Source organism: Muntiacus reevesi, chromosome 2, assembly GCF_963930625.1.
Source record: "Muntiacus reevesi chromosome 2, mMunRee1.1, whole genome shotgun sequence".
Classification (NCBI taxonomy): Eukaryota; Metazoa; Chordata; class Mammalia; order Artiodactyla; family Cervidae; genus Muntiacus; species Muntiacus reevesi.
The window spans coordinates 280,135,837-280,267,417 of NC_089250.1; the positions used below are offsets into that span (position 1 = coordinate 280,135,837).

The 131,581-nt window shown below is 43.7% G+C and overlaps 5 protein-coding genes, 2 non-coding genes and 2 pseudogenes across 11 annotated transcripts; 7 read left to right on the top strand and 2 right to left on the bottom strand.

The window, feature by feature from the left end:
- Positions 1-9,702: 9,702 nt before the first annotated feature.
- LOC136157722 (zinc finger protein 671-like) lies at positions 9,703-12,590 on the top strand (annotated as a pseudogene).
- A 14,550-nt stretch (positions 12,591-27,140) lies between these two features.
- On the top strand, positions 27,141-44,605 carry LOC136161838 (zinc finger protein 585A-like). 2 transcript variants are annotated; one of them, XM_065926954.1, is made up of 3 exons: positions 27,141-27,409; positions 31,185-31,311; positions 40,109-44,605. In XM_065926954.1, the coding sequence occupies exons 1-3, from the start codon at positions 27,377-27,379 to the stop codon at positions 43,204-43,206; spliced, it is 3,258 nt and encodes a 1,085-aa protein (XP_065783026.1). In that variant the 5' UTR covers positions 27,141-27,376; the 3' UTR covers positions 43,207-44,605. The 2 variants fall into 2 exon arrangements, with proteins under 2 accessions (XP_065783026.1, XP_065783027.1); XM_065926955.1 differs by having other exon boundaries at positions 31,204-31,311.
- LOC136162290 (small Cajal body-specific RNA 17) lies at positions 33,832-33,974 on the top strand. The gene has a single exon (XR_010662094.1). It is a non-coding gene; the product is annotated as a small Cajal body-specific RNA 17 (non-coding RNA).
- On the top strand, positions 34,050-34,132 carry LOC136162249 (small Cajal body-specific RNA 18). Its single transcript, XR_010662058.1, has one exon. It is a non-coding gene; the product is annotated as a small Cajal body-specific RNA 18 (non-coding RNA).
- Positions 44,606-55,933: 11,328 nt separating the features above from the next.
- LOC136161839 (zinc finger protein 418-like) lies at positions 55,934-83,355 on the top strand. Of its 4 annotated transcripts, XM_065926958.1 has the most exons (4): positions 55,934-56,808; positions 59,599-59,622; positions 60,197-60,323; positions 79,083-83,355. In XM_065926958.1, the coding sequence occupies exons 1-4, from the start codon at positions 56,770-56,772 to the stop codon at positions 80,891-80,893; spliced, it is 2,001 nt and encodes a 666-aa protein (XP_065783030.1). In that variant the 5' UTR covers positions 55,934-56,769; the 3' UTR covers positions 80,894-83,355. The 4 variants fall into 4 exon arrangements, with proteins under 4 accessions (XP_065783030.1, XP_065783028.1, XP_065783029.1 ...); XM_065926956.1 differs by lacking the exons at positions 59,599-59,622; positions 79,083-83,355 and adding an exon at positions 61,855-64,644; XM_065926957.1 differs by lacking the exons at positions 59,599-59,622; positions 79,083-83,355 and adding an exon at positions 61,855-64,644 and having other exon boundaries at positions 60,202-60,323.
- On the bottom strand, positions 64,713-65,354 carry LOC136161841 (large ribosomal subunit protein P1 pseudogene; annotated as a pseudogene).
- Positions 83,356-85,833: 2,478 nt separating the features above from the next.
- Positions 85,834-101,414, top strand: LOC136161844 (zinc finger protein 418-like). The gene is made up of 3 exons (XM_065926963.1): positions 85,834-86,265; positions 87,580-87,706; positions 96,574-101,414. The coding sequence occupies exons 1-3, from the start codon at positions 86,221-86,223 to the stop codon at positions 98,895-98,897; spliced, it is 2,496 nt and encodes an 831-aa protein (XP_065783035.1). The 5' UTR covers positions 85,834-86,220; the 3' UTR covers positions 98,898-101,414.
- Positions 101,415-106,175: 4,761 nt separating this feature from the next.
- LOC136158974 (small ribosomal subunit protein eS27-like) lies at positions 106,176-107,049 on the bottom strand. Its single transcript, XM_065920825.1, has one exon. It carries the CDS (start codon positions 106,998-107,000, stop codon positions 106,704-106,706), a length of 297 nt encoding a protein of 98 aa, XP_065776897.1. The 5' UTR covers positions 107,001-107,049; the 3' UTR covers positions 106,176-106,703.
- Positions 107,050-109,924: 2,875 nt separating this feature from the next.
- On the top strand, positions 109,925-121,948 carry LOC136161865 (zinc finger protein 154-like). Its single transcript, XM_065926995.1, is given in 7 exon segments — positions 109,925-110,149; positions 111,941-112,067; positions 113,623-115,019; positions 115,021-115,371; positions 118,469-118,658; positions 119,213-119,375; positions 119,807-121,948. Coding segments are annotated over 4 exon segments (1,668 nt in total). The 5' UTR covers positions 109,925-110,113; the 3' UTR covers positions 115,129-115,371; positions 118,469-118,658; positions 119,213-119,375; positions 119,807-121,948.
- Positions 121,949-131,581: the final 9,633 nt, after the last annotated feature.

Genomic DNA, 131,581 nt, shown 5'->3' on the forward strand with positions numbered 1-131,581 from the left:
TTAAACTAGACTTCAACAGTGTGTGAACCAAGAACTTCAAGATGTTCAAGTTGGATTTAGAAAAGGTATAGGAACCAGAGATCAAATTGCCATCATCCGTTGGATCATAGAAAAAGCAAGGGAATTCCAGAAAACATCTATTTCTGCTTCATTGACTATGCTAAAGCCTTTAACTGTGTGGATCACAACAAACTGGAAAATTCTTAAAGAGATGGGGAAAAAAAAAGAAAGATGGGAATACCAGGCCACTTTACCTGCCTCCTGAGAAATCTGTGTGCAGGTCAGGAAGCAACAGTTGGAACCAGACATGGAACAATGGAATGGTTCAAAATTGGGAAAAGAGTACGACAAGGCTGTATATTGTCATCCTGCTAATTTAACTTACATGCAGAAGGGAGGGGAAGTCTAGGCCAGATCCTTTACGAGGTTTCAAGGACAAGGCAAGGCAAGGGCAGAGCAAGCAGCTTGAGATTGGCTATTTCAGTAGGAAATGCCAACCCATTCTAGTATTCTTGCCGGGGAAATCTTATGGACAGAGGAGCCATGCAGGTACAGTCCATGGGGCACAAAGAATTGGATACCATTTAGTGACTAAACAAGAACAATAAAGTTGAATAACTGAGGTGAGAGACTTGGTGTACAGGAGTGATATCTAGTTGCCTGGAGCCTGGCCCTGGAATGATTGGGCAAGAGCATATTGAGGAATAGGGTATATAATATGGATTTTAAGAAAGAGTGTTCTTTGCTGGGTAGGCCAATCACTGTTGATACAGACAAAGGAGACATTGGTTATCAATAGCCTGAGACAAGCACAAAACACATAAGTGCTATTGAAACTGAGAGGAGTCATCAGTTAGACCTATTAAACTATGTGCTCTGTCGTGCGGTCGTTTCTGACTCTGTGACCCCATGGACTGCAGTCACCAGACTCTTCTGTCCATGGAATTTTCTAGGCAAGAATACTGGAATGGGTTGCCATTTCCTACTCTAGGCCATCTTCTTGACCCAGGGATTGAACCTGCCTCTCTTGCATCTGCTGCACTGGTAAGTGGATTCTTTACCACTAGCACCACCTGAGAAGCCCATTAAACTATCACTTGCTTAATAAATAAATGAACTGTAAAATGCCTTCATGTCATCCAAGCATCACAGCCTAAACAATTAAGATGTTTGACAGAGTTGTTTTTCAGGAAATTGGATGGCTACTCCATTTCTTCTAAGGGATTCTTGCCCACAGTAGTAGATATAAAGGTCAGCTGAGTTAAATTCACCCACTCCAGTCCATTTTAGTTCTCTGATTCCTAAAACATCAATATTCACTCTTGCCATCTCCTGTTTGACCACTTACAATTTGCATCGATTCATTGACCTAACATTCCCGGTTCCTATGCAATATTGCTCTTTACAGCATCGGACTTACTTCCATCACCAGTCACATCCACAAATGAGTGTTGTTTTTGATTTGGCTTCTCCCTTAGGAAAGACCTAAGGTTTTATGAGTTCTCTGCTGGAAACCTGGACAAAGGCCAAATATGTATTTCTTGTTATAAATCTCACTACTGCACTGTTGTAGTAAACAAATATGGATATGTTCATAGAGAATTCAGAAACCTTTCTATATTGTGGCTTCATTTTTACCTTAGTGAATGTGATTTTTCAAATGTTCAGCAGTGTAAAATCAAGATAAATGTGTATCTTCTGAATGTTATATTACTAATATCATCTATATGCTTATTCTTTGTTTGATTTATCTCTTTCTAAGATGTATGTGAATGAATAAGTTATACTTTTGTTCCCACAATTATTTTTCAGTTTTTTTTGCTTTAAATACTCTCAAATATTTAAATTATAGGGAAAAAATTTTTCAGACAATTAAATTTTGGGGGAACCTATAATAAATAATCCTTAATTATAACATAAATTTAAGTGAAAAGGAATGGAATGAAATAACACGTGAATACTAACCAAAAGAGTGTTGGAGAGGTTATTTTAATATAAGAAAAACTTAAGGAAAAATAATATGACCAAAGAAAACATGGCCATTTTATAATATTTAACAAGTAATTTAATCAAGAAGATTTAAAGATGCTAACTGGGGGATTCCTGGTACTCCAGTGGTTAGAATTATGTGCTTTTACTGCAAGGGTCACAGGTTTGATCTCTGGTCAAATTAAGATCCTGCAAGTCGAATGGCCATAAATAAATAAATGCTAAGTATATTTGTACCTAAGAATAGGCTTTCAAAATTCTTTACTCTCAATAATTAATAGAATAGGCAGGAAAATAATAAGCATACGGAAGACATGACCAGTATCATCAGCTATTTTTATTCAGTAAATATGTATAAGACATTACTTCAGTCTACAGCAGAATACACATTCTTTTCAGGTACACATAGTACATTCCTCCGAGATAAATCAAACTCTGGGGGCATAAAGTAAATTTCAGTAAGTTTTAAAATAAGAACTTTTATGTATCAAAGAGTAAAAGAAATTGTGTCTTAGTCGCTCAGTTGTGTCTGACTGTTTGCAACCCCATAGACTGTCCCAGCCCACTAGGCTCCTCTGTCCATGGGATTCTCCAGATAAGAATACTGGAGTGGGTTGCCACTTTCTTCTCCAGGGAATCTTCTAGACCCAGGGATCGGACCCAGGTCTCCTGCACTGAGATGGAGTCTTTACCACCTGAGCCACCAGGGAAGCAAAAGAAATAACGAAACCAATAGAAGATAAATTAGGAGCATAGTTTTTTTAAACGGGCAAGAACAATTCTTTTTAACTTTTTTTTGACTGTACCACACGGTATGTGAGACCTAGTTCCCTGACCAGAGATCAAACCCATGCCCCCTGTGTTGGAAGTGTGATGTCTTAACCACTGGACTGCTGGGGAAGTCCCAAGAACAATTTAAAGTATCACCAAAAAACAAAATATTTCGTGTGGAAAATTGATGAGTAATTTCTTTTAGAATTGCAGGCTTCTATTCCATAAAGCTCATGACAGTTAACATTTAAAGAGCAAAAGACTATATCTCCAGTTTCTAAAACTGCCAAAGGATGTGCACACAGGACATACAAGGAAACTGTATTAATTAGAACAAGAAATACAGCTCCAACCTAAATGACAAAAATAGGAGCAACCAGTGGAAGAAGGAGTCAAGGTGATTACCAGGCATATGATAAGATAAACCCATTGACATTTGAGAATTGCATACCAAATACAGCACTCTTTAGAGAACAGAGAATGTAAAGAGCATTCTAAAACATCTGAAATTTTGAGAACCAACCTCATGAAAATGGAACCTGGCAGACTACAGTCAAAGAATCGAATGCAACTGAGCATACACACACCTCATGAAAATAAATATAAATATCATTAAAACAATATTAGCAAATAAAATTCAGCAATGTGTAAAAAGAATTACATACCATAACCAGAGAGAATTTTTTTTTAGTGGTGTTGGACTTATTTAATATGAGAAAAACAAAGAATGTTATCCACCATATTAACAGGTTAAAGAAGAAAAATCACATATCATTTGATGCAGAAAACTCACTAGCATAGTTGAATGTAGCAAAGTGCTGTGTATAGTTCTTTTTCTCTTTTATATATATTTATAAATACACGTGTGCATATGGTAGACAGAGGGTTATAGATATAAATGAACTGTGTTTTATGTATTAGTAATACATAGAAAACAATTGAATAATTAAATTTTCTAAATCTATAGCATAAAAAATAAAATAGGAATAAATATAATTAAATATATGCAAATTATTTGATTATATTCATTCCTCATTTATTGAAAACTACAAAATTATTTTTTTCAGTATTACTGAAAACTTCGACGTTTAGCTGAAATCCAGAAAAACACTTCTGCTCAGAGAAATTAAAGATGACTTAAATAAACGGAGCAGTCTTTCTTATAGAATTTGATTTCACTTTTTCCCTCCTCTGAGAGTTTTGTGCTCACTTTGGACTCCAGTATCAAATGATGGTGTCCTCTTGAAGACTGAACCTGGTAAGCTTGAGTCATGGGAATTCAGGCTGAGCTTTCATTTACTAGCCAGATCCACCTAGGGCCAGTTTACCTGAGGATAGTAGGGCAGGGAGCCTGGTGGGGGTGAGGTTCTTGTTCCTGGAGGAAGTGAGCACCTGAAGGCCTCTGAATCAACTCAAGAGAATATGGATGGTCAGGAGTCATTTCCTGGTCTTCCAATGTGAAAGGTTTGAAGCACTGTTGGGAGAATGACTAGAGGATGGCATGTAATTCTCCGGGTAATAATCCCAACAATCACGTGCTATGAATACTGTTGTTTCCCGCTTTCAGAAATGAGGAAACAGAGGCTTAGAGAAGTGAGGTTTTCTGGCTAATGTACCATAATCAGTAATGGGGCTACAGGCCCTGAAGCCAGACACTGGACGCCATGTGGTAGATTGCATTGCCAATTTGAAGCCAAACACATGATTGGTTCTAGTGTAAGTTCAAAGGCTGTGAATTTGAAAGCAAGATATAAAAAATTTATGCTACCACCCTATGCTGTGGTTAAGATGCCACTTCTGATACAGGGAGCATGGGTTTGATCCCTGGCTGGAGAACGAGGATCCCACATACCTTATGCTGCAGTTAAAAAATTGCTCTTGCCTGTTTCAAAAAAATATACTCCTGAGGGAAAAATATTTCTTAAACTATAAATCTTGAATCATCTTGCCTAGAAGAACATACCCCTAATGAAACTGGCTACCTGAAATTGATGACATCTTTCTGTATGTGTGATTATTTTCTTCCTAAATGAATTTTAAATGGTACAGATTGTACACACTGCCATCCTATAAAATTTTAAATCATTCCTGTTAAGGCTCCTCATAGGTCCATGGTGTGTGTGTGTGAATTCTGATAGACATTGCCCAGAACACTGTACATAGGCAACCTTGCCTCACCTCCCACCACACAGGTGCCTGAGAGCCCAGGTTCCTGATGATGAGAACCATGTAGCCAGCACTAATCGTGCACCATGCCCTGGTTTAAGCCCTTAATAATGGAACCGTACCAAGATATGGGTGCTATTTTAGTGAATGCTCATTTATGTTTGAGGAATATTTAAGTCACTTCACAGAGGTCTACAAGAGAGGTTTTAACTTCAATTTGCATTCCACATCATGGAAGTGAAGCTGCTGGCTTTGGGTCCCAAATTGAGAGGCTGGTATTTGCAGGCTGTGAACCTCCAAAACAGCCAGCATCAGCCTATCTCACTCAGGATGTGGAGAGCCTGCTGGAGATTTTAGAGGAAGCAGGCCCCCCACCAGGGGAAAACTGCTGACCACAAGCAGATAGAACCAGACCTGTTGAAATTTCACCTTGAGGCCAACCAATCTGAGGACTGAGCACAAGTGGATCGCACACCCTGCCGCCCACTTCCTCACACAGCCTTTAAGTCCTTTGTCTCTTAACCGGCAAGCTGGATGGTCTCAGGACATTAGCCCACCATCTTCCCAGACTGCTGGTCTCCTAAATAAAGCAACTGTCCCTTTCCCACCAACATTTGTCTGCTTTTTTCCAGTGGCAAGCAGCTGAACTTGGGTTTGGTACCAGCCTCATCTGGTTACAGAGATTTTGAGGTGTGATATGCAGCCTGAGGCTTGGGAGCAACTGGCAGGCTAAGAAGACAGTAAGCCCTCAATAAATGATTCGTTTACTTCCACCTTCTGACCAGGGGTTTCCCCTTCGTGACTGGAGGCAAACTGAGGCCGAAAATACCCAGAATTCTCAATGCTACAACGTGTCATCTCTCTGCCAGTCATGGCCCAGAAGAGGGGCCTTTTCCTGTGAGCAGTTCACCTTGGACCAGAGCTTCCAGCGTCCCATCTCATCTCCAGGAGTGCAGAATGCTGGAGACAAGACTAGCACCCCCGTCCTGGGGCAAGACGTGCTCAGTCATGTCTGATTCTTTGCGACCTCTTGGACTGTAGCCCACCAGGCTCCTCTGTCCTTGGGGTTTTCCAGCAAGAATACTGGAATGAGTTGTCATTTCCTTCTCCACGGCGTCTCCCCAACCCAGGGATCAAACCCATGTCACCTGCATTGGCAAGTAGATTCTTTACCCCTGAGCCACCTGGGAAGCCCTCCCTGAGGAGACAAGTTCAATCGAAGCCATAGGTACACGGCGAGATTCCCACAGAACCCAGAGAGGGGAGGGATGGAAGGCATCCCAAGCATGGCCAGGTGCTCGGAGGTGAGGCTGAGCGGTGAGTGTTCAGTGAACCGTTAGTCTCCTTCCTTTCAGGGGGTAGGCAGCAGAGGGACAGCGTTCAGGCCTGAACTGGCTGGCTGAGAGTCTTGGCCTCTACTCTGAGGGTGACAGGAGCTCTGGGGAATTTGGAGCAAGTCTCAGCAGGCTGCCTCTGGCAGCAGAGAGGACACGCTGTGAAGGAGGCAGAGCCATGGTGGAGTCGGAGCAGGGCAGGTGTGGGAATAAAGCAAGCCTGCCGGGAGCCGGCACACGAGATCCTGCCCGTGACAAGGCCATGGGGGAGAGAGCCTGATGGGCAAGGCGGATCAGGTTTTCAGGGGTTTCGAAAAGGCCAGCTCACGAGATCCCGCCCATGACAAGGCCACGAGGGAGAGAGCCTGACAGGCAAGGCGGGTCAGGTTTTCAGGGGGTTCGAAAAGGCCAGCTCACAAGATCCCACCCATGACAAGGCCATGAGGGAGAGAAGCTGACGGGCAGGGCGGATCAGGTTTTCAGGGATTCGGAAAAGCTGCCCCCAGCGCTCACCTTAAAGATGATATCTGTCTTTCTGATGCCTGCCTCAATGGACTACTCCCCAATTTCTGTGACACAGGCAGAAGGCCTTCCCCAATCTCTTCCCAAATAAGAATCAGTTTATAACTTCAATCAATAAGTTTCCTGGATGGTGGTATTTTATGAGATTATCCAGGGTGAAAGGAGTGATTTAATTTAAACTCCTTTGCTGGTATTTTAGTTTGTTTGGCAAATGCGTTTATGCCCTTGGTACTAATATGCATGATTGCTTATAATACCCTAATCATAAAATAGCATAAAGAACCTGATTATATAGAAGCCCTAATAGACATAGAGCCTCTTTGAGGGATGAAGGAGTCCATTAGAAAACATAAGAAATATTACTCTAAAGTTGGTTATTGGGTTGACATTTGCTTGCTGTGTTTTGCTTTCTGTGTTTTTGCTTTTAATGTACTAAGGTTGTGCTGTGGAAACCATTGTTAATATAGTTATAGATCTAGAAAAATAAGAGCTTAGCTCTAGTGTGGTAACAATGAGATGGTTGTTCATTATCACCCAGGAGTGCTAGCCAGAGGCTGCCTCACTGAAGCCGCAGAGTCTGTGTGGGGTAAACTTCTTAGATAAACTCAACTGACAACTTCTGCAGAAGGATTAATTTTTGTGTTAACAAGGTTATACTTCTACTCTGTACTGTTGCCCTATGAGACTGCTACCTTTCAGTTAAGGTCACTATAGAAACGGAAAATAAGTTTACATTCACCTGACTTGCATAAAATGTTAATAGGCCCCCAGGCCAGAAGATAATGTACAAGACCCTCATAAACAAAGAAGTATGCAGAAAACACCCTGGTTTCATGAAGAACAAGCTGACGTAAAGTTAAACTATCTTCCCCTTAGAAATGTACTAACTTAGGGTATAAAAGCTACGGTAAAAAATAAAGCATTGCCAGACTCTGCTGCACCCCCCACTCTGGTCACTCTCTCTCTCTCTCTCTCTCTCTCTCTATCTCTTTCTCTCTCTCTCCCTCGCAGACTTGGCCCTACCAAGGCTGGTTTCACGTGTCTTCTCTCACCAACACCGTTCATCCTGAGGGTACCCCCTGGGTCCTGCCGAGGCTGGGCCCCGGCACAAGCCCACCCCCATGAGATAAATGAAGGCCACCTATTCAGAGCTGGGTAATAACAAGGGAGTTGGCCACCATCACTTTCCTGAAGCTGAGGTTCACAGGCAAGGGAGGGAGAGGGCTGATTGATCCCTAAGTTGGAAGTGGATATAAATCAGGTTCAGTTTCTGCAGAGGTTATAGACCAGAATTTTAGGTGTTTTTTGTTTGTTTGTTTTTTAACTTTTTTTGTATTGGGGTATAGACAGTTAGGGGTTTCTCTGGTGACTCAGACAGTAAAGAACCCACATGCTGATGCAGGAGACTCAGGTTTGATTCCTGGGTCGGGAAGATTCCCTGGAGGAGAGAATGGCAATCCACTCCAGTATTCTTGCCTGGAGAATCCCTCGGACAAAGGAGCCTGGCAGGCTATAGTCCATGGGGTCACAAAGAGTCAGACACAACTGAGTGACTAACACTTTCACTTTCACTTTTTCAATGTTAACAATGTTGTGATAGTTTCAGGTGGACAGCAAAGGGACCTAGCCATACATATACACGTTTACATCCCCCCCCAGCTCCCCTTCCATCCACGCTGCCTCGTAACATTGAGCAGAGTTCCCTGTGCCGTACCGTAGCTCCTTATCGGTTATCCATTTTAAATGAATCAGTATGTACGTGTCCACCCCAAACCCCCTAACTCTCCCTTGCCCCCTGGCAACCATAAGCTCATTGAGAATTTTAGTTTTATATGTGGTCACACCACGGGAAATTGAGGCAGAGACTATCGCAGGCATCTAATGAATGTTGGTGGGCTGCACTGGAGTGATTGCTGTGAAAGTGGCACAAGAGGTTGTAATTCTAGGCTGTGATTTTAACCTTATTCATTTATTTTTGGCTGCACTGAGTCTTCATTACTGTGGGGCTACTCTAGTTGTGATGCATGGACTTCTCACTGTGGTGGCTTCTCTTGTTGCAGAGACAGGGCTCTGGAGCACAGAGACTCAGCTGCTCCATGGCATTCAAGCTGTAATTTTACTAACGCTGGTTTTATTTTCCTAAGTGGATTATGAGAGACAGAAGTCGAGGAGAGAGGACCCAGAGTTTTCAGTCTAGCTGCTGAAAGGATGGAAATGCCAGCCAGTGAAATGGGGACGTCTGTTGTCAAGTTAGTATTCAGGTGTAGAAATATTGTGACCAGTGTGCGGACAACATGTGTGTGATGAACAGCACAAGGACCTCCGTTTCCTAATTCCTGGAACCTTTGCCCATTTTGGATTTACACCCTCCAGATGTAAGATGATAAATTTGTGTTGGTTTAAGCCACCAGCTCGTAGTGGCTTGTTCCAGCAGTGATAGGAAACTACTACAATGTACAGCTGAGAAATGGAAGAGGGCTGAGAGTAACTGAGGCGTGCATGAGGTTCTGGGTCCCTGGGATTTGGAGAAAGGAAAGGGACCAGCTTGCAGGGCCTTTAGACCAGGAATGGGGGCTTTGGCATTGGGGGCCTTTGGGGGTTTGTGACAAGATGGCAGCCTGGCTGCATTGCCAAGTGCTCTCTCCATGTTGTGTGCAGGGTGACCTGTGAGGAGTCAGTGTGACCTCTGTGATGTGGGACAGAGCCTGGTGGTAGGTAGCTCAAGATGCGAGGGAGACACAGCCTGAAGAGCAAAGTGCATGAGAGAAGGGAGTGTTAACTGATGGTCCCTGTCATTGGAGACGTAAGTGAAAAGAGCGAGCCCAGATTTAGGAAGTGTGCCCATTGCTATGGGTAGGCAGCGTGGGGATGCTCAGTGGACATACTTCTCATGGACCTTGTGTCCCCATCTTTGCAGGGCTGTGTCCTGTCTGAGGATGTGTTTGTGTGCTTCTCCCTGGAAGAATGGAGGCTCCTTGGTGAGGCCCAGAGATTCCTGTATGGAAATGTGATGCTGGAGACCTTGGCACTTTTAGCCTCCCTGGGTAAGGCCCTCACACCAACCCCATCTCCTTTTTCCTTTTCCCCAGGGTCCACCCTGCCCTTCCCACACTGATTTCTTGCTGTGTCTCCTGGAGGAGATGCCAGGGCTGAGCTCTGTAGCTGTGTCCTCACTTCTTACTGAGAAGCCCCAAAGCCACACAAGCTGAGGTTTAAGTGATCATAAGGCATGGTTGGCCCAGTGGAGCCCACTAATTATAGTTGCTTTCTGGGTTGGTGAATCTGTCCAGAATTATGACACCTATGTGCCCAAGGTTCTGGACTCTTGCTCTAGGTGACATTTTTTTGAAGCTCCATCCTACCAGAGTTTCAAGCACTCATATAGTCACTACTTAATGGAGACTCTTGGATGGTTCCTTCATGGTTCTTTTCATAATAAAAATAATTATTATTATTTTGGGCATGCAGTGCAGCATGTGGGATCTTAGTTCCCCAACCAGAGATCAAACCTGAGCCCCTGCATTGGAAGCTCAGTGTCTTAACCACTGGACCATCAGGGAAGTCCCAGTGATAATTATTATTTTTTTAATTGGTAGTCTGTCACAAGATGGGTTGCTCTGAGCCTGTACTCACCTGTCCTGGGTTTCCCTCAAGAATCATACCCACCAGATCACACTTCATCATGCAGCTGGAGCAGAGGGAAGAAACCTGGATACCTGCCCAGGTGGAGATGACTCCAGCCACAGAGAAAGAGCCTCGTATGGGACATGGTGAGTGGACAGAGAAGAGTGGGATGACAAGGTTGGGTTCAAATACAGAAATATCAACTGTTCCTGCCAGTGTTTGATTTCAAGTCCTATGTGCGTGTCTCCACATTAAAAAAAAAAATCCGCTTGCACTGCAGGAGACACAGGTTTAATCCCTGTGTTGGGATTGGGAACCCTGTGTTCCCTGGGTTGGGAAGATTGCCAAGAGAGGGGCATGGCAACCCAACTCCAGTACTCTTGCCTGGGAAGTTCCATGGACAGAGGAGCCTGGTGGGCTATAAGTCCATGGGGTCACAAAGAGTCGGACATGACTGAAGTGACTGAGCATGCACGTGGCCAGACAGTAAGTCTACCTATTCTCCCCCATATTCTGAGCACTGTGACTTACTTCCAGTCTGACTTCTGGACCCCAGCATCTGCCTGCACCCACTACTCCTTACCGCTCAGTCTGCATTTGTCTACAGCATGGCCCTGCACTGCATGTCTCATGAGAGGTGCACATGTGTTCCAGTCATCTTTGAACACCAGTTACTCACTTGTAACTGGAGTTTTCTGGACCTGGACATGCCTTTCTCCCTAGCATCACCTGCCCCAATGACGAACCTCCTCCTGGAAGCTGTTTGTTGAAACTCGTACTCATGTCCTTGCCGTCAGGAGGCCTCCCCCACTCTGGGACGTTCAGAGGCCCCACGCTGCACAGCAACCCCTCCCTCAACCTGCCCCACCTCACTCTCCTGTGAATAGTCCCATGGACTCACCCTGGGTGTGTCAGACGTATTTATGCTGGGGTTGTCCCCTCCTGGAAAGTCAACATGTGTCTCATTGGGCACTCCTCTGTTGCAGATTGTTGCCACGGAGTGGAGGCTGAGGCTGCTTCCTCTGAGCAGACTGTTTCTTTAGAAGGAATGTCGCCATTTAGGACCGCTGTGGCAGGTCTGAAGACCCAGCCATATGACATGTGTGGTCCAGTATCAAAAGACATATTTCACCCTACTGAATAACCAGGAGGGGAAAGCCAGGCAGAAGCCACACAAGTGTGAGGCCTATGGGAGACAGTTCTGGTTCAGTGCAGACCTCCTCCACCAGCACCAGAAACAGCACAGTGGAGAGAAGTTCTTCAGGAAGGATGAGAGCAGAGACTGAAAAGCTGCAGAATCTGTGTGATGGAGAATATCTATGCACATGGTGAAGGCAGAATGCACATGCCAGCTGCCTCTGACCTTCAGCACCAGGTCCCTCATGACAGAATGAAGCCCCCACTTGAGCACTGGTTGTGGGGGAGCCCTTAGTACTGGACAGAAGCTTAACGAATGCAGTGAATGTGGGGAAGAATTCACCTGGAAAGACACACTTGCTTGACATCAGAGAATCCACACTGGAGAGAGACCTCATGAGTGCACTAAATGTGGGAAATTCTTCAGCCAAAGCTGTGACCTTTTCAAACATCCAACCATACACACAGGTGAAACGCCTTACAAGTGCAACAAATGCAGGAAATTTTTCAGACAGGTCTCTGGGGAGTTCACACAGGAAAAAGGCTCTTTCAGTTCAGTAACTGTGGAAAATTCTTTAACAGCAAATCGAACCTCATTCAACACCAGGAGGTTCACACAGGAGCAAGGCCATACATGTGCAGTGAATGTGGGAAAGAGTTCAACTGCAAACACACACTGGTTCTGCACCAGAGAACTCACACTAGAGAAAAGCCCTATGAGTGCAGTGAATGTGGGAAAACCTTCAACCAAAGCTCCCACCTTAATTTACACTGGCGAGTTCACACAGTGACTACAAGTGCAGGAAATGTGGGAAAGTCTTCAGTTGCATCTCTAAACTCATTCAGCACCAGAAGGCCCATTCTGGAGAAAAGCCTTATGAGTGTAGCAGGTGTGGGAAGGCGTTTGCTCAAAGGCCAAACCTTACTCAGCACTGGAAGGTTCACATGGGAGCAAGGACTTATGTTTGCAGTAACTGCGGGAAAGAGTTCAACTGCAAATACATTCTTGTTCTCCACCAGAGGACTCATACTGGAGAAGAACCGTGAGAGTGCAGGGAACACGGAAGATCTCTTACACAATGCTCCCAGCTTACTGGGCACTTGAGAATTCCTGGCAGTGCCTGTGAGTGCAGCAGACATAGGAAAGTCTTTGTTATTCTCTAGTCACTAAGTTGTGTCTGACTCTTTGCAACCCCATGGAGTTTGCATGGACCATGGAGTTTCCCAGACAAGAATATTGGAGTGGGTTGCCATGTCCTCCTCCAGGGGATCTTCCAACGCAGGGACTGAACCCATATCTACTGCATTGGAAGGTGGATTCTTTACCACTGAGCCACCAGGGAAGCATGAAAGCCTTTTCCCAAAGACCAAAGTTGGACCATAATGATGCCTGAGTGCCAAAGAATTGATGCTTTCAAACTGTGGTGCTGGAGAAGACTCTTGAGTGTCCAGACTGCAAGGAGATCAAACCAGTCAATCTGAAAGGAAATCAACCCTGAATATTTATTGAAGACATGCTGAAGCTGAAACTCCAATACTTTGGCCACCTGATGTGAAGAGCCGACTCATTGGAAAAGATCCTGATTCTGGGAAAGATTAAGGCAAGAGGAAAAGAGGGTGGCAGAGGATGAGATGGTCGGATGGCATCACAAACTCAAGGGACATGAATCTGAGCAAACTCTAGGAGATCGTGAAGGACAGGGGAGCCTGGCATGTTGCAGTCCATGGGTTCTCAAAGACTGAGTGACTGAACAACAGCAAACCTTATTCGCACAGAAAGGCCACACTGGACAGTGGCTTTAGAGCCCAGGGAATATGCTGTCTCCTTGTTCACCCTGACAACTCCCCGGAGTAAAGATCTGAGCGTGGGCTTTGTAAGAGAGCCATCAGTCAGAAGTGACACCTCATACGTATGAACACTCACAACAGGAAGGCTCTCGACAAGCGCCCCACGTGTGAGTTGCTTTCAGGAGCTCTGGTACACATTCCACACGAAGTGCCTTTGCCGGCGGTCGAGGGCATCCTGCATATGGAGAAGTCCCACAATGTGCGTTGGTTACAGGCTCCGGCAGGCCGACCTCTGCTGTCTCCCCAGTCCCCGGGAGGAGCCAGGAGTAGCCTCAGGGGCCCACAGGGGGCCTTATTTCCCCCTTTTACTGGGTTCAGTATGGAAAGGATCAGCACGTGTGTTCTCCAGAAAGCCTGCAGAGATTTACCTTTGGGATGTCTTGGTCTCATTAGGAGTGTAAAATACAGTCTCCAAGGCCCCAGCCTTGGAACCATGAGCCTCACACCTGCTCACTTTAGTACAGTAATAAAGTCCCTTCTCTGAGCTACCTGTAATCTTGAGGATTCTGTTTACTGTGTGGAGTCTGTTAAGGACACAGTTGTGTTCTACCAGCGTGAAAGGGTAAACAGATTTCATGAGAACCCTCAGATTTCTGTGCTTCAGAGAGTCCAGTATGATGGCAAAGAATATCTGTCCACTTTTGGCCCAGTTTGCATTGCTATCAAGGTATTATAGGACTGACTTCTGGGTCTCACCAGATACATATGTCCTCAATGCTAGTTTTATTTGTAAGTATGAAGAGAACCAGATGGTCCCTTGTTCCTGTAGAATGTTCTCAAGCATTAGTAAGAAGCAGTTGGTCCCCGGTATCTGCCAAGGAGTCTGAGTTCAGAATTTGGGAGGCAAGTGTCACTAGCTGGGTGTCCTACAGGAACCATGTTGGTTCAGAAACACTGAGTACGCATAATAAGCAGTTGGAAAGATTACAGCACCCTAGAGGGGTGTACTTGCTAAAGGTACCTTCTCAGATATTCCCGTACTATAGCTATGCAGGATGAGAGGGTATAGAAATTGTCAGGACCTCCAGTGCTGTTTCTTCTATAGCCAAGTTCACTTGCATGGCAATCTATAAACATTCTGTGGATTTGCTTAAGCTTGATGAATCAGGTTTTTTTTTCTTACTTTTTAAAAATCACACCATGCAACATGTGTGATCTTAGTTCCCTCACCAGGGATTGAACCCACACCCTTGAAGTGGAAGTGCAGTGTCTTAACTGCTGGCCCTCCAGGGAAGTCCCTAGACTCGATGAATCAGGTCAAGTCTATTGCTGTGCAGAAAGGAAAATGGGGGCTGAGAGAATGCAAATCTAGGATTCCAGAGATATGCGTTTTGTGACTTACCCAGTGTTTTTGGTAACTCCTGTTGAGAGAGGTTTAATCGGCTGTCAGTTTGCTTCCCTGACTCCCAGGGTATGAGGATATGGTGGAATAGTCACACAGCTGCCAAACATAGGATTTAGTCTGTCCTTTCTGTTTTCTTAAGGTGGATAGTGTCATTTATTCACAAACTCGCACCTAATGTATTCACTTGTTCTGTAAGCAATCACTCAGGCATGTCCAACAGTTCCGACCTCATGGACTGTCGCCTACCAAGCTCCTCTGTCCATGGACTTGATGTCCAGGTTTGATGCCTCGCTGGGGAACTAAGGCCCCACACGCCACGCAGCGTGGCCTAAAATCCTGTGACAACACTAAAGTCAGTTTGATTACTGATGGTAATAGTTAGGCAGTCTGGCTTGACTGTTATCAGAAAGGCATAAAAATCCCTGCTGATATCTTCTGACTTGAGCCTTCCGAAAGTCAGGAGTCATCACCCAGATCTATGGCTTAATCTGGAAGCGCATCACACTGTGTGGCTAACAGTCTGTGAAACTGCCTGGAGGTCTCTGACCCCCCATGTATTTCTGCATTTTCTTTGTCTTTTTATATCACATGCTGTGCTTTTTTTTTTTTTTTTTTGATTCTTTGGCCATGCCAAAAGGCGTGCAGAATCTTAGTTCTCCCATCTGTTATTGAACCCACACACCTGCAATGGAAGCCCAGAGCCGTTTTAATTGCTGGATCGCCTGGGAGGTCCCTCAGACTGAACTTCTAAGAGACCTTTCAAGGCAAGGGAAGCCATACCAAGGGACTGATATCAGAGATCTATCTAAACAGTTGGATGAATTCCTCTGTTTCTTATTCAGATGCTAAGTTGCGTCCAGCTCGTTGTGACCCCACGGGCTGCAGCACGCCAGCCTCCCATGTCCTTCACTATCTCCCGAGGTCTGCTCAAGCTCATGTGTGTTGGTGATGCTGTCTTTACAGCATTGGACTCTACTTTCACCACCAGTCACATCCACAGCTGAGCATCCTCTCCCCTTTGGCCCAGCCACTTGATTCTTTTTTTTTTTTTTTTCTGGCGCTCTTAGGAATTACCCTCCAATCTTCCCCAGTAGCATATTGGACACTTTCCGACCTGGGGGGATTAATCTTCCTCCTCCAGTTGACCAGATTTTGTCATAACTCTTCACTATGACCCCTCTGTCTTGGGTGGCCTGCACTGCATGGCTCCTAGCTTCGTTGAGGTATGCAAGCCCTTCGCCACGAGGCTGTGACCCACGAAGGGGGAATTCCTCTCTTGTCAAGGTAACCAATATCATGTGATTCCTGAGCTTGCCAGGAGGTGGCGACACTTACCTGTGAATCCTGTAAGCAGCGTGCATAGTCGTGGGCTTTGTAGCTAAGTCGTGTCTCTGTGACCTTATGGACTGTAGCCCGCCAGGCTCCTCTGTCCATGGGATTTCCCAGGCAAGAATACTACAGTGGGCAGCCATTCCCATCTCCAGGGGATCTTCCTAACCCAGGGATCAAACTTGAGACTTCTGCACTGCAGGTGGATTCTTCAGCATCTGAACCACCAAGGAAGTACCATAATCCATGAGAATAAGATTCACTAAGAGTTTCCAAATTTTGGAGGGATCAGCTAGAGAGAGAAGATTAATCAAGTTGCTTTAAATCACTATTAGCTTAAAGGTAAATATTTCCTTTTATCTGGGAAACAAAGACTAAAAGCTAGTAATACTTCAGACGAACCCATAAAATTATATCTGTATTCTTCAGTTCACTGGATCCCATGTAACTAATCTTTGATCTTTTGTTAACAGTTTTATAAAGCCTTTAGGAGTCCCACTAGAATTTAATTTCTTACCAAGTTCAGTGGCATGATCTGAAAGTTATTGGAAATCTCGATACAGATGTGCACAGAATCAGTCTAAGGAGAAGACCATTGTTTACCAGCCAAAGAAAAAGGGCTCAGAAGGAACCGAAGCTGAAACAAGTTCAGATTTGTGGAAAAAGAAATTTCTTTTGTTGAAGCCACCCAGTCTGTGGCGCTTTGTTATAGCTGCTCTAGCAGGTAAATACAAGCAGTAGGATACATATCTGGGCTTCATGGTCTTAATTTGTGGTTTCAATACCAGAATATTTTGTGGGCTCAGAAGTCATCCTGGGACTTCCCTGGTGGCTCAGTGGTACAGAACCTGTCTGCCAGTGAAGGAAATGTGGGCTTGATTCTAGATCCAGGAAGATGCCACCCACCTCGGAGCAACTACACCCCACTCAGTGCCGCAGCTACCGAGTCTGGGCTCTAGAGCCCGTGCTCTACAAGAGAAGCCACTGTGGCAAGAAGCCCACGCACTGCAGCTACAGGGTAGCCCCTGCTGTCCACAACTAGAGAAATGCCCAAGCAGCAAGGAAGGCCTGGCAGAGCCAAAAGTGAGTAAATTACTTTAAAAATCACTCTGAAGAGGGAGCAGTTGCCACAACCTCCAATGCTTCAAAACACCATGAATGTTTTGCTTGTTCTGTTGACATCACATCGTGCTCAGGCAGGATCTGATCCCCCAGATCCTGCAAAGGAATCACCTGCCCTGAAATACAGGATTCACTGGTAACACTAAGGGGGGAGGGACCATAATTAGTAATCCAGAAGGCTGGATTAATAGAGAGTAGAGGAGGCCTCAGCCATCCAAATGGAGTGTACCTCTTCTAAAAGTGTGTCCACAGGGCTTCCCTGGTGGCTCAGTGGTGAAGAATCTGCCTGCCAGTGCAGAAGACATAGGCTTGATCCCTGATCTGGGAAGATCTCAAGTGCCTTGGAGCAACATGAACATGTACAACAACCACTGAGCCTGTGTTCTAGAGCCCAGGATCTGCAGCTACTGAGCCCACTGTAAGGCATAGTTCCGCGAGGCAGAAAAGGAAAGACGACCTCAACAGAAGCAGGTTACCTTTATTCAGGCAAGGAGGGGCGACAGTCGGCCAAACGACCAGGCTGAGCGCCGAAAGGGATCAGGGAGCCTTCATACTTATAGGGAGGTTTGTGGAAGCGATAAGGGAAACGTCAATCAAGTGGGATATTTTGAGTATTCTTTTGTTGAGATGACACTTGTAGTTGGGCAGGGGGTGATAAGGCTTCTGGGCGGGTGTAGGGGGTGGAAGGTTTCTGGACAGGGGGTGATAAGTCCCAGATAGATGCAACTGGCCTGGAGCATCAGGATGGAACTAAAGTTATGCTTTGTTTTCTCCGAAGTCAGATGATTCAGCAAGGGGCCTTTGAGACTGTTGTTTTCTTTTCTAGGCCCAAAAGACTCCTTCACCCACACCCTAGAGGCCTTGGTCCACAACGAGGGAAGCCATCGCAATGAGAAACCTGCACATGCACCCCACAACAGGGAGTAGACCACACAGTACCGAAGGCCCAGCACAGCTGAAAATAAATAACATTTTGAAAATAAATTTTAAAAAGATGAAAATGTGTCCACAGATGTTCTGGTGACTATGGCTATGCTAGATCATCGTGCACAGAAATTCTTCAAGCTTCAGATCCATGGAAAATGTGACAGAGGTCACTGTGAGATAAAATAATCTAAATTTTTTTGGATTCCCATAAGGCTATTGCTGTGCAGGCAGGAAAACAAGAATAAAGAAAAGGGAGATCTCAGAGTCCAGGTGTATGGATTCCGTGGCCTGTCCAGCCAGCATTCTTGTTGATACAAATGAAAACACCCTTCATTGCTCCCAGCAATGGACATGAAACTAACCTGTCTAGGAGGAGAGGTTATATAGAGTCAATATAGGGTTACCAAAGCTTATTTTCTGAAAAGAGCAGGAGATTTAGGTTTCTATTTTGAACTACTTTTAAAGGACTGTTAAAATATAATTGATAGAAATTAAAGTGTGCATGTTTAAAATTCACAGTTTTGAAAAAAAATTTACAGTTTGAGAAGTTTTACCATACATATGAACCTGTAAAACTATGATCATAATACCTGTCGCTTACGCATTTACCTCATGCACTTTTAAAAAAAGATTTATTTATTTTGTTTTTGGCTGTGCTGGACCTTTGTTGCCACGGGAGGGCCTTCTTCGGTTTCGGAGAGTGGGGGCTAGTCTCTAGTTGTGGTGCACAGACTTCTCATTGCAGAGGTGTTTCTTATTGTGGAGCCCAGAATCTAGGCATGTGGGCTTCAGTAATTGTGGCTCACGGCTCTAGAATGCTGGCTTATTAGTTGTGGTGCACAGGCTTAGTTGTGCTACGGCACGTGGTGTCTTCCCAGACCAGAGATCAAACCTGTGTACCCTGCATTGGGAGGCAGATTCTTGACCTTTGAACCACCAGGGAAACCCTATCTCATGCACTTTTATAATCTCTCTCCCTGCATTTTCTGACCTTCCCAGCAACCATCAACTTACTTTCTCTACAGCAGATTAGCTTGCATTTTCTAGACTTTTATTTGATTGGAATCATGAAGTGTTTACTCCTTTTTCCCCTAAATTCATCATGATGCTGTCTTGTTTTGAGAGTCATCAATAAGCCTTATACTAGTAATTCATTCTTTTCATTGCTGAGAACTGTTTCGTTATCTGGATATGTGGGCATGCTCAGTCGTGTCGGACTCTTTGCAACCCTATGGACTGCAGCCCATCAGACTCCTCTGTCCATGAGATTTCCTAGGCAAGAATACTTAAATGGGTTGCCATTTCTTTCTCCAGGGGATCTTCTGACCCTAGGGATCAAACCTGGCTCTCCTGCATTGGCAGGCAGATTCTTTACCACTGAGCCACCAGAGAAGATTACATGTTTACGTTCAGTCTGCATTATTAACCATCACCGTCTTACATCCAAGTATTCAGTAACATCATTCAGTTCAGTTCAGTCGCTCAATCCTGTCTGACTCTTTGCGACCCCATGAATCACAGCATGCCAGGCCTCCCTGTCCATCACCAACTCCCAGAGTTTACTCAAACTCATGTCCATTGAGTCGGTGATGCCATCCAGCCATCTCATCCTCTGTCATCCCCTTCTCCTCCTGCCCCCAATCCCTCCCAGCATTAGGGTCTTTTCCAGTGAGTCAGCTCTTCACATCAGGTGGCCAAAGTACTGGAGTTTCAGGTTCAGCATCAGTCCTTCCAATGAGTATTCAGGACTGATCTCCTTTGGGATGGACTGGTTGGATCTCCTTGCAGACCAAGGGACTCTCGAGAGTCTTCTCCAACACCACAGTTCAAAAGCATCAATTTTTCGGCGCTCATCTTTCTTCACAGTCCAACTCTCACACTCACATCAGTAATACCGTAAATCTAGCAAATTTCCAAGGTACAAATGCTCCCACCATAAAAGTGGGCTGTGTTCAAAGAAGGAGCTGAAAAATTCGGTTTGGGGTCCCCTGGATGTTTGGTAGAAAACCAAGCTCAGCATGTGCAGGAGGAGACTTTCAAAGGCTGGGCAGATATCAGCATCTGGGGCTGCGAGCTGTTTGCAGGTTCCGGAAGCCTCACCAGCTGGAAAGGAAATCCTGACCAGCCAGAGGCGAGAGCCCTCCCTGAACAGGTTGGAGGATCAGCAGAAACCCAGAGCGGCCTCACCTTAGCAGCCATCTGGTGCTGGAACACGTATGCAACCTCCCCAAAGGGACAGTGGGAGGAGGGTCGGGAGAGCCTGGAGGGCTGAAAGGTACCCACCACAGCCACAGTCCTTGCATTTCCCAGGTTCACTGTAAGGGCTTCTCACCCTCTGAACATCTTTCTCCAGCGTTCTTTTCATCTATCCCTTTCTGCAATTACTGACTGACGGTCTCTAACAGGTAGCCACCCTCCACTGGCCTCACCGCCATTTGGGACTGCTTCCCCAGACACCTTAGTTGCCGGGCGGGGTCCCTGTGGGCCTCCGGGTCCCTGGTGAGGCTTCTCAGGAGGGCTGGCGCCCAGACACCCGGCGGAAGGTCCTGCAGGAGTCTGGGGAGAAGGTCCCAGCGGAACCTGATGAGGGCTTTTCCTGCGAGGCCCTCCTGCTCCCGGCCCCTGGGCCACAGCTGACTGCAGATCGCATCTTGGAGGGACCAGCGGGAGGACCTGCAGGCGGGGTGCGGAGTCAGGCTGAGTCCTTTGCTGGGTGGGAGAACCCAGGCGATGCACAGAGTGCCTGGGCCCTGCCAGGGCGACTTATTAATAGGTAGGACCTTCCAGGCTGAGTTCTCCCTTCTTCCGGGTCGAATGTTCTACTGCGTAGCCCAAAGGCGATGCCCTGCCCAGAGTTCGGGCTCACTCTCTTCCGGGGAGGCCCTTGAGGGTCTCAGCCGGGTCCTCGCCATCTGCTGACTCCTCCGCCCTCCGCCCTCCGGCGCGCCGGGATCTCTGGACCAGCCCACGTCGCTCCCTTGGAGTTGGGTACCTTTCCAACCTCTTGGGCGCCTCTAGGCGGCAGTCTGCGCAAGTCAGGGCCAAGCGCTTCAGCAAGCGGGTGGTTAATGGAGAAAATTACAGTGCAGTCGGGGAAAGAATGACTTTCCTGTACTAAGAAAAATACTGTGCATAGGTACATGTTGAGCAGACAGACACACATACCATTAGTCCAGGGCAAAAGATGTTTTATTGGCAAATACTGTTTTCCTGTACCAAGTATAATGATTAGAGGTTTTTCACTTTCTATGATTATAAAGGAGTAATAATCCAAACTCGACATTCTGCACTTTAAATTTTTTCTTTTGATTATACAGCCGGTGATTCAGGATCCTAGGTTCCCAGCCAGTGATCAAACTCTTGTCTCCTGGGGAGTGAAAGCACAGAGTTTTAACCACTGCCAGGGAAATCCCTACACGTTAATTTTTTAAAAAAATTAATTGGAATATAATTACATCTCGTTGTGGTTTCTTCTTTATGCCTTTAGCTGTAGATCTTTTTCTGTAGGTTACAGTTTTTTTTATCCATAGTTGTTCAACAGTTACTTGTGATTTTGGTGTGTTCCTGAGAGGAGGTAAGTTCAAGGTCCTTCCATTCTGCTTTCTTGAAATTTAGCTTTTTAAATTAAGATAACAAATGTGCACTAATAAACTTTTGCAACCACAGTTCTAAAATTCTGCAGCTATAGAAGAGGTTTGGGCTTCCCTGATAGCTCAGTGGTTAAAAAATACACCTGCAATGAGAGAGACCCAGAAGACCCAGGTTTGATCCCTGGATGGAGAAGATCCCCTGGAAGAGGAAACGGCAACTCACTCCAGTATTCTTGCCTGAAAAATCCCATGGACAGAGGAACCTTCTGGCAGGTTGCAAAGAGTCTGACAAGACTGAGGGAGTAAGCACAGAGTAGATTAATACTACTGACAGGAAGCTCAGGCACCCTGGCCACAGGAAACACAGTGTGAGAATGGAATGTCTTATTGAAACAATTTACCACAGATTGGGACTTGAACCCACATGGCTGGGACTCGAACCCAGCCAACACCCATGGTACCTGGTTTCAGGACCTAATGGAGCTCAGGTTCTTGATGTCTCCTCCCAGAGAGAATTCAGTGAGAAACAAAGTGATAGGTAAGAAGTGGATTTATTCAGATTCAGAGAGAAGCACACCCCTCAGACAGAATACGGGCCATAGCAGAGTGCAGTGTAGCCTCAAAAATGCGATCTAGTTAGTTTTTATAAGCTGGATAATTTCATATGCTAATGAGCAGGAGGATTATTCCAACGATTTTTGGGACGGGAAGGAGATTTCTAGGCTATGGGCCACTGCCCGCTCCTTGGTCTTTTAACAGTGTCTTGGAACTGTCATGGCACCTCTGTATGTGCCATTTCACTTGCTGATCGAGGATCAAGGTCTAGTCTTGTCTGCCATCTTGGTCCCTTTTGATTCTAATCAGTTTATGTTGGATCACTTGGGCTATGTCATTCTTTCAAAGATTGTACCCTGCCCCTTTCCTTCCTGTTATGTTACTACTTGTGTTAATAAACGCAATTCTTCTTTGCAGATCTAATTGGTCTTATAAGGCGATCATGACTCATGTAGCAACTAAAAGGATACTCAGATGGGCTGCACAAAAAGGAACTTGAGAAGAAGGGTGGTGCAAGGATGATATTAGCAAAAGAAAAAGAGTACTTTAGAGACAGAGTATCTCGGGGGTGGAATGGGAGGAAGGGAATGGGGAAGGTTTTATCAGGGAGATAGTTCTTCTTCCTGTGGGGGATAGAGAGGGCATTAGTGACAGATTGCCTCCTGGCTGCCAACCAGAAAATTCTGGAGTCACTGGTTAAGATTCTTCAGAAGGCCAAAACTGCACTTAAGTCATGGTTTACTGCCATAAGGAGTAAATGACTCTACTTTGGGCCTGTTCTTTTTTAACATATGCATCTGTGTCACCTGAAGTCTTCTTAAAACACTGATACAAAAACAAAACAAAACAAAACACTGATACATGGACCTTGCTCCCAAGGTGTCGGAGTTTTGGACTGAGAATTAGCTTTTCTAATGGGTCCTTAGGTGATGCTGATGTACAGGGTCAGCGCAGAGAGAAAACTGTGAGAAGTTGTTCAAGGAAGTCTGCCTCCCTCCCAGCCCCGGACCTTGGGGCTATTGATCTGCAGACTCAGAGAGCAGCAGAGACATCCCCTCCTCCACCCCCAGTCTCTGCAGTGATCCAAGTGGACTCAAGGCTAAAATGACTGGAACTAAAAAAAAAAAAAAAAAAAAAGGACCAAAAAAAAAGAAAAAGGACCAGACCTCTACTGCCGAAGACAACTGTGTGAGCCCCAGACTCTGAAGGTATGTAGCCACCTGCTTCTTTTGCTTGGAAGTGTAATTAAACAAGAAAGCCATCAGGCAGAGTTGGTTCCAATGCTTTAACAGTCTTGTAAGCAAAACAAAACTTGAGCCAGAGTAAATTCTTGTAAATGCCTCCAAGGAGAGAAATAGAAACTTAAGAACAACCAATCACAAACACCCCCTTAGACTTTCCCAAATAAGTCTATTCCTTAAGCTACAACCAATGGGATTATTTCCTTACTTTGCTTACCTACCTGCTCTCAAAAATCCTTTCCATTATTTAGGTTTGGGGTTGTCCAGTTTGAATTGATGTTTGCTCAAATGATCTCTTTAAAATCTTAATGTAGGACACTTATCTTTTAACAGACAACAATGACAGAAAAACCCACAGGGCTTATCCTTGCTCTTATTAAGGAGGACTTACTGTTCCCTGTGCTATTACATCCCATCCCTTCTGTCCAGCAAAACCACCTCTGTTTCTATTGCACCTGCCATATTGTAACATACTATGTAATTTATATCTCTTATTTTATGTTTCTTGTTGTTTTCTTTTAAATATAATAGAAGCTGCACCAAAGCAGGGCTCTTTGTTTCTCCTGTGCCTGAATTTCTCCCATGCACCTAGAAAAAATTCCTGAAAATCAAGTGTCTGCTCAATGATCATTTGTTAGAGCAGTAAATAAACATGATGTGGTGACCCAAAAATGAAGGAGCAGGTAACCAAGGAGGGTTGGAGTGCAGGAATGGAAAAACCAGACCCTTATTGTCCTTCCCTCCCCCATGTTGTAACTATTAATGAAACAGTATAACCCATTTTCCCTCCTACCCCATAGGGAGAAGATATTTGCCTTATCCCCTACAACCACCGCCACCAACTCAGTATATGTGCCACATCTAACCAGCAAATGACTTGCAAGATCCCTATCCCACTCCTTGTACCCTGGGTATAAAATTGGACTAAGGACGTTCAACGTCAGTTGTCCCTTGACCTGGCCCACTATTCTGACAGCACCTCCCACTCTAATAAACTCTATTTTCCCTTCATCCTGTCTCATGTCTGGAAATTCTTTTCCACCCCATGCCCGGACCACAACACATGATACCTCAGTTTCCCTCTTATTTTCACCATTCCAAGTACTCTTAATGTCCTCTTTAACTGTCACTGCAAAGTAGTATGGCTCCATGTTTTCAGGGATGAAGAAGAATCACGTTTTGAAGACAAAATACACACAATGACCAAAGTTTAAGACAATCACATGCTTGGGTTGATTCTGTATTTCCTAACTTCATAGAGCCTCCTCCAAACCTTGAGGTCTTAAGTTTTTTCAGCCTTTATTGATGTGTCCTTACAACTATTTCTGCTACTATCTTTGTTGTTGTTTACTAAGTCATATCTGACTCTTTCATGACCCTGTGGACTGTCATCAGGATCCTCTGTTCATGGGATTTCCCAGGCAAGAATACTGGAGTGGATTGCCATTTCTTTCTGCAGAGTTATTTTCCTGAGCCCAGGATCAAACCCAAGTCTCCTGCAGTGGCAGGCGGGTTCTATACCACTAAGCCAATAGGGAAGCCCTGCTACTATCTTTAAAGAACTACATAAACATTATTAACTACTTTCTGAAGTGCACATTTTGCGGCAGTTTTTCTGAGATAATCTCAACTCCACAAACAAAACGTTACACCAAGGCTTGCAGAAATAATGATCACTGCCTAGACGGTGGGATCCAGGGGTTCAGAAATGCTTTTTTTCCAGGGTTCAGACACTCCCTTTTGCACATGCACTCCAACTGAAGATCAAAGCTTATATGTAGTGCCCAAAGCTTCAGTCAAGTTGCCTTTTGTTTGATTGCTCAGAGCAACTGCATGTATCTGGGGATATGAATTAATAGTATTACAATAGATAAAAGTGTTCCTCAATGAGTGAGGAAATTCCTAATTGTGAAGGCAAGAGAGAGGTTTTGTGTAGGACCAGAAGCAGACCTTGTTGCTTACTTCAGGGTGACCCACCATCTGTTCACAAGAAAACCACAGGCTGAATACGAAGTTACTTATGATAGGCCTTGACTTAATACCTAACCTAATCGACTCTTCAACTTTCTCTGGAAATGTAGTCTTAACGAATCAGTTAAGAATTTTCTGGTTGAAATGAAGACCTACTGTATAGCACATGGAACTCTACTCAATGTTATGTGTCAGCCTCGATGGTAGCAGTTTTGAGGGAAAATGGATACATGTATGTCTATGGCTGAGTCCCTTCACTGTTCACCTGAAACTACCACAACATTGTTGATCAGTTACACCCTAAAACAAAATAAAAAGCTTAAAGTTTGAAAATAAATAATTTTCTGGTTGTTATCAAAGAGGTAATATGTCACATGGGGCCCTCTCCATCTCCCTCAAAGGAAGATGAGGTAATCTGGTGCCTAGACCCCTTCCATTCTCCACAGGTAGGTTATCTAAGCCTGAAATCATCCTATCTATTGATGACTTCCTTTTCCTACTTTAAAGAACGTTTTCCTCTCTGTAGCCCTTCAGAACTCCTCCTTGCTCTCTAGAAGTGTTGATGCTTAATTAGTGAACCAATCAATAAAGACAATTAAACTTTTAAAATTTACCCAGTTGATTGTTTTTTTTCTTGCCAGTTGGGACCTGAAAGGAATCTTTTCTGTTGTTCCTAGCGATTCACACTGAAACTCACAAAAGTGACTCTAATGCTTCAGGCTACAAACATTTGAGAGCAATAACCAATTTTCTAGCAACCCATAGACTCATTTTTGCCTGAATGGCTCTATTGAATGTTGCTCCTCACACCTCAGTTGTGGATAGAAGTGGAAGACATAACATAAAAGTTGCAAGCTGTTCTATTCAGGGATCTTACTCAAAATTTTAATTCTAGTAACAATCTCTCACACAGCTCTGAGGAACTGCTCCATAGAGGCAAGGGAAAAGCTGGGGTATAGAGAAGGTGGTTTGTTGTTGTTTTTTTTTTTTCCTGGAAAAAACAGGCAGTGGACCATTAAAGGATCACTGATAATCACAAAGAACAAACTCAAGTTAATGATTTTAGTGCTTTTCTTCTGTGTATGAGAGGATGCAAGAATCTGGTCTTCTTAACATTAGTCCTTAGATATGCATCTTAACTATTAAGGGTCATTGTCCCAGGCACAGAATGCTTCCTGTCTGTCTGCATCCTGGTTTCCCCTCAGGGAACACCTTTGGGGAACAGCAGTGGTGGCTGTGGCTTTGTTTCTTTTAGAACTGGAATGGGAACAGGAATGGGGGCAGCGGCTGCCTTCCCACAGTAACAGAATTTGGAAAAGTCTAAAATAATAGACTTGTCCTCTGAGAGCAGGATGAGCTTGGGAGGAGTCTAAATTACTCTCTTAACGTCTTTAAGGAGTAAAGCTCCTCCCTCTGGGGGAGAAGAACCATTTCCCCGCATTCTTCCGGGTAGCTTACAGGAAATGCTCTGGAAATTAAGGATGGCAGAACACCCTTCCCCGGCGTCTCCAGAGGACCCAGACCCTCACTACCCGGAAGAGCCTAGGCAGAGCGACACCAGTGTTGAACCAATGAGGGATGAGGATGACGACTTTCCCCCAGTGAGCATGCGCCAGGGGAGGGATTTCCGGTCTCGCCTAGCGCGCAGTTTGCTTAGAGGATCCGTTGGAGCAGGGCACGCTCCCGGGAAACCGTTGTGCTCCGTCAGGCATGGTTGTCCTCACGGAATGGTGAGGGGAGACGGGACACCCGCCTAGCCAGCCTGGTTACCCCCCTTTCTTGGCGTCTCTCCTGTTGGCTCGCCGGTTGGGGGCGGGAGGGTCCGAGAGGAGGCTCTGTCCTCGCTGCACAGCGCCAGACCCGGTACGAGGACCGACACTCCCGTCCCTCTCCAGGCAGAGTCCGATGACTGCGGCGGCGCTGCGGGACCCACCTCAGGTAAACGCTAGTCCTCCCGGCCCTCACCGCCCTTGCCCCGTGATTGCGTGCTAAGTCGCTTCAGTCCTGTCCGACTCTTTGCGACCATATGGACCGTAGCCCTCCATGTCCTCTGTCCATGGGATTCTCCAAGCAGGAATACTGGAGTGGGTTGTCATGCCCTACTCCTGGGACCCGAACCAGGGATCGAGCCCGCGTCGCCTGTGTCTCTTGCATTGGCAGGCGGATTCTTTTTGGGGGCGGGTGGATCCCTGATACATAAATTGTGCATCAGTTCTAGGGAACAATTGGAGAAGGGACACTTGTTCTCCAGGAACTTAGTGGGGAGGAAGGAGGCAAGTGTGTACAGGCGTATGGCATTCAAATAGATAATTTCAGTATAATTTTGTTAATAATTATAGATAGAAAGATTGTTATGAAAGCACTGAAAAAGGACATTGTTTTAAAAGTTCAGAGTCAGGTTTTGAAAAATGAGAAGTATTTTGCCAAGTGAAGGAAGAAAGAAAATACATCCTGAGCAGAGGGACTAGAATATGTAAAAAACAATGGTGGGAATAACGGTCACAAAAATAACAGTAAACACACAGTGCTTACCAAGAACTGTTTTAAACCCTCAATATATGTTATTTAATCTTAATAGTAATCACGTGAAGTAGGTGGTAACTGTTTTATAGAGGAGGAAACTTTAGCACAGAGGTATTAAGCACATTGTACAGACTCATAGCTGGTGTACAGTACCCTAGAATTTTATCTCAAGCAGTCTGCCTCTTACTCCATGATGCTGTTCTAAAGAAGGAAAGCGAGAGGCTACATTTAATACATTTTTTTTCAGTTCCAAGCTTCAGACATAGAAAAGGCTTTCTGAATTATAACACATTTTTAAAATTTTATTTATTTATTTTAATTGGAGGCTAACAACTTTACAATATTATAGTGGTTTTTACCATACATTCACATGAATCAGCCATGGGTGTACATCCTGAAAACCCCCTCCCACCTCCCTCCCCATCCCCTTTCTCAGGTCATCCCCAGTACACCAGCCCTGAGCAGCAGCAGCATTCTTTACACTATCGCCACCTTGGGAAGCCCATGCTGCACCAGACGATTAAGTCTGGGACCCATGCTCACTTGCCCGCAGCTCGGGCCCCGGGATTCAGGATGGTGAGGCGGTCGTCAGGCCGTTTCTGACCGCATGGTGGAGAGTGGGAGAGCATGACAGACGGAGGGACCCCAAGATGCAGAGGCTTGTAGGTCAGACTAACCGGAACCGCGGAACAACTACTATGTTTTCTTTTAGAAGCCAGATGCGGCGGGGCCAGAGTCAGGCTTGCAGTGTTGCTGCCTAAGAAGTTGGCAATTTGTTACACAAGTAATGAGAAGTTTGAATCGCAGGTAGGAGGTAGTCTTTCCAGAATCAAAAGAAGCTCCCAACTGGTTGCAGAGAACAGACTATAGAAGTAAACAGTGGGAGGGGCAGCAAGAGGCATGGAATGATTAATTGTGACTGCCTAGTTGAGAATTCATGGACCAGAGGGACTGCCCTCAATGTCTCAGGAATTCTGGATCCATTTTTGGAGACGGGCCAAGCCAAATTGTGGGTCTGTTGGTGACAGAAAGGAAGTAGCGAGGGATGACCCTCAGGGTTTTGGCCTTAGTTGATGAAGGGATGGAAGGCCCATCAGCTGGATGGGGACCTTAGCGGCAGATTAATTTTCCTTGGAAATATTATGTTTGTTTTCGCTCTGTTAAGAGTCTGAGATGTTTCAGAGAAGACTGAGTGTAGGCAACGAGTGGACAGTTGACTAGGCAGGTCTGGAAAACTGGGAAGGTGTTCAGGAATGGAAACTTTCAAAAGTGATGACTGTTGTGTGGAGCAGCGTGGAGCTGTGGATCACATTTAGGAGGGGAATGCAGGTTATAGTAGGCATGATATTAGTAGGTCAGAAAGACGGGTGTGTCCTGAGGAGCGGTTCTTTTGCTCAGGGCCTGGATGTGTTTGTGGGCATTGCAAACCCAAGTGAGGTAGAGAAGTGGCAGTGGGAACTGTGTAAAAGAGGTCAGCCTGGCAGGTGGCGAAGGCTTGTGTGGGATGAGTGGAGGAAAAATGGCTGAGGAGACCAGGAGTAATTGAGACAAAAAGGCAGTGAGGCTGGGGCTGCTGCTTATTTAGTACTATATGGCTTCTTCAGGATTTTGTGATGAATTTTGACGGGATCTGGGATGTTTTAGTCTTGCTAGTGGATAAGGTCTGGGGCAGATGTCATTTGTGAGTCACTATGTCTGGCTTAAAACTCAGCATTCAGAAAACTAAGATCATGGCATCAAGTCCCATCACCTCATGCCAAATAGATGGGGAAAGAATGGAAACAGCGACAGACTTTATTTTCTTGGACTCCACAATCACTGCAGATGGTGACTGCAGCCATGAAATGAAAAAACGCTTGCTCCTTGGAAGAAAAGCTATGGCAAACATAGACAACATATTAAAAAGTAGAGACATTACTTTGCCAACAAAGGTCAGTCTAGTCAGGGCTATGGTTTTTCCAGTAGTCATGTATGAATGTGAGAGTTGGACTATAAAGAAAGCTGAGCAGTGAAGAACTGACGCTTTTGAACTGTGGTGTTGGAGAAGACTCTTGAGAGTCCCTTGGACTGCAAAGAAATCAAACCAGTCAATCCTGAAAAAAATCAGTCCTGACTATTCATTGGAAGTACTAATGCTGAAACTCCAGTACTTTGGCCACCTGATTCGAAGGACTGACTGGAAAAGACCCTGATGCTGGAAAAGATTGAAGGTGGGGGAAGGGGACGACAGAGGATGAGATGGTTGGATGGCATCACCAACTCAAAGGACATGAGTTTGAGTCCACTCTGGGAGTTGGTGATGGATAGGAAAGTCTGGCATGCTCTAGTCCATGAGGTCGCAAAGAGCTGGAAACGACTGAGCGACTGAACTGAAGTGATGTCTTGTGGGGAGATTTTTAGGGCTGGGTTTTTTACAAACCTTGAGTGGAGAGACGAGTGTTGTGGTGGAGGGCAAAGCTGGCAGTAAAGAAGTTGAAGAGAGTTGTGGGAATGTGAAATTCACGTATGGTTTTAGGGTGGCAAATATGGAAGGAAGGACTGGTGGCAGGTGGCGAGATTTTCTAAGCAGTATGTGTGGCTTAGTTTGGCATTAGAGTTATCAGGGGAATGAGGTTGTAGTGAATCTTCCTTTAATTTCTCAAGCATTTTCTGGATGCCAAGCGCCAGATGTACACATATGTTCAGGACGAATTCTATGGTGTGGTGCAGGGAGATGGCAGTGCTGTGGAAGTGCAACTGTGAGGTCTGAAATTGTGAGAGAAGTGCCACCTACAGAATGATGTGCACATAGAGAGAAAGTGTGAACTGATGCCCCCCTGCCCCCACCGCCAGGCCCTGGTGTTGAGGTTACAGGTAAAACATGAGTTTATCTTTGTCTGTGTCTGGTTTCCCACAATTTGAGAGTCTCCAGGGGAATTGCTTGGCTGGAAGGATGGGACATTGCACGCCAAGCCCAGAGTTTAGATGGCATCTGTGTGCACCACCACCCCCTCCACCCAGTGACTGCTGAGGGCTGAACACATTGGTTAATGGCTGTGAGGAGACAGCGGCATCTGTTGCACCAGGGCCTGGCATCTTCTCTCAGGTTGGGAGCTCTGGTGGAGAATGTCTGGAATGGATGTGTGCAGAGATGGATTGTAGGTTCTCAGAGGGATAATGTTCAAGCTTTCATTTGTCCCCTTCATGACAGGGTGGTGTGACCTTTCCAGATGTTGCTGTGTGCTTCTCCCAGAGGGAATGGAGGCTCCTTGATGAGACTCAGAGACGCCTGTATCTGGATGTGATGCTGGAGAACTACACACTTGTATCCTCACTGGGTAAGACTCAGCCTCCCCAGTGACCTGGGCTGGGCTCTGTATCCTGCCTCACCCTGCCTTTCTGAAGGAGGTGCTCTGTCCTCACGTGGTATAGGCACTGCTAGCTTCCCCAGTTTTCTGTATAGTTGTTGTGGTAGGTAGAAGGCTGGGGTGTGGGCACTGCCCTCTTTTCTCTCCAACCCCAATCCTTGCTGTACTGGACTCTCACGGGGCAAGTGATTTGGTTATACATATATATGTATACATCCATGTGTTTTCAGTTCTTTTCCATTAAATAGTTTACTATAAGTTATTGAATATGGTTCCCTGTGCTATACAGTAAATCATTGTTTATTGTATACATGGTAGTGTGCATCTGTTAATCCCATATTCCCAATTTATCCCTCCGTTACTTCTTCTTTGGCAACCATGAGTTTGTTTTATCTGAGTCTGTGTCTGTTTTGTAAATAAAGTTCATTTGTACTATTTTTTTTAGATTCCACATATAAGTGATAGCATATATATTTGTTTTTCTCTGACTTACTTCACTTAGTATGATAACCTCTAGGTTCATCCATGTTGCTGCAAATAGCATTATTTCATTCTTTTTATGACTAGTATATAATCCCCCACCCCCACCCCGCCCCCGCCCCGCCGCTCCCAGACACACCTCAAGGCTTTGGGATCATAGTTCCCTGACCAGGGATTGAACTTAGGCCCCAGCAGTAAAAGTGCCCAGTCCTAACCACTGGACCTCCAGGGAATTTGCTGTAATTGCTTTTTGACCATTTTATTATAATATGCTCCAGTGAAGTTTTTGATTGAACCTGTGAGCCTCATGTATCTGGATATCTACTCTTTTCTATCTAGTTAGAAAGTGTTCAATCATTGTTCCTTTAAATCTGCTTGCTACTCCTTTCTCTGTCTTCTCTTTCCAGGACTCTGAAACTGCAAATAATGCTTTGCTTTATGTTTCATAATCCATGTACGCTTTCTTCACTTCATTTTTCTTTTTTTTTTTTCCTCCTCATTGGATAATTGAAACACCTGTTTTCAAGTTCCTAGATTTTTACTTTTGCTTAATAAAATTTGGCTGTTGATACTGTCTTCATTGTGCTTTATTTCATTGTATTCTTCAGCAGCAGAATTTCTGTTTGAGTCCATTTGTTTGTTTGCTTTCTTTTTATTTTATTTTACTTTTTTTTCCTTTTTTAAACTTTTTTTATTTTTTATTTTTCAGTGGGTTTTGTCATACATTGATATGAATCAGCCATAGAGTTACACGTATTCCCCATCCCGGTCCCCCATTCCACCTCCCTCTCCACCCGATTCCTCTGGGTCTTCCCAGCCCACCAGGCCCGAGCACTTGACTCATGCATCCCACCTGGGCTGGTGGTCTGTTTCACCACAGATAATATACATGCTGTTCTTTCGAAACATCCCACCCTCACCTTCTCCCACAGAGTTCAAAAGTCAGTTCTGTACTTCTTGCTTTCTTTTTAAAAACACATTTTTATTTGGTTAGTTTTGGCTGTGTGGGTCTTTGTTGCAGTGAGTGGGGACTACTCTTCCTTGTGGTGTGTAGGTTTCTCATTGCAGTGGTTTCCTTTCTTGTGGAGCACAGACTCTAGGAGCGTGGGCTCAGTAGTTGTGGTGCAGGGGCTCGGTTGCTGCTTGCCATGTAGAATCTTCCTGGACCAGGGATCTTTGACAGGTGGACTCTTAAAGACTGGACCACCGGGGAAGCTCTTGTTTGTTTATTTTCAATGAGTGTCATCATTGTATTACTAAGGCAAACATAATGCCCAACAGATGAAGGTAATTTTACCAACTCAGAATTTTTGCAAGTACATGAAATTTCCATTTTTATTGTACGGTTTTCTCAGACTAGTCAAAGCATTTCTTACATGTATTCCAGTGTAGCTGCTTTGGAGTGATTTTCAATAGCCATAACATAAGAATGTACCAAGGACCTAGAATCTAAATGGAATTCCAACTGACTGATTTTTAGTTAAACAAGGTAAGAAATAGAGAGGCTCAACAGGGAGGAGATATATGTATACATATGGCTGATTCACTTTGTTGTACAGAAGAAATTAATACAACATTGTGAAACAATTATACTCCCCCAAAAAAGATTGTTAAAATCTTCAGGTTATTGATACTATCCTTTTTCAACAGTTATTTATACTCTTCTTCTAATACATGAGTTATATGTTTGAACATTCAAAACACAAAGATAGCACAAAAAGACAATAAAAGCTTAAACCCATAGTCATAATTTTTTGACAGAAACTTAAGTATCTTTCCTGCAAATTGACTTGGTCTCTGGTATTTCCATCTAGTTTTAACTTAGTTAAAAATAGATGCCTAAGAGATATACATTGCAAAGAAACAGAGGAAAACAATAGAATGGGAAAGACTAGAGATCTCTTCAAGAAAATTAGGGGCGGCTGGACTCGCTTGGGAGGTCCAGGCACGCGAAGCGGGTCAGGGAGGTTGGCAGGTGTGGGTGTAGCGAGTGGCATAGGGGACAGGGCGCCCCCGAATCCACGATGCAGCCCCCGGATGAGGCTGCAGTATTTTCCTTATATGATCAGGTCCCATGGCTGGTGGCGCCGCCGACCTGGAGTCTAAGAGGATTATGAAAATGTGTCAGGCGAAATGGGGCCAGGGACCCGGGGGCTGGGAGGTTAGGGGGAGGCAGTTAGGCTAAGGTTTGGGTGAGGTTAGGGTGGCCCCTGCCGCTCTGCGAGCCCTGGTCAATGATGACATGACCACTACGCAATCTGAGTTCTGGGAACTAGGTGATGGAGCGTGTTCTGAGATCACACTGAGACCAGAAATTAAAAAAAGAAAAGAAAAGAAAATTAGAGATACCAAGGGAACATTTCATCCAAAGATGGGCTCAATGAAGGACGAAAATGATATGGACCTAACAGAAGCAGAAGATATTAAGAAAAGGTGGCAGAATACATGGAAGAACTATACAAGAAAGATCTTCATGACCCAGATAACCATGATGGTGTGATCACTCACCTAGAGCCAGACATCTTGGAATGTGAAGTCAAATGGGCCTTAGGAAGCATAACTATGAACAAAGCTAATGGAGGTGATGGAATTCCAGTTGAACTATTTCAAATCCTAAAAGATGAGCTGTGAAAGTGCTACCTTCAATATGGCAGCAAATCTGGAAAACTCAGCAATGGCCACAGGACTGGAAAAGGTCAGTTTTCATCCCAATCCCAAAGAAAGGCTATGCCAAAGAATGTTCAAACTACTGCAAAATTGCACTCATCTCACATGCTAGCAAAATAATGCTAAAAATTTTCCAAGCAAGGCTTCAGGAGTACATGAACTTCCAGATGTTGAAGCTGGATTTAGAAAAGGCAGAGGAACCATAGATCAAATTGCCAACATCGGTTGGATCATAGAAAAAGCTACAGAATTCCAGAAAACATCTACTTTTGCTTCGTTGACTATGCCAAAGCCTTTAACTGTGTGGAGCACAACAAACTGGAAGATTCTTCTAGAGATGGGAACCCAGACAACCTTACCTGCCTCCTGATAAATCTGTATGCAGGTCAAGAAGCAACAGTTAAAACCAGACATGGAACAATGGACTGGTTCCAAATTGGAAAAGGAGCACATCAAGGCTGTATACTGTCACTCCGCTTATTTAACTTCTATGCAGAGTACATCATGCAAAATGCCGGGATGGATGAAACACAAGCTGGAATCAGGATTGCCAGGAGAAATATATCAATAACTTCAGATATTCAGATGATACCACTGTTATGGCAGAAAGCAAAGCGGAACTGAGGAGCCTCTTTATGAAAGTGAAAGAGGAGAGTGAAAAGACTGGCTTAAAAGTCCGCATTCAGAAAACAAAGATCATAGCATCAGGTCCATCACTTCATGGCAGACACATGGGAAAACAGTAGAAACAGTGACAGACTTTATTTTGGGGGGCTCCAAAATCACTGCAGATGGTGACTGAAGCCATGAAATTCAAAGATGCTTGCTCCTTGGAAGAAAAGCTATGACCAACCTAGACAGCATATTAAAAAGCAGAGACCTTACTTTGCCAACAAAGGTGCGTCTAGTCAAAACTATGGTTTTTCAAGAGTTGTGTAGATGTGAGAGTTGAACCATAAGGAAAGCTGAGCAGTGAAGAATGGATGTTTTTAAACTGTGGTGTTGGAGAAGACTCTTGAGAGTCCCTTGGACTGCAAGGGGATCAAACCAGTTAATCCTAAGGTAAATCAGTCCTGAATATTCATTGGAAGGACTGATACTGAAGCTGAAGCTCCAATATTTGGCCATCAGGTGCAAAGAACTGATTCACTGGAAAAGACCCTGATTCTGGAAAAGATTGAAGGCAGGAGGAGAAGGGGATGACGGAGGATGGGATAGTTGGATGGCATCACCGACACGATGGACATGAATTTGAACAAGCTCCGGGAGTTCATGATGGACAGGGAAGCCTGACATGCTGCAATTTGTGGGGTCACAGAGTCAAACACGACTGAGTGACTGAACTGAACTGAACTGAAGGCGTATACTTCATATATATATACTATCTTGGTTCTCCTAACTTTTGTTATTCAAGTTTTTAATACCCATAGAAGTCCAAAGGTACTTAAAAAAATAGCAGTAGGAATTGTCAATCTTGAGTATGTTTCTGGAATTTAACTTGTAACAAATATATTCTGTTATATAAAATGTTTTTACTTTATTTTGAAAGCATTAAATATGTAGGGATGTTAAAAAAAAAAAAAAAAGAAGTCCAAAGGTGTAAGAATACATAAACTGTTCTGGTAATAGGTAAGAGCAGACTATAAAAGTGTAAGTTGTTTGTGCTATTTCAGCCCAGTAGAAAGTTTTCTTCTGGAGACCAAGTAGAATAATTCTGCTAAAAGATCAGTGCAATAAAGACAGTCAATGTAGAAACAGCCTTTCCCACATATTAGTTGATGCTGTACTGGTATTAAGAGGATATAGTTGTTCTGTGTCTGCATGGAAGTGTTTGATTATAAATATATGTAATGATCTTGTTCCATTTCTTATTTTGATATGTCTTCTTAGCTCCCTGTTGTATCATATTGTTAGGTAGTTAGAAGAGGGAAAAGGAGTCCAAAATGGTGGTGGCTAAAAGACAAGGAAGGTACAAGCCCGTGAAAATAGAACAAAGGAAGGTCAAAGAAAGGTCCGAGGACCAGAGTGAAGACCTCAGGTAGAACAAACAGCACTTCTGGCTTAGCCCAATTTACATAGGGCAGGCCCAGGGGGAGGAAAAAACATAAAAGGAGGAGCCAAAGCCTCGCCCGCGTGCTCTCTCTCTCTCCCCCCCCTCCCTCCTCCGTGCTTACTCTCTCTCTTTTTCTCTCCTGCACACTGTCGTGCTCCTCCACTCTCTTCGCGTCTTTGGGTTGACATGCCCTCCACGCTTTGAGGATGGATCTTCCTGCTATCTTCTAAATAAAATAGAGCTGTAACACTGATTTGTCTAAGAGCTATAGCATGGTTTGTCCAAGACCCGAGAGCTGTGACGAGCCGAGGGCTTTAATGTCCATCGTTCCAAATCTTTGTTGTGATGAGACAGAACTGAGGAGCATACACAATATTAAGAATCCCATCAATGATGTGATAGGCATTTCCCACATATTCATTTATCAATTTATCTGTTGATTCTTCACATCTGAGTGCCTTTTTGGAGAGTGGGCATACCAGAACCTCTGGTATCACTGGTTGAAAGTGTGGGGTGATTCTTCAGTCCTATTCCTCTCAGCCAACCTTCATGAGTTCAGTGAGTGCTGGTATCGTTAGTCACTTAGTCATGTCCGACTCTTTACGACCCCATGAACTGTAGCCCACCAAGCTCCTCTGTCCGTGGAATTCTCCAAGCAAGAATACTGGAGTGGGTTGCCATTTCCTTCTCCATGGGATCTTCCCAACCCAGGGACTGAACCCAAGTCTCTCGCATTGGAGGCAGAATCTTTACTGGCCGAGCCACCAGGGAAGACCTGTAGACAACTGTGGAAGATGGTGTACCTGTCCCCTGCAGCTCTTGGGTGTGGCAGCCAGAGACTGTCCCTTAGGGCACCCTTGGCCAGTCTGTTTTGTTCTTTTTCATTTTTGTCTCTTTGTTAAACAACTTGTTTTGTTTATATATTTACCTTACTTTGTTGAATTGTCTGTGCTTTGTTGTTGCTTCACTGAACTGTGGTGAAACAATTATTTTGAACTCTTTGACCCTTTGTAGGTCTCCATTTCCTTGGGTGTGGTTTCTGATAAATTATGGTATTTCTGTATTGGTTTCATGTTTTCTTTGATTTTTTGTGTGTTTCCTGTAGCCTTGTATTTCTTTATGCTGATTTGATGGTGTAGTCATTTCTTCCAGGCTTCACATTACAGTTTTTGGCGTGGGAAGACCTCAGTCTGTGGTGGGTTCAAGTTTGGGCTGTGGCTATTCTGGCTCTGTGGAAAGCCCAGCTATGTTGTTCTCTGTGCCACTCCTTCACCTGAAGTCAGTGTCAGTAAAGATAATCAAGATTCCTCAATCAGCAAGGCTGAGGGTGTCCAAAGTGGTGGAGAAGACTGCTAGGGAACTCCTGATCTCTTTTTCTCCCAGAGGACTTTGTCACCAAGGGGATCCTTCTTGGTGCCCTGTCGACTGTTGCTCACCTGCTTGGTTGTAGTAACACTGGTGTCTGAGGTGTATGTATCTGTTGAGGATCCACAGACCTGGGGTGTTGTATACAGGCACTTTTGGAGTGACAGTGGTTATGGGGTCTGGGTCATTGGATAGCCTCAGCAACCTTGGCTTTGGTTTGAGATAATGTGGCTGTGCAGGGATCAGCCATGGAATCTGCCTGGCTGCACATGCAGACAGTGGCTGTGATTCTGTCAAACTGGCATGTCTATAGCAAAGTTGTTTCTAGTGCCTGAGACACAGGATTACATGGTGTAGTGGTGGAGTCAGGGTCTGGAATGCCAGCACAGGTTTGGGGGTTGTGGCAGCCCTGCTTCTGGATCAGCACAACAACTCCTACTGAGGGTGTTGACCAGTAGCTTCATACTCATCAGGGCATCCACTCTGACCATGAGTGTCAGATAACTCAGTGGCAAAAGTTCCAGTGTCCTCTGTAGAGCAGGCAGCTATGTCTTCTGCAGCAGAGGCCACTGGGACTGCAGTGGCCCCTGTCTTGTGGCTGAGAGAAATAGCCCAGTGGCAGCCCAGTCCTCATTTCCTAGTCATTTCCAGATGTCTTTTTTAAGACACTTTCCAGTGATCTTTTCTGTGTGCTTTTTAAATTATGTTCCACTCTGGTGGTGGTGGTGGTGGTGGTCAACACTTACGTTGTATACTACTCTTTACAACCTCCTGGACTGCAGCATTGCAGACTCCTCTGTCTTTCACTGTCCCCGGAGTTTGCTCAAATTCATGTCCATTGAGCCAGTGATGCTATCTAACCATCTTATCTTCTGCTGCCCCTTTCTCCTTTCGCCTTCAATTTTTCCCATCATCAGGGTCTTTTCCAGTGAGTTGGCTCTTCGCATCAGGTGGCCAAAGTATTAGAACTTCAGCTTTAGCGTCAGTCCTTCCAATGAGTATTCAGGGTTGATTTCATTTAGGATTGACTGGTTGGATCTTCTTGCAGTCCAAGGTATTCTCAAGAGTATTCTCCAACACAAATCAAAAGCATCAGTTCTTTGGCACTCAGCCTTCTTTATGGCTCAACTCTCACATCCATACATGAATATGAGAGTCAGTTCTTGACTGGACTCTTGTGTCTTCCAAGGCTGATTAATGTCCTTCATGGACAGCTATTTATTTTTCATTAGTGGTGAAGGGTGGTATCTCCTATTCTACTATTTTATTGATGTCACTCAACTTGTGCTTTTTCCTGGGTCTGCTGTAATGCTGAGTTGCTCTGAAACAGTACTGGCCTTTCTCTTTTTCTTTTTTTGCCTTCAGTGCTCCATGTACCCAGTAATTGCAGTTATGACTTTCTTAGGGAAAGGAATCCTTTGTGCATAATGGGATGGACATGACTCTAGCCATGGCACAGTGAGCTCAGTGGGCCTGGTCCTGCTGAATTATAACTGGGGAGACTGTGACATCAGGGCATTGTTAAAAATATACCAAAATATATATATATATATATATATACACCAGGAAACTGTCTTTGTTCGATGAAAACTTTGGTACTATTGCCAGTGATCACACCCCATTTCTACTTTTACTTCTCCACTGTTGACTTTTTGCCGACCTGTCATTTCTGTTACTTTGTCATTTCTGCTATGACTTCCAGCACAGGGATCATCTCCACCTCTCTGGACTCAACATCTTACCTATTTCTCTTACCTCACTTACTCTATTACTGTCTGAACTTTGCCCATCATGCATCATGCTGTGAGGTATGAATATATGCTTAAATTGACCTTGAAAAGCAAATAATTTGTGACTGTGTTTTCGTGACTGTGATCACACCCTTCGACTGAGCTTCACATCAGTAGTAGAAAAGGTCCTACAGGAAGCTGTGGACAGAGAAATAAGCACTAGACCTTGCTTCTCTTCCTTGTGTCAGTGACAACTCTATTTTTGCATCCTTTTCTTGTTGACATCTCCACCACTTTCAGATCCAGTAATGCACAGCAGCTGCTGCTTAAACTGATTTCCAACTCCCTAGTCTTAAAAAGTATCCCATTTCTTTGAAGGTCGTTCTTATATGAAATGGCTATACATTTATAGTGAACTGGCTCCCTCCCTAGGAAGTCAATGTGCACTTGACTAGTGTTTCTTTGCATTCAGGTTGCTGCTGTGGAGCAGAAGGTGAGGAGACACCCTGTGGAAAAACTGTTCCTGTAGGAGTCTCATGGACTGGATCTCCCACAGCAGCTCCATTTTCTCAGAAGACCCATCCCTGTGAGAAGTGTAGTACAGTCTTGAGATATGTTTTCCAGTTGGTGGAGCAGCAGGAAACACAATACAGCCCAAAACTGTTGAGGTGTGGGGCGTGTGCAAAAAAATTTTATATGCCTTTGAGAAGCTGTGTACATGAGGCTTTATCTTTTAAGAGCCCCAGATTCCATGTGTCAGGGAAGCCTCTTACTTCTGGGAAAATCCTGACCAGCATGGGACATCTGCAGGCCACTTATACTGTCGAGAAGCTGAATACAGCCACCCAGTGCAGATCAACTTCACCAAGTAGAAGTCATTATACCTCAGGAGATTGTGAGAAAGCCTTCAGCCCTGAACACACACTTGTTCAGGACTGGCGTGTCTACACTGAAAGACCATGTTTTGTGTGCAGGGAATGCGGGAAAACATTCAGGTACAAATCAACATTTATTATGCACCAGAGAGTTCATCCTGGGGAAGGTCTTCATTTGTTTATCAAAAGTGGCACATCTTTTAGACAAAACTCAACTGTCAGTCAGCATCAAAAAATTTATTCTCGTTCAGGATCGGAGAAGTGCAGCAAATGTTGGAAATCCTTAAGCCACAAATCAGTCCTCCTTTCTCCCCAGAGATTGGACAATGGAGAGAACAGTTCTGTGTGCAGTGAGTGTGCAGAGTCTTTTTACCACAGCTCTATGTTCATTGGATATAAGAGAATATTTCCTGGAGAACGTCCTTATAAGTGTAGTGACTGTGTGAAATCTTTTACATGTAGATCTGCCCTCATTTATCATCAGAGATCTCACAGAGGAGAAAGGCCTTATCAGTGCAGTGAATGTGGGAAATCCTTTACCACTAACTGCATCCTTCGATCTCATCAGAGATCTCACACTGGAGAAAAGCCTTATAAATGCTATGAATGTGAGAAATCTTTTACCTCTGCCAACGCTCTCCAATATCATCAGAGGTCTCACACTGGAGAAAGGCCTTATAAGTGCAGTGAATGTGGGAAATCTTTTACCTCTTCCAGTGTTCTACAATATCATCAGAGATCTCACACTGGAGAAAGGCCTTATAAATGCAGTGAATGTGGGAAATCTTTCATCTCCACTAGCACTCTCCAATATCATCAGAGATCTCACACTGGAGAAAGGCCTTATAAATGCAGTGAATGTGGGAAATCTTTCATCTCCACTAGCACTCTCCAATATCATCAGAGATCTCACACTGGAGAAAGGCCTTATAAATGCAGTGAATGTGGAAAATGCTTCACCTCTAATGTCAACCTCCGTAATCATCAGAGATCTCACACAGGAGAAAAGCCTTATAAATGCTATGAATGTGGGAAATGTTTTACCTCTACCAACGCTTTGCAATATCATTGGAGATCTCACACAGGAGAAAAGCCTTATAAATGCTATGAATGTGGGAAATCTTTTACTTCTACCAGCGCTCTCCAATATCATCAGCGATCTCACACTGGAGAAAGGCCTTACAAATGCAGTGAATGTGGGAAATCTTTTATGTCTAGATCCTCATTCATTTGTCATAATAGATCTCACACAGGAGAAAGACCTTATGAGTGCAGTGAATGTGAGAAATCTTTTACCTCTAGGCCTTCACTCAGATATCATCAGAGATCTCACCCAGGAGCAAGGCCTTATAAGTGCAATGAATGTGGGAAATCTTTTATTACTAGTTCCCATCTCCGTCGTCATCAGAGAATTCACACTGGAGAAAGGCCTTATGTGTGTGGTGAGTGTGGAAAATCTTTTGCCAGTAGCAGTAGTCTCCATTATCATGAAGGCACTCACGCTGAAAGGCCTAGTGAGTGCAGTGAATGTGGGAAATCTTGTATTACTCCTGCTGTTCTTCGTTACCATCAGAGAATTCATTCTAGTGAATGGCCATATAGGTGCAGTGAGTGTGGGAAATCTTTTACCTCTAAATTCAACTTTCGTTATCATCAGGGGATTCATTCTGGAGACAGGTCTTATGTAAGTTGCAGTGAATGCAAGAAATCATTTACTACTGTCAGTTCTCTCCGTAATCATCAGAGAGTTCATTCTGGAGAAAGACCTCATGAGTGCAGTGAATGTGAAAAATCTTTCATATCTAGGTCAGCCCTCAAGCGTCATCAGAAATCACATGCAGGGGAAAGGCCTTTTGAGTGTAGTGAATGTGGGAAATCCTTTATCTTTAGGAGTACCTTAATTAGACACCAGAGAGTTCACACAGGGAAAGGTGCTTATGTGTGTAGTGAGTGTGGGAAATCTTGTAATAGTAAGTGTAGGCTTATTGAACACCAGAGTATTCACAAAGGTGAAAGGCGTTATGAATGCAGGGAATGTGGAAAATCTTTTAAATTTAACTCCGCCTTGTACTATCATAAGAAAACTCACTCTGGAGAAAAGCCTTACAAATGCATTGAATGTGGAAAATCTTTTATTACTAATTACCTCCTCCGTGTTCATCAGAGAGCCCACACTGGAGAAAAGCCTTTTGAGTGCAGTGAATGTGGGAAATCTTATACTCTTAGTTACCTCCTTCGTTGTCATCTTAGAGTTCATACTGGAGAAAGGCCTTACAAATGCACCAAATGTGGGAAATCTTTTACCACTAATTACCAGCTCCATATACATCTGAGAAGTCACACTGGAGAAAAGCCTTATGAGTGCAGTGAATGTGGGAGATCCTTTAGCAGCAAATCTGGCCTCCGTTATCATCAGAGTGCTCACACTGGAGAAAGACCTTATGCGTGTGCTGATTGTGGGAAAGCCTTTGTCCAGAGAAATCATCTCATTATACACCAGAGAGCTCACACTGGAGAAAGGCCTTATAAGTGCACTGAATGTGGGAAATCTTTCACTCATGGCAACAGCCTCTATTATCATCAGAGAGTTCACCTTGGAGAAAGGCCTTTTAAATGCAGTGAATGTGGGAAATCTTTTATTAACACCACTAAACTGCACTGTCATAAGAAAGCTCACACTGGAGAAAGGCCTTAGGAATGCACTAAATATAGGAACTCTTACAAGCAAATCACTTTGAAAATTTGAGAGTTTACCCTAGAGGAAGGCATAAATGTACAGGAAATGTGCAATTTCCTTGTTGAGTATAGGGACACTGGAGGAAATTGAGGGGCCATTGGTCTGAATTGAATCTCATTTCAAGTGTTTCTGAACCTTTATTCCTTATTCAGATTAGAGATTATAGGTGTATTGAGGCACTATTGAAAGGTATGTATTCTCCAAGTCTAAAAAAACCATGTTTCCTGATGTCCACAAATCTTTGAGCTAATCTCATTATTTGTATGACCATTGGGTCCAGGGGAAACCACAATTGGTACAGAAACTCTGGTTTAATAGGGAATGGGGGAAATTGCAGGCAACTTGATGGAATGTACCTCTCCTAAAAGTGCATCCTGATGTTTATATGACATTGACTATGCAGGATCAGTTTATATGCTGATTCTAATGAATTTCACTTCAAGAACCTTACTACAGAGGCAAGAAGGGAAAAAGGAATGTGACTCTTGTGATCTAGACAGCATTCCTGCTGACTCAGGTAGAAATGTACTTCATTGTCTCCATCTTCGCTACCACTGACAGAAGACTGATCCCCAGAGGACATGAGGAGTGCTTTAGTGGGTTCAGCATACAGTTGCAGAACCTATTTTCCAAAAAGTGTAGGACATACATGTTTTTTCCATTTTGAGCCAATCTTTAAAGCTATATCAAAGTATAATTTACATTCACCAAACTGCAGCCATGAAGTCAGACCATTGTTTCTTGGCAGGAAACAAATGACAAATCTAGACAGTGTTCGGAAAAGCAGAGACATTACTCTGCCGACAAAGATGTGGATAGCCAAGACTATGGTGTCCCCAGTGGTCACTTCTGGTTGTGAGAGCTGGACCATAAAGAAGGTAGAATGCCAAAGAATTGATGATTTCAAAATGTGGTGCTAGAGAAGACTCCTGAAAGTCCTTTTCTCCTGAAAGTCCTTTTCACAGCAAGGAGATCAACCTTGAATATTTGCTGGAAGGACTGATGCTGAAGCAAGTCTTCACCTAGGTATGAACCTAGAGTCCTGATGATGCCCATATCTGTTAATGGCATGTTTACTTCTCCTTGCCCTTCCCACCTCTCCAATAACCATTGATGTACTTTCCCTTAGAATAGATAACATGTGCATTTTCTTGAATTTATCTGATTGGAGTCATAAACGGCTATTTTTGTTTTCCTTTGTTTCGTAGTTGTTTCAGATTCATCCATGATGTGTACAAGTATCTCATCTCTTTAGTTTTTGATGAGTAGCTTTCTTATATTTAGATAAGAAACTGTTTATCCATTCATCTTTTTCTGAGTATTCAGGTTACTTCTAGGTTTTCATTCTTGAAAATAAAGCTGCTATAAACATTTGTGTCACTTCTTTATGTGGATGTATGTTCCTTTTATTGATAACTCAGGGCAATGTCTGAGTCACTTTGGTAGATGAATTTTAACACCTGATGAAACTAAGAAACTCATTTAAAATGACTGTTCCCCTTTGCATTTCCATCTGCATTGTAGGAGTTCCATTTTCTCAACATCTGTAGCAGTCATTAATATTAGTCCTTTTAATAAGTGAGTAGTGCTGTCTCAGTGAGCTTTCAATTGGTTTTACTACATTTCCCTAGAGATTCATGATTTTGAGCATTTTTAATGTGCTGTTTACCAGCTGTATATCTTCTGTATAATTGCTGATCATATCATTTGCCTTTTTTAATATGTATCATCCCTGTTCCCATCACTTAAGTCTAGGCATTCAGTGAAACAATAAACCTAGCCCTGCTTTGTAGCTTTTGCCAATTTTTAAAATTCTTAGGTTGTGAAAGTGGGATGTACTCAGGGAAGGAACTGATAAATTCTGCTTGGGTCCTCTGGGTGTTTGGTGGAAAACTAAACTTAGCATCCAGTCTTTATGTTGTTCAGTCACTCAGTTGTGTTCAACTCAAACCCCATGAAGTGCAGCACGCTAGGCTTCCCTGTCTCACCATCTCCTGATATGGGCTTCTTATGCTCTGAACACTCTCTTCAAGGTTCTTGTCATCTTTCTCTGTTTGTAATTATTGATGATGGCATCAGGTATTTTCCCTCCATGAAGTTCACCATCACTTGGGGTGCTTTTTCAGACACTCCAATTGGTTGATGGGGCCACTGTGGGTCTCTCCATCCCTGGTGAGACCTCAGGAAAACTAGAGCCCAGGAGGTTCCCCAATGGAACCTGGTGTGGCCTTTTTGTCCAAGGCCTACATTCTCCAAGCCACTGGCCATGTTTGATTGGAGGTGGCATCTCAGGAGAGGGAAAGGGGTGAGCCAGGTGTGGTGCAGCACAGGAGGTGGCAGGAAGGTGATGGCAGGTTGGTAATGGGGACCCAGGAGAAACCTAGATGTGTTGGCATCCACCAAGAGAATTTAGGGAGGACCATTCAGGCTGAGTAACCAATCATCCCCAAGGTGATGCGCTGCCCAAAGTCACAGATCCCTCTTGCCCTTGGAGGTTCCTAGCAATGCAGGACAGCGAGGGCAGGATGCAGTCTTGTTGATCTGCTGGCAGGCCCCACCTTGTGCCCAGCATGGGTGGTGTAAACGCCAAAGATTTCCTCAATGAGGCAAAAAACCAAGGCTTAGCCTCTGAGGCAAGAATCAAGAGTTTCGGTCTTTGGAGCAAAGTGGAGCGTCAATATTGTGATTAGGTTGCCCAAGCTACATCATTAAGGGAGAAATTAATGTCAGACAAGAAAGCACAAATCAGGAACTTTAGTACTAAGCAGGATAAATGGCAGTGAAAAACTACATGTAGCCATCAGTTTGAAACTCCAGGAAATCAAGGATTAAAGATTAAAAACTACATGTAGACATCATTTTTAAATTAAAGGAAATCAAATGTTAAAAAGTCCTGAAATGATTTCTTGTGGTACAGTGGTTAACAATTCACCAATTTCAGATGGGTGAAATTGATCTTCTCAGTGCAGGTGGCATGGGGTGGATTCCCTGGTCCTGGAAGATCACATATGCCATGGGGCAACTAATGCTGTTCTCCAAAACAAGAGAAACTAATGAGAAGCTCTCACCACAACTAGAGAGCAGCCCCTGCTTGCTGCAATTTAGAGAAAGCAGGAAGCAACAAAGACCACCACCGCAGCCGCCACCTCAAAAAAAAAAATAAGTTCAGGGGGACTTCCTTGGTGGTCCAGTGTTTGGGAATCTGCCTGTCAATGCAAGGGACATGGGTTCAATCCCTGGTCTGGGAAGATTACACATGCCAGGGGCAGGTAAGTCCACGGGCCACATCTACTGAAGCCTGAATGCTTTAGAGTTTGTGCTCTGCAACACAAGAAGTCGCCATAATGAGAACCCTTCCCACAGCAACTAGAGGGTAGCCCCTGCTGGCTTCAACTAGAGAAAGCCTGTGTACAGTAATGAAGACCCACTGTAACCAATAATAAATAATCTTAAAAAATTGTGCAGGGAAAGCAAAGCCTTTTAAAGTCAATCAGCTATACTCCCATGTAAAATAAAGAGTTTTGAAAAATAAAGAGGAATAAAAACTGAGGGAATTTTTTTTTCTCAGTAAAACTACCATCTTGGTTTATATGGGGTGTTATAACAAAATGCCACAGCCTTGTTAGTTTATTTATTTATTTTTTTTATTGAACGTTTCTTTCCCATTAAGTTGGAGACTGTGGAGTACCAGATCAAGATACCAGCATGGATGAGTTTCTGATGGTAACCCACTTCCTGGAGCTTAGCTGGTGCTTTCTTGCTGTGTCCACATGTGATAGAAAGAGCTAGGGGTCTCTCTGGAGCTTCTTATAAAGGCACTAATTCCACTTCCGAGGACTCCATCACCCTATAGCTGAAGCATCTATTAAATACCCCTTTCCTAATACTAGCACCTTTGGGACTGATCTTTCAACACACAACTTTTGTAGGAACAACTCAAAACATTCAGACCATAGCACCTGCCTTGCAAGAACTGCGTAAATTTCATTAGAGATGAGCAAAACTATAGGTCAGAAAGTCCAATTAAAGAAGAGCACTGAAGAAGGAATAAAGGTAAAGTTATTTTTCTCGTTCTTAATTGATCTGATAGCAGTTTGTTTGAAATAGTAATACTGACAACACATCCTGTTATGTATGCTTATGTGTATGCATATTCTCTACATGTATGCTTCTATGTGAGTAGAATTGTTCAGTCGCTCAGTGTGTCCGACTCACTGGTTGGATCTCAATATGCCGGGCTTCCCTGTCCTTTACCATCTTCACCAGAGCTTGCTCAAACTTGTCCATTGAGTTGGTGACGCTATCCAATCATCTCATCCTCTGTCGTCCCCTTCTCCTGCTATCAATCTTTTCTAGCATCAGGGTCTTTTCTAATGAGTCAGCTTTTTGTATCAGGTGGCCAAAGTATTGGAGTTTCAGCTTCAGCACCAGTCCTTCCAGTGAATATTCAGGACTGATTTCCTTTCAGGTGGACTGGTTGGATCGCTGCCGTCCAAGGGACTCTCAAGAGTCTTCTCCAACACCACAGTTAAAAAGCATCAATTCTTTGGCACTCAGCTTTCTTTATACTCCAACTCTCACATCCATACATGATTACTGGAAAAACCATAGCTTAGACTAGATGGACCTTTGTTGGCAAAGTAATGTCTCTGCTTTTTAATATGCTGTCTAGATTTGTTATAGCTTTTCTTCTAAGGAGTAAGAATCATTTAATTTCACAGCTGCAGTCATCATCTGCAGTGATTTCTGGGACTTTTGTGGAGTCCCAGAAAATAAAATCTGTCACTGTTTCCATTGTTTCCCCATCTATTTGCCATGAAGTGATGGGACCTGATGTCATGATCTTTGTTTTTTGAATGTTGAGTTTTAAGCCAGCTTTTTCACTCTCCTCTTTCACCTATGTTAAAAAGCTCTTTAGTTCCTCTTTGCTTTCTGCCATAAGGGTAGTGTCATCCGCATAGCTGAGGTTATTGATATTTCTCCTGGTAATCTCTATTCCAGCTTGTGCTTCAATCCAGCCCAGCATTTTTCCATGATGTACTCTGCATGGAAATTAAATAAGCAGGGCGACAACATTCAGCCTTGATGTGCTCCTTTCCCAAGTTTGAACCAGTCTTTTCCATGTCTGGTTCTAACTATTGCTTCTTGACCTGCATACAGATTTCTCAGGAGGCCAGTGAGGTGGTCTAGTATTCCCATATCTTAAAGAATTTTCCACAATTTGTTGTGATCCATACTGCCAAAGGCTTTAGTGTAGTCAACGAAGCAGAAGTAGATGTTTTTCTGGAATTCCCTTGCTTTTTCTATGATCCAACAGATGTTGGCAATTTGATCTCTGGTTTCTCTGCCTTTTCTAAATCCAACTTGAGCATCTGGAAGTTCTTGGTTCACACAATGTTGAAGCCTAGCTTGGAGAATTTTGATCATTACTTTGCTAGCATGAGAAATGAATGCAGTTCTTCAGTAGAACATTCTTTGGCACTGTCTTTCTTTGGGATGGGGATGAAAACTGACCTTTTCCAGTCCTGTGGCCACTGCTGAGTTTTCCATATTTACTGGCATATTGAGTGCAGCACTTTCACAGCATCATGTTTAAGGACTTGAAATAGCTCAGCTGGAATTCCTTCATCTCCACTAGCTTTGTTCATAGTAATGCTTGCTAAGTCCCCCTTGACTTCACATTCCAAGATGTCTGGCTCTAGGTGAGTGATCACACCATTGTGGTTATCTGGGTCATTAAGATCTTTTTTGTATGGTTCTTCTGTGTATTCTTGCTACCTCTTCTTAATATCTTCTTCTGTTAGGTTCATACTGTTTCTGTCCATTATTGTGTCCATCTTTGCATGAAAATTTCCCCTAGTATCTCTAATTTTCTTGAAGAGCTCTCTATTCTTTCCCATTCTATTGTTTTCCTCTATTTCTTTGCATCATTCACTTAAGTTTCCTTTTCTCCTTGGTATTCTTTGGAATTCTGAATTCAGATGGGTATATCTTTCTTTTACTCCTTTGCCTTTCACATCTCTTCTCAGCTATTTTTAAGGCCTCCTCAGACAACCATTTTGCCTTTTTGCATTTCTTTTTCTTGGGTATGGTTTTGATCACTGCCTCCTGTACAATGTTACAAACCTCCATCTGTATTTCTTCAGGCACTCTATCAGATCTAATCCCTTCAATCTATTTGTCACTTCCACTGTATAATTGTAAATTATGTAGGATTATATATTATCCTATATAGCATAATTATATATAATTATAATATAATTATATAATGACATTTTATATAATTATATAATAATTATATATTATATATCATATTTTTATATATTATATAATATAATTTAATTTATATATTTATAATATAAATTAATATATAAATTAAATTATATATTTATATATTAATTATTAATTAACAATTAATTAATATATTGATTTAATATATAAATTAAATGTATAAATATAAATATTAATTTACCTATAACATATATAATATATAATATAGTTATAATAATATAATTCTATATTATCCTATATATAAGTTGTATAGGATTTGACTATAAGTAGAATAAATGACATTAATAATTCAAGGGACTAGAGGGAAGAACTGGGATTGTTGTATTATGAGGTACACTATCTGTGAAATGGAGAATATTATTTGAAAATGGACTTGGTTTAGTTGTCGATGTTTACTGCAAACTCTAATGTCCATGTGCTAAGATGCTTCAGTCGTGTCTGACTTTGCAACCCTGTGGACTCTAGCCCACCAGGCTCCTCTGTCCATGGGATTCCTCAGGCAAAAAGACTGGAATGTATTACTGTGCCCTCCTCCAGGGGATCTTCCTGACCCAGGGATCAAACCCATGTCTCTTATATCTCCTGAATTGGCAGGCAGGTTCTTTATCAGTAGTGCAAAGAAGTATAACCTGGTATGCTAACAAGATAGAATGGAATAATAAAATAATGAAAACCACAAAAGCAGGAAAAGAGTGGAAAACAAGAGTTGGACTAAAGGGACTCCCCTGGTAGCTCAGTGGTAAGGAATCTGCCTGCCAGTGCAGGAGGTCACTGGTCCAGGAGGATCCCACATGCCCCGGAGCAACTAAGCCCGGTGCCGCGACTGCTGAGCCTGTGCTGTAGAGCCCGGGAACCACAACTACTGAACCTATGCACTTCAGCTAGGTAAGCCTGTGCAGCCTACAGCGTGTGCTCCACAACAAGAGAAGCTGCTGCAGTGAGAAGCCCACACACTGCAACCAGAAAGTAGCCTCTGCTTGCCATTACTAGAGAAGAAGTTCATGCAGCAACAAAGACCCAGCACAAACAAACATAAATTTAATTTTTTTTACTTTAAACAAAGGAAAATGGCAATGAACACAAATTAGTAACAAATGTGCTACAGTCCATGGGGTCCTGAAGAATCAGACATGACTGAGTGACTGAGCGCAACACAGCATGGTAGATATTAACCCAACAATCCAGCTATCTCAGTAGTCACTGAACAGCAAAAGACTAAATGCAAGAGATTTCCAGGGTGGGTAGAAAACCAAGATCCTAAGTATTATCTACAAAAATGGTCTTAATCTTCTAAGTTTGTAATAATTTGCCACAGGGGCAATAGAATATGAATAATGGAATTCCCTGGCAATCCAGTAGTTAGGACTCCACCCTTCCACTGCTAGGGCCCCGGGTTCAGGGTTTGATCCCTGGGTCAGGAAGATCCCCTGGAGGAGGGCACAGTAATACATTCCAGTCTTTTTGCCTGAGGAATCCCATGGACAGAGGAGCCTGATGGGCTAGAGTCCACAGGGTTGCAAAGTCAGACACGACTGAAGCATCTTAGCACATGGACACTAGAGTTTGCAGTAAACATCAACAACTAAACCAAGTTCCCCCAATGGTGGGGGAACTAAAATCCTGCATGCCCATGGCTTGGCCAAACAAAGAAAAGAAAATGCATAATGGGATAGAAGTGAAAGAAATGAAATAACTGAAAAAGACAAATTAGCAAACCAAGACAGGACTTACTTCTGACTTTGTGACATTGGTGCGGTCATGTCACATGGTAAATATGTGGTAAATAAGCCTCTTTATTTACTATGGATTCATTGCTTAGCAGTGTCCATTAGATATCTGTCATCAGACAAAATAATAATGTTGTATTAATATTTCAATATACATCAACATTAATAATGTTATATTAATGCTTTCCGGGTGGCATTAGTGGTAAAGAACCCACCCGCCAATGCAGGAGACATAGGAGATGCGGGTTCAATCCCTAGGTCAGGAAGATCCCCTGGAGGAGGGCATGGCAACCTACTCCAGTATTCTTGCCTGGAGACTCCCATCAACAGAGAAGCCTTGCAGGCTAAAGTCTGTAGTGTCACAAAGAATTGGACACTACTGAAGTGGCTTAAGAGAATGTTTCATCATAAAATTATTCAGTTATGCCTGGGTTAGAACTGACTTTATGACTAGTGGTGGCAAAAGTTAGTTGGTGAACTACTTAGCTAATTGGAAATCATTCAAGTCTCTGATTTACTGAAATATACCCTTGACCCTATTGTAAAGATTCTGTAAATGGAGGAATAGGAAGGACACAGCCTCATTATAGCTTATTGTGAAGTGTCCAGTTGGTTAGTCAGGTCCAACTCTTTGGGGCCTCATGGACTGTAGCCCACCAGGCTCCACTGCCCATGGAATTTTTCAGGCAAGAATACTGGAGTGGGGTGCCATTTCCTCCTCCAGGGGGTCTTCTCTACCTAAGGATCCAACCCAAATCTCTTGCATTTCCTGCCTTGACAGGCAGTTTCTTTACCACCTGGAACTTAATCCCAATAGATATTTACAAAGTGTATAGAAGTTTAGAAACACACAGTTATACTCCCAGTATAGTATGAGGGTTTAGAATTAAGCTTTTAAATTCATCATTGGAATATAGGTAGATATGTAGATCAATGGAACAGAATATATAGCCCAGAAATGACTAGGTCCACATATGGTGAATCTGCTTACATTAAAGTCATCAAGAATAGACAATGAGGAAAGGATTGTCTTTTCTAAAAATTGTTTTGGGGAAAACTGGAGAGACACATACAAAAGAGTGGAACTGGATCCCTATCTTACACAATACACAAAAATCAACTCAGAATCGATGGAAAATTTGAACACATCACCTGGAATTATAAAGCTCCTCGAAGAAAACATAGAGTGAAAGCTCCTTGTCATTTGCCTTGGCATTGACTTTTTGGGGGGATTAACAACAAAAGCAACTGATAAAAGAAAAATATTAATAAGCAAGTGGGACTACATCAATCTAAAAAAGCATCTGCACAGCACAGGAAACCAAAACTATCAACAAAATGAAAAGGGAATGTACAGAATAGCAGGAAATATTTGCAAATCATACATCTGATAAGTAGTTAATAAGTAAAATATAAGAAGAACTAATGGTGGAACTATATAAACATATTTTCCAAAGAGAGCCTACAAATGGGCAACAAGTACATGGAAATGTGTTCAGTATTACTAAATACACAAAGAAAATTGTAATGAGATATCATCACACAAATTAGAAAGGCTAACATCAAACAGACAAAGGATAATAAGTTTTAGAGAGGATGTTGTGAAAAGTGAAATTTTTGTGCATCAATTCTGGGAATGTAAATTAGTGCAGCCACTATGGAAAAAAGTCGAGTTTTCACAAAAAATTAAAAAAAAAAATAGAACTAACCTAGTATCCAACAATTCCAGATACAGTGCTAGAGAAGACTCTTCAGAGTCCCTTGGACTGCAAGGAGATCAAACCAGTCAACCCTAAAGGAAATCAACCCTCAATATTATTGGATGGACTGATGCTAAGGCTGAAGTTCAAATACTTTGGCCACTGATGTGAAGAGCAGACTCAATGGGAAAGACCCTGATGCTGGGAAGGATTGAGGGCAGGAGGAGAAGGGGGTGACAGAGGATGGGGTGGTTGGATAGCATCACCAACTCAATGGAGATGAGTTTGAGCAAACTCCAGGAGACAGTGGAGGACTGGGAAGCCTGCAGTCCATGGGGTTGCAAAGAGTTGAACATGACTGAGTGACTGAACAACAACTTAGCCATAAGAATGAAGGAACTCCTGCTATTTGTGACAACATCAACGGATCTTTAATGTCTTGTGTTAAGTAAAAGAAGTGAAACAGAAAGACAAATACTCTGTGGTATCTCTTTTATGCAAAATCTTAAAAAGTCAAACTCATAGAAATAAAGAGTATAAGTGTTGTTACTGGTGTGAGGCAGGGTGGAAGAAATAGGGAGAGGTTGGTGAAAAGGAGCAAACTTCCAGGTATAAAATGACTAAGGCCTGAGGATGTAATGTAAAACCATGAGTAATGTTGCTAAAACCATATTGTATAATTGATACATGTAAAGAGAGTGTAACATAAATGTTCTCTCATATACACGATGACTGTATGAGGTGATGATGTATTAATTAACTAGATGAAGGAATGGTTTCACATGGTATACATATGTCAAATGAGGAAGATGTACACATTGATATCTTACAGTTTTATATTATAACTCAGTGAAAGTGAAGTGAAGTCGCTCAGTCGTGTCCGACTATTTGCGACCCCATGGACTGTAGCCTATCAGGCTTTGCCGTCCATGGGATTTTTCAGGCAAGAGTACTGGAGTTGGTTGCCATTTCCTTCTCCAGGGGATCTTCCTGACCCAGAGATCGAACCCAGGTCTCCTGCATTGTAGGTGGACACTTTACTCTCTGAGCCACCAGGGAAGCCCTATAACTCAGTAAATCTATTAACAAATAAAATAACAAAATAAAATAATAAGTCAACCTCCTAGGCATGTCTTTATTTAAGGCTTATTCTTAATTGAAGGATAATTGCTTTACAATATTGTGTTGGTTTCTGCCATACATCAACATGAATCAGTCATATACATATGTCTGATAGCTATACATATGTCATCTCCCTCTTAAACCTCCCTAAAACGCATGTTTTCTTGATCAAACTAATACCAGATCTCTTTGATACTTTCTGATACTTGATATCTGACAGATTTGTAGAAAGACCCTGATTCATAGGAAGGGAGTTACATGAATCATTTGCTGAAATGAGGAATCTAAGCTTATTCTAAATCTTACAGAGATTCATATTCCTCAACTAATTTTATGGTACTAGAATAGCAGTCTCATAAAACTTATTAAATTCAGCTGTGTTTCCAGAATGTAATACAAGTTGAAAGCATCTCAGTAACTCAAGAATGGTTTAGTATTAGAAATACATTAATAGCATTCAACATAATACTAACGAATTATAAAACATGTTCATATTAACAAGAGCAGAAAAATAGATCCATTCATGTTAGAAAACAACACAACTATGCAAATATATACATCATTAGTCAAAATGTACCAAAGAAAACACTACAATAAATTAGCATTCTAGTAATATAAGAAAGTTTGCTTTAAAATTATCAAGCAGACAAGGCTCTCATTATTGGTGCTATATCAAATATACTATACATTGTAACTGGTGCTTTAACACAGACATTAAAGAATTAAAATAATTGAAAGCCCACTTGGGCTTCCCTGGTGACTCAGCTGGTGAATCAAACAGTCTGCCTGCAATGCGGGAGACCTGGTCTCAGTCCTTGGGTTGGGAAGATTCCCTGGAGAAGGGAAAGGCAACCCACTCCAGTATTCTGATCTGGAGAATTCTATGGACTCTATAGTCCATGTGGTCGCAAAAAGTTCGACACGACTGAGTGACTTTCACTTTCTTTCACTTTCAAGCCCATCTGAAAATCTATGATTACATAAAAGAATTTCAAAAAGTAACATTAGTATCTGGTATATTTATGACACTTTCACAAGTTTGCTATATTTAAGATTAGTATCCAAAAAGAAATTACAATTCCACAAATGAGAATCATAAGGGCATAAATCCATATTGGATTTATGGAGTTATGGAGGTTGGCTACCTCCAGAAAATCTAGATGCCCCGTCATGGAGGACTCTTTTCAGCTTCCTCTCCCATCCCCCTCTATCTAACTTCCTCTGTAACCCCATTGGAATCTTGAAAGCTATACTGCCTACACTCACTCTATATCCTGAATATTTCCATCTTCTACTAGAACCCCCTTTCCTAAGACATGGCTACGCTTACTTGTGCAACCCATAGTGTACTATCCAGTTCCTGTGACAAGGCTTGGAAAATCGTATGGTTTAGATTTCTTTGAAACAGGTAAGTTTTACTTCAGTGTAACCAGTCTGACCCTACATAAAGTGGTTTATTTGGTCTGATAAGGACTCTGGAATAAAATTCCTCCAGTGATTCTGATTGAGGTAGACTGGCATGAGCATTTTCAATGATGCCCTTATGCCCAGTGACATAAATAGCATGCCATTTCCTTCTCCAGGGGATCTTCCCGACCCAGGAATCAAACCCAGATCTCCTGCATTGCGGGCAGGCACTTTACCCTCTAAGCCACCAGGGAAGTCAAGGGCATAAAGGAAACTTTTAAAAAATATTTGCCTTATAACCAGAAACATTTACAGATACTCAAGATAAAATGTATGTTGTCACCCTGTTTATTTAACTTATATGCAGAGTACATCATGAGAAACGCTGGGCTGGAAGAAGCACAAGCTGGAATCAAGATTGCTAGGAGAAATCCACCCTAGAGGAGATAAATCCTGGGTGTTCATTGGAAGGACTGATGTTGAAGCTGAAACTCCAATACTTTGGTCACCTGATGCGAAGAGTTGACTCATTGGAAAAGACCCTGATGCTGGGAGGGATTGAGGGCAGGAGAAGGCGACGACAGAGGATGAGATGGCTGGACGGCATCATCAACTCGATGGACACGAGTTTGAGTAAACTCCGGAGTTGGTGATGGATGGGGAGGCCTGGGGTGCTGCGATTCATGGGGTCGCAAAGAGTCGGACATGACTGAACTGAACTGAAGATAAAATTAACAAAATATTTCGTGAATTTGCACTGGCGCCCTTGGCGTTCTGGGAAAGACGTGTCTTCTTAATTCATGGCATGGATTCCTTGGCGGTCAGTTGCAGAACGCATCCCTACCAATGATGTTTAGCCCCGTTAAAGGCGGCGACTCACTGCTCTGGCATGGCTTGGGAGAGGTCATTCCCTGGCGCCTTATGAGGTGGACGAAGGCCTTTTCTCCTGGCAACTGGGAACTACAAGACCCAGAGTGCCCAGCGTCGAAGGCGACGCTGCTGAGGCAATGATGGCGCAGAAAAAAGCTATTTCCGCTGGGGAACAACCCTAAGGGGCGGGACTTCTGGCCTCCTCCTTAAGGCGGACATCTTAACTCCGCCGGTTCTGTTCTGTATGAGAGGGCTGTCAGGACCCGAGTGACGGGAACTGGAAGGTCCGAGAGGGGGTGCTGTCGTTGCTGCAAAGAGACGGGTCTGAACCTCGGCGACACCGCCTGGGGTCCGCCGCTCCCGGGTCTCCCCGCCTCTCCTAGCCCCGCCACCCCCAGAGTCCGATGGCGGCGGCCGCGGCGGCGCTGAGGGAGCAGCCTCAGGTAAATGCTCGTCCCCCGGGCCCTCACCGCCTTCATCCCATCATACCATGAAGCCCCGCGCGGCGGCTGCTCACGTGCGCGCAGCCCAGGCCCGGGGCTCCAGGATGGACAGGCGGTGCTGGGTGGGGCGCTGCGTCTGACAGACAGCGTGATGACGCAGGGGAGATGGGGACTGGCGGAGGGGCCGGTAGGTGCAGAGGCTTGGAGGTCGGACTGAGGCGGGAGGATTCCGGAAACCTAGCCTCAGCCTTCTGCTTACCGGAAAGAAGAATGTTAGCGCAGTCAGGCCCGGGGTAGTGCGTTATTGGGATGTAATCGCCAAGAGCTGTTTAAAGGAAAAACAGGGTGGAGAGGGTTGATGAGGACATTGAGGTCCTGGGAGGTTGAATCTTTGTTCAGGGCCCCACAGCTGGTAAGAGGCAGCACTGAGCTTTGAGCCCCAGAGGTTAATCCGCCAGCCTGAGGTAAGCTGGCTTCCATGGCCAGGCAGGAGTACAGACGGTGAACGGTGGAATCCCACATTGGACGCATTCCTTCCTCTTCACACAATTCTCACGGTTAAAGAAGTGCTTATGAACCTGAACAGGGAGGTAGGGAGTGTCCCGTTGCCTCACTCGTCCGCTCTCACTTCCATGTTTCCTGGAGTTGTTGTCGCCCCGAGATGTTTAATGGGCTTCCTTGGTGGCTCAGCGTAAAGAATCTACCTGCAATGTAGGAGATACAGGAGACGTGGGTTTGATCCCTGGGATGGGAAGATCCCCTGGAGGAGGGCATGGCAACCCACTCCAGTATCCTTGCCTGGAGAATCCCACGGACAGAGGATCCTGTTAGGCTTCAGTCCACGGGGTTTCAGAGAGTCAGGCACGACTAAAGAGACTTAGCACACACTCACACAGGAGATGCTTAATGTCCTTTATCTCCTCCTTGAGTCCGAGGTTCCTGAAAAACGCCGAGCCTACCGTCCTAAGTCCATGCTAGAGGTTATATAGAGAGGTGTTCCCATTTCTGGCAGTCATGGTAAACGTGTGTAAGGTCAACCTAACCCAAGATGTGCAAATGCCTAGAGTTAAAACTGACCTCAGGAATATTCAGGACCCACAGGTCTCCTCTCTTTTGGGTAGGAATAAATAGCAGGTGGGTTGGAGTCAGAAGAGGAACAACTGCCTGAGATGTCAATTTTTGTGTTCTAGAGGAAACTAGAAGTTTGGGTCGTGGGATGGAGGTGATGTGATTAAGGTTTCATTTGGCTTTAGAGTGGAAAACAAATTGTGGGCTTGAGAGAGGAAGAAGGACCATCATTGTGGAGGTTACTACCATAGTCCAGGTGAGGGTTAATGGAGCAGGGGCTTGCCTTGGGAAATGTGACTGTATTCTGGCTGCATGTTTTTATTTTTATTTTTTTGCCATCCCATGCAGCATGTGGGATCTTAGTTCCGCAGTCCGTGATCTTGCATGTTCCTCTTGTGCTGGAAGCACAGAGTGTTAATGACTGGATCACCAGGGAAGTCCCTGGCTGCATGTTTTTAGAGGAGGCAGCTAGATTTTGTAAAGTGGGTAGTGAGGGAATGAAACGCAGGTACCAGAGATGAGCCCTGGCTTTGCAGCTGTAGAGATGGAAGCTGCATCAGTGGAGATAGCAGGTTGGTAGTAGGTGTAATATTCATTGTTTATCTGGAGCTTTGTTTTAACCATGTTAAGAGTCAGATATTTTAGACACCAGTGAGTGGAGGCATCAAATGAACATCTGACATACAGGCTTGGAATTCTTGAGAGTGATTCAGGTTAGAGACGTCTAAAATGTAACTACAGGGTAGACCAAACTGAATGACCTGTGTCTCAACATTTGGAAGAGTCAAGCTTCAGGTTGTGCAAATCTTTTAGGGAGGAGGTATGGAAGAAGCTGGCAGAGGATTGGGTTTCTTGCTTGCTTCCATGTGTGATGGTGTCATTTACTTCATAAATGTAAGTAAATGGCCAGGAAGTTTTGCTGTATGAGACAGGATAGTCTGGCAGGCAGCCAAAGCTTCCAAGAGAAGAGTTAACATGAGGTGGATGTAGAAGCAAGGGATAATTCATCCATATGGCACTCAGGCCAGAACTGATACTTCTTTACCACTTTATCAGCTCACCAAGTTTTGTGATGCCTGGCGTGTTTCATTCAACCTAGTTATATGGCCACGAGCAATAAGGTCCCCTGTAAGAATCACTAGGCTTGGGGTAGGCAAGTAATGGGGCTGGAGTTTGAATGAGGGTAAGGGAACAGAGAAAGGTTGTCATTGCTGACTTACATCAAGGACCGCACAGAAGTACCATGGGAGTATGTGTATCTGAGATCCACACATGGTTTTGTTGTTTTAAATCTGAGACAAGGATCAGAGTCATGCAGTAAGGCCCTTATAGATGATTTCTGATGCTGCCTTTGGGAATTGTTGAGAGTTCTGTAGTCATATTGGGTTCTGTTTGATTTTGCCATTTGTATTGTGGATACTACCTGCCAAGTTGTAGTATAAGGCCTAAGTTCAATGTGATGTGCTTCTTTGACATTTGGTGAAACTTGGGTGCCTTCAAATGACCTGAGTGCAAGTTCCTCTCCTCACAGTGTTCCTGTGGATAACGTCTGTTAGCCTAACAACCATTTTTACAAAGGAAACCAGATACTTCTAGGTAGCACTAGCCCTCAGAGTTATTCAAATAAGGCAGTCACATCCTCTTTGGAGCATCCAAACTCCTTCATCCCACAAAGATTCCTTTACACAGATCCTGATTGTGCTGGTTTTTTTTTTTTTTTAGAACTACTCCCTGTGGGCCTTTGTGGTGAGTGGTGAGTTTATGTGATTAATAAGCTACTGTCAGTTGCATTTGTCCAATCTCAGGTGTCATGTGTTAGGTCACCATCATAGCCCTATGCTGGGGTTAGGAGAAAGTGACTTAAATACAGATAAGGTGTGGGAAGGGTAAGGAGATGTCTGTGGTGTGGGAGAGTGAGGTTTTGGTGGCCATGGTCATGTATGGTTATGGGATACAGAGACTGAGGATGTGCAACCCAAGGAGTGATGTGTGCTTGAAGAAGGAGCATGTCTGATGGTGCTAACATGTCCAGGGCCATGCCCATACCAGGGAAAATTGCTTGTCAGCAGGGGGTGGATCCCTCTATGCCAGGCCTATAGTTGAGATATATGTTCATCCACCTGCCTCTTGTTCCTGGTGGTTATACCTAGTGATCAGTGAGCCTGTGGGGAGACATCCACACCAAGGTGCCAGGGTGTGATTGCTTCTCTGAATTGGAAGGGCTGGGCGATAGATAGTCAAAGGGTAGATGTGTGGGGAAATGGACTGCAACTCTTCAGAGGTGTACTGTTTGTCGTTTCATCTGTCACCATCATGGCAGGTCAGTGTGAACTTTGAAGATGTAGCTGTGACCTTTTCCTGGGAGGAATGGGGTCTCCTTGATGAGTCTCAGAGATGCCTGTACCGTGATGTGATGCTGGAGAACTTGGCACTTATAACCTCCCTGGGTAAGAACCTTAAACCTTTTCCTCATGACCTGAGCTAGTCTCTGCACTTTCCTTTTTCCCAGAGACAAGCTTGTCCTTCTCATGTCAGGACCATGCTCACTGCTTTTTTTTTTTTTCCAGTACTCTAGGTTGGTGCTGTGGTTGGTTGGGCTGAGGTATTTGCACTGCCATCTGTTTTCCTTGAAGAGGTCCCACATCTGCTGCCCTGCAGCTTCCCCTGGAAGGATCCAGGGTCAGGAATCTTCCATTCAGCCTAATATATCCCACCATACTTGCTCACTTCTTACTGGGTGACATCCAGATGCAAGTTATCTGTGCTCCTCAGGTTCTACTTCTTTCTTCTCATAAACATTTCCTTGTAACTGCCTTTGCTGGGAATTAATTCTCTGGTGTAGACCATGCACATCTTGCAAGAACCTTTCCAAAGTTCTCTTAATAGTATTTAAATGTTTTCCTCTGGTTTATGATGTGATGGGTCAACTTCTCCTATGTGGTGTCGTTCCCCTTGTATTTGCATCATCCAGGTCCCATACACTTGTTCATTTTGGAAGTGGAGTGGGGAGCTCTTATTTGTCCACAAGCTGGATATGAATTTCAACTCAACCAAGTAGGCCCAAAGGGCTGCTGTACAGTATCACCCTGTGGGAGTGCATGATGCTAGTTCAAGTGATACCAGGAATTTGTTCTGTTTGACTTCAATTTTGATGGCTATTTCCAGGACCACACCTTATTTCTCCTTTTTTTTTTTTCTCCATTCTTAATAGTGCTGACTTAATTCTGCATTGTGGTTCCTCTACTTGTAGTCCAACCTGTGGCTAATCCTTATATCTCTGAATCTCTGTATCACCCATTTTCCTCCCTGCTTTATCTGTTCATTCTGTAACATTGGCCCATATATTTTCTATAATCAAACATATACCCATTCTTAAAATGTTCCTGACCAAAATCTACTTTTTTGCAGTTCTTTTTTCTTGGCCCTGGAAATGCTCATCTACATTGCAGTCATGTGTTACCAGCAGACACAGTCCTGCTGATGTTGTTTGTAACTAATTTATATATATATTTTTCCTTTTTTTTTTGTAATGGCTGCACTGGATCTTCATTGTGGCACATGGGCTTCTCTAGGTTGCAGCTAATGGGCTTGGTTGCCTGTGGCTTGTGGGATCTTAGTTGCCAAACTAGGGATCAAACCCATGTCCTCTGCATTGGAACACAGATTCTTTACCACTTGACCACCAGGGAAGTCTCTGTAACTGATTTTTTAACTGTCAACAATTAAGTAATTTTTCACCCTGCTTTTCCTCTCTATGGCACTTCACATGGTTATCTTTTTTCTCATGTGGTCTTCCCCCATCCTGTGGCCTTTATAGCCCAGTATTGCTCATGATATTGTCATCAAGAAGCCAACTCCCTGTTCTTGTAAATAATCACACAGACTTATTCATGAGTTTATCAGACACACACTGATGTGTGGGCTTCCCCCTGCCCCACTAAAGTCAACATGTGCTTCACCAACATTTCTTACTTTTAGGTTGTTGCCATGAAGTGGAGAACGAGAAGACTTCTTTTGAGCAAAATGTTTATTTTCAAAGAATGTCACAGATCAGGACTCCCAAGGCAGATCTATCCTCCAGAAAGGCCCACCCCTGTCAACTATGTGTCCAAATATTGATAGACTTTCTGTACTTGGATGAATGTCAAGGAATACATTCAAAGCAGAAATTACATAGGTCTGGGAAACAGTTGTATGTCAGCACAAACCTTCATCAGCATCAGAAGCAGTGCATCGGGGAGAAACTCTTCAGAAGAGATGTGGATAGAACTTCATTTGTGATGAACTGCAAACTCCATGTGTCAGGAAAGTCATTAGTTTTCAGGGTGGTTGAGAAGGACTTCTTGACCAGGTCTCAATTTCTCCAGCAATGGGCTACTAACACCTGGGAGAGGTCAAGCAGAACTGAGTGTGAGGCAGCCTTTCAGAGGGGAAAAACTTATCCTAACTGGGGAGAAGTTAGCAAGAAGTCACACCTCATTGTACACCAGAGAGTTCACACCAGGGAAAGGCCGTATAAATGCAGTGAATGTGGGAAGTCATTTAGCCGAAACTCTACGCTCCTTCAACATCAGAGAATCCACACTGGAGAAAGGCCTTATGAGTGCAGTGAATGTGGGAAAACTTTTAATCAACGTTCTGCTCTTCATCAGCATCAGAGACTTCACACTGGTTCAAGGCCTTATAAGTGCACTGATTGTGGGAAGTCCTTTGCCGATAATTCCATCTTCATTAAACACAGGAGAATTCACACTGGAGAAAGGCCTTATGAGTGCAGCAAATGTGGGAAAGCATTTTCCCAAAGTTCTTCACTCCTTCGACATCAGAGGGTTCACACTGGGGAAAGGCCTTATGAATGTGGAGAGTGTGGAAAATCATTTAGGCAAAAGCCCAACCTTATTCAACATTGGAGAATTCACACTAGAGAAAGACCCTTTAAATGTGAGAAATTATTTAGCAACAAGTCCCATCTCACTGAACACCAAAGAGTTCACACTAGAGAAAGGCCATATGAGTGTGGGGAATGTAAGAAATTCTTTAGCAAAAGGTCCCACCTTATTATACACCAGAGAGTTCACACCGGGGAAAGGCCGTATAAATGCAGTGAATGTGGGAAATCATTTAGCCAGAACTCTACGCTCCTTCAACATCAGAGAATCCACACTGGAGAAAGACCTTATGAGTGCAGTGAATGTGGGAAAACTTTTAATCAACGTTCTGCTCTTCATCAGCATCAGAGACTTCACACTGATTCAAGGCCTTATAAGTGCACTGATTGTGGGAAATCCTTTGATGATAATTCCACCTTCATTAAACACAGGAGAATTCACACTGGAGAAAGGCCTTATGAGTGCAGTGAATGTGGGAAAGCATTTTCCCAAAGTTCTTCACTCCTTCGACATTGGAGAGTTCATGCTGGAGAAAGGCCTTATGAATGTGGAGAGTGTGGAAAATCATTTAGGCAAAAGCCCAACCTTATTCAACATTGGAGAATTCACACTAGAGAAAAACCTTTTAAATGTGAGAAATTATTTAGCAACAAGTCCCATCTCACTGAACACCAAAGAGTTCACACTAGAGAAAGGCCATATGAGTGTGGGGAATGTAAGAAATTCTTTAGCAAGAGGTCCCACCTCATTATACACCAGAGAGTTCACACTGGGGAAAGGCCATATAAATGCAGTGAATGTAGGAAATCATTTAGCCAAAACTCTACGCTCCTTCAACATCAGAGAATCCACACTGGAGAAAGACCTTATGAGTGCAGTGAATGTGGGAAAACTTTTAATCAGTGTTCTGTTCTTCATCCGCATCAGCGACTTCACACTGGCTCAAGGCCTTATAAGTGCACTGTTTGTGGGAAATCCTTTGCTGATAATTCCACCTTCATTAAACACAGGAGAATTCACACTGGAGAAAGGTCTTATGAATGCAGCAAATGTGGGAAAGCATTTTCCCAAAGTTCTTCACTCCTTCGACATCACAGAGTTCATTGGAGAAAAATCTTACAAGTAAAGAAAATTTGAGAAGCTGGTTAGCCCAAGCTGTTTTTCAACATCAGAGAACTCACACTGGATCAAAGCCATGTGTGAGTGCCATGAATGTTGGAAGTACTTTGCAAAAAGCTTCAGATTCATTAAACACTTGAGTGTTCATACTGCAGAAAGGCATTATATTGTAGGAAATGTTTGAATTCCTTGACCTACAACTCTAGTCTCATAGAACACCATAATGTTCACACTGGATAATAGCCTTGTGGATGTGACTAATGTGGGAAAATTTTTTTTTTAATCTGAAACTCTAGCCTCATTACATACTGGAGAGTTCACAGACTTCCCTGTTATTTCGTTGAATACCACAAAGTTCAGAAACAAGAGTTGTACAGGGATGAATTATTGGTCAGTATAACACTGGCGAGATCCCTTATGAGGGTGTTGACCTCATACATGCAATAAACCACTTATATTCCAGGTTTATGGGAGCTTCAGTGCATTTCTTAACCTGCCCAGAACCCTTACCAGATTTATGTCATTGCCAGTTCCATAGCAAAAGTCATTTCACCACTGTTGTATGGCAGGTGTTCATGATGTACATTTTTTAACCACCCTGAGTCCAGGGAAGAACACTTTGATGTTGTCCCATTTATGGGAGCCTTTGTAATAACTCTGAGCACTCATTCCTTTCTAATTCTTTTGATGGGTTACATCTCTGAGTTGACCTATTTTTGTCCTAGGCTACTCTGCTGGTGACTTGCAAACTGGGCCTACTTTTCTCAGTGTCTATTGTGACTCCTGTGATGAGATTTTCCTCCCCTTCATGCCTCAAGCCCAGGAATAGCCTGCATCCCATTGTACTGGTTTGTGTGAAAAATGAAGACCTTACTCTTTTTTTTAACAGCTCAGCTTTTTATTGAATATGTTACTAAAGAGGTTTAGTCAAAAAGGCCAAAGCCCATGTCATCATCAGATTCTTCTTTCTTTGCTTTTACTTTCTTCTCTTCAGCTGGGGCAGCAGTGGTGGATGGGGCAAGACCTCCTGCTGGTGCAGGTCCACCAGCCCCCACATTGCAGATGAGGCTTCTGATGTTGACATTGGCCAAAGCCTTTGCAAACAAGCCTGGCCAGAAAGGCTCCACATTTACACAGGCTGCTTTAATGAGGGCATTGATTTTATCCTCCATGACCATGCAGAATGAGGGCAGAGTAGATGCAGGTGAGCTCTGAGGTGGAGGCCATGGTGAGGGCGAGTGCTAGGTGGGGGCTGCCAGGCACAGTGCTAGTCACCGGATGAAGTGAGGGCCTCATCCCCAAATGGCAGCTTCCTCAGAAGAACCGAGCACCTTAACAGCAGAGGAGGAAAAAGCAAGACCTTACTCTTTAAGTCCCTTCAATCTTGGGATTTTATTCACTGTGGTGACTTGAAAGCAACTGGGTTCTAGCAGCAATCAGGGTTGAAAAGCTTTTTTGTGGAATTGCAGACTCTGTGCCTCAGAGAGAACAGTACGCTGTGAGTGTACCTCTCTCTAGTTTTGTCCTAGGTGCCATTGCTGCCCAGGGCCTCCAGGAAAATCCCCTCCAGGGGCTTGTGGTTCTTTTTTGCAGCCTGGATGCATTGGTATTTTGTTGGTTCAGATGTCAGTCTTTAGATGGGCAGTTGTGATAGCTTTGCTGCTTCCTAAATCAAGGAAATTTTCTTGTTCACGGGGGTCATGGATTATGTCCAGTCAGTAAGAGAAGTCTGTTCCCTAGGTCCTGCAGTGAAGCCATGTATCCTCATGTCTAGAATCCCAGACAGTGGCAGCATAGATTATACAGTCATACAGGCAGGGGGAATCACCTGTTAAAGGAACACTGAATCTGTAGGCAGGGGAAAAGACTGCCACAAGTTTGTGGAAATGTGCCTGTACTGAAGGGGCCTCTGCAGTATCCCAGTTACTAGCTGTGAAGGATGAGCCAGTGCGGAAATTGTCATGGCCTCCAGAACTATGCATCTTGTGTAGGGAGGCTGTTGTGAGATGAAAAAATTATCAATGGTTTTGTAGTATCTATGTGATTTCACTTCAGATGTGTTGCTGTGCAGGAAAATGAGGATAGTGAGGATGTGCTGTCCCCACTGTAGCCCACCGTGCATTCCTATTGAATTTTGGGGGGATTTCCTAGCAATTCAGTAGTTAGGGCTTGGCACTTTCACTGTTGAGGGCTTGGGTTCAGTCTCTGGTACAAGCTGCAACCAAAAAAAATTATTAAAAAATTCTTTGGGGAAGTTTCTGTTTTTTTCCTAACAAAAAAGATGGTGAAACAGCAAAAACTTATGTTGGAATTTTATTCATTTTTCAGTGATGTGACCTCTCTGCTATAAAAATAATTGTTCTTTAATGTGGGAGTATTTCATAAACACTTTGTGTACTGTACACAATGCAGTAGCCACATACAGCATATACTTTTAAAGTTTAGTCATTAATATTCTTGCTCACTTAAAAAATTTTTTTATTATAGTATGTGCCAGTCTATGCTGTACAGCACAGTGACTCAGTTATATGCATATATACATTCTTTTTTTTTTTAAATATTCTTTTCCACTATGGTTTATCATAGAGTATTCAATATAGTTCCATGACCTTGTTTCTTGATTAGTTCTTAAATCTAGATACTCAACATTTTTAAGCCATGATTTGTAGCTCTGAATAAATAGGCTTTGAGTGTTCTCATTTGGTTGGCCGTCTTTATTTCCACAAGTCTAAGTAAGTGTAGTCAAAATTCTATGTTATGAATTGATTTGAAATAGTTTTTGACTATGTGATTATACAAGTATTCACTTTATACAGCATTTAGTTTGTTGTATTTCATCTTCCACTTTAGGTTATTGACATTTTAGCAACAAATGGATCTAAGATGATGCCTTAACTAACATCTTTCAAGGAGGCATTGTTAGTCAAAATTGCATTTGGAAGCCTCATCACACCATGCATGGAAAGTGGTCCATTGGTTAATCAGAATTTTCTTTTGCTTGTGAGTAAATAATACTGTAGGGTCCACTTAGGGGCACTTGGCTATAGATAATTTATGAATAAGTTAAAGCTTTCTCACTGGTGAAACCACCTGAATCCCACCCCCTTTGTGTTACTTGTATCCCACTTTTCCTTTCTTTTCCTCTTCTCTGATAAGCTGGTTGAAGTAGCTCAGTGTCCTTTGTGTGTGTGTGTGCTGAACCATGTGGCTAGCTAGATCTTAGTTCCTTGACCAGGGGTCAAACCTGTGCCCCCTGCAGTGGAAGCAAGTCTTAATCACTGGACCACCAGAGAGATGTCACTCAGTGTCCCCTGAATTTGCAATTTCCACATGGAGGAAACCCTCCATGTACATTCAGCATAGTTGTGTTCAGATCTCTGGCATTGTCAAAGACTTCCTAAATCCCAGGTTGGAAAAGTTTATTAGAACATTCATTTCTCTTCTGTGTGCACACAGTCCAGGCATCTTGTGACTGAGACAAGAAAAACAACATTGGTCGAAAAATCTTAGACCTTTCCTGAAAAGGGTTTAATATTAATAAATCTTGAGACTTTAAAGGTTAAAAATAATACAAACCCTCCTTTAAAAAAAGTTTTTAAAAAGGACACTAGAAAATGTAAGAAATTATACTAAGCTAGTAAAGGAAAGATAAATATTAGGCTTATAATGGTTTGGATGGAGTCAGCATGTTACATTGCTAAACATGATGTTGCTCAAAGTTGTTTTCTCAAAGAAAAGTTTAAAAGGTATAATTTTTAATAATGTTTTCCCCTTATAGGTTACCAGGAGGGAAGAAACAGGAGACTCTCAGAGCTTTAACATAATTTGAAGTGTCTTTAAGCATTTGATTTGTGTATATAGATATTTATAAATTATAGTTTTGAAAGTTTCTACAGTAGCCCTACCAGGATGACTTTTTGAACAAATAACACTTCATAATTTTAATTTTAAAACAGAAACTACATTTTCTACCATGGAAAAAATACTATCACATTATTGTAGTTTATAGAAGACTAAAATTCAGTATCTAAAGATTTGAAATTTATGAATATACTCCTCTGGGTTTATGGGTCAGCTAACTTGTTAATATTTCCACAAATAATTGTATCTGCTCAGTTCAGCGTCTTAATGAGAAGTGCCCTTCATTCTCTTTCCACCCTTTATCTCAGCTTCCTGAATGCTCACACCCCTTCACATACTTGTGCTTCATATGTACTTTTCTCTCTCTGGAATATTCTTCCCAACACTCTACACTTAGTAAATCACCAAAAAATATTATTGCAAACATTTAAAAAATAGCTTCAGAGAATTTTCCCAGAGACTTGAGGTAAAATTCACTGGAGCAGTGGTATGGCTGTTTCTCCTTGTCCTGAGCTATGTAAGGGGTGTAAGGACAATGCTTTCCTCCCAGAGGAAATAAATGAGCCATAGTTGATCAGACGTTTTACACCTAGTTTGTGCTTATGATGAGTGGATTCTGTCATTATTCCTGTTTTCTTGCCAGAAAAAAATCCCATTGACAGAGGAGCCTGGCTTAGTGACTAAACAGCAGCAACAATAGAACCTTACATCTGGAGCTTCCCTGGTGGCTTAGTGGTAAAGGATCCTAATGTGATGCAAGAGACTTGGGTTGAGAAGACCCCTTGGAGAAGGAAATGGCAACCCATTCCGCTATTCTTGCCTGGGAAACCCCAGGGACAGAGGAACCTGGTGGGCTACATTCCATGAAGTATCAAAAGAGTCGGACATGACTTTCTGACCTAACTTAGATCTTGAGGCACAAAGACATTACGCAGTAGTTGCGGACTGTGAGCTCAGTGGTTGTGCACAGGTTTAGTTTCACTGGAGGCACGTGGGGTCTCCCCAGACCAGGGCTCGAACCTGTGTCTCCTCTGAAGAGTTTATACATTAAAATACATGCTATCTGGGATTCAGTTCACTTCAGTCGCTCAGTCGTGTCCAACTCTTTGCAACCCCATGAACCGCAGCACGCCAGGCCTCCTCGTCCATCACCAACTCCTGGAGTTTACCCAGACTCATGTCCATTGAGTCAGTGATGCCGTCCAACCATCTCATCTTCTGTCATCCCCTTCTCCTCCCGCCTTCAGTCTTCCCCAGCATCAGGGTCTTTTCAAACGAGTCAGCTGTTCACATCAGGTGGCCAAAGTACTGGAGCTTCAGCATCAGTCCTTCCAATGAATATTCAAGACTGATCTTCTTTAGGATGGACTGCTTGCATCTCCTTGCTGTCCAGGGGACTCTCAAGAGTCTTTTCCAACACCACAGTTCAAAAGCATACATTCTTCAGTGCTCAGCTTTCTTTATAGTCCAACTCTCACACCCATACATGACTACTGCAAAAACCATAGCCTTGACTAGATGGACCTTTGTTGGCAAAGTAATGTCTCTACTTTTTAGTATGCTGTCTAGGTTGGTCATAACTTTTCTTCCAAAGAGTAAAGTGTCTTTTAATTTCATGGCTGTAGTCATCATCTGCAGTGATTTTGGAGCCCTCCAAAATAAAGTCTGCCTCTGTTTCCACTGTTTCGCCATCTACTTGCCATGAAGTGATGGAACCGATGCCATGATCTTAGTTTTCTGAATGTTGAGCTTTAAGCCAACTTTTTCCACTGTCCTCTTTCATCAAGAGGCTCTTTAGTTCTTCTTCACTTTCTGCCATCAGGGTGGTGTCATCTGCATATCTGATGTTATTGGTATTTCTCCCAGCAACTATAAAGGCAGGATTTCTGTTGTCTTGGGAATCCTTGTCAGAGACCTATCTTTGTATTCCTTCCTCAAGGTGGCGCAGCATCCTTTTCCTTATCTACACTTTTGTGTACTTGTCTATATCAAACAGATGTACAGTGCACTATTGTTTATTAGCTTCAGTTTCCAGTGTCTCCATTCTGTGTCTAAGTGACTCGGCTTAGGTCATTTGGGTTTTTTGTTTGGTTGGACGTGCTGTGAGATTTGTGGGACCTTAGTTCCCTCATCAGGGATTGAATCACGCCTCCTGCCGTGGAAGGGAGGAATATTAATCACTGGACCGCCTGGGAAGTTCGGGGATGCATTTGGATTGATGGATTTGAGAGCATCTGGAAAGGTACTCTTAGCCTCTAGGAACACGCTGAGCTTCGAAGAATTTGAAAAACTGTCTCCAAACACTTGGGTGATCAGTTACAGATAGTAATCCTCAAACATCTGAATGCATTCTCTTTAAGAAGCAACGCCCCACCTCAGTCTCTGGAGTTCGGTTGTTATTTTAGCAAACCTCACAGTGTAGCTTCGCCTTTTCTGCTGCACGTCAGGGATAACTCAGACGACCTTGACTGTGGATCTGCGGGAAATACATTACCCAGGCGGCTGTGCGATGGGCGGCTGCGACGATCAGCCAATTGAGACGAAGAGAAGCCGCACTTTCTTGTGAAGCAGTGATGTCTGGGCGGGACTTCCGGTGGCGACGCTGTGAGCGTTATTTTGAATGTGCTGGAGTTTTTTCGTAATTCAAGCGCTTCGGTTACTCGTGCTGGGAAGCGGGGATGAGCCTGAGAAGGTAGCAGCTGCAGAGAGGCGGGCGTGAGGCCCGGTGACGCCGCCCGGGGCGCGCCGCGCCAGGGCTGGGAGAGGCCCGGCCGGGCGGGTGCTGCAGCCGCCGGCGGTCCCTCCGCGCAGTCCGATGGCGGCGGCACTAAGGGGCCCGCCTCAGGTAAACGCCGGTGCCCGTGGGCCCTCACCGCCCTCGCCCCAGCGGACGCCAAAGCCCCGAGCGTGGGGGGCGTCGGGGGCGTCGCGGGCGCCTGTTCACGTGCCCGCAGCCCAGTCCCCGGGATCCAGCCGGTGCGGCCGACTTGGGTGGGGCTCTGTGTCTGCGAATGCGCGCGGGAGAGGGCGACGGGCGGCGGGACCTGCAGGCGCAGAGATTTGGGGGTGGTACTGGTCAGGGACTTAGGTGTAGCAATTCTCCACCCTCCTAGCAGTTCCTGCTAGGAGCAAGTTGCAGCTGGGCCAGTCAAGGTTGCGGTGTTGCTGCGAGGAAGGCTGGCCATTTATGGAAACTTCCCGGCAGCCCAGTGGTTCAGATTCCGCCTCTCATGGCCGAGGGCCCCGGTTCAATCCCTGGTTGGGGAACTGAGATCTCACAAGTCCCACCGTGCGGCCAGAAAAAAGAAAGGACCATTTATTTCATAGGTAATAGAGGGTTTCAATCCCAAGCGGGCAGTGATCGCATGCAGACCAAAATAGGCTCCCTCTGACCGCAGAGAAGAAAAAGTAGCAGAGGGAGGAAGGAGGCAGGAAGCACAGAGGTATTAATTGTAATCGCCCAGGTGTGTATTGATGGACCAGAGCGACACCTTGGATGTGTGAAAAGTGATTAAATTCTGGATCAATTTTTTGAGAAGGTGTTATCGAAATCGCAAGCCCTTGTGCCCCCCACACAGTCAGGCCCATCAATACTAAAACAGGGTTTGGAACAGAGGTTTATTACAGATTTGTACAAGGAGATGGGTGGCTCATGCCCTATGAGCCCCCAAATTACTGAAAGCTTTCAGCAAGGCCCTTTAAAAGCAAAAGGTGAGGTATGGGCGTAGTAAGTTGTTGTAGATTTCTCATGTCAGATCCTTTGTTCTTGGGATCAGCTCATGGTCAGGTAAGGATGTTCCTGTAAGTCTCTACCAGATGAATGTTATTCTTTGTCCTGACAAGAAAGGGCAAAGTCCCAAGGCACAACTTTCACCCCCCAGTGTCCCAGTCCTAGCTAAGAGGAGGCAGATTGCAGTTGGCAGCTCCTTCAAGGCCAGGTCCCCAGACTTGCCCAGCTGTCATTCCTGAGGGAGCCAGGCACCCAACCCAACTGGGCTTCAGTCTCAGTTCAGTTCAGTTGCTCAGTCGTGTCTGATTCTTTGCGACCCCATGGATTGCAGCACGCCGGGCTTCTCTGTTCATCACCAACTCCCAGAGCTTACTCAAATTCATGTCCATTGAGTCGGTGATGCCATCCAGGCATCTCCTCCTCTGTTTTCCCCTTTTCCTCCTGCCTTCAGTCTTTCCAGCATCAGGGTCTTTTCCAATGAGTCAGTCTTTCGCATCAGGTGGCCAAAGTATTGGAGTTTCAGCTTCAGTATCAGTCCTTCCAACGAATATTCAGGACTGATTTCCTTTAGGATTGACTGGTTTGATCTTCTTGCTATCTAAGGGACTCTCGAGTCTTCTCCCAACACCACAGTTCAAAAGCATCAATTCTTCAGCACTCAGCTTTCTTTATCATCCAACTCAGACTCCTCAGGCTGCCCAAAAGTGGGAAACCAGTTCTCACAGACTGCAAACCATGCAAACAGCCACTGCTGTTACATCGCAGAAACAGGGATGGGAGAGAGGCTCACTACTGCCTCAAGGCCTGGGCCATGGCTAGTAGAGGGCCTTATAAGGGCCCTGAAGCCCTGCAGGACATAATCCCCAGCCTGTTTCCTGGACTCTTCAGGTGACCCGCTGGCCTAAGCCTGGTTGCGCTGGAGGGTCTCCAGGAGAAGGCCTGAATCCGCCTCTTAGCTTATTCTCCACCTGATGATCACCACACCACTGACCCTTGACTGAATCACTTCCCTAATGGTCACTCATTGACAGTTGGTTGCTTGTGGGGAGGGTCCTCTGAGGCACTGACCAATGGCTGAGCAAGACTGTTGCCTAGTTACAGGGTGCGGAGTAATGAGGCACAGCCATGGCTGCCTGCTAAGGGCTGTTTTCATCCTGCTCTGTTACAAAGGGACATATAAAATTGTGGGTGTTGTTGGTGACAAGAGAAAAGCAATTGTAAGTGATGACCCTTGGGATTTTGGCCCTAGTAGACAAAAGGATGGAAGACCCATCAACTGGATGGGGACCTTAGCATCAGGTTAATTTTCCTTGGAAATATGAGTTTGTTTTGGCTCTCTGAAGAGTCTGAAATGCTTCAGAGAAGACTGAGTGTAGGCAACATGGGCATTTGACTAGGCAGGTCTGGAAAACTGGGGAACGTGCTCAGGAATGGAAACTTGCAGAAGTGACGACCATTGTGTGGACACGGGCGGAGCTGTGGATCACATGTAGGCGGGGAATGCAGGTGATGGTGGCCATGATTATTAGTGGGTCAGAGAGACGAGGGTGTGTGCTGAGGAGTAGTTCTTTTGCTCAGGGTTTGTGCGGCATTGCAAACCCAAGTGAAGTAGCGAAGTAGCAGTGGGACCCATGTAAGAGTGGTCAACTTGGCAGGCGGCCAAGGCTTCAATGGAGTCTGAGATATGACTGAGGAAACCCAGGAGTAATTGAGACAAGAAGGCAGTAAGGCTGGGGCTGCTTCTCCTTTAGTGCTATGTGACTTCTCCAGAATGTTGCAATGAACTTTGGCAGGATCTGGGATGTTCTAGTCTTGCTAGTGGATAAGGTCTGGGGCAGATGTCATTTGTGAGTCACTATGACTGGAGGGGAGATTTTTAGGGCTGGGTTTTTTTTACAAAGGTTGAGTGGAGAGAGGAGCGTTGTGGCTGTTGAAGGGGCAAAGCTGGCAGTAAAGAAGTTGAAGAGAGTTATGGGAATGTGAAAATCATGTGTGGTTTTAGGGTGGTGAATATTGAAGGAAGGACTGGCAGCGGGTGGCAAGATCTTCTAAGCAGCATGTTGCTTAGTCTGGTGTCAGATCCATCAGAGGACTGGGGTTGTAGTGAATCTTCTTTTAATTTCTAAAGCAATCTCTGGATGCCAAGCTCCAGGTGTGCATGTATGTTCAGGAAGAATTCTGTGGTGTGGTGCAGGGAGATGTCAGTGCTATGGAAGAGTCTGAAATTGTGAGAGAAGTGCCACCTACAGAATGATGTGCCCATTGAGAGGAAGTGTGAACTGATGGCCTCAGGTTCCTGATGTTGAGTATTTACAGGTGAAGCATGAGCTTATCTTTGGCTGTGTGTGGATTCCCACAATTTGGGAGACTCTAGGGGAATTGCTTGACTGGAGGGACAGGACATTGCACGCCAAGCCCAGAGTTTAGATGGCATCTGTGTGCACAAAATTCTGGAGAAGCCTTGTAGTACCGCTGCCCGGACCCCGCCCAGTTACTGCTGAGGGCTGAACACAGTGAGTAAAGCGGGTGGTGAAGAGAGAGAAGGCATCAGTGGCACCAGTGGAGGATGGGAATGGCATAGGTGTTTGGAGAGATGTGTTGTGGATTCTTAGAGAATGTTCAAGGTTTCATTTGTCCCCTTCACCACAGGGTAGTGTGACCTTTCCAGATGTTGCTGTGTACTTCTCCTGGGAGGAATGGAGGCTCCTTGATGAGGCTCAGAGATGCCTGTATCTGGATGTGATGCTGGAGAACTATGCACTTATATCCTCACTGGGTAAGACCTTCAGCCTCCCTACTGACCTGGGCTGGCCTCTGTATCCTGCCTCACGCCCCAGAAGGCGCTTTGTCCTCACATGTAGGCACTGCTTGCTTCCCCAGTGTTCTGGGTAGTTGTGGTAATTAGGGCTGGGGTGTTTGCGCTCCCCTTTGTTCTCCCCTACAGCCCTAATACCTGCTATACTGAACTGTCACAGGGAAGGATTTGTGGTTCATAGTCTTGCAATAAGGCCTTTGGGTGCAGCTTGCTCGCCCTTTCCCTTAATGGGTCAGTGTGTCCAGACCCATGCAGTTTCTGTGGCCCCTGCTTTAGCTGACAGTTCTGGTTCTGCTTGTTTATGGAACTGCAGCCATTGTCACGGGGACTACTGACCTGAGCACTGGCTGCTATTGATCTCTCTCCTATATAGTTCTTTTACGATGCTTAGACCTCTTATTTCCGTTTCATCCTGTCGTCCCAACTTTATTGAGGTATAACTGATAAAATTGTATGTACTTAATATACATAATGTGATGATTTGATATATATATGTGTTATGAAACAATTATCACCATGAAATTTATTAACACACCTATCACCAGACATAACTTTTTTTCTTTTGTGTGTGTGGGAATACTTAGGATTTGTTAGCAAATTTCCAGTATACAATACAATATTAATGACTATAGTCACTATTCTGCACTTTTGGTTCTTAGAACTTACTCATAACTGGAAGTGTTTTTGACCATCTCCCTGTTTTTCTAGCTCTCAATATTTGGCATTCTACTTTATGCCTCTCTAAGTTTGACTTTTTTAAAGATTCTGTATTTAATACACTATTTGTTCATCGCTCTGTGGCTTATTTCATTTAGCATAGTGTCCTCTAGGCTCCTGATTTTTAAAGTGGCAGTTTTTCCTTTTCTTGTCCAAATATTCCTGCACACATAATCGTGGGAAAGTTGGTGCATGTTTGTGTGTATACCGTATTTTCTTTATCACTTCATCCAGTAATGAACACTTTAGAATGTTTCTGTATCTTGGCTCTTTTGAATAATGCTGCAATGAATATGCACGTGAACCTGTTTCATGAAGATACTGGTTTTGTTCCTTGGGATATATACCCAGAAGTGGGTGTGTTTGATCATATGGTAGTTCTACTTTCAATATTTTGATGAATATTTGTGGTATTTTCCATTACTATGTTAATTTACATTCTTTGCAACCATGTGCAATGGTCCCCTTTTCTGTGTATCCTTGCTAGCATGTTATCCCTCATTTAAAAAAAAAAAAAAATTTTTGGCTGCACTGAGTTTTTGTTGCTGTGTGTGAGGTTTCTCTAGTTGAGGTCAGTGGGGGCTACTCTAGTTGTGATGCATGGGCTTCTTTTTTTTTTTTAATTTTATTTATTTATTTTAATTGGAGGCTAATTACTTTACAATATTGTAGTGGGTTTTGCCATACATTGATATGAAGCAGCTATGGGTATACATGTGTTCCCCATCCTGAACCCCTCTCCTTTCTCCCTCCCCATCCCATCCCTCTGGGTCATCCCAGTGCACCAGCCCTGAGCACCCTGTCTCATGTATCAAACCTGGACTGGTGATCTGTTTCATATGGTAATATACATGTTTCAGTGCTGTTCTCTCAAATCATCCCACTCTCGCCTTCTCCCACAGAGTCCAAGAGTCTCTTCTTTACATCTGTGTCTCTTTTGCTGTCTTGCATATAGGGTCATCGTTACCATCTCTCTAAATTCCATATATATATACATTAATATACTGTATTTGGTGTTTTTCATTCTGACTGACTTCACTCTGTATAATAGGCTCCAGTTTCATCCACCTCATTAGAACTGATTCAAAGATGCATGGGCTTCTTATTGCAGTGGCTTCTTCTGTTGTGGAGCACAGGCTCTAGGGCAAGTGGGCTTCACTAGTTGTGGCGCATGGGCTCAGTTGCCCTGCAGCATATGGACTCTTTCTGCACCAGGGATCAAACTTGTATCCCTTGCATTGGCAGTTGGATTCTGTACTACTGGACCACCCTGGGAGGTCGGGGGGGCCTTTTTTATTTTTTTAAAGATTCATTCATTTTTGGCTGTGCTGAGTCTTCATTGCTACATTTGGGCTTTCTCTAGTTGCAGCAAGCAAGTCACCTTAGTTGCTTGACCAGGGATTGAACCTGGGTCATTGCAGTGAAAGCACTTGAGTCCTAACCATCAGATCTCTAGGGAATTCCCCTAGCTTTTTTTTTTTTTTTTTTTTTGAGTTTTTTTGTTTATTTTATAATAATCCTTTGGCTATTTGCTAAGTTTTGTGGTTTTATATATAAATTGTCAGATTTTTTGTTCTATTTCTGTGAAAAATGTCCTTGGGATTTCTATTGAGATTGCATTCAATCTGTAGGTTGCTTTAGGCAGTATGGACATTTTAATAATGTTAATTCATCCAGTCAGTGAACATGTAGTATCTTTCCATTTGTATCTTTTTCAGTCTTTCAACAATGTCTTAGAGTTTTTCATGTATAGGTCTTCATCTTTCTTGGTTAAATATTCCTAGGTATTTTTTTGTTGTTGGAATTGTAAATGGGATTGTTTTAATTTTTTTGCTAGCTCACTATTCAGGTTTAGAAATTGAATTGTTTTTTGTATGTTGATTTTGTACCCTGCAACTTTGTTGGTTATTTCTAATAGATTATTGGTGGAGTCGTTCAAGTTTTCTATGTGTAAAACCATGATATCTGCAAATAGTGAAAGTTTTACTTCTGCCTTTCCATTTTGGATGCCTTTTTTCCCCCTTGCCTGACTGTTCTTTGCTAGGACTTTCGATGTTACATCAAATAAGGGTGGAGATAGTGGACATCCTTTTCTTGTTCCTGATTTTAGAGAGATAGGTTTTGACATTTCACCATTGAGCTTGATGTCAGCTGAAGGATTTGCCATCTATGACTTTTATTATGTTGAGGTATGTTCCTTCTTTACCGACTTAATTCAGAGTTTTTATCATAAATGGATGTTTAATCTTGTCAAAGGCATTTTCTGTATCTATTGAAATGATCATATGGTTTTAATCCTTCATTTTGTTTATGTGGTATATCACATTGATTGATTTGTAGATGTTGAACTATTCTTGCATCTCTGGACTAATCATGATGTATGATTCTTTTAATGTGGTGTTGTATTTGGTTTACTAGTATTTTGTTGAGAATTTTTGCATCTGTGTTTATCAGAGATGCTGTCCTATAATTTTCTCTGTGTTGTCTTCATTTTGCTTTGGTGTCTGGTGATGTTGCCATTGTAAAATGAGCTAGGAAGCATTCCTTTCTCCAATATTTTGGAAGAGTTTGAAAAGGGTAGGTATTTAATCTTTCTTGAATTTTTGGTAGAAGTCACCTGTGAAGCCAAGATTTTTATTTTCCTGTATATGCATACAGTAAGCAGTTATTGCTCTAAGTTTCCCTCTTTGAACTACTAAGGTATTTTTTAATTTCTTTTGAGATCCATTATTTTTCCATGATTCTGTTGTTTAATTTCCACATGTTTGTGAATTTTCCCAGTTTCCTCCTTGTTACTGATTTCTTGCTTCAATCCATTGTGGTCAGCAAAGATAGTTTATTTTATTTCAATCTCCTTAAATTTGTTAGACCTGGTTTTATAACCTATAACATATGATCTGCTCTGGGCAGTGTTCTGTATGCAGTTGAGGAGAATGTGTATTCTGCTGCAGTTGGACGTTATGTTTTGTATGTGTCCATTTGATCTAAAGTATATGTTTAAGTCCAAAGTTTTCTTACTGAATTTCTGTCTGGATGATCAACCTATAGTTGAAGGGAGAATATTGAAGTCTCTAGCTCTTTTTTTTTTTTCCCTAATTGTATTTATTTATTTGGCTGTGTCAGGTCTTAGTTGCAATACACAGGATCTTCTTTGTTTCATCATTTGGAATCTTTTGTTGAGGCACACGGACTCCCTAGTTGTGGCGCATGGGCTTCAGTATTTACAGCACGCAGGCCCTCTGTTGTGGTGAGCTGCTCTGGAACTCACGGGCTCAGAAGTTGTAGCATGCCAGCTCAGTTGCTCTGCAGCATGTGAGATCTTAATTACCTTACTAGGGATCGAACCCCTGTCCCCTGCATGGCAAGGTGAATTCTTAACCACCAGACCACTAGGAAAGTTCTATGGAATCCTTTGTTATTGGGTTGTTTCTGCTTTCAGATTGGTTAATATTTGATGCAGACATCTTCATGCTACAATGTTCAATGCATATACGCTAGCCATTGTTATAGTCCCTTGATTAACTTTTCTATCATTATATCATGAACTTCTTTGTCTTTTGTGGCAGTTTTTCACTTAATGTTTGTTTTGTCTGAAACTATACAGTACTTTTTTTTTCTTTTTTTTTTAGCTATACAGTACTTATGCTGACTTTCAGTTTTCCATTTGCATGGAGTATCTTTATGATGCCTTCATTTTGAGCTCTGTGTGTCCTTAGTAGTGATGTGAGTCTCTTTTTGACAATATAAGATTCGGTCTTATTCTTTTATTAATTTGATTGCTGTTTTTGTTTTAAGATTTTGATGTGGACCATTTTTAAAGTCTATTGAATTTGTTACAGTATTGTTTCTGGTTTGGTTTTTTGACAGAGGCATGTGGGATATTAGCTTCCCAGCCAGGGATTGAACCCACTCTCCCTGTATTAGAAGGTGAAGTTTTAACCACTGGATCTCCAGGGAAATTGTGGTCACTGTTTATTGTTTTCTCACTGTTTTGTTGATGCAGATGCAAATTTGTGATGAGCTGGACCCTTCCCTGTAGTCAGTATGTACTTGACCTGCATTTCTTTCTGTTCAGGTTGCTGCTGTGGAACAGAGAATGCAGAGGCACCTTCTGAACAGATCACTTCTCTAGGAGTGTCACAGGCTAGGACCACGAAGGCAGCTTTGTCTACCCAAAAGACGCACCCATGTGAGATCTGTGGTCCAGTCTTGAGAAATGTTTTCCACTTGGCTGAGCACCATGAAACACAACACGTCCAGAAACTATTGAGGTGTGGAGCATGTGTGAAACAATTTTATTTTAGTACAAACTTTCAGCAGCACCTGAAGCAGCACATGGGAGAGAAAACCCTCAGAAGCAGTGTGGACAAGGCCTTGTTTGTGAAGAGCTGCAGATTCCTTGTGTCACAGAAGCCATTTACCTGCAGGGATTTTGAAAAGGACTTCCTGACCATCATGGTTCATCTGCAGCAGCAGGCTGTGAAGAAGCCAAACACGGTCACCCAGCGCGAGTCAACCTTACATGGCAGGAAAAATCATCACACATGGGAAGAATGCAAGAAAGCCCTTAGTCCCCCACGTACACTTGTTCAGGACCAGGGTGTCCGCACTGGAAGACCTTGTTTTGTGTGCAGTGAATGTGGGAAAGCATTCAGGTACAAATCCTCATTTGTTGTGCACCAGAGAGTCCACGCTGGAGAATGGATCCATGTTTGTGGTGAATCTGGAAAATCCTTTAGGCAAAGCTCAACCCTGTGTCAACATCAAAGCATTCATACTGGGGCAATGCAGTACAAGTGCAGCAAATGTGGGAAATTCTTAAGCCACAAATCTGTCCTCATTTCTCCCCACACGTGGCACAGTGGAGAAAATAGTTACGTGTGTGGTGAATGTTCAAAATCTTTTACCTCTAGCTCAGCCCTCACTTACCATCAGAGATCTCACACAGGAGAAAGGCCTTATGAGTGCAGTGACTGTGAGAAGTCTTTTGTCTCTAGGCCTGCCCTCAGGTATCATCAGAGATCTCACACAGGAGAACGGCCTTATGCGTGCAGTCAATGTGGGAAAACTTTTACCACTAGCTCTAACCTCCATTATCATCAAAGAGTTCACACTGGAGAAAGGCCTTATGAATGTAGTGAATGTGGGAAATCTTTTAACAATAGGTGGGTTCTCATTCAACATCAGAGAGTTCACACAGGAGAAAGGCCTTATGAGTGTACTGAGTGTGGGAAATTGTTTAAATATGGATCCCAACTGAATCAACACCAGAAAGCTCACACTGGTGAAAAGCCTTTTAAGTGCACTGAATGTGGGAAGTCTTTTAACAATAGGTGGACACTCATTCAACACTGGAGAGTTCACACCGGAGAAAGGCCTTTTGAGTGCAGTGAATGTGGGAAGTCCTTTAATCGAAGAAATAACCTCATCTTACACCAGAGAATTCACACAGGAGAAAGGCCTTACGTGTGCAATGAATGTGGGAAGTCTTTTACCTTCAGCTCCAGCCTTCGTTATCATCAGAGAGCTCACACTGGAGAAAGACCTTATGAGTGCAGTGAATGTGGGAAGTCTTTTATTTCTAGGTCTGACCTCCATTATCATCAAAGAGTTCATTCTGGAGAAAGACCTTATGAGTGTAGTGAATGTGGGAAGTCCTTTATCCAAAGAAATAACCTCATAATACACCAGAGAGTTCACACAGGAGAAAGGCCTTATGAGTGCAGTGAATGTGGGAAATCTTTTACTTGTAGTTCCACTCTCCATTATCATCAGAGAGTTCACACTGGAGAAAGGCCTTACGTGTGCAGTGAATGCGGGAAATCTTTTATTACCACATCCAAACTGCGTTGTCATCAGAAAGGTCATGTTGGAGAAAGGCCTTAAGAGTGCACTGAATGTGGGAAGTCTTTTATAGGAAAAATCTAGCCCCTTTCAACATCAGAGTTCACACAAAGGCATAGATATGCAGGAAATGTGGTTTCAGCATGCAGTTTAAGGGCACTGGAGGAAACTTTCTGAGGAGCCGTCTGTCTGAATTGACTTTCATCCATCTGCACATGCATAGTGGGAGAATCCCTGGTTATGTGTGAAGCATGTGTGACTATGTTGCACTCTCCAACCTATCCAGGGTTCTTCCCAGATTATGTCACTGCCATCTCTGTGGTCAAGGCCATTACCTACCACCTAGCAGGTCCGCATAGTGTGCTCAGGGAAATTTAACTCTGTCCTCCCATGTATTGGCCAAATCAGGAGTTACCTGAGCCCTAGGGGGTCTTTCTGTCCTCTCTGATGATGTTGGGCATAGACCTAACCCAATATTGATCCATAGAACATCATTTGAGTTTGCTGGTGGCACTCCAACAAAGATGACAGTTTTAAGGGACATGTTGGTGTCATGTGATACTTGTGATGAGTGTGTCCAGCTTGCAAATCATGGACTCCAGAGCTCAGCTACACATTGCTTTGAACAGTAACAAAGGCCTTACCCTTGAAGTCTTCATTAATCTTGACAGTTCTGTTCCTGTGTAGGGTAGTTTAGAAACTAGTACAGATTTCTAATCTACAGGCAGGAAGGAGGGGAGAAATTTTTATAGGTCTTATGTGCTGTACCTGAGGAGGGGCAGCATCATGGCAGAAAATAACTTGGTGATTTTGACCAAATTTGTGTTACTGCCCAGAGCCTCCTAGGAAAGACTGCAGGACTTTCTCTTCATTTGAAGCCTGTATGCTATATTTCTTATGAGTCTCAGATGACTCCTAAGGAAGGGGAGTGGTTCTGAGAAACACATCATTTTTTTCTCTTACTTGGAGTAAAGATCACAGGTATTTCCACCACTGTTGACGGAATGTCTTCCCCAGGTCTGCAAAGATCCACATTCCTTGATAGCCACAATCCACTGGTTGTCACTGGTTGTAAGAGAACTGTGATAGATACAGAACGGTTATAAGGGGAACCATAATAAGTATGGAAACTCTAGTATATAGTGTAGGAGACTGCAGCCAATTAGATGAAATGTACCTCTTCTAAAAATGTAGCTAGAGGGAATTCCCTGGTGGTCCCATGGTTAGGACTTAAACGCTTTCACTGCCAAGGGTCCTGGTTCAATCCCTGGTTGGGGAACTAAAATCCCATAAGCCTCAAAGTGTGGCCAAAATAAAACAAAGTGTAGCCAGCAATGTTTCTGTGACTCTGCAGGATCACAGATCATGCAAATCTCAGGACTTGTGGGCACGCCTATCTTGTGTAGCTGAGGATGTTGTCAGGGAAATTAGTCAGGCTTTGCGGATCACTGTAGCCTCAGTGATGTTCACCTCCAGGCCCTTACTACACAGGGAGGAAAAAAGGGAAGAGGTTTCGTATTCTGAGGATGTGGCTCTTGGCCTGTGCAGCACTTTTCCTGATGGATAGAAATGTTCATTGCTCCCTGTATTTGCTGCTACTGAGACAAGACTAACCTTCCAGAGGGCATAAGGAGAGAGATGCTGGAGTCAACACAAGGTTTCTCAGCCTATTTTCCATAAAGAGTGGGACATGGGTTTTGTTTGTTTTTTTTCTTGAGCCAATTTTTAAAGCTTTATAAAGATAAAATTTATATGTATAATCAGCAGCTTATAACTGAAATATACAGTTTTACAAATTTTGACATATGTACAGACCTCTGAAAACATCATCCTACTCTTGATAATGACCAGATCTGTCATGGTGTGTTTACCTCATGTCTTTTTATAATCTCTTCTTGATTTCCCACCTCTCCAGGTAACCATTTATTTACTTTCCTTTACAATAGATAACCTTTGCATTTTCTTATATTTATATGATGGGAATAAGCTATTCTTTTTTTTCCTGGTTTTCTTTGTTTTGTAATTACTTTGAGATATGAGTATCTCTTTTTTTTCTGAGTAATATTCTTATCTTTGGATATGCCACTGTTGACTTACTTATCCATCTCTTTATGGTTCTTTAGGTTATTTCTAGATTGTGACTATTGGAAGTAAACCTGTTACAAACAGTTGTGTTAGTTTACATGGGTGTGTGTTTCTTTGATCTTGTGTCAATAACTTAAACTGGGATGTCTGAGTCACAGGATAGATCTAAAATGATTGTACTTTTTTTTGGCATATTAACTAGCAGTGTGTTAGAGAGTTCGGCTTCTTCTACATCCCTGCTAATGCTTGATATGATTTATAGCAGCCCTTTTTAAAACTGAATAGTACTATCTTGAGGCTTCCCCAGTGGCCCAGTGGTAAAGAATCCACCTGCAATTTGGGAGACACGAGTTTGATCCCTGGTTGGGAGGATCCCCTGGAGGAGGAAATGGCAACTCATGCCAGTATTCTTGCCTAGAGAATCCCATGGACAATGGAGATTGGTAGGCTGCAGTCCAGTGGTCACAAAGAGTTGGAAATGACTGAGTGACTGAGCATGCACACATACAGAGTGCTATCTCAGTGTGATTTTAATTGCATTTTTTAATGATATGTGGTTTTGAGCACTTTGCAGGTCTTTGCCACCTGTATATCTGTTTCTATGCTGTTTCACTTCTTATTTGCTACTTTTTAAATATGCATTATGACAGTTTCCTGATTCATTTATAAACAAGACACCGAAACAGCAAAGACATGAGGAATTTTACTCTTTCTTAAATGAGTAACATTTGCCATATGGAATCATTGTTTTTAATACAGGTAGGATATTTCCTTGTTTTTCCTCAAATTTACTGAGTTATACACAATGTCATGACCATATCCCACACATATTTAAGATCAGTCTGCATTATAAACATGACCTCCATTACTTAAATCCAGGTATTCAACAATACAATAAATGTAGTCTTACTTTATAGTGTTTCCCAATCACCACTAATTTGGAATGTGGTCAGAGAAGGAGCTGAAAATTTCTTTGTGTGTATGTGTGTTTGTGTTTGGCTGTGCCATGTGGCCTGTGGGATTTTTTTGAACTTTCTGTTTTGTAGTAGAGTATGGCTGATTAACGATGTTGTGATAGTTTCATGTGAACAGTGAAGGGACTCAGCCATGTGGTATACATGTATCCATGCTCCCCCAAACTCTCCTGCCATCCAGGCTGCCACATGACATTGAGCAGAGTTCCTTGTGCTATAGAGCAGGGCCTAACTGTCCTGGAAGTGTGAAGCCCCTGAACGGCCAGGGAGGTCCTTGTGGAGCTGAAAAATTCTCCCCAGGTTCCCCCAAGCTTTTGGTAGAAAACTACACATGTGCAGGAGGAGACTTGACAAGGCCAGTCAGGCAACAGCTCGGGGCACCGTGACCTGACTGGAGGCTCGGAGGCCTCAAAGACATAACTTACTGACAGAGGGGAGGCATGTCCCTGAACACACTGGGGCATCCCTGGAAACCCTCACTGGCCTCACCTTTTCAGCATCAGGGTATCTGAGTGGTCATGCTATTCTGAGTTGCCCTGTCTGACTCACTGGTTACTTTGCAAACTCTCCAAAACTCTTTTTTAATCTCTCCCTTTCTGTAACTGTTGACTATTTGCAACTGCTTTTGCCTTCTGTGGATCTCACCATGTTTGGCTGCTTTTTCAGACACTTGGACTTCAGGGCCACTACTCACTTCTGGTTGGGGCAGTGTCTCATAAGAACTGCGGTGGGAATGTACAGCGCATGCACTCTTTGCTCTATACCTTAAGAGGGCCACGTGTCAAGTCTGCGGGGACACCTGTGATCTAAGGTTGTATCTCAGACGAGGAGTACAGGTGCAGTGGTAATGGAGGAGCACAGCAGAGACTGCCAGACCCAAAATGTCAGTCAGGGAGGCTGGGATGGTACAGGAACCGCAGGAGACACCTAGCATGTGTCTGCCCATTGTGGAAAGCTCCCTCTAAAATCACCAAAGGCTAGGCCCTGCCCAGAGTTCCTGGCAGGTCTGTCCCTGGAGGCTTCTGAGGGAGGCAGAGCAGTTCATGGGGATCCACAGGCTCTCCAACCTACCCAGTAGCACCCCACCATCCGCCACTCATGCCTCCGGTGGTGGTTGGTTCAGCCCCTCAGTCGTGTCCAACTCTGCAGCTCCACGGCTGCAGCATGACAGGCTTCCCTGTCCTTCTGTCCTTCCGCGTCAGAGAAACCCGTGTCCGTAACTGTGATGCACCTGGTAGCAACACGCACAAGCTGGGGTTCTGCCTCTGAAGTGAAAAGGCAGGACTACGCCTCTGAGTCATTTGGCCTCTGGAGCCAACTAGGGACTAAGTGATTGGATTATCTAGGATAAATCATATTGTATATTGGTGCTTCCCAAGTGGTGGCGCTAGTGGTAAAGAACCCACCTGCCAATGCAAGAAACAAGGGTTCAGTCCCTGGATCAGGAAGATCCCCTGGAGAAGGGCATGGCTACCCAGTCCAGTATTCCTGCCTGGAGAATCCCATGGACAGAGGAGCCTGGCGGGTCACAGTCCACGGGGTCGCAGAGAGGCGGACACTGAAGCGAATGAGCGCACACATAGGAGCTGGCTGAGTTTCATGGAGTCTGAAATGATGTCTCTGCGCCAACAAACAGAGCCTCCCCCTCCTCTGAGGGATAAGAACCACCGTCCAGCGTTCCTCAGTCCTTCCAGCTTAGGCGCGCGCTCAGTCGCCTCCACTTTTCGCGACTCCTCGGACGGTAGTCGCCCCAGGCCCCTCTGTCCCTGGGATTTCCCAGGCAAGAATGACTGGAGTGGGTTGCCAGTTCCGTCTCCAGGGGGCCTTCCCGACCCAGGGAGCAAAGCCGCACTGCTTGGCCGATTGCCTACCACCGTGCCACCTGGGAGTGGACGCCACGGTCCCCCCGGGGGTTGCAAAGCCAGCGCTCAGGTGAACAATAACTCCGCTCGCCGCGCCGCTGGAGCGCAGGCACCCGGGAGCGCGCAGGCCGAGAAGCTTCAGTTAGACGGCAGCGGCCAATCAGGGCGAGGGCCTCCCGCGCCGTCGCACCGCTCTGGGGAGGGACTTCCGGCGCCCTCGTCGTGGCAGTGATTTTTTCGCGCCCGCTGGGTCCTTTCCGGCTGCAGACCGTTGTGTCGCGATCTGGGTGACCGCACCAGGAGGGGCCGAGAGGAGAGCCTGTCCCCGCTGCACAGAGGCAGATCTGACACGGCGACGCCGCCCGGGGAGACCCGCGCTGGGCCCAGTAGAGGCCCTGCAGTGCCCGAGTTCTCAGGCCGCTTCCGGACCCGCTCCGGCCGCAGTCAGATGGCGGCGGCGGCGGTGGCGGCGGCGCTGAGGGACCCGCCTCAGGTAAACGCTCGGTCTCCGGGCCTGCACCGCCCGCACCCCGCCAGACACTGAAGCTCCGAGCGCGATGCTCCTGCTCAAGTGCCCGCGGCCGCGGGATCTAGGACGGTGGGGCGGTCGTGGGTGGGGTCCTGTGTCTGACAGTCTGATGGCTCGCGGAAGAGGGTGACAGGCGGAGGGACCCCCAGGCGCAGAGGCTTGGAGGTCGTACTGAGGCAGGAGGATGGGGAAGCCTGGGTCCATCTTGTATGTGCAGTAAACAAGAGTGTGAGGTGATACCAGGCCTGGCCTGGCAGAGGGAGAGGTTGTTCCTTTATTCTGAGCGACTTGGAAACCATGGAGAGTTCTGAACGGACAAGGAACACTGTCAGGGCTTTAAAAGTTTTCAAAAACCTGCTCTGAGAAGGAACATACTGGAATGGGGTGACAGAGAAAGGCACAGGAAGTTGATTCTTGTCTAAGGGCTCAGGATCTGATAAGAGGCAGCACTGAGGACTGAAGCGCAGAGGTTAGTCAGGTTGACTTCACGAGGTTCCAGTGCCAGGTGGGGATACAGGCGAGGTGATACGCATTGAGCCCAGCCATGGTTGCCTTCCTTTCCCCCCAGGTTCTGAAGGTTGAAAAGGCACATAAGGAACCTACCTAAAGCAGGAGAGGATGTCCCAGCCCCTCACTGGTTCTGGGTGGCTAATACTGAAAGTTCAGAGGGAAAGTAGGCAGTGCTTCAAAACAGCATTCAGGACTTCTCCTGGGTATGGGATCCCTCAGAGATCTGGGATAATACTAGATCAGTTTGATTTTGTTAAGCACTCTCTAAATGTCATGTTCCAGGTATATAGGTGAGTCCACAAAGATGCCTGTGATGTGCGGCAGGGTGGTGGGAGAGCTGTGGGAGTACAACTGTGGGGTCTGAAGATGTGAAGGAGGTTTGGTCAGCTAATGTGCACATCAAGAGGAAGTACGAATTGAGGGCCCACAGGCCCTGGTGCTGGTGACTTAAGGGTAGCGATGAGACCATGTTTGGCTGTGTCTTGGAGGCACAATGTGGGAGTTCTCAGGGGAATTACCTGGTGGGAGGGATGGGGCCCTGTAAGCCAGGTCCAGAGTTTAGGTGGAGTTTATTCCTCCTGAGCACCGTCTTTTGTGGCTGAAGGCTCAACAATGATTAACGGGACAGTGAAGAGAGATCAGGCATCATTGGCACCATAGCCTGAGGTGATGAACTCTGGGGGAGGATGACTGGAATAGATGTGTGAGATGAATTGTGGGTTTTCAGAGAGAGAATGTTTATGGTTTCATCTATCTCATTCATGACAGGGTGGTGTGACCTTTGAGGATGTTGCCCTGTCCTTTAGTTGGAAGGAATGGAAGCTCCTTGATGCGGCTCAGAGACGCCTGTACCATGATGTGATGCTGGAGAACTATGCACTTATATTCTCATTGGGTAAGACTGTCACCCACCCCAGACTGACCTGGGCTAGGCTCTATATCCTGCCTCACCCTCCTTTCCTCAAGGGGTGCCCTGTTCAAACACATGCACCTTGGGCACTGTTTGTTTCCTCAGCTTTCTGGCTGGTTGTTTTGATAGATAGGGCAGGGTTGTTTGCACTGCCGTTGTCTCGCCTTGTAGCCCCAATTATTATTATTATTTCCAAAAAGAATAAAATAATATTACTGTTTTCCTTTACAGGGTCATTGTAAGGATTAAATGAGATGCTGATATAGTTTCAATACTAATAATTGAATAAGCATAGGGATTTCTGTATTCAACCCTAATACGGATGTATTTGAAGTCAGCAATCTTGCAGTGAGGCTAATGGATTGGATCTTCCTTCCCTTTTCCCTGACCAGGTGGTGTATCCAGATCCATGGCACTTCTGTGTCCCTGGTTTTGTTCCGTTTTATTATCTCAGGTGTCCTCATGTCTCTGTATGCCAAGAGTTGAAGGCATTGTCATGGTCATAACCTGGATCATGGGCTGTTTTTCAAGGATATCCATTATGGTTCTGTCTGTAGTGTTTAGATCTCTTCTTTTCCTTTTCTCTTATTGAGTTATAATTAATAATACCGTATACATTTAAAGTGTAGAGAGAGTTCCCTGATGGTCCTGTGATTAGGATTAGTTCTCTCATTGCTATGGCCTGGGTTCAATTCTTGGTTGGGGAACTGAGATCCCACAAACCTTGAGGTGGTGAACTCTGGGGGAGGATGACTGGAATAGATGTGAAGATGTGAGATGAATTGTGGGTTCTCAGAGAATGCTTATGATTTCATCTTTCTCATTCATGACAGGTGGTGTGACCTTTGAAGACAGCCAAAAAATTTAAAAAAAGAATGTATATGCTATGAATTTTATATAAAGAAAAGAATGCTATGATTTTATTTATACACACACATATTATGAAATGAGGACTATAATAAATTAACATATCCATTACCTGATATATTTACCTTTTTCATATGTGTGAGAACACTTAAGATCTACTCTCTTAGCACATTTGAAGTGTACAATACAGCATTATTAACTGTAGGCTCCATGCTGTATTAGATCCCCAGAGCTTATTCACCTTATAACCAACCACCATTTTCTGTAGACCTGAGCCCCCATTCTTTGTTTCTCTGGTTTCAACTCTCTTTTTCAAGATTTCATATATAAGTGATACCATACAGTATTTGGGCTTCCCTGGTGGCTTAGATGGTAAAGAATCTTTCTGCAATCCAGGAGACCTGGGTTTGATTCCTGGGTTGGAAAGATCCCCTTGAGAAGGAAATGGCTACCCACTCCAATATTCTTGCCTGGAGAATTCCATGGACAAAGGAGTCTGGTGGGCTGTGGTCCGTGGGGTCACAAAGAATCAGACATGACTGAGCAACTTTCATTCATTCAGTCATACAGTATTTGTTTTTTTCTGACTTATTTTACTTTGTGTTAAGCCTTCCAGGTTCATCAATGCATGCTTTCCTTTTTTATGACTGAGTGATACTCCATTGCATATAAATACCAGACTGTCCATTTATTCATATACAGATAGAGGCAAGGCATACCTCACAGACATTGCAGGTTTGGTTCCAGACCACCACAATAAAAAGTGAGCATGACCCTAAAGCAAGTGACAAAGTTTTGTTTCCCAGTGAATGTAAGTGTTATGTTCATGCTGTGCAGTAGCCTAAGTGTGCAATAGCATTATATATAAAATGACAACAAATATACTTTAGTTAAAAAGAAGTCTTCATTGCTTGAAAAATGTTAACTGTCATTTGAGCTGTATCTTTTTGCTCTTCCCTTAATTTTGGCTGATCAAGGTGCTGATTAATCAGGTTGCTGAAGGTTGGGGTGGCTATGGCAATTTTTTTAAATAAGACAATGAAATTTCTTGCATGGATGGACTCTTCCCTTCATAAATGATTTCTCTGTAGTATGGAATGCTGTTTGATAGCATTTTACACACAGTAGAAATTGTTTCAAGGTTGGAATCAATCTTCTCAAACCCTATTGCTGCTTTATCAACTAAGTTTATGTAATATTCTGAATCCTTTGTTATCATTCCAACATTCTAAACAGCATTTTCACCAGTATATTCTGTCTCAAGAAGATGCTTTCTTTTCTCATCTGTTAAAGTTTTATTCTGAGATTGCAGCAATTCAGTTCTCTTCTAGCTCCATTCTTATTCTAGTTCTCTTGCATTTTCCACCACATCTACAGTTACTTCCTTCACTGAGGTCTTGAACCCCTCAAAGTCACATGAGAGTGTTCTTCAATCAGCTTTTCTCCAGATTCTGTTAGTGTTGATATTTTGATCTTTTCCCATGATTCATAAATATTCTTAATGGCATCTAGAATGATGAATCCTTTCCAGAAGGTTTTCAATTTACTTGACCTGGATATATTAGAGGAATCAGGCCTTCCCAAATGCTCAGTGGTAAAGAATCCAAGTGCCAATGCAGGAGACATGGGTTTGATCCCTGGGTCAGAAAGATCCTCTGGAAAAGGAAATGGCAACCCACTCTAGTATTCCTGCCTGGGAATCCCATGGATAGAGGAGCCTGGTAGGCTACAGTCCACGGGGGTCACAAAAGAGTCAGACGTGACTTAGAGACTAAACAACAACAACAGTTAGAGGAATTACTATCTATGGTGTCTATAGCCTTATGAAATGTATTTCTTAAGGTTGGCAGTCTAGTCTACTTGATCCATGGGCCACAGAATGGATGTTGTCATACTAGGCATGAAAACTATTAATATACATCTCCATCAGAGCTCTTGGGCAACTGGGTACATTTTCAGTGAACAGTAATATTTTGAAAACAATCTTTTTTTCAGAGCAGTAGGTCTCAACAGTAGTCTTAAATTATTCAGTAAACCATGTTATAAATATATGCGCTGTCATCCAGGCTTTGTTGTCCTGTTTATAGAGTATATGAAGAGTAAATCTAGCATAATGTTTAAGGGCCCAAGATTTTCAGAGTGATAAAGGAGCATTGGCTTCAACATCTAGTCACTGGCTGCATTAGCCCCTAACGAGAGAGTTTAGCTTGTCCTTTGAAGCCAGGCATTGACTTCTCTCTCACTGTGAAAGTCCTAGATGATATCTTTTTCCAACATAAGACTATTTCATCTGTGTTAAAAATCTGTTGTTTAGTGTGGTAATGTTTATTAATTAGCTTAGCTAGATCTTTTGGATAACTTTGGTGTAGCTTCTGCATCAGCATTTGCTGCTTCACCTTTTGCTTCTGTGTTATGGAGACAGTCCCTTTCCTTGAACCTCGTGAACTAATCTGTGCTATCATCAAATTTTTTTTTTGCAGCTTCTCACTTCTCTCAGTCATCACAGAATTGGAGAGGGTTAGGGCTTGACTCCCTTAGGCTTTGGCTTAGGGAATGTTATGCCTGGCTTGATCTTGTATTGTTGTTGTTCAGTTACTAAGTTGTGTCTGACTTTGCGACCCAGTGGACTGTAGCACACCAGGCTCCTCTGTCCTCCACTGTCTCCAGGAGTTTGCTCAAACTCATGTCCATTGAGTTGGTGATACCACCCAACCGTCTCCTCCTCTGATGCCTCCTTCTCCTCCTGCCTTCAGTCTTTCCCAACATCAGAGTGTTTTCCAATGAGTCAGCTCTTTGAATCAGGTGACCAGAGTATTGGGGCTTCGACATTGGTCCTCCCAATGAATACTCAGGGTTGATTTCCTTTAGGATTGACCAGTTTCCTCTCCTTGCAGTCCCTCTGACTCTCAAAAGTCTTCTGCAGCATCACAGTTCCAAAGCATCAATTCTTTGGCACACAGCCTTCTTTATGGTCCAACTCTCACATCCATACATGACTACTGGAAAAAAAATGTAGCTTTGACAATACAGACCTTTGTTGGCAAAGTGATATCTCTGCTTTTTAATTAATATGCTATCTAGGTTTGTTATAATTTTCCATTCAGGGAATAAGTGTCTTTTAATTTCATGGCTGCAGTCACAATCTGCAGTGATTTTGGAGCCTAAGAAAATAAAATCTGTCACCACTTCCACTTTTTTGCCTTTGATTTACCACAAAGTGATGAGACCAAATGCTATGATCTTAGTTTTTTGAATGTTGAGTTTTAAGCTAACTTTTCACTTTCCTCTTTGACCCTCATCAAAAGGCTCTTTAGCTCCTCTTCACTTTCTGCCATTAGAGTTGGGGCTCACTATTCAATTCCATTGATCTATGTGTCTTTTTTAATGCCAGTACCATAATGTGTCGGTTACTATAGCTTTGTAATACATTGAAATCAGGCAGTATGATACCTCTCGCTTTGTCCTTCTTTGCCAAGATTGCTTTTGCTATTTGGAATTTTTTATGAACTTGAGGATTGTTTATTTCTGTGGGAAATGTCTCTGGAATTTTGATATGGATTGTTTTCTATCTGTAAATTGCTCTTGGTAAAATTAACAATATTAATTCTTGAAATCCTAGAACACTGGATATCTTTTCATTTATTTATGTCTTCTCCACTTTCTTTCATCATTGTTGTATAATTTTCAGAATATAAATTTCTCAACTCCTAGGTTAAATTTATTCCTGAATATTTTGTTTTTTATTCTATTTAAAATAAGGTTATTTTCTTAATTTTCTTTCAGACAGTTTTTACTAGTGTATATAAATGCAACTGAAACAAATTTGTATATTGGAGTTTTTTTTTTCCTGCAGCTTTACTGAATTCATTTAGTAGGGTAGAATTTTGGGGTTTCTACTTATAAGACTATGCTACCTACAAACAGTTTTGCTTCTTCTATTCTTTCTGTTAAAGTGCTGGACTTAATATGCCAGCAAATCTGGAAAGCTCAGCAATGGCCCTAGGACTGGCAATGGTCAGTTTTCATTCCTATCCTAAAGAAGGACAATGCCAGAGAATGTTCAAACTACTGTACAACTGTGCTTATTTCACACGCTAGCAAGGTAATGGTCAAAATCCTTCAAGCTAGTCTTCAACAGTATGTGAACTGAGAACTTACAGATGTACAAGTTGGATTTACAAAAGGCAGAGGAACCAGAGGTCAGCTTGCCAGCATTCATTGGATCATAGAGAAAGCAAGGGAATTCCAGAAAAACATCTACTTCTGATTCATTGACTATGCCAAAGCCTTTGACTATGTGAATCACAACAAAGTCTGGAAAATTCTTAAAGAGATGGCAGTACCAGATCACCTTACCTATCTCCTGAGAAACCTGTATGCAGGTCAAAAAGCAACAGTTAGAACCAGACATGCAACAATAGACTGGTTCAAAATTGGGAAAGGAGTATGATGAGGCTGTATACTGTCACTCTATTTATTTAACATACATGCAGAGTACCTAATGCAAAATTCCAGGCTGGATGAATCACTAACTGGACTCAGGATTACCAGCAGAAATATCAGCAACATCAGATATGCAGATAATACCACCCTAAGGGCAGAAAGTGAAGAGGAACCTCTTTGTGAAGGTGAAAGAGGACAATGAAAAAGCTGGCTTAAAACTCAGCAATCAGAAAACTAAGATCATGGCATCTGGTCCCATCACTTCATGGCAAATAGACAGGAAAACAATGAAAACAGTGACAGACTTTATTTTCTTGAGCTCCAAAATCATTGCAAATGGTGACTGCAGCCATGAAATTAAAAGACACTTGCTTCTTGGAAGAAGAGCTTTATGACAAAGCTAGACAGCATATTAAAAAGTAGAGACATCACTTTGCTGACAAAGGTCCATATAGTCTAAGCTATGGTTTTTCCAGTAGTCATGTATAGATGTAAGAGTTGGACCATAAAGAAGGCTGAGCACTGAAGAATTGATGCTTGCAAATTGTGGTGCTGGAGAAGACTCTTGAGAGTCAGTTGGATTGCAGGGAAATCAAACTAGTCAGTCCTAAAGGAAATCAACCCTGAATGTTCAGTGAAAGACTGATGCTGAAGCTGAAGCTCTGGTACTTAGGCTACCTGGTGCAAAGAACCAACTCATTGGAAAAGACCCTGCTGCTGGGGAAGATTGAGGGCAAGAGGAGAACAGGGCAACAGAGGATGAGCTTGTTGGATGTCATAACCAACTTTTTGAACATGACTGAGCAAATTTGGGGAGATAGTGAAGGATGGCGAAGCCTGGTGTGTTGAAGTCCCAGGGGTGGCACAGAGTTGGATGTGACTTAGCAACTGAACAATGACAGCAATTCTGGTTTGAATGCCTTTTCTTTCTTTTTCTTCCCTACTTACTCTGGGTAGGGCTTCCTGTACTGTGTTGAATAAAAGCAGAAGGCATCCTCGTCTTGTTCCTGATGTTAGAGGAAAACCTTTTTAGCTTTGAGTGTTGAATATAATGTTGTTGTTGTTTAGTCATTGATTTGTGTCCGACTCTTTTGTGACCCCATGGACTGTAGCCCGCCAGGCTCCTCTGTCTATGAGATTTCCCAGGCAAGAAGACTGAAATGGGTTGCCATTTCCTTCTCCAGGGGATCTTCCTGACTTAGGGATCAAAACTGTTTCCAGCTTGGCAGGTGTATTCTTTACCACTGGGCCACCTGGGAAGCCCGGAATGTGATGTCAGTTGTAGCCGTATCAGATGTGTGGTGCGTTCCTCCTATATCTAACTTGTTGAGAGTTTTTAATCTTGAAAAGATATTGAATTTTATCAAATGCTTTTTCAGCATGTATAGATATGATTATGGGTTTTATCTTCCATTGTGATAATGTGTTTGTCACATTTTTTGATGTTACACATGATGTTTAACCTTGTTAGCATCCCCAGGATAAATCCTCCTTGATTGTGATGTATGATTCTTTTAATGTGCTGTTAGATTTGATTTGTAAGTGTTTTGTTGAAGAGTTTTGTATCTATGTTTATCAGGGGTATTGTCCTATAATTTTCTTCTCTTGTGTTATGCTTAAATAGCTTTGATATCAGAGTAATGCTGTTCTCATAAAATGAACTTGGAAGTGTTCCTGCTTCAAGTTTTTGGAAGACTTTGAGAAGGATTAATGTTAAGTCTATAAACATTAAGTACATTTCCCAGTGATTCTGTCTAGTCCTGGGCTTTTCTTTGTTGGGGATTTTTTTATTAGTGATTACATCTCCTTACCATCTCCTTACCTCCTTATAGATCTGTTCAGATTTTCTATTTCTTCATGATTTAGTTTTGGTTGGTTTTATGTTTATAGGTATGTTATTCATTTCTTGAGGTTATCTAATTTGTTCAAAATTAGAACAAATTGTTCATTGTAATTTCTTCTGATAGATTGTATTCCTGCAGTATCAGTTGTGATGTCTCCTCTTTTATTTCTGAGTTTGAGTCGTCACTCTTTTCTTTTCATCATCTAACTAAAGGCTTGTCAATCTAACTAAAGGCCTTGTATCTTCTAAGAAACTGACTCTTGGGAATTCCCTGGTGGTCCAGTGGTTAGGACTCCGTACTTTCACTCCAGGAGGCCCAGGTTTGATCCTTGGTCAGGGAACTAAGATTCTTTAAGCCACACGCTGTGGCCAGAAAAAAAAAGCCCTCTTAGTTTCATTGATGTTTTCTATCATTTTCCTAGTCTCTGTTTCACTTTTCTGCTCTGATCTTTGTTATTTGCTTATTTCTGATAATATTAATCTTAGTTCTTTTTTTCATATCTTGAGGTATAAGCATACACTGTTTATTTGAGGTCGTTCTTTTATTCTTAATGTAGGCATGTATTGCTCTAAACTATCCTCTTACAGTTGCTTTTGCTGCATCCCACAAATTTTGGTGTGTTGTTTTCATTTTCATTTGTCTAAATATTTTTTTTTAAACTTCTTATTTAACCTGTAGGTCATTCAGGAGTGTCATTTAAATTCCAATATTTGTGAATATTCCAGGTTTCTTCCTGTTAATGATTTCCAGTTTCATACCATTGTAGTTTGAAAAGATACTTGATACGATTTTCATCTTTGTAAATTTTTTAGTATTTGTTTTGTGACCCAACATGTGATGTCTCCTAGAGAATGATACATGCACTTGAGAAGAATGTGTATTCTGCTATAATTGGATAGCATCTTTTGTACATGTCTATTAGACCAAACGGTTGGTCTTAGGTGCAGTTCAAGTCCAGCGCTTTCTTATGCAGAGTGGGATATTGAACCCTTAATATTATTGCAGCTATCTATTTCTACCTTCAGATTTGTTAAAATTTGCTTTATATATTTAGGTGCTCCAATATTGGGTACATATGTATTTGTAATTTTTATCCTCTTGATGAATTGATTGCTTTATCATTATGTAATGACCTCCTTTGTCTCGTGACAATTATTTACTTAAAGAGTATCTCATCTGACATAGTATAATTACCCTGCTTGTGTTTTTTAACCCCTGCTTTTGAAAAAAATTTGTTTTTCTATCTATTTTTGGTATGGTGGATCTCTGTTGCCGTGTGGGCTTTTTCTCTAGTTCTGGTGAGTGGGGGCTGCTCTCATTGCAGTGCAAAGGCTTCTCGTTGCAGAGTATGAGTTCTAGGTGCATGGGCTTCAGTGGTTGTGGCACATGGGTTCACCAGTTGCAGCTCCTGGACTCTAGAGCACAGGCTTAGTAGCTGTGGCACACATGGGCTTAGTTCCTCTACAGCATGTGGGATCTTCCCAGACCAGGGATCAAACTTGTGTCTCCTGTAATGGCAGGTGGATTCTTTACCAGTGAGCCACCAGGGAAGCTCCATACGCTGGGTCTTAATTGTGGCTCATGGGATCTTCATTGCCACATGCAAGATCTTTTTTTGTTTCATTTGCATGTTTGTGCAGAGAGTTGCCCCTTCCAATAAAGTGAATGTGTACCTCATCAGCATTTCTTTCCATTCAGGCTTCTGGAGTGGAGAGGAGAAAGTTCAGACTTCCTTTGAACAGAGTGTTTCTGTGGCAGTGTCACAGGCAAGGACTTCCAAGGAACCTTCATCTTCTCAGAAGACTCACCCCTGTGAAGTGTGTGGTCCAGTCTTGAGAGGCATTTTCCATTTGGCTGAGCAGCAGGGAACACAACACAGCAAGAAATTATTGAAGTGTAGGGCATGTGCCAAAGGATTTTCTTTCAGTACAGACCCTCAGCAGCACCGGGAGCAGCACAAGCAAGAAAAACCACCCATAATCAGTGTGGACAGGCCATCATTTGTGAAGAGCTCTAATTTCCATGTGTCAAGGGAGCCATTAAGCAGCAAGGAAGTTGGGGATGACTTCCAAACCACCTCAGAACATCTGAAGCAACAGGCCAGTCACACTGGGGAGAAGCCAAATACGGTCACCCACTGCATGGAAACTTTACAAAGCAAAAAAAGTCACTGTACCAAGGGAGAATGCAAGAAAGCCTTCAGCCCCAAACACACACTTGTTCAGGACCAGAGTGCCTACCCTGAAAGACAGCGTTTTGTGTGCAGTAAATGTGGGAAAAAATTCAAGTATAAATCCTCATTTATTGTGCACCAGAAAGCTCACACTGGTGACAGGCTTTATGAGTGTGGTGACTGTGGAAAATCTTTTAGAGGAAGCTCAGCCCTCATTCAACATCGAAGGATTCATACTGGGGCAAGGCAGTACAAGTGCAGCAAATGCGGGAAATCCTTTAGCCAAGAATTTGTCCTCATTTATCCTCAGAGGAGTAACACTGGAGAAAATTGCCATGTGTGCTATCATTGCGCACAGTCTTCTGGCCACAGCTCCATCTTTATTCAGCAACGGACAGTTCACACTGGAGAAATCAGTTATGAGTGCACTGAGTGTAGGAAGTCCTTTAAACGAAAATCTGATGTAATTGAACACTGGAGGGTTCATACAGGCGAAAGGCCTTATGAGTGCAATGACTGTGGGAAATCTTTTACTGCTAGCTCTGCCCTCCATTATCATCAGAGAGTTCACACTGGAGAAAAGGCTCATAAATGCGGGGAATGTGGGAAGTCTTTTACCTCTAGCTCTGGCCTGCGTTACCATCAGAGAATTCACACAGGAGAAAGGCCATATGAGTGTACTGATTGTGGAAAGTCTTTTACCCAAATAAATCACCTCATTATACACCGAAGAATTCACACAGGAGAAAGGCCTTATGAGTGCAGTGAATGTGGGAAATCCTTTAGCCATAAATCTTACCTATCTCAACACCAGAGAGTTCACACTGGAGAAAGGCCTTTTGAATGTAATGAATGTGGAAAATCTTTTACCTCTGGTTCTGCCCTCTGTTATCATCAGAGAGTTCACACAGGAGAAAAACCTTATGAGTGCAGTGACTGTGGGAAATCCTTTACCAATGGACCAATACTCATCCGACACCGTAGAGTTCACACAGGAGAAAGGCCTTATGAGTGCAATGAGTGTGGAAAATCCTTTACCCAAAGAAATCATCTCAACATACACCAGAGAGTTCACACAGGAGAAAGGCCTTACGAGTGCAGCGAATGTGGAAAATCTTTTACCTCTGGCTCTGCCCTTCGTTATCATCAGAAAATTCACATTGGAGAAAGGCCTTATGAGTGCAGCGAATGTGAGAAGTCTTTTACCTCTAACTCTGCCCTCCGTTGTCATCAGAGAGTTCACACAGGAGAAAGGCCTTTTGACTGCAGTGAATGTGGGAAATCTTTTAGAGATAGTTCCCAGTTGAATCAACACCAGAGGGTTCACACTGGAGAAAAGCCTTATGAATGTACAGATTGTGGGAGATCCTTTAGCCAGAATTCATACCTCTCTAAACACCGGAGAGTTCACACTGGAGAAAGACCTTATGAGTGTAATGAATGTGAGAAGTCATTTACTTCTGTCTCTGCCCTTGGCTACCATCAGAGAGTTCACACTGGAGAACGGCCTTATAAGTGCAGTGACTGTGGGAAATCTTTTACCAATAGCTCAATACTCGTTCGACATCGGAGAGTTCACACAGGAGAAAGGCCTCATGAATGTAGTGATTGTGGGAAATCCTTCACCCAAAGAATTCACCTCATTATTCACCGGAGAGTTCACACAGGAGAAAGGCCTTATGAATGCAGTGAATGTGGGAAGTCTTTCACCTCTCGTTCCACCCTTCATTATCATCAGAGAGTTCACACAGGAGAAAAGCCGTATGACTGCCTCAAATGTGGGAAGTCTTTTAGCCGAAAATCTAACCTCTCTCAGCATCAGAGAATTCACACTGGAAAAAGGCCTTAGATGTATAAGAAATGTATAGTGTCCTTCTTCAGTGTAATGACACTGGACCAAACTGTGAGACACTAATTGCCTCATAAATCCAAACACCAAGAGTAAAGAGATTCTTCATCATAATTTCAGTCGTGTGGGAAGCACGTGTAACTGTGTTGCACACTAATCTGCTCTTGATAGATTTACATCACTTCCAGTTTCCATCACCATATTCATTTCACCTCTAATCTGGCAGGTCTCCACAGTATGCATCAGTCACTACCCCAGCATGCTCAGGGAAGTGTACTCTGTTCTCTCATTTGTTGGAGGAAATTAGGATTAACCTAAACCCTTGGGATGTCTTCATTCCCTTTCTGAGCAGCTTGTGCCTGGGCCTGATGCAGTATCAGCCCAGAGAACATCAAGAGTTCATCTGGCAGCTTGCAGAGGAGGACCACCATTTTCAGGGACATGTTGGTCTGAAGATACTAGTGATTAATTTTTCTAGCTTCCAAGTCACCAGTTAAGAATTGCCAGCCATTGCTGGCAGATCTACCTGACCATTGCTTTGGTTTGTACAGTAACAAAGATGTTACTGTTTAAATCCTCCTTAATCTTGGACGTTCCATTTACCATGTCATGTGTTTTATAAACAGAATTGGGCTCTACAAGCATGAAGAGGTGTGCAACTTTCATGGGGGTATCAAACTTTCTGTGCTTCAGAGGAGACAATACAGAGGCAGAAGTTAGCTTACTAGTTTTTGCCAAATTTGCATTTCTGCCCATGGCCTCCTGTGAAAGACTGCAGGGCTTTCTTGTCCTCATTTCAGGCCTGGATGCTATGATGAGTTTCAGGAAACTTAGATCACCCTGAGGAGGGGTCAGCTGTGACAGCTGCTTCTGGGAGCAGCATAAATATTTTCCCTTGTTCACAGGGAATGCCAGCAGTGCTGAGGGGAATTTCTTCCCCAGGTCCTACCAAGAGCAAGGCAGGTAAAAAAAAAGAGTAAAGATAGAAGAAAAGGAGAATCTCGTCCACAAATGTATCTGTGATCCAGGTCACATTCCTGTTGACTCAGGTGGAAGGTCATTCATTGCTCATTCTATTTGTTGTCTTTGAGGTAAAACTGATCCACAAAGGGCCTGAGAAAGTGGAATGAATATAGGATTGCCAAATCTCCTTTGCAGAAAGTTGGACATAGAAGTTTGGTTTTTGTTGTTGGGTTTTTTTCAATCGTGAACCATTTCAAAAGCTATTTGATGAGTTCTGACATATGTATGGAAGTAAAACCATCATCATAGTCATGGTAATGACTGTATGTTACTGTATATTTATCTCATGACCTTTTATACTCTTTCTTTGCCCTTCACAGCCCTCCATGTAACCATTGATTTATTTTTCATTATAATAGATCTCTTTGCATTTTCTAGAATTCATATGATAGGAATCAAAGTATTTACTCTTCTGCTTTTATTTAAGTTGCATAAATCCTTGAAGAGTCATCAATAATGTATGAGCAACTCATACTTTTTTTTTCTAAGAAATATTCTTGCTTTTGAATATACCACTATTATCCATTCATTTGTTTATGAACATTTGGAGTTTTTCTAATTTTTGACTATTGAAAAAGAAAGCTGGTAAAATATTTGTGTATAATTCTTTATGTGGATATATGTTTCATTTATCTTTATTTCAATAACTCAGAGTGCAAAGTGTGGATCATAAGATAGGTGGGTGTTAACTTAAACACATTATCAAATTATGATCTGAACTAATACCTTTTCTTCTTTTTTTGGTCACACTGTATGGCTTGTGGGATTTTAATATCCCAATCAGGGATTGAACCTGGGCCCTAAGCAGTGAACACCTGGAGTCCTAACCACTGGACTGCCTGGGAATTTTTTTTTTTTTTTCATTCTTATCAGCAGTGTTTGAGAGGTCCATTTCCTCCTGTATCCTAGTGAATACTTTGTTTGGTCAATCTTTTTTTCTTTAAGGAAGCTGTCACTTTAATCTATTGTGTGTATATATATATATATCTTTCTACACAAATGGGGTAGAGGATAACCTTCCAGGATATTAGTGTTTTTATTAGGAATATGCTTATCTTTATTTTTTTGATTTTTATTTTCCTTCTGATCAGTTATTCTTAATTTTAACCCTTTTGATAAGTTTGTCATACTATCTCACTGTTGTTTTATTTGCATTTCCCTAAGGATTCGTGATCATTTTTCAGATATGTATTTGCTATCTCTATATCTTTAGTGAAATGTTCATATTTGCCACCTAATCTCTTGAGTTTTGACTATTTTCTTCCTATTACAAAAGAGCAGTGAAACAGCCAAGTCATACTGGAATTTCACTCATTTTGTGACTTTTTAATTTATGGAGTATTTTAATAACAGAATAATGTGTTCTAATTTTTTCAGGTTTTTTTTTATGCTATGTGCACTCTAATGGACACATATATCATTCACTTTTAATCTGTGTTACTAATGTACTCTCCATCACTTTCTAAAGTCCAAGCATTTAATAAAACCAGAAACCCTTGCTTAATAGTGTTTGCCCGGTTTCCTGATCTATCATCATGGGATTTGGGTTGGAGCAGAACTCTGGAGGAAGGGGGACAAGATGGCATCAGAATGAAGAATCTCAGAGCCCAGCTGGGCTGGAAATAGGGCAGTAATCAGACTCCCCAAGCGCTGGCTCAAGCAGCCAGGGTTTGAATCCTGATCACACAACATCATTATGACTCACAGGCAAATGATTCCCCACCTCTGGGCCTCAGTTTCCCCTTGTAAAACAGGTATAAGATGTGGCTCTACCCATGAACTGTGGGAGGTTGAGCTGGAGCACCCATCTGCTGCCCCGTACTGTACCCACAACCTTACTGGGCCTCCCCGCCAGCCTTGCCAGGCACTCCTCATTTCCCCTAAAGTCCCTGAGCCCCACTGGTGCTGAGTGCATTTGAGAAAGAAATGGGGCTTCTGATAAGCCACTGACACACTCACCTGAAGGAGGCAGAGGCTGCAGAGGGCTGGTATCTCAGTATGGGTTCACCTCCTGGGAATCTCTAGGCACCTCACTAGAGCTTCCTGAGCCTATTTGCTGAATGACTTGGAGGTGATGAAGGTGCTTACCTTGGTCCCTGTGAGAATCAATAAAAGTAACAAAACACTGAGTACTTGAGTGTCACACTGAGTGCCAAGATCCCAGGGTTTGCTTTATAAACATATTCTCTTTAATTCTCACAACTGAGAAAGTAGGAACTTTTGTTTTACTACTGGCAGAACCCAGGGTCAAAGTGATGAAGTGGGTTCCCCAAGATCACACAATGGAGAAGTGCCTGAGTCAAGAGGGATTCATACCCCTCAGTCTAGTTCCAAAACTTGAGATGTTTAATCTATTTACCTCGGTACACAAAGCCTTCAGCCTGAGGCAGACACACAGAGAATTCCAAGGAGTCCCAGCTGCCTTTAGCTTTGTTGGAATCATCAACACAGCCATTTACCCATGTACCATCTGCCCTTGTAGTTCTCACTGGAATACCCTTATCTGTTACCGCCATTAGCTTCCTCCACTGGAGGCTTTTCTCTCAGCTGCAACTGATTATATCCCAAGGCCACATCTTCCATTTGAGCACAGCAGAGAGCTACAACCTTCGAGAATCAGTGATTCTGAGCTGGGTCTCTCCACTCTCAGCGGCTGAGTGACAGATAGCCTCTGATACCATCTAACAACCAGGTAGGAGGTTTAACTTTCTCAGGTGTTTGTAACCTTCAGCTTGAAGAGCAGAGACAGCCCAGAGGACCTGGCAGAAAGTGATAATGGAGATCTTTGTACTCCTGGTCTCACTGGGTAGCAGCTTGCCTCTGCTCCATTCGTGGACCCGCTGCCTGTTGGGGCAGGTTGAGAAGACCATTGCTACACACCAGCCTTCTTCCTGCACTCTGCATGTGTTCTGAACCTGCATCCTCTCTTTCAACCTCTCTGTGTCTGCACCAAGGATCTTTCGGTAAAAAAACACACTCCTTAACACGAATCCTCACTGGAGTGCCTGGCAAGCTCTGGCACGTCTGAGGTCCTTGTTCCAGATTCCACAGAAGAGCTGACTGGCCCAGCCTGCTCATGTTCCAAGTTTGCAGGGCCGTGGACGACAGATGTGTCAGAGAATAGGGTGATTCAGACAGTACTTCTTGGAAGCCATTTGCTATCAGTTCCCCAAGGGCATCTTCCTAAACCATACAATCCCAGTTAAAATGGGCTCTGGAATGCTACACCATTGTTGCTTATTGCTTAAGGCCTGGACCACACTCTTGTGCTGCCTGAGGAGATAATTTTAGAGTGTGCACAGATACAACATCAAGTGGCATGGCTGGATGCTGAGAAAGCTGCTGATCCTTTTTCCCTACTTTTTCCCTTGCTGCTGTCTGAAGAAAGTTTTGATACAGTATAGTGGTAGATCTCCATTTCCCCACTGTTACTAATATCCCCCACTTTTTGGGGGGGGCATCCAAACATGGACTTGAAACTTAATGTCCCTTTTTAACAGAGGGAACAGTGTTGAGCATACCCCATAAGGTCCCTGGGAGTTCATTATTTTGATTTCATTTTTCATGTTAAACTTCTGCTTGTTGCAAGTCAAATTGGTTTTCCCAATTAGCAAACAAAGAGATACAAATATTCTTTTTAAGATACAGTCTGCATAAGAAAAATTAAAAGTAGGTCATTTAAAAGAGAATTACAGCAGTGGCCACAGCCAAGTTTCCCTAAACACAGACGAGGTGTTGGGTTTGTTGCAGGCACTGTTAAAACTCTGTTCCTTGGATTCAAACATCCTGTCCTTGGCAAAGTAAGGCTGCGTGAAAACACATTTCTTCGGTTGCTGATGTATATAGCTCGTTATCTAGACGAGCCTCTGAGGCAGATGAGCTGTTTAATCAGTGATTACCAGTGGAATATAACATGATGTGGCCTTCCTTCTACTCTTCTACCCCTTTCTGGTCTATTTTTCTTCAAGTTAGTTCTCCTCAGAGATGTCATAAATGGAAAGGATTCACACTTTGTGGAAATAAGAACTTCATGGTAGCCATGTTTCCAGCATAATCATGGACTCAATTCTCTCAGATTTAGAACTCAGTGTCCTTCATTTACCACCCATTGAAACGTAACCTTTCCTCAGGATTCACAAATCCTTTTTCTCTTCTAGTGATTTCAGCAGTGCCCAAAGGATGACTCAATTAATCAACATTAATAACTCTGTAATTTGCTCACTCTGCAGCTATTTTCCTAAGATACTCTCATGTACCCTTGCAGTCACAACCACTCCTTTTATAAGTAAAATGATAATCACTTCCCAGCGAGTAGATGAGATCATGGAATTAACAACTTTTATCTCTTGTTGGGTGCTCACTTTTTACCGCTACACAGATGCTGACATTTCAGCTATCCTGACAAGTATAAATTTGGTAAGTAGCCAGTATCCACAGATCCATGTCATATTCTTAAAAAAAAATAGAGCATGTCTCAGAAAATTCAGAGTCACAGAGAAGGGGTACATTCTGAGGAACGAAGAGGCATGGTGTCGTGTCACCTTATCTATTATACTTGCCTTAACAAACTGTCTGGATTATATTTGCTCTTATTGCTGACCAAACACATTGAACCTCACAATGTCCATTCTAAAAGCTTTGTTCCCCACAACGAGTAAGAAGTCTGTTTTATTCAGTTTTTGAGTGGATATTTATGTCAATTGTTGGATATGCATTGTTTATCTTTTGGGAGCATGATTTGAAAATGGAATCTATAGGAGTGTTTTACTAAGATGTCTCTGATGAGTGCCAGTGTTGAAATTTCTTGTCAGTTTTTTTTAGTGAAAGCAAGTCATGCAACTTGAATAAGATTGTAAGATAAAGATAACAAGATAATCAGGGATATAAAGAATCTCAAAGCCTAAGATTATCTAAGTATGATGTCGTGTTTTGTATATATATATATACTATCTTCATTGTTGTTAATATTTTGCTCTCTTCTCTCTGGAAAGATCTCTGATGATTCAATGGTGAATCAGTAGGTTTCTAGTAGTCAAGAGATGGCTTACTCTAAGAAATCATACCCTGATCACACACTGATAGGTATCTTTCAATCCATTGTAGAAGGTGATTTTTTTTCCTTTTTATACTTCTCTTACTCTCATTTCTTGGCATATTTACTGCCAATTTCCTAATTTTGTTTAATTTTATAAAATGCTATATAAATCAAAATAATCACTGAGAAAATTTTTACTCAATCCATACAGGTACGATTTTTCATGTATAGATTTGATTAAATTATTTTCCAATTCGAGAAAATTTTTTCCATTTCAGTGTTCAATCCATTTTAATATTTTATTGCATTATATATTTTATCTCTAAATTGATAGTCAAGTTCAATACATGTATGCATCAATAAATTATTCAGTATGTACATGTCAGTAAGGTGTGTTCCCAGGCACTCTGCTATGTACTATTAACTCACTATGGTTTTCTCTTCCAGAATAAGTTATTGGATATATTTTAGTTCAGTTCAGTCGCTCAGTTGTGTCCTACTCTTTGCGACCCCATGAACCACAGCACACCAGGCCTCCCTGTCCATCACCAACTCCCAGAGTCCACCCAGACCCATGTCCATCAAGTCGGTGATGCCATCCAACCATCTCATCCTCTGTTGTCTCCTTCTCCTCCTGCCCTCAATCCCTCCCAGCATCAGGGTCTTTTCAAATGAGTCAGCTCTGCATGATGTGGCCAAAGTATTGGAGTTTCAGCTTCAACATCAGTCCTTCCAATGAACACCCAGGACTGATCTCCTTTAGGATGGACTGGTTGGATCTCCTTGCAGTCCAAGGGACTCTCAAGAGTCTTCTCCAACACCACAGTTCAAAAGCATCAATTCTTTGGTGCTCAGCTTTCTTTATAATCCAACTCTCACATCCATACATTTAGTTTATTCTAATAAACATTTCTTTTAAGTAAACTTTAACTAAAAAGATCTGCAACAATAGTACTTTGTTTGAAATGCATAAAGTAAGTGACCTCTCAGTATTTTTATTTGTAATAGCCTTCTTATATAGAAACTTGGTTTGTATCTATTATCACTTAGAAGTGGTTTTCATAATTTCTGTTTAATTTCAAAGGTTTTGACTTTTTTCCATTTTTCCATCACATTTCTTTTTTTTTTTTTTTTTATGCTTCAAAAGACATAAGTCTTAACTTTTATTGAAGACAAAGTTATATACAAATCATGTTCCCTAGAAATGATAGCTGAATAAAAAGAGACAAGTGGCTCCTGGGTCATTGTTTCAGGTTAGAGGGATTAAAAGTTGAAGGATGTCATCTGGAGTTAAAATACACAGGCATTTTACAGTGGCAGAGAATTTAAACATTCTTTTGCAAACTGAAAAGAAAGGCTCAAGAATTGTAGTTTATTATGTTAAGAATGATAAAAAGCCAAAAAGGTAGAGGCACCAAGTGCTGTTCACCCTTTTCTCTGGTAAAGAAACAAAAAGAATTTCCTAGAGGGCTAAGTTTTGAGTGCTTCAGCTAGACATCTCAGGAGGACACAATTTTTAAATGCCAACATCTGTCCTGGATATATTTTTTAAAATATCTTCTTTTATTCTGCCAATGCGTAGATCAATGTGACGGTTCAGGTGTTCTCCAGAAGTTCGCAGGTTCTTACCAGATTCTCCTCTTTACCCTCTTTGTGGTGCTGGCATCAACAGCTTTCCTCTTTCTAGGTAAGGAGTCCTTATATTCAGCACCGTGGAATTTAGACTTGGAAACTGCCTTCATTTTATTTCACAAATTGCCCCAAATGACTCTAGAATCCACTCTTCTGGTTGCCCCTGAATATGTGAGGTAGGAACTTCCTTCTGTAAGCCTTGCTTTTCCTCCTGTAGGTTGGCAGAGGACAGTAGAGCAGCCAACACACAAAACTACTGTTTGTGCATGGCTAAAGACGGTGGTGATTTTATAGCATCCTGGGCATTTTACATCCATGAAATAGGAATTGGGGCTCTGCACCAGGTGCTTCTTCTTGTGTTTCCTCTTCTCCTCTTCTGGAGAGGGATGAAGAAGATCCTTTGCGAGAGGCATGTTCTCGTGAGGAGGTCGTCACCGCCGGAAAGGTCCATCACATTTCTTAGTGTTCATGTTTTTCAAATTTTTGTTTGTATTTCAGTAACACTGCATTTAAATTTTAAAATAGAAGAAAGCTTCTTAAAAAATTAATATTGATTTTTAATTTTATTGCATATATGCATGCCCATCATTTCTTGTTAATTATAATATTTTAAATGATTTTAAAAGGATTTTTAGTTATATATGGGTCAACTTTGAGTGTGAAGATGTACTTCTTCATTTTCTCAAAATAAATATATTCCTAATATAGCATTGAAAATGCCAGACACATCACCACTCTTATAAATCTTTTGAATATGTCTATAAAGTACAAATTCTGTTTTATTATGACAATTGCATTAACATTTCACACTAACAAATACCAATAACTTAAAATTCAATGTTTCTACTGTTTATAAAATTTATTTTTCATAATCATTATCTTTAAATCTTAAGCAGCATACTCCCATTTTATATTTACATTATGCATCTTAGTTTTCTTTATTTCAAAGATTTGTCTTACATCCTTGTGTTGTATTTGTCATATATATGTGTATGCTAAGTCACTTCAGTCATGTCCGACTCTTTGTGACCCTGTGGACAACAGCCCACCAGGCTCCTCTGTCCATGGGATTTCCCAGGCAAGCATACTGGCGTGGGCTGCCATTTCCTCCTCCAGGGGAGCTTCCCAATCAGGGATCAAACACACATCTCTTACATCCCCTGCACTGGCAGGCAGATTCTTTACCACTAGCGCCACCTGGGAAGCCCCGTTTGTCGTCTATATGATGGTGTAACTAGGTCCTTTGGGATAATTTTCCCCATTTCCTAATATAATTGTGTTTCTTTGATAGCTTTAACATGTTCTCCATTGCTTCCAATAAATGTATAAGTACAGCCTGGGCCATTGATCAAATTCACTCTGGTCACAGTTCTCCATAGGCAGGGCTGAGTCTTTTTTTTTTTTTTGGTTGCACCAGGCAGCATGTGGGATCTTAGTTTCCTGACTAGGGATTGACTCTGCACCCCATGAATTGGAAGTGTGGAGTCTTAACCACTGGACTGCCAGGGAAATCCCATGGACTGAAACTTTTGACTGCAACATCAACATATGCCCTAAAGTCTGAGTGTCTGTGTTTTTCAAAGTTAATGTCTGATGCAGTAAAAATTTGTATTCTAAGGCAAGTCAAGGATAATTTAAATATGAAAAATTTTCTCTGTCCTTTGACCTCCCTTTCCCCTCTAATGTATCATATATCTGCATTATGCACCCCCCAAACCTCCCCATTGGCAGAAATACCTGCTTAACCCATAAACAGCAACATTTTCCTAGCACCAACAGGACAATGCCTTAAGAGATAATGTGCCTGGGCTTCCCTGGTGGCTCACCGGTAAAGAATCCTCCTGCTAATGCAGGAGACAAGGGTTCCATCTGTGATCCAGGAAGATCCCACATGCCTCAGAGCAACTAAGCCCATAAGCACAACTGTTGAGCCTGTGCTTTAGATCCCAGGAGCCACACAACTAGTGAAGTCCCTGTGCCCTAGAGCCCATGCTGCACATCGGGAGGCTACTGCAGTGAGAAGCCTGCACACCCCACTAGAGAGTAGCCCCTGCTGGCCGCATCTAGAGAAAAGCCCAGCAGCAAGGGAGACCCAGCATTGGAAAGAAACTTTCATGCAGAAAGAGTGCTCAGCGTTACTTGACTCTTTGCTGCCCCGAGGACTGTAGCCCGCCAGGCTGCTCTGTCCATGGGGTTTTCTAGGCGAGAACACTGGAATGTGTAGCCATTTCCTACTCCAGGGAATCTTCCTGACCCAGAGATCAAACCCGTGTCTCCTCCATTGGCAGGCAGGCAGATTCTTTACACTGACCCACCAGGGAAGCCCCACCAATCAGTTAATCCAACCCAATTAGCTGCAGAGGACAGTGGCACAAAAGAGAAAAGTTCAGTGGGGTAAAAAAGATATTGGATGGAAAAAACCCTAATTACAATTTGACCCACTGTGTCCTAGAAAAATTAATGGGTCTGCGCTTCCCTGGCAGTCTAGGGGATAAGAGTCTGCGCTTGCAATGGAGGGAGTGCAGGTTCGGCCCATGGTGGGGGAACTAAGGCTTCATAAAAGGAAACAATCAATCTAAGAAAGAAATGGAACATTTTACTCAGGCCAAATAGGATTATAACCCAGGAACATGCTCTCAGAAACCTCCAAGAACTGTTACGCTTGTTAAAGATCAAAGCATAATGATGTAGCATTATGTAACTTTTTGTGACAGAAAGTTACTTTAAATGCCATAGATAATTGGTAAAATCTAGATCTGTAAGTACAAAGTGGTAGGTTATCATGATCGCTTACACCATCAAGGAGGCATGTTATCTTTTTTTAAAAGTTAGTCGCTCAGCCCTGCCCATCTCTTTGCAACCCCATGGACTGGGGGGTGCCCGCCAGGTTTCTCTGTCCAGGAGATTTCCCAGGCAAGAATGCCAGTCTCCGCGCATGGGATTCTCCAGGCAAGAATACTGGAGTGGGTAGCCATTCCTTTCTCCAGGGGATCTTCCGGACCCAGGGATCGAACCCAGGTCTCCTCCACTGCAGACAGACTTGACCGTCTGAGCCACCAGGGAAGCCCTTCTGCATGTTCGTCAAAGGGAAATGCCTGATACCTTTCTTTCTTTGGCCTGAGACAGTTTGCGCACAGCTGCCCCAGCCTCCTCGCGGAGGAGCGCAGCAGGCTGGCCCGGAAGCGGGAACTACCGGACTCAGAACTCCTCGCGTCGAAGGCCGTGCCCTTTACGGGCTCGGGGAAGCGGAGCTTCCGTTCGGGCACGACGGCTGGGGGCGGGGCCTCCTGACTCCGCCTCCCGGCGGCCATTTTAGCTGCCCCGGCTGTGGCTGGCCCGGAACGCTAGGCTGGGGCGGAGGTGACGCGGCTGAGGAGGTCCGCGGGGAGGTGCTGTCTCCGCTGCACAGAGGCGGGCCCGAGGTTCGGCGCCTCCCGGTGTGCCTCGCTCCAGGCCCGGGAGCGAGACCGCGGCGCGGGTATCCCCCGCCTCTCGAGCACTCCGGCACCCTGCGCCCAGAAGTCCGATGGCGGCGGCGCCGGCGTTGAGGGACGCGCCTCAGGTAAGCGCTCGTCCTCCGGGCCCGCACCGCCCTCAGCCCACCCAACGCTAAAGCCCCGAGCGCCGGACGCCTGTTTCCGCTCCCACAGTTCAGGTCCCCGGGTCCAGGACGGTGAGGCAGTCGTGGGTGGGGCCTTGCTTCTGACAGTTTGGTGGCGCTTCGGAGAGGGTGCAGGCAGAGGGACCCGCAAGTGCAGAGGCTTGGACGTAGAACTTAGCTGGGTGGATTCGGGCATCCTGGGGTCCATCTGATGTCTGCAGGGAATAAACAACATCAGGCAGCTGTTAAGCCTGGACTAGTAGAGTGCAAGTTGTTCATTACTGTGAGAACTCTAGAAGCGATAGGTAGGTTTAAGAAAGAAAGTGCAGAATCCACGTCAGAGGTTAAAGTGTTTTCAAAAGCTGTTTAAAGGAAAAAGATGCAGAGACATCAAATTGATGACTCCGGGGTGCTCTGGCCTGTTTGATTTAGCCTGGAGAATAAGATCAGGGGGAAATGTGGTCATTTGTGAGCATCAGTAGGCCTGAGGTGCGCCACCAATGGCCTAGGCTTTGGATGAGGGTTAGGTGGACAGAAGAAGGTTGTGACAGATAAGGGAACAGCAGGTACAGCCTCAAAGTGGAGTAGGGCCGTGGATGTCGGAAACGAACAGGCGATGTGTGTGGTTGAGTCTCAGGTAAGAAATGGAGCCTCTCAGGGAGGCCTTTAATAGAAGATTTTGGCGCTGCCACTGCTACTGGGAGCCATGAGAGGTCTAGGGAATTACTAGATCCTGTATGAATTTGCCAAACATACTCTGGATGCTGTCTGCTAAATTGTGGTGTAAGTCCTAAAATTAAGTCCCAGTTTTATATGCTGCCTGGACATGTGTTAAAACTGGTAGGACCTCAAATGACCGGAGCACCAGTTCCCCACCTTCCTCTGCCCCAGTGGATAGGGTCTCCTTAACTAAACAACCCTTTTCATAAAGGGGCTGAGGTATAGTTCCTGCTTATCCCGCTGTAGTGGGTTTCAGTGCCCTGTTAGCCAGCCCTTTGGGGTTATTTAGAAAAGAAACTTGCATCCTCCTTTGGAGAGCAGGGGCACCTTACCTTCTTGGTACTATAGAGCTTACGTCCCACAGCTCTTGGTTGTCCACTGTTTTCCAGAGTGTAACACCTTGTAGCCCTGTGTGGTGTGTGGTGTTCTCCTCTTCTAGCTGTGGATATATAGGATTAATAAGATGCTACTGATAACATCTGTCCAGTGTTAGTTGTCCTATGTTTGGTCATCACTATAACTCTAGGCAGGAATCCCATCCTCACCAGTGGAGTGAAAAGGATGTGATCAAAATACTTCAACATGAGGGGAGGCCAAGGAGAGGCTTATAGAGTGGGATGGTGAGGTGGTGCTGGCTGTGGGCACGTGCCTGTGGTGTCTGGAGATAAGAGGGATGTGCAATCTAGAGAGTGATGTGTACATGGAGAGGGTGTATGTCTGATGGTCCCAGGTCCCTGGTATTGTGATTTACATGACCTTGACCATACCAGGGTTATTGCCTGGCAGGAGTGTTGGATTCCTCTATGTCAGGCCCACAGTTTAAGTATCTGTTTGTGCACCTGTCTCTTGTTGCTGGTGGCTGGACCCCATAATCAGTGGCCCTGTAGGGAGACAATGGCATCAGGGCCTAGTTTCTCCTCTGACTGGGGAGATTGGGAGGAGGATAGTCATAGAATAGATATATGGGGGAATGGATTGTAGGTCCTCTTGAGAGTGGCTTGTTTGTGATTTCATCTGTCCCAATTATGACAGGGTAGTGTGACTTTTGAAGATGTGGCCGTGAACTTTTCCTGGGAGGAATGGGGTCTCCTTGACGAGTCTCAGAAACGCCTGTATCATGATGTGATGCTGGAGAACTTGGCACTTATAAGCTCCCTGGGTAAGAACCTTAAACCCACCCTTGTGCCGTGAGCTAGTCTCCGCCCTTTCTTTTTGTCCACTGGCAAGTCTCCTTTCTCACATCAGGACCCTGGGCACTGCTTCCTTCCTCAGTTCCCTCAGTAGGTGTTGTGGTTGGTAGGGCTGAGGAATGAGGACTGCCCTCTTTTCTCCTTGACAGATCCAAGACCTGCTACCCCTTGCCTTGCAGGGATGGATCCAGAGTCAGGAGTCTTTCCACCTTGTTTACCCTCTCCATAGCCAGGTGAATTTTCCAGATCCAAGGTACCAGTCTACCCCAGGTTCTAATTCCTTTCTCTGGCTGACATTTCCTCATTCTTGCTTGTTCCAGAAATTGCTGTCATTGACCTGCTCCTTTTATATGGAGCATGGGCTATTCTTGCAAGATACTCCTCTGAAATTCTTTTTGTAATATTTAATTTTATGTCTTGTGCTGAGTTATTTTTGGCCAGTGCTGGCTGCTTTTCTGTCCTGTCTTTATCATAGTCCTTGAATCATCCAGGTTTTTCATAGTTACTCATCAAGAGGATGAAGTAGAGAGGCTCACAGAACAGAAAGGACTCCCAACTACAGCACATGGAACTTGGACATAGTCTGGTCCTGATAAATGGCCCCTGGGGGAGGGTGTAATGTCAGGGCTATATACAGATCATACCAGAAAGCTATTCTCTGACTAGCCTTTGGGTGCCAATCACAATGGCTGCCATACTTTCTCCTTGCACTTCCCCATTCTTTGGTTAGCCACCTTCTCAACACTGTTACTTGTCACTTCTTTTTTTTTTTTTTTTTTAAAGATCTGTTTATTTGTTGGCCGTGGTGGGTCTTCGTTGCTGCACAAGGACTTCCTCTAGTTGTGGCGGGCGCAGGGCCTCTTCACTGCGGTATGCAGGCTTCTTATTGCCCTGGCTGGCACATGGGCTTAGTTGCTTCTCCTCATGTGGGATCTTCCCAGACCAGAGATTGAACCTGTGTGCCTTGCATTGCAAGGCGAATTCTTAACCACTGGACCACTACGGAAGCCCTACTTGTCACTTCTTATTTCCAACTTAGGGCTAATTCTTACCTCCCTGGACTCCATTCCTCAGTGCTTTTTCACACTGCTTCTTCTGCAGTGCTGTCCAACATCAGCCTATACCTTTTATGTCATAAGGTATGTACATTTTTAATCCTTCAACACCAGCTGCTCTGTTACAGTTGGATTTTCCTGAGCCTGAATATAACCTGCTACATAGTATTCATGTGTCACTACCAGTCAAGGTCCTACTGAAAATTGTTTGCAGAATGAGCTGTAGACCCTGCCTCTTCTTGTGCCACTCTCCATGGTTGTGTCCTTTACTTTGTGAGGACTTCCCCATTCTGTAATCTTTAAAAGCCCAATGCTGCTAAGCAGCCCCATCCTTAACTTGAACGCAACCACGTTATCTTACAAACAATCCCATTGACTCATTCCTGGATTTATAATGCCCACATTTGTAATGGGGCTTTTTCTTTGCACAAAGTCACTATGTATGTCACCAGCATTTCTCTGCTTTCAGGTTGTTGGCCTGGAGAAGAGGATAAGGAGGCATTTTCTGAACAGAGTATTTCTGATCAAGGATGCTCACAGATCAGGATTGCTAAGGCAGGTCTGTCTCCCCAGAAGGCCAACCTCTATGAGATATGTGGCCCGATCTTGAGTGACATTTTTCACTTGGCTGAGTACCAGGAAACACACTGTGGGCAGGAACTCCACGTGAGTGGGATATGTGAGAAGCCATTCTGTTTTAGAGTAAACTTTCATCAGCACCAAAAGCAGCATATTGGAGAGAAACCATTGAGAAGTGATGTGAGGAGAGCCTTGTTTGTGAACAGCTGCAAAGTCTATGTGTCAATGAAGCCCTTTACCCTTGGGAATATTGGGAAGGACTTCCTGGGCAACTCAGGATTTCTTCACCAACAGGCCACACACACCTGGCACAAGTCACATAGTGGAACTAAGTGTGAGACTTCCTTTCTGAGGGGTAAAAATCATTATAATTGGGGAGACTACACAAAACCTATGAGTGGCAAACACACACTTGTTCAGCACCAGAGAGTCCTCACTAGAGAAAGATGTTACGTGTGCAGCGAATGTGGAAAATCATTTAGCAAAAGCTCTCATCTCATTAGACATCGGAGCGTTCACACTGGAGAAAGGCCTTATGAGTGCAACGAATGTGGCAGATCTTTTAGCCAAAGCTCAAACCTCATTCAGCATCGGAGAGTTCACACTGGAGAAAGACCTTACAAGTGCAGTGAATGTGGGAAAGCCTTTATCCAAAGATCACATCTCATTCAGCACTGGAGAGTTCACACTGGAGAAAGGTCTTATGAGTGTAAAGAATGTGGGAAATCTTTTAACAAAAGCTACAGCCTCATTCACCATCAGAGTGTTCATACCGGGAGAAGGCCTTATGAATGTGGTGAATGTGGGAAGTCATTTTCCCAAAGCTCTGTGCTCCTTCAACATCAGAGAGTTCACACTGGAGAAAGTCCTTATGAATGCAGTGAATGTCAGAAATCTTTTCGACAAAGCTCTGCACTCCTTCAGCATCGGAGAGTTCATACTGGAGAAAGGCCTTATGAGTGTGGTGAATGTGGGAAATCCTTTAGATATATCTCCAACCTCATTACACACCGTAGAGTTCACACGGGAGAAAGGCCTTACGACTGCAGTGAATGTGGGAAATCCTTTAAGAAAAACTCTTCACTCCATCAACATTGGAGAGTTCACAGTGGAAAAAGACCTTATGAGTGCAGTGAATGTGGGAAAGCATTTCGCCAAAATGTTGTCCTCCTTCAACATCAGAGAATTCACACTGGAGAAAGGCCTTACAAGTGCAATCAGTGTGAGAAATCCTTTAGATACATATCCAACCTCACTACTCATCGGAGAGTTCATACTGGAGAAAGGCCTTATAAATGTAGTGAATGTGGAAAATCGTTTAGCCAAAGCTCTAACCTCATCACACATCGGAGAATTCACTCTGGGAAAAGGCCTTACAATTTGGGGAATCTGTTGAGTTCTTTACCTACAACTCCAGTCTCTTAAAACACTGGATCAGGGCCTTATGAATGCAATGAAAGTGATAAGGCCATTAACCCAAAGTCTTGACTCTTTGGAACCACAGATTTCAGAAGGGAAAAACACCTTACATGTGTAGGATCGTACAATTTCCGTTTTCAGCGGATCTACTCTTGAGATCCTTCCTGGTGGTACCATCTGAATTGAACATCATACATCCAAACATCTGCAAACATCCCAGGTATGTGGGAGCTACATTGTACTTTTTAACCTGACCTCTTGCCAGACTTCTGTTGCTGACAGTTTCTGTGGCCAAAGCCATGTCACTTCTCCCACCTGGCAGGTTTCAGCCACCCCAGAGTGTTCAGGAAAGGAACCTTGATTTTTCCCATTCATGGGAGGGACTGTGAGAAGCCAGAGAAGCACTCATTTCCTCTCATAGCTTTAACGAGTTATGTCACTCACATGACCCATTCTGGGCCCAGAGGACTCTGCTTGTTGCCCAAGGCTTCCCAGGAAAGACTGCAGAGCTTTCTGGTTCTAATCTGTGGCCTGACTGTGTATTTTCTGGGTTCAGAGGTCAGTCTAAGGAAGGAGTAGCCATTGTGACAGCCGTCAGTGCTTCTGAAAATAGCATGAAGTTGTCCTGTTCACAGGGGATATTGCCTTGTGTGCGCTGGTGAGGAACACACTCCCAGGCCCTGCAGTGGAGCTGTGTGCTCTCACGTGCAGAATGCTGTAGGTGGTGTCACTGGCTGTAAGATTACGGTGGGAATGGTAATTGTTACAGAAAGTACTAGATTCATAGTGGGAGCAGGACACTCTTACAGACTGGTTGGATGTGCCCATTTAAAAGAGCCTCCACAGTGTCCCAGTCATTGTGGCTGTGAAGGATGAACATGTACAGAAATCCTCAGGCCTTCTAAATTGTGCATTTGTATTAGCAGAGAGCATTACAGGAGAAAATAATCCGAAAGTTTTGTGGTTTCTGTAATCTCTCTGAGCTGTCCTCCTCAAGGCCATTTCTGTGCAGATAGAAAAGTGAGGATAGAGAGAAGGCGTATCTTTTCAGTGAGTAGCAGACATTGTGACAGTATTTCTGTTGAGTCACGTTGGGAACAGTCTTCATTACTTATATTTTTGACCGCTGAGGCCAGCTGCCCCTCCCAAAACATGAGGCAGAAAGTGATGAAGTCAATATCGGGAATTTATTTAAATGGTAAGAAATCCAGATTTGAATATATTTTTAAGTTTTAATAACATAAAAATACTTGCAGTAAAATGCACATAGTTAAAGTATACACTTTGATAAGTTTTGACATTTATACAAATACATGAAACCATCATCACATCCATAAAAAAACCAATCTACTTTCATTTTTACCTTGTTTCCTTTTTTGATGCCACTCTGACCTCTAGTCAACCACTGGTTTGTTTTTCTTTAGATAAGTTTTAATTGTCTAAAATTTTATATGATTAGAATCACGAAGTGTTTATGCTTTTCCTCTCAGGTACCCTTATGTGAAATATTTATCAGTGAGTAGTTCGTTTTTTTTTATATTGATGAGAACTCTGTTCTGTGGATATACCACTATTTGTCCATTCATCTGTTTATCCATATTTGAGTTCCCAGTTTTTGACTGTTGCAAGTAAAACTGCAGACATTTGAATATATTAAAAGTTGTTCACATGGTTATGTTTCACTTTTCCTGTATTAATACTTTGGGCTGCAATGCCTGAGTTACAGGCTTAGTGAATGTGTGACTTTTTAAAGAACATTATACTATGTTAAGGTAGGAGAGGTTACACAAGAAAAAGATGAAAAAACCCAGCAGTCTTCCTGATCCAGGTGATAAGAGGCATTAAGGAATTACATCTGTACAGACCCTGAGTCCACAGAGGGGAGAACACTATTTGCCATGCATTTTATCATGCAGGCTACTCCTGATATCTGTAGAAAATTACAAAAGCTTGAGCTGGGCCCCAGACCCCATTGTCAACCTTGGTAGAGGAGGCCTTCAAGGTCTAACTACCAAGACTTGATGGAGGAGGCCAATAAGCATAAAAGACTAATAAATAAAATGCAGCTCTTGGCTGTTTTGATTCAGCCACCACCTCGAGGGGACCTTGAAGGACTGAGAAAGCTGGACAAACCCCCAGGAAGCCACCTGGGCCTGAACCAATGTGCTTTTGTCAGAAAGGGGGACACTGGAAGGGGGATGTCTTGAGTGCCCTCCTGGGGGACACCCAAGGGGCAACCCCGACCAACCCCAGTTCTCTGTGAATAAGTTGGATGAGCGAGCTCACACAGTGACTGATGGGGCCCGAGTGCCTGCCTGGATATAGATCCTGCTTGATCCATTTTCACTACCTCAGCAGAGCCTTGGGTCACCCTTGATGTAACAGGTAAAACTGAATTCCTTGTAGACACTGGAACTGCCTGCTCTGCTCTGACTTGGCCACCTGGCCCTTTTTCCATCTGTGGGCTGTACTATGACAGCCAAATGGAGGGCGGTTTAATCTCTCCATGGCTTCCCAGGTGGCACAGTGGTAAAGAATCTGCCTGCAATGCAGGAGACTCGGGTTCAATTCCTGGGTCAGGAAGACCCCTTGGAGAAGGATAAGGCAGCCCACTCCAGTATTCTTGCTTGGACAATTCCATGGTCAGAGGAGTGTGGTAGGCTTCAGTCCATGGGGTCGCAAAGAGTCAGCCACCGCTGAGCACATCAGCACATCCTGTAATCTAATATGGTTGTTTCCCTTTGTATTCTTACAGAAGAGTTTGGGACTTCCCGTTCTTCCACATCCTTGCCAATATGTTTAGTCTTTTTAAACTTTTGACTTTTAGAATAAATGTGTAGTGTTATCTCAGTGTTGTTTTAATTGCATTCCTCAGATGTGGAGCGTTTTTTCATTTTTTAAATTCCCCACTAGTGTGTGTCCTCGCGGTAACTTTCATCCACTTTTATAGAAGTAATTTTGGCTGTTTCTCTTTTTATTAGCAAGATAATGAAACAACAAAGACTTAATTTGAAATTTCATTCTTTAGGGATGTAATTCTAGCTATTTTTAAATTCTGAAATACTATCTTCTAATTTTTTTCTGCTGTATACTGTGCAGTGGCCATGTACAGCATATTTTAAGTTTAATCTGCATTACTAACATAGTCCCCATAATCAAGCCAAGAATTACATTATTTGCAGTTTCCCCAATGTGAATATTCCTACTGCTGTCAATTTAAAACTTCTAATGTGGTATCACTGAACATGGAGTTTGAGAGTGGACAACATACCAGTATATTGTGTTTCCTCTGTAGTGATATTTTATGGGCTTCCTAGGTGGCACAGTGGTAAAGAATCCCCCTACCAGTGCAGGAGACACAAGAGACACGGGTTCGATCCCTGGGTTGGGAAGATCTCCTGGAGGAGGAAATGGCAACCTACTCCAGTATTCTTGCCTGAAAAATTCCATGGACAGAGGAGCTCTGATTCCTTATACTAAAACCTTCGAAGTAGGTCTACTCAAAAGGTAAGAAATAGGCCCAGAAAACAAACCAAAAAAAGTTGAGAATTTGACAACACACTTGTCACACATGTTTCTTCCTAAATTTATTCAGCCGTTGGGGTTACTATTGTGAAAGGAAAATCAAAATGGAGTCTATATTGAGCAGGACTTTCTAAAATGGGGTTGAGAGGCTATTAAGGAAGTGTGATTTATGCACCTCTCAGTCTGGATGGAATCTGTTCTTTTGACTACTTATTGTCCTAATGAAGCCATCTAGAACATCTGCCAGGAACTTAGGATGCTTATCAAACCCTTAGCCTAAAGTAACTCATGATCACCTATCTATACCTGTTGGACCCCAACCCTAAAAAACTCCTGATTGCTTAAGGACAAATATTTCCTAAATCCCATCAGACTCAATCACAGTTCTCACAAGGCAACTTGAAGAAGCTCATGGCTTTCTGTCTTTGTAAGCCCTTGAGTCTCTTTTCCCGGAACATTCTTTTGGGGTTACTTGATTCTGTGTCTCCTGAATTGCATTTCTTAAGACTCCAAATAAACTCTTTTCTTACTTGCAGCCTCCTGTGTTGTTTTTTGGTTGGCATTACGTGGTGTCAGAAGCAGGATACAGGACGCAGACCTGCACGAGCCCTCACCAACTCTGACATTGCCTTGGATTCAAATCAGGTGCCTAGAAGCCCTTTGAGCTTTTCATCTCCTTGGTAATCCCAGATCATGATGGTGAGTCTTCCTGTACTTAAGCCAGCTACCTTGGTAGAAGTTCCAGTTTCAACAAAGGGTGTCCTTTGTTGCTGACTTCTGTCCTCTAGGATTTTGTTTCTGGTTTTGTTTGAGTGGCCTCCGCTATTTTTAAAAATATTTTATTGAAGTATAGTTGATTACAATGTCATGTTAATTTCTTTTGTACAGCAAAATGACTCAGTAATACATAGATTCTTTTTCACTGTTTTCCATTATGGTTTGTCTGATGATATTGAATACAGTTCCATGTGCTATACAGTAGGACCTTGTTTATCCATCCTATGTATAATATAATAGATGGCCTCTGCTAATCCCACATTCCCAGTCCTTCCCTCTCCTGCCCCTATTCCGCCCTGGCCACCTCAGGCAATCTCTTACTATATATCTGTGAGTCTGTTTTTCTTTTATAGTGGCTCCATTCCACAGACAAGGAAAAGGAGGCTCCAGAACCAGCGGGCAGCCCTGCTGCTGGGATGAGGCAGAGCAGTGACCTGAACCCCGAGGCAGAAGAGTCTCAGCGGGGTGGCTGTCTGTCTGCGGAAGACCCAGGTGCAGCCTCCAAGAGGGACCCACAGAAGGGATCCCAGCTACTGTGGGGAGAGCTCCCCGACTGGCCAGAGCCCTCGGCCGCTGGAACTCTCTGCTGTCCCTGCAGCCCCCTGTGGGCCCCACCACCCCTCTGCAGACTCAACTCACAGCTGCCCCCTTGGGGGCCTCCCTCTGGGCCCAGCCCTGTCTGTCCTCTGAGAGCCCCCAAGGCAGCCCCATCATTATCCCCCTTTTGCACTCGGGGAAATGTCATGTGTGAGACTGGAGGGGCATCTCTTGCTGTGAGCCTGGCAGAGGTGGGCCTGCAGACATCAGTCCAAGGCTCACCCACCATGTCCCCCTTCCCCTCTGACCTGGTTGCACCCCAAGAAACCTCTCCTCGTTCCCTCGGGCTCCTCCTAGGGTCCCTCTCAGCCTCCCCTGGGGCCCTGCGGATTCTCTCCAGGTGCCGCTGGTCCCTGTGTTGATGTTCTCAGGTTGCCTGAGTCTCCCCACGGTCTGGGAGTTTTAAGCACCAGAAGATTACTTCCTCACATTTCTGGAGGGTGGAAGTCTGAGATCAAGGGGTTAACTGATTTTTTCGGAGGCTTGCAAATGCCTGTCCTCCTCCTCTGTCTTTCCATGGTCTTTCCTCCCACCTGGCCCCCACCCCACAGGCCCAGAACGTCTTCCCCAGGCGTCACCCCAGAGACATGACTGGCCCTTGCTGCCGCATGTGAGGCATCCCCAGGTCGTTGGTCTTCCTGCTCACGTCGCCTCAGCTGTCTCCTCCAGCCAGTGCCCCGCGCCTCAGCTGTCACCCAGTGATCACTCTCATGTGGACCCTGCAGGGGAGGCTCAGGACTAAGAATGTCCACTGTAACCGTCCCCAGTCCCTGTCCCGTGGCGCTTCTGTCACCCCCTCCAACTAGTGAGTGTAGTTCTCACCACTTACAGGTAAACAGAAAACCAGTGACTGAGAATGACATTCCCTAAGGACAGTCCCATTCCCTGCTAGGGAGCTAAACTTGACCCCTGGCCCTGAGTGGACTAGATGCGGTCTGGCCCGTCTTGTACATCTTGTGCCTTCAGCGTCCCACGCTGTCACACTACATCCCTAGGTACATGGAGCCAGGCTGCATCTAGTACGTGAAGGGTTTGTATCCAGCTGTGTCATGGTGTGGTACCGAACACAATCACACTGTTCATGTTTCCAGATGTGTCACATACAAATTATTTTATTCCACAGATACACACTTAAAAAGACAAGAGGTTGGACTCCCCTGGTGGCTCAGTGGTAAAGAATGTACCTTCAAGAAATCTGCTTCAAGAAATCCCACATGCTGAGGAGCAGCGAAGCCCGCGTGCGGCAACTGCTGAACCCAACATGCCCTGGAGCCTGGGCTCCGCAACACGAGGCGTCCTCTGCAATGAAGAGTAACCCCGGTGTGGTGCAACTTGAGAAAAGTCCTCTCAGCAACGAAGACCCAGCCCAGCCAAAAATAAATAAATAAAAAACAAAAGAGATTTACTTCTTGTTGAAAATGGGGAATGAGATCTCCTTCCTCTCAGAGCATTTGCCTTAGAAAACTTGTAGGAACTGTCTCATCTTTTTAAATGCATGTCTTTGCAGACGTCTAAGAAGGCCTTTCTTCAGCTGGTCTTTTTTTTTTCCTCCATGTTTAGGATTCATATGTCTTTCTCAAGAACCTGGCTCCCGACTCCTAACACTGAAGATGGGGAGATAGCTCACCAGGCAGTTCTGTTAGGAGGATAGGAGTCTCATCTAGTGGATGCCGTGCTCCAACTTTAAAAACTACCTTCAGTTACAGAGATGAGAATTTTGTGTTTCCTCTAGATAAAACCAATAAACTACACAGTCACCCCAATTACCAGGTAAAATTAGGACTCTGTGTGACAAATGGTATTGTCGACTCCTTTCTCGAGGACTAGGGGAGTTAGATTTTTTTTTCTGTCTTTACAGTTTCCTAGTGGATTGCCTGTGGTGCACTGTAATCCTTAAATACGTATTTTAACAATAAAATTGATTTTGTCTCTTTACTACCTTGTGAAAAAGATTTCTTGATTGGGAGAAATTTTTGTTTTCATTTCCCTAACAGTCATCATCACGCACCTCTCCACAGGGATCAAACCTCATCACCCATCTCATCAGCATCTAGTATACAGGATATATGGGGGAGGGGTGGTCAGTATCAGTTCAACAGTATCAGAGACACATCTAGAATGTGCCAAATTCAGACAAACTAATGAAAACAAACTGTAAGAAATGAGAATTTTACAAGGTAAGTGCACCCCATGTTTTAAGAGATCTGTGAGAGACAGTTAATGAACACTTCCAGAATATATTTTGGATTCTGATGGCAACTTATCTGATTTAAGAAACATTTTGAGACAATTCAGCTTTGATAAAATACTTACATTTTTATGATTACTGAGTTATGAAAAAACCTTTTAAAAAAGTCAGTTCTGCAGAGATTATACATTAAATGATGCTGTATGTGGAATTAGTACTAGGCCCCCCTTATCTGCAGCAGATAACATCCCAAGACCTCCAAGTGATTGCCTGAAACCAAGCCCTGCATCTACGGTTTCCCTATACGTATGCCTGTGATAAAGATTGACAACAGCTGAAACAGAAGTGAGGGACTTCCCTGGTGGTCCAGTGGTTGGAGCACCAAGGTCCCAATGCAGGGGCCGGGTTTGATCCCTGGTCAGGAAACGATCCCACGTGCCACAACTAAGACCCAGCACAGCCAAATAAACATGTACTTGTTAAGATAAATGTGGTCTCTCAAAATATATAATACTGTACTCACCTCTTTTGTGATGATGTGAGATGATAGAATGCCTGTGTGGATTACTAGGCAAACGTATATTCATATGGGAGAGATGAAGAGGGTGGTGAAAGATTGCATTATGCAGAAAGGTTTGCAATTTAAAACTTGTGAATTGTTTCATTTCTGGAATTTTCCATTTAATATTTCCTTGGGTCTCTGAAACCCCTAAAAAGCAAGTTTGTGAATAGGTAAGAAACTGGTAAACTAGACTGCTGGTGTAGATGGGGATAGATGAAATAAGAATGGCTATGAAGGCTTCCCTGGAGGCTCAGCAGTAAAGAATCCACCTGTCAATGCAGGAGACATGGGTTTGAGTCTTGATCCAGAAGGATCCCACATGCCATGGAGCAAATAAGCACATTAAAAAAAGCAAAGAATGGCCACGAAATGATGGATGATTGGTTCATCTGGCTTCATAATAGTCTCTTTTTTGTATATATTTGAAAATAGCCATAACAAAATATACAATATGTCCTTGTATCATTAATTTTATATGCTGAGTAGGATAAATTTTAAAAAGCAGGAGGAAAATTGGTTCTGGGGTTTTGAACATGCATCAACTCATCAAAAGTTACTTACTAATAAGTGTGTGTAACAAGGCAATTATACCTATCCAACTTTTAAATTAATATTAAAACTTCCAACTCTCTAATCATATTAAATTCTATTACTGTGTTCTTGAGGTTCCAACTCCCATCAACAGTGAAATCACACTGACTTTTTTTAAACTGAGGTTTAGTTTATGTATATTATAGAAATTACAGGTGTATAGTAATTAACACACCTAAGATTATACTTCATTTGGTTATCACAAAATATATGCTGTATTTACCATGTACAATGTATCCTAGCTTATTTTATGGGCTTATTTTATGGATTTTCCAGGCAGTGCAGTGGTAAAGAATCCATCTGCCAATGCAGGGTTCGGTCCCTGGGTCGAGAAGTTCCCCTGGCGTAGGAAATGGCAACCTGATCCAGTATTCTTGCCTGGAAAATCCAATGGACAGAGGAGCCTGGCGGGCCACAGAGTCAGGCACAACTGAGTGACAAAGCACATAGCTTTATTTTATGCCTGATAGTCTCCGCCTCTTTATCTGCTCCCGCTGTAGTCTCTTCCCCACTCTCCTCACCCCTCCTCCCTCTCCCCACTGGTAGCCACGAGTTTGTTCTCTACATCTGAGAATCTGCTGCTTAAAAATTCATTCAGTATCATTTGTTGTATTTTTTAGATTCCACATGTAAGTGATATCATACAGTATTTGTCTTTCTCTGGTTGACTTGTTTCACTTAGAGTAAACCCTCTGAGTTCATCCATGTTGCTCTCAGTTCAGTTCAGTCGCTCAGTTCTGTCCGACTCTTTGCGACCCCATGAACCGCAGCACGCCAGGCCTCCCTGTCCATCACCAACTCCTGGAATTCACCCAAACCCATGTCCATTGTGTCGGTGATGCCATTCAACCATCTCATCCTCTGTCGTCCCCTTCTCCTCCGGCCCTCAATCTTTCCCAGCATCAGGGTCTTTCCCAATGAGTCAGCTCTCCACATCAGGTGGCTAGTGTATTGAAGTTTCAGCTTCAACATCAATCCCTCCAATGAATATTCAGGACTGATCTCCTTTAGGATGGACTGGTTGGATCTCCTTGCAGTCCAAGGGACTCTCAAGAGTCTTCTCCAACACCACAGTTCAGTAGCATCCATTCTTTGGCGCTCAGCTTTCTTTATAGTCCAACTCTCATATCCATACGTGACTACTGGAAAAACCATAGTCTTGACTAGACGGACCTTTGTCGGCAAAGTAATGTCTCTGCTTTTTAATATGCTGTCTAGGTTGGTCATAACTTTCTTTCCAAGGAGCAAGCAAGCATCTTTTAATTTCATGGCTGCAATCACCATTCGCAGTAATTTTGGAGCCCAGAAAAATAAAGTCAGTCACTGTTTCCACTGTTTCCCCATCTATTTGCCATGAAGTGATGGGTTTGCTCTAAATGATGTGTTTCTCTAAATGGCAAAATTTCATTGATTTTTTTTTTTATGACTGAGTAGAACTCCATTTTCCTTGTGTGTGTGTGAATATATATCAGTTCATCTGTTGATGGACACTTTATCTTAGTAATTATAAATAATGCTGCTATGAACATTGCGGTGCATGTGTTTTTTCACTGTATACATTTTTTTAAGTGTTTTTGTTTGGTTTTTTTTTTTTGCACATATACCCAGGAGTGGAATGCTGGGTCATATAGTAGTTCTAGTTTTATTTTTTTGAGGAAGCTCCTTGCTTTTCCCCACAGGGTATGCACCAGTTTACATTCCTAACAACAGTGCACAAGAGTCCCCTCTTCTCTACATCCTCTCCAATGCTTGTTATTTGTGTTCTTTTGGATGATAATCATTCTGACAGGCATGCATTTCCCTGATGATTAGTGATGTTAAGCATCGTTTCTTGTGCCTGTTAACCATCTGTGTTTCCTTTGGGAAAAAAATATGTATTCAATTCTCTGTCCATTTTTTATTTGCACTGTTCCATTGATGTTGAGTTGTATGAGCTGTTTATGTTGGCTATTAACCCCTTAATTTGGTGGCTCAGACGGTAAAGCATCTGCCTGAAATGTGGGATACCTGGGTTCAATCCCTGGTTTGGGAAGATCCCCTGGAGAAGGAAATGGCAACCCACTCCAGTACAATTGCCTGGAAAATTCCATGGATGGAGGAGCCTGTAGGCTACAGTCCATGGGATCACAGAGTCAGATATGACTGAACGACTTTATATATAACCCCTTATCAGTCACACCATTTGCATATATTTTCCATTCAGTAGGTTTTTTTTTTTTTTTTGATGGCTTTCTTTGCTGTGCAGAAGTTTTTAGGTAAATCCGTTTGTTTGTTTTAGGGACAGATCCAAAAAAATGTCGGTACGATTTACGTCAAAAAATGTTCTGCCTATGTGTTCCTCTGGGAGTTTCATGATTTCTGGTCTTACACTTAGGTCTTTAATCCATTTTGAGTTTATTTTTGTATATGGTTATAGAGAATGTCCTAATTTCATTCTTTAACATGTAGCTGTCCAGTTTTTGCAGCACCATTTATTGAAGAATTTCTCCATTGTATATTCTTGTTTCCTTTGTTGTAGATTAATTAATCATAAGTACATGGATTTATTTCTGGATTCTCTATTCTGTGTCAAAATCAGGGAGTGTGTAACTTCAGATCTTTTTAGAATAAGGTAAAATTTAAGTCATAAGGGAGCACACTTATGTATTGTTTCCTTTTAAGGTTGATAGACATCATTATATTTCATCAAATGCAAGATTTCATCCAATTTTCAGAAGAACCATGATTATGTGTACCACTGAAAAAATACACAGCCAACTAAATCATGTCACACATTCAATTAAAAGCATCCTGATTTCAGAGATGGGAAAACAAATGTGTGTCTTAAAACTGACAAGATGTGATGTATGAAACTGGGTTGGCTGGAATGGTCAGGAGTCGGCATTCAGGCGAGCAAGCGTTTACTCCAGCGGGGCTTTCACACCGTGTCTGACACCCGTCGCTGCACTGTTTGCTGTCGCTGTGCACCTGTTTTGTGGGCTGACTCCCTCCGAAGGTGCTAGTTGGTGCAGTGTCAAGTCCAGTTGTCTCAGCCAGAAATCTGAGTGTCATACGGGTCGCCTTCCCTCCTGTAGCTGACTCCTGGTCCTTGATTCTGCCTCTTCAGTTCCTGTAACTGCCTCTTCCAAATGGCTGAGAGTCACAGCAATTGCACTGGAGCAGGCCTCCGCCATCTGTTGCAGGCATGTCCCAGGAGTCTCCTGACAGGACTCTGCATCCCGACTTTACCCTTCCACTTGATTCTCTCCACGACAGCCAGCTGACACCTGTTACTGCCCGATGGGAGCCCGTCTGTGCGCCTCAGTGTCCAAGAATGACAGCCAGGCACTGGAGACAGTTCCCTGAACTTATTTCAATCCAAAGCATGCATGCCATAGGCTCTTTCACACCTGCCAAACAGTCTTCTTCCCAGGTGGTGCTAGTGGTAAAGAACCCACCTGGCAATGCAGGAGATTTAAGAGACGCGGGTTCGATCCGTGGGTTGGGACGATCCCCTGGAGAAGGAAATGGTAACCGACTCTAGTATTCTTGCCTGAAGAATCCCATGGACAGAGGAGCCTGGGAGGTTACAGTCTGTGGGTTCACAAAGAATCGACCCAACTGAAGCAACTTAGCAAATAGGCTGAAGGCTTCAGCACTACCAACTGCACAGAACACAAAACCCACAAACAGACAAAATCAGGCCTGGCTAGACACCAGCCAAAAACAGACACCTGGCCAGAATCCTGGCTGCTGAGATGGTTAATCATTTGAATGCAGCTGTTCGTTTTTTACCTCTTTATGTAATGTGAGTTAAAATTTCTTATCTGGTGTGTGTTTGCCCAATATTTTTTCCTCCCACTTCATGGCTTAACTTTTGGCCTTCAGAAGGAGGTTTTTCACCCAAGAGGATTTTGATTTTTTTTTTAAAATAAACCGCATTTAATTGATTTTTCTTCTCATGTGTGAGGCTTTCTTGTGACATGTATTGCAAATCAGAGCTCGTAATCTATCCGAAAAGACCCATGGCCATGTCACTGTTTCTCTTTGGGATCCTCTCATTTTTTATGTAGTTGAACACATTTTAAAGTTGGCTGTGGCCAAGATGAAGTGCCTTTTGGTGTGAGTCCTGAACTGTATTTAGGTTGGTTTCCGGACACACGTTTGCTCATTGCCCTATATTTAGGGTTCCAGTCATTACTGTTGTTTAGTCACTAAGTTGTGTCTTCACTGCGACCCCATGGACTGTAGCCCACCAGGCTCCTTAAGTGCATGGGATTTCTCAGGCAAGAATACTGGAGTGGGTTGCCATTTCCTTCTCCAGGGGATCTTCCTGACTCAGGGATTGAACCTCTGTCAGCTGCACTGACAGGTGGATTCTCTACCACTGACCACCAGGGAAGTCCTGGGATGTTGGCCTCAACATGCTGGAATTTCCAGAGGCTGGTGTATTGAACATGGCTGGCAGGAGAAACCTCAGCTGGCTCTGCAGTGGGAGCGGCTGCGGCCTGCCTTCTCCCAGTTGGCCCGCAGAGGGTGACGAGCTGCCTCTCTTCCCAGGGCGGGACTCGTGTGTTCTGCCCACAGGCTGGGTCCAGGACACAGGACGACAGGCATTAGGTCTCCTCAGGACCGGCCAGAGCTTTGGTGCAGGGTCCACCCCGGGAGGAAAACTTGAGGAAACTGGGAGGTGAGGGGGAATGCTGCCTTCTCAGGGCTGCAGGCAGGAGAAAGGGAGGTTTGAATGCCCATCCCTAGCACAGGAAAGCTGGGGGAGAAAATTCTGACTCTGAGTTAGTCTTGTGTGCGGTGTGGAAGGAGCCTTTTTTTTTTTTTTAAGGGTTGTGATGTTCAGCTTTTGGGGTTTCATCTTAGGGTGATGGTGTTTTATCTAAGCAGGTCCCTGGCAGATTGGTATTAAAGAAATTGACTACATATGTGTCTGATGCTTCCTGGGCTGTCTCCACACCTGTTCTTTAACCCATGGGCATAATTCTGGGATGCCCTTCATATTCCAGTTATCTCCAGGAAGGTGCATCCTCATGCCAGTATCACGGTGTTTTACTTAGTATGAATGTGGGATGCACATTTGAAATTGCAAGAGCCTTCAAATGTGACTTTTTCACAATTGCTTTAGAGAGGTGGGTGTGTTGGAGTTACATGTTGTGGGGTGTCATCGTCTGATCCCTGTTCATTGGGATATACCGCTCACTGCTCCCCTTGTCTGATGCACACAAGCACTGAAGACCTCCTGAACTTTTTAAGGTTTAGAAAGTACGGGTAGAGCCTTGGTGCAAAAGAGCACTCTTGTTTTTCTTAGGCTACAGACTGGGAAAGCAGCGGTGTGAATGCCTGGTGACCTGGTGGCTGGTCTGCAGGGTTCGATTTGTTTGCTTTTGGGTAATGGTGCCAAAAGGTGTCTTGAGGGGCTGTTACGGTTGCTCCAGCAGCAAGAAAGCAGAGTTGCTCGCTGTTGCCTCATAATTGGAACCACCCTTTCTGGAGGAGGGAGGCAGTGGTAAGAGGTGTGTGATGCTGGTCATTTCCCTTTCCCTTGGGTGATACCATGTGGATCATTTTTCTGTCCACTTACTTGTTACCTGTTTATCTTTGGAGGCCAGGGGCCTCTTCAGATTGGTACTCATTTTGAATGTAGCTGTTTCCTTTGTGGTTTTTCGTCTAATATGAGTAAAAATTCCTCATTTTTTAAATAAAAAAGGAGCTTTACTTTTATGACTAGTTTTTTACTTTTGGCTGTGCTGGGTCTTCATTGCCAGGTGGCTTCCGATAACTGCAGCAAGTGGGGCCCATACTCTAGCTGCCCTGCACAGCTCTCAATGCGCTGATTTCGGTTGTCACAGAACCGGGCTCTAGGGCGAGTGGGCTCAAGTCATTTCAGCACATGGGTTCAGCACTTGTGGCTCCCAGGCTCTCCCACGTCGTGGCTTTTGTGCTCAGCTGCTCAGTCGTGTCGGACTCTGCAGCCCCACGGACTGTAGCCCCCTAGGCCCTTCTCTCCAGCTTAGCTCATAGGATTGGAAAACAGGGGTTTTTGCCCTGCAGGATTTGTGTGTGTGTGTTTAATGAAATGTGTGCTATTAAGTTTTGTTTCCCACGTGTGAAGGCAGTTGGTGGTGTGTGTTGCCAATCAGAGCTCATGATCTGCCTGACCAGGCTCATGGCCGTGTGGCTGTTCCTCTAGTTGATCATGTCTGATTTTTTTCCATACTGCTGTAGATTTCAAAGTTGCCTTGGGGAAATCTGGAGTGCCTTTTGGTGTGGGCCTTGAAGTGTGTGCCTAGGTTGGTTTTGGGGGACATGTTTGCTCCTTGCCCTGTAGTTAGGGTTGCAGAAGTCCTAGGAAGTGGCCTCCACCCGTTTGAATTCCCAGCAGGACTGACCGGAGAGATGTCTGCCTCCCCGGCTGACATGTGGTCTGCCTCCCCGGCTGACATGTGGCCACAGCCTCATTCTCCCAGTTGGCCCGCAGAGGGCGACAAGTCCGCCTCCCCCACCCCACCCACCCCCCCAATGGCCCTGGACCTGAGGGTTCCGGCCTCAGCCTTTGCCCGGGGCACAGCCGTCAGACATTAGTTCTCCTCAGGACCGGCCGGTGCTTTGGCTCTGGGAGAATGCAAGGCTCTGTCCACTTGGAGGGTGGCTGGGTTTCCTCAGGTCCTGCTGGGAGGGGCCCCCCAGGAGAAAAAAGATGAGGAAACAGTTGGGGGATGCTGCCTGCTGGGGGCTGCCTGCAGGAGAGGGGAGGTCCTTCCTGGAGGACCCAGCAGAGGAAGAGCTGGGGGAGGAAATTCTGACTTGGAGTTAGTCCTGTGCGTGGCGTGGAAGGGGCCCCGTTTTGGTTTTGGTTTTCACAGTTGTGACATTCTGTTTTCCAGGTTTTTTCTTAGGGTGACAGTTCTTTCGCTGCCGTAGGTCCATGGAGCTTGGTCAGAAGTAAAGGAGCCACATGTGTCTGTCTGTGTTGCTTTCTGGGCACTCTAAATACCTCATTTCTCTCTCTCTCTCTCTCATTTTGGCACAGGACTTTAGTTCCTCAAAGGCATGTGGGATCTCCCCGGACCAGAAATTGAACCCGTGTCTCCTATGTTGGCGGGTGGATTCTTTACCACGGAGCCACCAGGGAAGCCCGGTACCCATTTTGAATGTAGGTGTTTGCTTTCTGGTCCTCAGGCTCATGTGAGTCAAAATTCCTCATCAGATGTGTGGTGGGAATACTTTTTCCTCCCACCTCTGGCTTAGCTCCTGGAATTCAGGAGCTAAGATTTCTTACCCTGCAGGATTTTTATTTTTATTGTTTTCTTCTGTTTACTAAATTGCGTGTTGTTTTGTTTCCCCTCTGGGAGGGCTTTTGTGTTTCTAATCAGAGCTCCGTGGTGTACCTGACTGGACCCAGGGCTGTGTGGATGTTCCTCTGAGTGATTGTGGTGGTTTCACATTGAATAATTCTCACAAACCCAAAGGATTGTGACAGTGCAGGGAGAGCTCGCAGAGAAGCAACTTCTCGAGAAAACGCTGAGTGCTTATTTATTGGTAACCTATCGTGTCATTTTTAACTAAGAGCAGCAAGACAGAGACCAGAACTCTGGGATTAAGAAGGCTTCCTCCTGGAGGTCCAGAAGTAGCCACATGAGAGTTGTAAAGAACGGTCTTTGAAGACGAGGGGGTTTGTTCTGCGTGCAGAACAGCATGTAACTAACGCTGATGTGTCAGCCAGAACTTCTAAGTTGAGGGTAGGGGAGAGCAAGCAAGGAAGAGGGAATGAGTAAGATTAAATTCCAGGAGATATTTCTGAGAAAGCAGTAAAACATGGTTCCCACAAGTGATCTTATTTTTTATATACTTCTGTGGTTTGGAAAACTGCCTGGAGCCAATCAGGAGTGCCTTTGGATACGAGCCCTGAAGTGAATGCCTACATTGGTTTGGGGGCACATTTTCAATCATTTCCCTGTGGTTAGGGTTGCAGAAGTCCTGGGATGGTGGCCTCGACTCTTGAATTTCCAGAGTGTGCCTTGAGCAGAACTGGCCAGAGACACCTCGGCCTGCTCTGCGGTGGGAGCGGGCGCGGCCTGCACTCTCCCAGGTGGCCGGCAGAGGGCGACAAGCCGCCTCTTCCCAGGGTGGACCCGTGTGTTCTGGCCGCAGGCTGGGTCCCGGGCGCAGGGGACAGGCATTAGGTCTCCCCGGGGCAGG

What these genes read in the sequence shown, in the direction of transcription:
- LOC136161844 (XM_065926963.1), top strand. Translation starts at nt 86,221, where the DNA reads ATGGCGGCGGCGGCGGTGGCGGCGGCGCTGAGGGACCCGCCTCAG. An exon ending in CGCTGAGGGACCCGCCTCAG is followed by an intron (nt 86,266 to 87,579) that starts GTAAACGCTCGG and finishes CATTCATGACAG; the next exon opens with GGTGGTGTGACCTTTGAGGA. An exon ending in TGCACTTATATTCTCATTGG is followed by an intron (nt 87,707 to 96,573) that starts GTAAGACTGTCA and finishes CTTTCCATTCAG; the next exon opens with GCTTCTGGAGTGGAGAGGAG.
- LOC136158974 (XM_065920825.1), bottom strand. Translation starts at nt 107,000, where the DNA reads ATGCCTCTCGCAAAGGATCTTCTTCATCCCTCTCCAGAAGAGGAGAAG.
- LOC136161839 (XM_065926956.1), top strand. Translation starts at nt 56,770, where the DNA reads ATGGCGGCGGCCGCGGCGGCGCTGAGGGAGCAGCCTCAG. An exon ending in CGCTGAGGGAGCAGCCTCAG is followed by an intron (nt 56,809 to 60,196) that starts GTAAATGCTCGT and finishes CCATCATGGCAG; the next exon opens with GTCAGTGTGAACTTTGAAGA. An exon ending in GGCACTTATAACCTCCCTGG is followed by an intron (nt 60,324 to 61,854) that starts GTAAGAACCTTA and finishes TCTTACTTTTAG; the next exon opens with GTTGTTGCCATGAAGTGGAG.
- LOC136161838 (XM_065926954.1), top strand. Translation starts at nt 27,377, where the DNA reads ATGACTGCGGCGGCGCTGCGGGACCCACCTCAG. An exon ending in CGCTGCGGGACCCACCTCAG is followed by an intron (nt 27,410 to 31,184) that starts GTAAACGCTAGT and finishes CCTTCATGACAG; the next exon opens with GGTGGTGTGACCTTTCCAGA. An exon ending in CACACTTGTATCCTCACTGG is followed by an intron (nt 31,312 to 40,108) that starts GTAAGACTCAGC and finishes CTTTGCATTCAG; the next exon opens with GTTGCTGCTGTGGAGCAGAA.